Below are 144,179 nucleotides of genomic sequence, written 5' to 3'. Positions count from 1 at the left end.
TAGTGTAGTATATGGTCTCTGTAGTGTAGTATATGGTCTCTGTAGTATAGTATATGGTCTCTGTAGTGTAGTATATGGTCTCTGTAGTGTAGTATATGGTCTCTGTAGTATGGTATATGGTCTCTGTAGTGTAGGATATGGTCTCTGTAGTGTAGTATATGGTCTCTGTAGTATAGTATATGGTCTCTGTAGTGTAGTATATGATCTCTGTAGTGTAGTATATGGTCTCTGTAGTATAGTATATGGTCTCTGTAGTGTAGTATATGGTCTCTGTAGTATAGTATATGGTCTCTGTAGTATAATATATGGTCTCTGTAGTGTAGTATATGGTCTCTGTAGTGTAGTATATGGTCTCTGTAGTGTAGTATACGGTCTCTGTAGTATAGTATACGGTCTCTGTAGTATAGTATACGGTCTCTGTAGTGTAGTATATGGTCTCTGTAGTGTAGTATATGGTCTCTGTAGTATGGTATATGGTCTCTGTAGTATAGTATATGGTCTCTGTAGTATAGTATATGGTCTCTGTAGTATAGTATATGGTCTCTGTAGTGTAGTATATGGTCTCTGTAGTGCTGTATATGGTCTCTGTAGTGTAGGATATGGTCTCTGTAGTGTAGTATATGGTCTCTGTAGTGTAGTATATGGTCTCTGTAGTGTAGTATACGGTCTCTGTAGTATAGTATATGGTCTCTGTAGTATAGTATATGGTCTCTGTAGTGTAGTATATGGTCTCTGTAGTGCTGTATATGGTCTCTGTAGTATAGTATATGGTCTTTGTAGTGTAGTATACGGTCTCTGTAGTATAGTATACGGTCTCTTTAGTGTAGTATATGGTCTCTGTAGTATGGTATATGGTCTCTGTAGTATAGTATATGGTCTCTGTAGTGTAGTATATGGTCTCTGTAGTGTAGTATATGGTCTCTGTAGTGTAGTATATGGTCTCTGTAGTATAGTATATGGTCTCTGTAGTATAGTACAGGCGGTCCCCTACTTAAGGACACCCGACTTACAGACAACCCATAGTTACAGACGGACCCCTCTGCCCACTGTGACCTCTGGTGAAGCTCTCTGGATGCTTTACTATAGTCCCAGACTGCAATGATCAGCTGTAAGGTGTCTGTAATGAAGATTTATTGATAATTCTTGGTCCAATTACACCAAAAATTTTGAAACTCCAATTGTCACTGAGGCAAAAGAAAAAAAATTGTCTAGAACTTCCATTATAAAATATACAGTTTCGACTTACATACAAATTCAACTTAAGAACAAACCTCCAGACCCTATCTTGTATGTAACCCGGGGACTGCCTGTATATGGTCTCTGTAGTGTAGTATACGGTCTCTGTAGTATAGTATACGGTCTCTGTAGTGTAGTATATGGTCTCTGTAGTGTAGTATATGGTCTCTGTAGTGTAGCATATGGTCTCTGTAGTATAGTATATGGTCTCTGTAGTGTAGTATATGGTCTCTGTAGTGTAGTATATGGTCTCTGTAGTGTGGTATATGGTCTTTGTAGTGTAGTATATGGTCTCTGTAGTGTAGTATATGGTCTCTGTAGTATAGTATATGGTCTCTGTAGTGTAGTATATGGTCTCTGTAGTGTAGTATATGGTCTCTGTAGTGTAGTATATGGTCTCTGTAGTGTAGTATATGGTCTTTGTAGTGTAGTATATGGTCTCTGTAGTATAGTATACGGTCTCTGTAGTGTAGTATATGGTCTCTGTAGTGTAGTATATGGTCTTTGTAGTGTAGTATATGGTCTCTGTAGTATAGTATATGGTCTCTGTAGTGTAGTATATGATCTCTGTAGTGTAGCATATGGTCTCTGTAGTGTAGTATATGGTCTCTGTAGTATAGTATACGGTCTCTGTAGTGTAGTATATGATCTCTGTAGTGTAGTATATGGTCTTTGTAGTGTAGTATATGGTCTCTGTAGTGTAGTATATGGTCTATGTAGTGTAGTACATGGTCTCTGTAGTGTAGTATATGGTCTATGTAGTGTAGTATACGGTCTCTGTAGTGTAGTATATAGTCTCTGTAGTGTAGTATACGGTCTCTGTAGTGTAGTATACGGTCTCTGTAGTGTAGTATACGGTCTCTGTAGTGTAGGATATGGTCTCTGTAGTGTAGTATATGGTCTCTGTAGTATAATATATGGTCTCTGTAGTGTAGTATATGGTCTCTGTAGTGTAGTACATGGTCTCTGTAGTGTAGTATATGGTCTATGTAGTGTAGTATATGGTCTCTGTAGTGTAGTATATGGTCTCTGTAGTGTAGTATATGGTCTCTGTAGTGTAGTATATGGTCTTTGTAGTGTAGTATATGGTCTCTGTAGTATAGTATATGGTCTCTGTAAGATAGTATACGGTCTCTGTAGTGTAGTATACGGTCTCTGTAGTGTAGTATACGGTCTCTGTAGTGTAGTATATGGTCTCTGTAGTGTAGTATATGGTCTCTGTAGTATAGTATATGGTCTCTGTAGTATTGTACAGTATATGGTCTCTGTAGTGTAGTATACGGTCTCTGTAGTATAGTATACGGTCTCTGTAGTGTAGTATATGGTCTCTGTAGTGTAGTATATGGTCTCTGTAGTATAGTATACGGTCTCTGTAGTGTAGTATACGGTCTCTGTAGTGTAGTATACGGTCTCTGTAGTGTAGTATATGGTCTTTGTAGTGTAGTATATGGTCTCTGTAGTATAGTATATGGTCTCTGTAGTGTAGTATATGGTCTCTAGTGTAGTATATGGTCTCTGTAGTGTAGTATATGGTCTCTGTAGTGTAGTATATGGTCTCTGTAGTGTAGGATATGGTCTCTGTAGTGTAGTATATGGTCTCTGTAGTATAGTATATGGTCTCCGTAGTATAGTATATGGTCTCTGTAGTGTAGTATACGGTCTCTGTAGTATAGTATATGGTCTCTGTAGTATAGTATATGGTCTCTGTAGTGTAGTATATGGTCTCTGTAGTATAGTATATGGTCTCTGTAGTGTAGTATATGGTCTCTGTAGTGTAGTATATGGTCTATGTAGTGTAGTATATGGTCTCTGTAGTGTAGTATATGGTCTCTGTAGTGTAGTATATGATCTCTGTAGTGTAGTATATGGTCTCTGTAGTGTAGTATATGATCTCTGTAGTGTAGTATATGGTCTCTGTAGTGTAGTATATGGTCTCTGTAGTGTAGGATATGGTCTCTGTAGTGTAGTATATGATCTCTGTAGTGTAGTATATGGTCTCTGTAGTATAGTATACGGTCTCTGTAGTGTAGTATACGGTCTCTGTAGTGTAGTATACGGTCTCTGTAGTATAGTATATGGTCTCTGTAGTGTAGTATATGATCTCTGTAGTGTAGTATATGATCTCTGTAGTATAGTATATGGTCTCTGTAGTATAGTATATGGTCTCTAGTGTAGTATATGGTCTCTGTAGTGTAGTATATGGTCTCTGTAGTGTAGTATATGGTCTCTGTAGTGTAGGATATGGTCTCTGTAGTGTAGTATATGGTCTCTGTAGTATAGTATATGGTCTCTGTAGTATAGTATATGGTCTCTGTAGTGTAGTATACGGTCTCTGTAGTATAGTATATGGTCTCTGTAGTATAGTATATGGTCTCTGTAGTGTAGTATATGGTCTCTGTAGTATAGTATATGGTCTCTGTAGTGTAGTATATGGTCTCTGTATTGTAGTATATGATCTCTGTAGTGCTGTATACGGTCTCTGTAGTGTAGTATATGGTCTCTGTAGTGTAGTATATGGTCTCTGTATTGTAGTATATGATCTCTGTAGTGTAGTATACGGTCTCTGTAGTGTAGTATATGGTCTCTGTAGTGTAGTATATGGTCTCTGTAGTGTAGTATATGGTCTCTGTAGTGTAGTATATGGTCTCTGTTGTGTAGTATATGGTCTCTGTAGTGTAGGATATGGTCTCTGTAGTGTAGTATATGATCTCTGTAGTGTAGTATATGGTCTCTGTAGTATAGTATACGGTCTCTGTAGTGTAGTATACTGTCTCTGTAGTGTAGTATACGGTCTCTGTAGTATAGTATACGGTCTCTGTAGTGTAGGATATGGTCTCTATAGTGTAGTATATGATCTCTGTAGTGTAGTATATGGTCTCTGTAGTATAGTATACGGTCTCTGTAGTGTAGTATACGGTCTCTGTAGTGTAGTATACGGTCTCTGTAGTATAGTATACGGTCTCTGTAGTGTAGTATATGATCTCTGTAGTATAGTATATGGTCTCTGTAGTATAGTATATGGTCTCTGTAGTGTAGTATATGGTCTCTGTAGTGTAGTATATGGTCTTTGTAGTGTAGTATATGGTCTTTGTAGTGTAGTATATGGTCTCTGTAGTATAGTATACGGTCTCTGTAGTGTAGTATATGGTCTCTGTAGTGTAGTATATGGTCTTTGTAGTGTAGTATATGGTCTCTGTAGTATAGTATATGGTCTCTGTAGTGTAGTATATGGTCTCTAGTGTAGTATATGGTCTCTGTAGTATAGTATATGGTCTCTGTAGTGTAGTATATGGTCTCTGTAGTGTAGTATACGGTCTCTGTAGTGTAGTATACGGTCTCTGTAGTGTAGTATACGGTCTCTGTAGTGTAGTATATGTTCTCTGTAGTGTAGTATATGGTCTCTGTAGTGTAGTATATGGTCTCTGTAGTGTAGTATATGGTCTCTGTAGTGTAGTATATGGTCTCTGTAGTGTAGTATACGGTCTCTGTAGTGTAGTATACGGTCTCTGTAGTGTAGTATACGGTCTCTGTAGTATAGTATATGATCTCTGTAGTGTAGTATATGGTCTCTGTAGTGTAGTATACGGTCTCTGTAGTATAGTATACGGTCTCTGTAGTATAGTATATGATCTCTGTAGTGTAGTATATGGTCTCTGTAGTGTAGTATACGGTCTCTGTAGTATAGTATACGGTCTCTGTAGTATAGTATATGGTCTCTGTAGTGTAGTATATGATCTCTGTAGTGTAGTATATGATCTCTGTAGTGTAGTATATGGTCTCTGTAGTGTAGTATTTGGTCTCTGTAGTGTAGTATATGGTCTCTGTAGTATAGTATATGGTCTCTGTAGTATAGTACAGGCGGTCCCCTACTTAAGGACACCCGACTTACAGACAACCCATAGTTACAGACGGACCCCTCTGCCCACTGTGACCTCTGGTGAAGCTCTCTGGATGCTTTACTATAGTCCCAGACTGCAATGATCAGCTGTAAGGTGTCTGTAATGAAGCTTTATTGATAATTCTTGGTCCAATTACACCAAAAATTTTGAAACTCCAATTGTCACTGAGGCAAAAGAAAAAAAATTGTCTAGAACTTCCATTATAAAATATACAGTTTCGACTTACATACAAATTCAACTTAAGAACAAACCTCCAGACCCTATCTTGTATGTAACCCGGGGACTGCCTGTATATGGTCTCTGTAGTGTAGTATACGGTCTCTGTAGTATAGTATACGGTCTCTGTAGTATAGTATATGGTCTCTGTAGTGTAGTATATGGTCTCTGTAGTGTAGTATATGGTCTTTGTAGTGTAGTATATGGTCTCTGTAGTATAGTATATGGTCTCTGTAGTGTAGTATATGGTCTCTGTAGTGTAGTATATAGTCTCTGTAGTGTAGTATATGGTCTTTGTAGTGTAGTATATGGTCTCTGTAGTATAGTATACGGTCTCTGTAGTGTAGTATATGGTCTCTGTAGTGTAGTATATGGTCTTTGTAGTGTAGTATATGGTCTCTGTAGTATAGTATATGGTCTCTGTAGTGTAGTATATGGTCTCTAGTGTAGGATATGGTCTCTGTAGTATAGTATATGGTCTCTGTAGTGTAGTATATGGTCTCTGTAGTGTAGTATATGGTCTCTGTAGTGTAGTATATGGTCTCTGTAGTGTAGTATACAGTCTCTGTAGTGTAGTATACGGTCTCTGTAGTGTAGTATACGGTCTCCGTAGTGTAGTATATGTTCTCTGTAGTGTAGTATATGGTCTCTGTAGTATAGTATATGGTCTCTGTAGTGTAGTATATGGTCTCTGTAGTGTAGTATATGATCTCTGTAGTGTAGTATATGGTCTCTGTAGTGTAGTATATGGTCTCTGTAGTGTAGTATATGGTCTCTGTAGTGTAGTATACGGTCTCTGTAGTATAGTATATGGTCTCTGTAGTGTAGTATATGATCTCTGTAGTGTAGTATATGGTCTCTGTAGTGTAGTATATGATCTCTGTAGTGTAGCATATGGTCTCTGTAGTGTAGTATATGGTCTCTGTAGTATAGTATACGGTCTCTGTAGTGTAGTATATGATCTCTGTAGTGTAGTATATGGTCTCTGTAGTGTAGTATATGGTCTCTGTAGTGTAGTATATGGTCTATGTAGTGTAGTACATGGTCTCTGTAGTGTAGTATATGGTCTATGTAGTGTAGTATACGGTCTCTGTAGTGTAGTATATAGTCTGTAGTGTAGTATACGGTCTCTGTAGTGTAGTATACGGTCTCTGTAGTGTAGGATATGGTCTCTGTAGTGTAGTATATGGTCTCTGTAGTATAATATATGGTCTCTGTAGTGTAGTATATGGTCTCTGTAGTGTAGTACATGGTCTCTGTAGTGTAGTATATGGTCTCTGTAGTGTAGTATATGGTCTCTGTAGTATAGTATATGGTCTTTGTAGTGTAGTATATGGTCTCTGTAGTGTAGTATATGGTCTCTGTAGTGTAGTATATGGTCTTTGTAGTGTAGTATATGGTCTCTGTAGTATAGTATACGGTCTCTGTAGTGTAGTATACGGTCTCTGTAGTGTAGTATACGGTCTCTGTAGTGTAGTATATGGTCTCTGTAGTGTAGTATATGGTCTCTGTAGTATAGTATATGGTCTCTGTAGTATTGTACAGTATATGGTCTCTGTAGTGTAGTATACGGTCTCTGTAGTATAGTATACGGTCTCTGTAGTGTAGTATATGGTCTCTGTAGTGTAGTATATGGTCTTTGTAGTGTAGTATATGGTCTCTGTAGTATAGTATATGGTCTCTGTAGTGTAGTATATGGTCTCTAGTGTAGTATATGGTCTCTGTAGTGTAGTATATGGTCTCTGTAGTGTAGTATATGGTCTCTGTAGTGTAGGATATGGTCTCTGTAGTGTAGTATATGGTCTCTGTAGTATAGTATATGGTCTCTGTAGTATAGTATATGGTCTCTGTAGTATAGTATACGGTCTCTGTAGTGTAGTATACGGTCTCTGTAGTGTAGTATACGGTCTCTGTAGTGTAGTATATGGTCTTTGTAGTGTAGTATATGGTCTCTGTAGTATAGTATATGGTCTCTGTAGTATTGTACAGTATATGGTCTCTGTAGTGTAGTATACGGTCTCTGTAGTATAGTATACGGTCTCTGTAGTGTAGTATATGGTCTCTGTAGTGTAGTATATGGTCTCTGTAGTATAGTATATGATCTCTGTAGTGTAGTATATGGTCTCTGTAGTGTAGTATATGGTCTCTGTAGTGTAGTATACGGTCTCTGTAGTATAGTATACGGTCTCTGTAGTATAGTATATGGTCTCTGTAGTGTAGTATATGGTCTCTGTAGTGTAGTATATGGTCTTTGTAGTGTAGTATATGGTCTCTGTAGTATAGTATATGGTCTCTGTAGTGTAGTATATGGTCTCTGTAGTGTAGTATATAGTCTCTGTAGTGTAGTATATGGTCTTTGTAGTGTAGTATATGGTCTCTGTAGTATAGTATACGGTCTCTGTAGTGTAGTATATGGTCTCTGTAGTGTAGTATATGGTCTTTGTAGTGTAGTATATGGTCTCTGTAGTATAGTATATGGTCTCTGTAGTGTAGTATATGGTCTCTAATGTAGGATATGGTCTCTGTAGTATAGTATATGGTCTCTGTAGTGTAGTATATGGTCTCTGTAGTGTAGTATATGGTCTCTGTAGTGTAGTATATGGTCTCTGTAGTGTAGTATACAGTCTCTGTAGTGTAGTATACGGTCTCTGTAGTGTAGTATACGGTCTCCGTAGTGTAGTATATGTTCTCTGTAGTGTAGTATATGGTCTCTGTAGTATAGTATATGGTCTCTGTAGTGTAGTATATGGTCTCTGTAGTGTAGTATATGATCTCTGTAGTGTAGTATATGGTCTCTGTAGTGTAGTATATGGTCTCTGTAGTGTAGTATACGGTCTCTGTAGTATAGTATATGGTCTCTGTAGTGTAGTATATGATCTCTGTAGTGTAGTATATGGTCTCTGTAGTGTAGTATATGATCTCTGTAGTGTAGCATATGGTCTCTGTAGTGTAGTATATGGTCTCTGTAGTATAGTATACGGTCTCTGTAGTGTAGTATATGATCTCTGTAGTGTAGTAAATGGTCTCTGTAGTGTAGTATATGGTCTCTGTAGTGTAGTATATGGTCTATGTAGTGTAGTACATGGTCTCTGTAGTGTAGTATATGGTCTATGTAGTGTAGTATACGGTCTCTGTAGTGTAGTATATAGTCTGTAGTGTAGTATACGGTCTCTGTAGTGTAGTATACGGTCTCTGTAGTGTAGGATATGGTCTCTGTAGTGTAGTATATGGTCTCTGTAGTATAATATATGGTCTCTGTAGTGTAGTATATGGTCTCTGTAGTGTAGTACATGGTCTCTGTAGTGTAGTATATGGTCTCTGTAGTGTAGTATATGGTCTCTGTAGTATAGTATATGGTCTTTGTAGTGTAGTATATGGTCTCTGTAGTGTAGTATATGGTCTCTGTAGTGTAGTATATGGTCTTTGTAGTGTAGTATATGGTCTCTGTAGTATAGTATATGGTCTCTGTAGTATAGTATACGGTCTCTGTAGTGTAGTATACGGTCTCTGTAGTGTAGTATACGGTCTCTGTAGTGTAGTATATGGTCTCTGTAGTATAGTATATGGTCTCTGTAGTATTGTACAGTATATGGTCTCTGTAGTGTAGTATACGGTCTCTGTAGTATAGTATACGGTCTCTGTAGTGTAGTATATGGTCTCTGTAGTGTAGTATATGGTCTTTGTAGTGTAGTATATGGTCTCTGTAGTATAGTATATGGTCTCTGTAGTGTAGTATATGGTCTCTAGTGTAGTATATGGTCTCTGTAGTGTAGTATATGGTCTCTGTAGTGTAGTATATGGTCTCTGTAGTGTAGGATATGGTCTCTGTAGTGTAGTATATGGTCTCTGTAGTATAGTATATGGTCTCTGTAGTATAGTATATGGTCTCTGTAGTATAGTATACGGTCTCTGTAGTGTAGTATACGGTCTCTGTAGTGTAGTATACGGTCTCTGTAGTGTAGTATATGGTCTCTGTAGTGTAGTATATGGTCTTTTTAGTGTAGTATATGGTCTCTGTAGTATAGTATACGGTCTCTGTAGTGTAGTATATGGTCTCTGTAGTGTAGTATATGGTCTCTGTAGTGTAGTATATGGTCTTTTTAGTGTAGTATATGGTCTCTGTAGTATAGTATACGGTCTCTGTAGTGTAGTATATGGTCTCTGTAGTGTAGTATACGGTCTCTGTAGTGTAGTATATGGTCTCTGTAGTATTGTACAGTATATGGTCTCTGTAGTGTAGTATACGGTCTCTGTAGTATAGTATACGGTCTCTGTAGTGTAGTATATGGTCTCTGTAGTGTAGTATATGGTCTTTTTAGTGTAGTATATGGTCTCTGTAGTATAGTATATGGTCTCTGTAGTGTAGTATACGGTCTCTGTAGTGTAGTATACGGTCTCTGTAGTGTAGTATATGGTCTCTGTAGTGTAGTATACGGTCTCTGTAGTGTAGTATATGGTCTCTGTAGTGTAGTATATGGTCTCTGTAGTGTAGGATATGGTCTCTGTAGTGTAGTATACGGTCTCTGTAGTGTAGTATATGGTCTCTGTAGTGTAGTATATGGTCTCTGTAGTGTAGTATATGGTCTCTGTAGTGTAGGATATGGTCTCTGTAGTGTAGTATACGGTCTCTGTAGTGTAGTATACGGTCTCTGTAGTATAGTATACGGTCTCTGTAGTGTAGTATATGGTCTCTGTAGTATAGTATATGGTCTCTGTAGTATAGTATATGGTCTCTGTAGTGTAGGATATGGTCTCTGTAGTGTAGTATACGGTCTCTGTAGTATAGTATACGGTCTCTGTAGTGTAGTATATGATCTCTGTAGTGTAGTATATGGTCTCTGTAGTGTATTATATGGTCTCTGTAGTGTAGTATATGGTCTATGTAGTGTAGTACATGGTCTCTGTAGTGTAGTATATGGTCTATGTAGTGTAGTATACGGTCTCTGTAGTGTAGTATATAGTCTCTGTAGTGTAGTATACGGTCTCTGTAGTGTAGTATACGGTCTCTGTAGTGTAGTATACGGTCTCTGTAGTGTAGGATATGGTCTCTGTAGTGTAGTATATGGTCTCTGTAGTATAATATAGGGTCTCTGTAGTGTAGTATATTGTCTCTGTAGTGTAGTATATGGTCTATGTAGTGTAGTATATGGTCTCTGTAGTGTAGTATATGGTCTCTGTAGTGTAGTATATGGTCTCTGTAGTATAGTATATGGTCTTTGTAGTGTAGTATATGGTCTCTGTAGTGTAGTATATGGTCTCTGTAGTGTAGTATATGGTCTTTGTAGTGTAGTATATGGTCTCTGTAGTATAGTATATGGTCTCTGTAATATAGTATACGGTCTCTGTAGTGTAGTATACGGTCTCTGTAGTGTAGTATACGGTCTCTGTAGTGTAGTATATGGTCTCTGTAGTGTAGTATATGGTCTCTGTAGTATTGTACAGTATATGGTCTCTGTAGTGTAGTATACGGTCTCTGTAGTATAGTATACGGTCTCTGTAGTGTAGTATATGGTTTCTGTAGTGTAGTATATGGTCTTTGTAGTGTAGTATATGGTCTCTGTAGTATAGTATATGGTCTCTGTAGTGTAGTATATGGTCTCTAGTGTAGTATATGGTCTCTGTAGTGTAGTATATGGTCTCTGTAGTGTAGTATATGGTCTCTGTAGTGTAGGATATGGTCTCTGTAGTGTAGTATATGGTCTCTGTAGTATAGTATATGGTCTCCGTAGTATAGTATATGGTCTCTGTAGTGTAGTATACGGTCTCTGTAGTATAGTATATGGTCTCTGTAGTATAGTATATGGTCTCTGTAGTGTAGTATATGGTCTCTGTAGTATAGTATATGGTCTCTGTAGTGTAGTATATGATCTCTGTAGTGTAGTATATGGTCTCTGTAGTGTAGTATATGATCTCTGTAGTGTAGTATATGGTCTCTGTAGTGTAGTATATGGTCTCTGTAGTGTAGGATATGGTCTCTGTAGTGTAGTATATGATCTCTGTAGTATAGTATATGGTCTCTGTAGTGCAGTATATGGTCTCTGTAGTGTAGTATATGGTCTCTGTAGTGTAGTATATGATCTCTGTAGTATAGTATATGGTCTCTGTAGTATAGTATACGGTCTCTGTAGTGTAGTATATGATCTCTGTAGTGTAGTATATGGTCTCTGTAGTATAGTATACGGTCTCTGTAGTGTAGTATACGGTCTCTGTAGTGTAGTATACGGTCTCTGTAGTATAGTATATGGTCTCTGTAGTGTAGTATATGATCTCTGTAGTGTAGTATATGATCTCTGTAGTATAGTATATGGTCTCTGTAGTATAGTATATGGTCTCTAGTGTAGTATATGGTCTCTGTAGTGTAGTATATGGTCTCTGTAGTGTAGTATATGGTCTCTGTAGTGTAGGATATGGTCTCTGTAGTGTAGTATATGTTCTCTGTAGTATAGTATATGGTCTCTGTAGTATAGTATATGGTCTCTGTAGTGTAGTATACGGTCTCTGTAGTATAGTATATGGTCTCTGTAGTATAGTATATGGTCTCTGTAGTGTAGTATATGGTCTCTGTAGTATAGTATATGGTCTCTGTAGTGTAGTATATGGTCTCTGTATTGTAGTATATGATCTCTGTAGTGTAGTATACGGTCTCTGTAGTGTAGTATATGGTCTCTGTAGTGTAGTATATGGTCTCTGTAGTGTAGTATATGGTCTCTGTAGTGTAGGATATGGTCTCTGTAGTGTAGTATATGATCTCTGTAGTGTAGTATATGGTCTCTGTAGTATAGTATACGGTCTCTGTAGTGTAGTATACGGTCTCTGTAGTGTAGTATACGGTCTCTGTAGTATAGTATACGGTCTCTGTAGTGTAGGATACGGTCTCTGTAGTGTAGTATATGATCTCTGTAGTGTAGTATATGGTCTCTGTAGTATAGTATACGGTCTCTGTAGTGTAGTATACGGTCTCTGTAGTGTAGTATACGGTCTCTGTAGTATAGTATATGGTCTCTGTAGTGTAGTATATGATCTCTGTAGTATAGTATATGGTCTCTGTAGTATAGTATATGGTCTCTGTAGTGTAGTATATGGTCTCTGTAGTGTAGTATATGGTCTTTGTAGTGTAGTATATGGTCTTTGTAGTGTAGTATATGGTCTCTGTAGTATACTATACGGTCTCTGTAGTGTAGTATATGGTCTCTGTAGTGTAGTATATGGTCTCTGTAGTGTAGTATATGGTCTTTGTAGTGTAGTATATGGTCTTTGTAGTGTAGTATATGGTCTCTGTAGTATACTATACGGTCTCTGTAGTGTAGTATATGGTCTCTGTAGTGTAGTATATGGTCTTTGTAGTGTAGTATATGGTCTCTGTAGTATAGTATATGGTCTCTGTAGTGTAGTATATGGTCTCTAGTGTAGTATATGGTCTCTGTAGTATAGTATATGGTCTCTGTAGTGTAGTATATGGTCTCTGTAGTGTAGTATATGGTCTCTGTAGTGTAGTATATGGTCTCTGTAGTGTAGTATACGGTCTCTGTAGTGTAGTATACGGTCTCTGTAGTGTAGTATATGTTCTCTGTAGTGTAGTATATGGTCTCTGTAGTATAGTATATGGTCTCTGTAGTGTAGTATATGGTCTCTGTAGTGTAGTATATGGTCTCTGTAGTGTAGTATACGGTCTCTGTAGTGTAGTATACGGTCTCTGTAGTGTAGTATACGGTCTCTGTAGTGTAGTATACGGTCTCTGTAGTGTAGTATACGGTCTCTGTAGTATAGTATACGGTCTCTGTAGTATAGTATATGGTCTCTGTAGTGTAGTATATGGTCTCTGTAGTGTAGTATATGGTCTTTGTAGTGTAGTATATGGTCTCGGTAGTATAGTATATGGTCTCTGTAGTGTAGTATATGGTCTCTGTAGTGTAGTATATGGTCTCTGTAGTGTAGTATATGGTCTTTGTAGTGTAGTATATGGTCTCTGTAGTATAGTATACGGTCTCTGTAGTGTAGTATATGGTCTCTGTAGTGTAGTATATGGTCTTTGTAGTGTAGTATATGGTCTCTGTAGTATAGTATATGGTCTCTGTAGTGTAGTATATGGTCTCTAGTGTAGGATATGGTCTCTGTAGTATAGTATATGGTCTCTGTAGTGTAGTATATGGTCTCTGTAGTGTAGTATATGGTCTCTGTAGTGTAGTATACGGTCTCTGTAGTGTAGTATACGGTCTCTGTAGTGTAGTATACGGTCTCCGTAGTGTAGTATATGTTCTCTGTAGTGTAGTATATGGTCTCTGTAGTATAGTATATGGTCTCTGTAGTGTAGTATATGGTCTCTGTAGTGTAGTATATGATCTCTGTAGTGTAGTATATGGTCTCTGTAGTGTAGTATATGGTCTCTGTAGTGTAGTATATGGTCTCTGTAGTGTAGCATACGGTCTCTGTAGTATAGTATATGGTCTCTGTAGTGTAGTATATGATCTCTGTAGTATAGTATATGGTCTCTGTAGTGTAGTATATGATCTCTGTAGTGTAGCATATGGTCTCTGTAGTGTAGTATATGGTCTCTGTAGTATAGTATACGGTCTCTGTAGTGTAGTATATGATCTCTGTAGTGTAGTATATGGTCTCTGTAGTGTAGTATATGGTCTCTGTAGTGTAGTATATGGTCTATGTAGTGTAGTACATGGTCTCTGTAGTGTAGTATATGGTCTATGTAGTGTAGTATACAGTCTCTGTAGTGTAGTATATAGTCTCTGTAGTGTAGTATACGGTCTCTGTAGTGTAGTATACGGTCTCTGTAGTGTAGGATATGGTCTCTGTAGTGTAGTATATGGTCTCTGTAGTATAATATATGGTCTCTGTAGTGTAGTATATGGTCTCTGTAGTGTAGTACATGGTCTCTGTAGTGTAGTATATGGTCTCTGTAGTGTAGTATATGGTCTCTGTAGTATAATATATGGTCTTTGTAGTGTAGTATATGGTCTCTGTAGTGTAGTATATGGTCTCTGTAGTGTAGTATATGGTCTTTGTAGTGTAGTATATGGTCTCTGTAGTATAGTATATGGTCTCTGTAGTATAGTATACGGTCTCTGTAGTGTAGTATACGGTCTCTGTAGTGTAGTATACGGTCTCTGTAGTGTAGTATATGGTCTCTGTAGTGTAGTATATGGTCTCTGTAGTATAGTATATGGTCTCTGTAGTATTGTACAGTATATGGTCTCTGTAGTGTAGTATACGGTCTCTGTAGTATAGTATACGGTCTCTGTAGTGTAGTATATGGTCTCTGTAGTGTAGTATATGGTCTTTGTAGTGTAGTATATGGTCTCTGTAGTATAGTATATGGTCTCTGTAGTGTAGTATATGGTCTCTAGTGTAGTATATGGTCTCTGTAGTGTAGTATATGGTCTCTGTAGTGTAGGATATGGTCTCTGTAGTGTAGTATATGGTCTCTGTAGTATAGTATATGGTCTCTGTAGTATAGTATATGGTCTCTGTAGTATAGTATACGGTCTCTGTAGTGTAGTATACGGTCTCTGTAGTGTAGTATACGGTCTCTGTAGTGTAGTATATGGTCTCTGTAGTGTAGTATATGGTCTCTGTAGTATAGTATATGGTCTCTGTAGTATTGTACAGTATATGGTCTCTGTAGTGTAGTATACGGTCTCTGTAGTATAGTATACGGTCTCTGTAGTGTAGTATATGGTCTCTGTAGTGTAGTATATGGTCTTTGTAGTGTAGTATATGGTCTCTGTAGTATAGTATATGGTCTCTGTAGTGTAGTATATGGTCTCTAGTGTAGTATATGGTCTCTGTAGTGTAGTATATGGTCTCTGTAGTGTAGTATATGGTCTCTGTAGTGTAGTATATGGTCTCTGTAGTGTAGGATATGGTCTCTGTAGTGTAGTATATGGTCTCTGTAGTATAGTATATGGTCTCTGTAGTGTAGTATATGGTCTCTGTAGTGTAGTATATGGTCTCTGTAGTGTAGTATACGGTCTCTGTAGTATAGTATATGGTCTCTGTAGTGTAGTATATGGTCTCTGTAGTGTAGTATATGGTCTCTGTAGTATAGTATATGGTCTCTGTAGTGTAGTATATGGTCTCTGTAGTGTAGTATATGATCTCTGTAGTGTAGTATATGGTCTCTGTAGTGTAGTATATGATCTCTGTAGTGTAGTATATGGTCTCTGTAGTGTAGTATATGGTCTCTGTAGTGTAGTATATGGTCTCTGTAGTGTAGGATATGGTCTCTGTAGTGTAGTATATGATCTCTGTAGTGTAGTATATGGTCTCTGTAGTATAGTATACGGTCTCTGTAGTGTAGTATACGGTCTCTGTAGTGTAGTATACGGTCTCTGTAGTATAGTATATGGTCTCTGTAGTGTAGTATATGATCTCTGCAGTGTAGTATATGATCTCTGTAGTATAGTATATGGTCTCTGTAGTATAGTATATGGTCTCTGTAGTGTAGTATATGATCTCTGTAGTGTAGTATACGGTCTCTGTAGTGTAGTATATGGTCTTTGTAGTGTAGTATATGGTCTCTGTAGTGCAGTATATGGTCTCTGTAGTGTAGGATATGGTCTCTGTAGTGTAGTACATGGTCTCTGTAGTGTAGTATATGGTCTCTGTAGTGTAGTATATGGTCTCTGTAGTGTAGGATATGGTCCCTGTAGTGTAGTATATGGTCTATGTAGTGTAGTATATGGTCTCTGTAGTGTAGTATATGGTCTCTGTAGTGTAGTATATGGTCTCTGTAGTGTAGGATATGGTCTCTGTAGTGTAGTATATGGTCTCTGTAGTGTAGTACATGGTCTCTGTAGTGTAGTATATGGTCTCTGTAGTGTAGTATATGGTCTCTGTAGTGTAGTACATGGTCTCTGTAGTGTAGTATATGGTCTCTGTAGTGTAGTATATGGTCTCTGTAGTGTAGGATATGGTCTATGTAGTGTAGTATATGGTCTATGTAGTGTAGTACATGGTCTCTGTAGTGTAGTATATGGTCTATGTAGTGTAGTATATGGTCTCTGTAGTGTAGTATATGGTCTCTGTAGTGTAGTATATGGTCTCTGTAGTATAGTATATGGTCTCTGTAGTATAGTATATGGTCTCTGTAGTATAGTATATGGTCTTTGTAGTGTAGTATATGGTCTCTGTAGTGTAGTATATGGTCTCTGTAGTGTAGTATATGGTCTCTGTAGTGTAGTATATGGTCTCTGTAGTGTAGTATATGGTCTCTGTAGTATATTATATGGTCTCTGTAGTGTAGTATATGGTCTCTGTAGTATAGTATATGGTCTCTGTAGTGTAGTATATGGTCTCTGTAGTATAGTATATGGTCTCTGTAGTGTAGTATATGGTCTCTGTAGTGTAGTATATGGTCTCTGTAGTGTAGTATATGGTCTCTGTAGTGTAGTATATGGTCTTTGTAGTGTAGTATATGGTCTCTGTAGTATAGTATATGGTCTCTGTAGTGTAGTATATGGTCTCTGTAGTGTAGTATATGGTCTCTGTAGTGTAGTATATGGTCTCTGTAGTGTAGTATATGGTCTCTGTAGTGTAGTATATGGTCTTTGTAGTATAGTATATGGTCTCTGTAGTATAGTATATGGTCTCTGCAGTATAGTATATGATTTACACGTAGAGCAGGCAGTGACTAGCCAAGTCTTTGACTTGCCCATTGACAAACATAAGAGGATGGTTATGTAATAAAGATGAATGGAAAAATGGAGTAACACAATGTATATAACATTCTCCTCTGTCACCAGTTATGTTATGTGGGTGACCTGCAGAGTCAGTACAGAACTGATAATGGACCTGGTTAATTATTACACCATCATTACACATAGGACTACACAGGGACTGAACTTTGCAATGAATTTCACTTGTTCACAGACATTTTATTGGAAGCATAAACTTAAAGGGGATCTCTGATATCTCAGCCCATATCCTCTATTGGGGGCATATAGAGTCCCCATGTCTTTTTACCAGAACAGGACAAAGAACTTTTTAATTCCACTTTAGTTTATAGGAAATCTACCATCAAAATCCATCATGATAAATCATTTACTCATAGATCCAGGCACCGTCACTGTGGTATCTTCTTATGTTTGTTATCCATGGCCTCCTTCCTTTATTGATTATAATTATCAACAATAAAATGATGCTACTGGAGGGGTCCTTCCGTGCTGTAGCTTCACGGGGCGTTACAATGTACAAGAGCACTTCCCCCCCTTCCCACGGTGTGGGATTACATGAGGCAGAGGTGAAGTGGGAACCGAGCAGGGGATGGGGGAGACAGTGTAACAGCGCGTGGAGCTATAGAACAGAGGGGCTCTGGTAACACCCGCTCTCTCAAGAGCCCCTTTGAATCATTAGGATAATTGATTTTAGAAGAAAGGAGGCCATGAATAACAAATATAAGAAGATTTGCACATCTAAACGGTAAATCAGCAACCTCTTGAAAATACTTGGTCCTGAAAGTCAGACAAACCTAGTTTATAGTCGTATAAATGGATGTTTTTCACCGCCCTTTCCCAAAAAATAGGGAGGGGGGTCAAAAGAGGTAAAAGAAGGCCCAGTCAGCCCACCAGCAATGACTCCCTGACTTAGGGCTCTTACAAGGTCAGATGGAGAGGCTAATAGTAAAAACATTTCCTAAAATAATAAAATGAAACATAACACTATAAAACAGCAACAAATTTCATTTCTTTATTGTAGTCAAAAATCGAGTGGTACAGATAATAAATACAACTACTTCTATTATTTTCATTTTGATTGTCGTTCAGTTTGTAAAACCTTCTTTAGTTTTTCTAAACCTAAAAACAAAATAAAATGAGGATTTATCTTCATCTTAAAGTAGTCTAAGTCCAGGTTTGCGGCAGGACATTTATTATACAAGTTATAAGGATCATAATGGCGCAGATTTACTTACCCGGTCCATTCGCGATCCAGCGGCGCGTTCTCTGTGGTGGATTCGGGTCCGGCCGGGATTCGCTAAGGTAGTTCCTCCGCCGTCCACCAGGTAGCGCTGCTGCGCTGAAGTTCCCCGAAATGCACTCAAGTTCACCGCCTATACCTAGTGAAGGTAAGTGCAAGTCTCGCGACACTTTTTTTTTTTTAATGCGGCGGTTTTTCCGAATTCGTGAGGTTTTCGTTCGGCCACGCCCCCGATTTCCGTCGCGTGCACCAAAATCCCGGGGCAATTCAGGGAAAATCGGCGCAAATCGGAAATATTCGGGTAACATGTCGGGAAAACACGAATCGGGCCCTTAGTAAATGACCCCCATTGTCTTAAGAAGCAGGATGGCTGATGGCTGAAGAAGCAAGATTATCACCCACAGAAGATATATTATACTCTACATATGACAGATTACAAAAAATAAGACAATCTTCTTTCTAAGAAGATATAATTGTCACTTCTTTAGAGGATACATGCAATGGCAAGTCATTTTTTAAAAATCTCTTTAAATGGCCCCATACAAGAGGCTCAGTCTACTTAGGATAAGGAAGGATATGTGACAAGGGGATGTACTTACAAATCTGTAAGATATCATCGGGGAGGGCGGTGGTCAAGCGGAACCATCCCGGCTCAGAGCACTCGAATGCTTCACCCCGGATGATGTAAAGTTTCTCAGCAATAAACCGTCTCCACAGATCCGCCTCCGCCTCAAACGTCTGAGGTCTCAGGAACTACATTTAGGAGAAACATCATGAAAGGTGATGAAAGCACTGTGGGGTTCCTGGGCCCATCACTCACACCCTTCATCAGTCAAGTAGAACTTAATGGCCTCAAATTTGGGTCCTCATCAGCTTGACCTCCGGGATCTAGTATTGGGTTACAGATTGGCCCTTCTGGAGGATCCTCTGGTTCTCTACTGGGCCAGTATGACAAAGTAGGGGGAAGAACAAATGAAAGGATGAAATAGCAGGGAAAATGTTTAAGGGATGAAATGATTGGAGGTAACACGAAGGGAGGAGGGTTGGGAAAGGAAGTAAAGGTGGAAATGAAGGACATTTATGGGGGAAACGGAAAGGAGAATAGGAATCAATGAAAGGAAGTGGGAAGGAACTACAAATGTGGATTAAAGTAATAAGGGAATCCTGGACAGGAGTCAGGGCAGGAAGGAAGGTAATAAGAAAGAAAGGAGGAAGGGCATGAACAAGGAAAGAGGAGAGTAAAGAAGGAGAAAGAGAAGGTACTAATGGAAAAATGAAAACAGAAAGGAATAGAAAGGGAATGGAATGGGGAAACAAAGTAATGGGAAAGGAAATTAATGGATAAAGAAAGCGGTGGATAAGGAAAGGAATAGTAAAAGAATGGATAAGGAAATTGATGGACAAAGGATGGGAAAGGAAAGGGGTGGATAAGGAAAGGAATGGGATGGGAAAGAACTGACTGTAACAAAGTGTCAGCTCTACATCCTGCTATAGGGTGATGTTGTCATCATCTTGGTTCCCACCGGAACTGACTATGGTAACATTCTGAACAGTCAGGCTCAAAATGTATGTAGAACATGACACTATAAATGTGATAACTATGTCCTGGTGCGTTACGAACTGGAATCAATGTCACATCAGTCAGAGTTTGATTTACATTGTCCTGTAGGGAGATGAAACTGTAGTGGACACTAGGGGCTCAGAGACCTGATGACTTACCTGATAATAATAATAATTCTTTATTTATATAGCGCACACAGATTACGCAGCGCTGCACAAAGCTTGTCACATCAGTCCCTGTCCCCATGGGGCTCACAATCTAATCAGCCTGCCAGTATGTTTTGGAGTGTGGGAGGAAACCGGAGGACCCGGAGGAAACCCACGCAAACATGGAGAGAACATACAAACTCGATGTTATACTGTCTTTAAAATAAAAAAAACATTGGTCTAGAAAACCCTTCTATAATCACACATAGATCTGATCCACATACCTTCCTGAGATCAGCCCAGACATAGATCCCCGTGGACCGGTGGAGAACTGATATTCCTAGCTTGTTGAGCCCAGTAACAAGCGTCTTCTGAGATTCTCTAAGTAGTTTTTTATTGGTTGGGACATACACATTGTCCAACCAGTCTGCAAAGTAAATGTAAGGTTTTAGACCATTAACTTTCCATAAGCCACCGCTTGTACAGGACTCTCCATGTCCCCCCTTATAGCTGATATCTGCTTGTCTCCATCAACTTTTAAATATGTTGTATCTATTTCTGTTCAGAACTTTAAGCAAAGCAGATACATGAATACTCCAGGCATTAACCCTTATGGGATGTGTAAACCAGTTGTTTTATTGTACAATACAAACGTAGTAACATTTAAAAACAAAAACTATACAAATTTGAAAAAATATATATGAAAAGAATTTTAAAAAGTTCTGGCTTTTGGCATGCCTCATGGGAAAAAAAATGTTTTGTTGGTCGTTTAAGTGTTCATATACTTTTAATAAACCTTACATAAATAAGTTATGCAGGCGACTACATCCCCCTTCATTTGGATCTTATTAGCCTCTTTCCATTCTTCCCAATCAGATTTCTTTCCCATCGTTCACGCTACCTCTATGTAATTTGAAAACTCAGTGAGCAAGATAGAATTCAGCAGAGATTTCTGAATTCTATCTTGCTCACTGAGGTGTCAAATTACATAGAGGTAGCGTGAACGATGGGAGTCGGCTCACTTAACCCCGCCCCTAAAATGCATTGGAATTAGTTGACTTTCTGGACTGAGGTTCCCTATTTTATATTTAATAGGGGGCCGTTCATGAGCCAGAAGAGCCGGCTCTTCTTAGTGTGCGGAGCCTAATGATCCAGCTCAGTAAGAAGAGCTGGACTTCCAATCACTACAAACTGCAGATAGCAACAGCAGGAAAACTGCTAGAAACTAGAGATGAATGGACCCGAACTTTCGGTTCAGCATCCTACATTTGCCAGTTCCGCCTAACCCTAAGGTGATGCTTGATGGGCTGTAGCCAATCAGGCAGCTTTACACTCCAAGAACTAGACATGACTGTGATTGGTCAGGTGTGTCCTTAGGTGTTCAACTGACCGATCACAGCATTACCTAGTTGCTTGCAGCTACTGTGGAGCCCATCAAGCAGCATCTCCGGTTTAGGAGAAGTTTCCAAACAGAGGACGTGGAACCTAAAATGTGGGTCCGCTCATCTCTCATAGAAACCACAGAATATGGGCACATAATGACCAAAACCAGTGCTATTCCTCAAATACACGCAATTTATTACCGACTCCTGCGTAGTTTATTATTAGCTATGCTTTAAGCGGTTACAGAGATCATTAGAGACTGATGACTGACCTCTGTCACAGAGTAATCGATAGACCATGTACTGGGTGGGTCCTGGACATTGGTGGAAAAAAGCCAAGCGGCTAAGAGGATTGAGGATGTGCTGGTTTACCGTATAAAATATTCCTACTCTGAGGCCATTCAGTCCAAAATCCTACAAAAAGAATCATAAACAGAAATATTTATAGACAATGTCAATTTTATCTGAAAAGTAGAAAAAAAATTCATGATAAATCAGGCCTTATCAAAAGGAACTAGTCAGATCGTAAAATTACCTTGCCGAGGCCCCAGATAAAGTGAGTTCGCTCTGGATCTGGAAGACTAAATATGTACAAAGTTTAGTATCTGAGATCATAAGGCTGAAAAAATATGCAATTGCCTTCAAGTCCAGTCTATTAACCTGCAACGATCAAGAAAAAGGCAAAAATACCCAAGAGGTCAAAGCCAATTTTACTAAACTTATGGGAGAAATCTGTTCCCAACTCCAATTGGAGTAAATCCCTGGATCAACAATCCATCTCTATAATATACACTGAAAGGGGATGGCCAGTATTTAGTATTAATGATCTATCGTCTGGATACTTGATCGGAGTCCCCTAACCACAAGGACACAGAACAGGAAATGGCCAACTACTTCCTGCTCTGTGTCCTTGTGTTTACAGGGAGCCGAACAGCAATGACAGACAATTTCCCTGGAAAAGTTTTTCCATTGGTGCCCAGTTATGTTCACCTCTGTCTATGACACGTCATAACATAACATACAGGGCCACATTTATCAGGGCTTAGCCCTGAAATAGACGCCATTCCTTGCACACAGCCACAAATTGTGCCTGTTTCCCACCAGATGCTCCCTTCTTTACACCACTCCATGCCCACTTGCCGTGGAAGGGTGTGATAGAGGGTGTGCGTTTCAGTGGATCATGCCCGTTCAGGTGTAGACGAGGGCGCAATTCTACAGCAGGTCAGACCGGACATTCCTTGCACACAGCCACAAATTGTGCCCGTTTCCCACCAGATGCTCCCTTCTTTACAGCACTCCATGCCCATTGAACAAGTGTGTCGCAAATCAGGCCAAAACAGGACCTGCTCTATATCTTGTGGTGTGGCCGCCTGACTCTCAGGGAACTTTCGGCTTGCCTTTTTCTTTACCTTTTCATGGCGCATGTGCTCATTTGTACCTTTTTGCGTTTCTAAAACAGTCTTCCTTCAAGCTCATCTTTGTCTAGTTTTCAGCAGTGTTCCCTGAGTTATCACCTGAATCCAGTTGCAAAAAAGTCACATATTATGGTGCAAATCTAAGGCTGCCCCTGACCAGGCTTAGAAATTAGCTTAGAGCCGATGGCGACTTTTGTAGACTTTTTGCAAATTTTGTTTTCAAAGGTCCCAAATTCACTAAAGACCAAACACCACATGTATCAATAAGGAAAACTTGCTAAGATACATCCGACTAGCAGAAAAGCCAAAAAAAAAAAAAAAAAAGTGCATTTGTGCCCCTGTGTCTTTAACACGACAAGACCAGTTGTTAATGGGAGCCACGATCTGACCGCAATTTGTGTTCAGCCGGACCACGGCCCCCCATGTTGTTGTGTGAATAGTCCCTAACACAATATACAGATTCCCAGATATGATACTGTATTATAGATTTATATTGTTGCCATCCCTATGAGAACCAAAGAGAGTCAGATCTGCTCAGTACTTACTCCTGGAAGGAGAGGACGCTAGTAAACTCAGTATCCATGACTGACAGCATGTAAATTTCATCCATTATCACATGCAAGTTGTGTCTATAGAGAAACAAAAATGGAAGCAAATTTTTCTCCATCTGTGCAGCATTATTATGCCGTTGTAAGATCTGTTACATTTACACTGTATTTGATAATAACACTGTTTTAAGTCACACAAAATTCACAAAAATGCATTTAATTAAAAAAAAACAAAAATCACAAAATCTATTTGATCAGACACCCATCACCTTCTGGAAGCAAAAATATGGTCACTTCTAACCTCCCCCGTAAGAAGAGTCTTCTTGTGTATACTGTCCTGCTTCTGCAGAGACTCTGCTCCTTTCCTGAACAGCAGGGCAAAAAGCTATTACTATTGGCTGCGATGCAGTGAACGGTAGATCACTATAAAAAATAGGATATTTTCCCTCTCCTAGTGCATTCCCATGGCACATCTCCTGTTAACCCCGTTTGTTTAAGGATGTTGTACTAATACAGGGAGACTCTGTATGGGCTTTATTCCTCCACTGAGTCCCTTGCCAAGAACTACTGTTGAGTGTTCTCGAACCACAAAGTTCGAGTTTGTACCGAAATTTGTGCGTTCAGGTCACTGCACCCAACCCCGAACTTCATTAGAAACACCCACCGCGTTAACTATTTAAATGGCTGCAACCGTGCACCGCTATTAACCGGCCAGCTCTGATCGAGGGTGGTACTGGTTGGTTCAGTGCCCAAATTTAGCAGGTCCGGTCATTGCTAACTATAACCACTGGGTGCTGGTTGGCATTGATGAGGGGGCTATACTTGTGTGGGGCATTGGTGGTAATAGTCCCCCCAGGTAATAGTGGTAATAGTCCCCCCAGGTAATAGTGGTAATGGTCCCCCCAGGTAATAGTAGTAATAGTCCCCCCAGGTAATAGTGGTAATAGTCCCCCCACTTTGCTTCCCCCTCCCCTCTTCTGCATCCAGCCACGTAGCTCCTCCCCTCTTCTGCAACCAGCCACGTAGCCCCTCCCCTCTTCTGCAACTGGCCATGTAGCTCCTCCCCTCTTCTGAAAACTTCTGGGTCCACATTACACCCTACAGCAAATATATCATTACATTTATCTACATATATTAACAAATAGTAAACTAGTATAGCAGATGAATTTCATATCATTTCCCAGGGTGTATTTTTAATGAATGGACATTACAAATTTTTAAGATTTTTAAATTGAATTTGCTATATAAAGGTCAATGACCCTTCTTCTCGCATTTACCTGCTGGCAAACTCTAGACATTCTTTGAGTAGTTTTGGGGAGTAGACTTCCCCTAATGGATTTTGCGGATTTATTAGGATTAATGCTTTGATTGTGATTCCCTGAAAAGGAAGACATTGGAATAATTAATATATAATACAAAGGCGCGATCCCTTGGGGTCAGATTTGGACTATGAGAATTGCCTAGTGGGAGGAATAATGGATTATACAGCTACAATGTAAAAATTAAACCGTCACCTGCTTCTTCCCCTTCTCCATCCCTTCCTCTAACATCTGCACCGTCAACGCAAACGGATGATCTTCTGTCACCTAAAGGAGATACAAAGTCACTACAAGAAGTACATGTGACCTCATACTGCAGTTATATCAAGTATAAATCATCTACAACATTTATAATAACAAAACATCTTAGTGCCTGATTCTAATTAGTCGTCTCATCCACTTAGATTACAATGGGGGATATTTATCAGGACCTCTGCGCACCGCCAGTGGCGCAGAGGCCCTGAAATAATCGCAAATGCTAGCTTATTGCTAGCTTTTGCGATTATTTTCCCCAATCCGCCACCTTCACGCCAGTGGGCCGTGAAGGGGGGGGGGGGCGCGGCCGGCTGAGCGGAGGGCGGGGCCGGACGAGAGTGGGCCGGCGCGGGGCGTTACTGTCCCCGTGCCTGCGCACTCGCTGCTGCCGGCGACTTTTCATACGTGAAAAGTCGCCGGTTGCGTTTTTTCCTACGCCAGGCCCTGCCAGGCGTAGGTTAAACGCTGCGCTACTGGCAGCCCGATACATCAAGAGGCAGAAGCCTCTTGATGTATCGGTCTGCGAATTTGCAGCAGCGGGGCGATCATATGATAAATATCCCCCATTGTGTATATGAACGAGCCCTAACGATGGCCACAAGTAGCCTCTATTTTACCTTGTAGTGAAGCCTAAACAGAGAATTTATAGTTGTATTTCATAATAAAAGAATATAAGAAGAAGTGGACATGGATTTTGAAGGGGCTATGACCTGGCTGCTCAGGGGGACGTACACAGGCTGCAAATGCAGGTAGGCTCCAAGGTCAACAGCTATCCTGGGGTAATAAGGGGTAGGAGTCAGGAATCCATCTGAAAAAACAAGTGTAGAAGAAGTCATACAATCAATATCATCTTACAATACATGAACCTATACAACGCAGGAGCAGGAGCCATCAATCCGGAGTGAGGAGACCAAGGATTGGGACTGACATGAACGCGACGCTATCAGCAAGGGATCCTTAGGAGCTGGAGCCCCAGGGAGTGGAACGATGCTTTGGGAGCCAGGGGTCAGGGGTGGCTTTTGACAAAGTGGGGCCCTGGGTAAAACTAAAAGTGGGGCCCCAAAATTAAACTATTTTATAAAAAGTCACGGTCAGTAAGATTTCTCCCTTTAGCCCTGCACAATAATAACACTTTGTAGTTACACACAGTAGTAGGTAAGTGTCTGTAATATGGGACTTTAGGAGAATTTTATAGTAGAGCGATAACTAGACAGATGGATGATAGATATATAGACAGGAGACAGATGATAAGTATCTTCACCCAGACATTCAGCCAAGGGGTATTAAAGGAGAAACACATCCTCCGTCCACCATAGTCAACATGCAGGGGATCCCTTTAGGACAGGGGGCCCTGGACAAATGCCCAGTTGGCCGCACCATAACGCTGGCCATGCCAGAGGTGCTCTAGAGGGTCTTAACTTCTTAAGAGGATATTAACTAGTTATGGATCAGGCATTTGTTGGAAAGCCACAAAGCATCCTAACAACATGTCATAATCTTGGATTACCCTAGGAATATGTAACCCAGGTAATAATCTGTAGGTCGCTCAGTTCCAGGGCATAAAACAAATCCTATATAAAGGGGCCCTGCACAAAAAAAAGGGCAATGGTCCCAACAATGGTCCCCCAGCAAGTGTTGGCGCTCAAAGTCCTGTTTTCCATATTCCATCAGGAAATACAAGTTGTCTGTGAATGAATGATAATATGCTTATACCTATATGTACAGCCAGTCACCAACGTTATTATTTTCTGATGCGTAGCCTATATGTTTTTATATTTTATGCAGATTACCTACAATGGTTACTAGGGTGTGTAGTAGCCTCTGTAAGCTTTGGGGCTAAGGCTACTCCACACCACAAGTAACCACCACAGAGCCGCCCACTGCTCATCCATTGCACCTGTGAATGCGCCGGCACAGCCCGCGCAGGTGCAGTGGCTCAAGTTGCATCGCCGGCTTAGCAAAGCCAGCAGGATACCGGGAGCTTCTGCGTATGTGCAGAGCTCCCCTCTGGCCAGTTACACCCTGGACGCCACTGCGCCTGGCCAAGGTTGGCTCTTTAGGGGATACTAAGAGCGTGAAGAAGTCCTAACCCTAGAGCTGACAGAGGCTACGCCACACCACGAGTAACTTCTACAGAGCTGCCACTACTCGTCCATTGCACCTGTGAATGCGCCGGCAGTGCACACACCGGTGCAGTGGCTCACGTTGCATCGCCAGTTCAGCAAAGTCGGCAGGATACTGGGAGCTTCTGCGTATGTGCAGAGCTCCCCTCTGGCCAGTGACACCCCAGACACCACTGCGCCTGGCCAAGGTTGGCTCTTTAGGGGATACTAAGGGCGTGAAGAAGTCTTAACCCTAGAGCTCACAGAGGCTACGCCACACCACGAGTAACTTCTACAGAGCTGCCACTACTCGTCCATTGCACCTGTGAATGCGCCGTCGCAGGTGCAGTAGCTCACGTTGCATCGCCGGCTCAGCAAAGCCGGAAGGATACTGGGAGCTTCTGCGTATGCGCAGAGCTCCCCTCTGGCCAGTTACACCCCGGACGCCACTGCGCCTGGCCAAGGTTGGCTCTTTAGGGGATACTAAGAGCGTGAAGAAGTCCTAACCCTAGAGCTCACAGAGGCTACGCCACACCACGAGTAACTTCTACAGAGCTGCCACTACTCGTCCATTGCACCTGTGAATGCGCCGGCAGTGCACACACAGGTGCAGTGGCTCACGTTGCATCGCCAGATCAGCTAAGTTGGATACTGGGAGCTTCTGCGTATGCGCAGAGCTCCCCTCTGGCCAGTGACACCCCAGACACCACTGCGCCTGGCCAAGGTTGTGTTGCCACGTTCACATGTGGCATGGACCTGTGGGCGGCTCTTTAGGGGATACTTAGGGCGTGGAGTAGCCTTAGCCCTAGAGCTCACAGAGGCTACTCCACGCCCCAGTAGCCTCTGCAGGTAATTTGCATAAACATAAAATAAAGTATTAAAACATACAGGTTAGGCTTTAGAAATAGTTAGGCTTTAGTAATTTTTCTACCATCAGGATCAACTAAAGTGACAAATGGAGAACAACCATTAAACCTCTGTAACCACCCTGGTAAATGAAGTTTTTTTACGCATAGAAACTTTGTCATATGGGCTGAAATTCATATACTTACCTCCAGGATTAAAAATGATGGGGGCGAGTGCGCACAATATGGAGGAGCATCCGTTCATGACGATTATCTGTATATAGGAGAAGTAGTCACTATATATAACTGAGAGAATATAATAAACCCAAATAAAAGTTACTTTCTTATTAAAGGACTACTCCCATTTTTATAAAGTGGTGGCATATCGTATCACCACTAAGACCTCCCATCAACCAGCTGAAGAAAAAGGAGTTTGAAGAACAGCTCCACTCCCTGGTTAGTGGCTGAGATGTGTCATAGCAGTTTAGTATGCATTACCTTGAAGTCCCCTCGTCTGACCACTCACAGCTCCTGATCGCTAGGGGCTACGAGAGTCAGACACCCGCTGATCTGACCTGTCCTTGTCCCCATAATACATTCATGTTAGGGAGTAAAATCTATTTGCGAAACAGAATAGGAAAAAAAATCTTACATTATTTGGATTCAGTCGGACTGGAGAATGACAATAGTCTGTGAGAAACCGCGCTGCTTCATCACGGAGGCTGCATCAGATAGGAACAAGCATCATGTAAATAGACTTCGGCATAAATGTATACGTTTTATTATGTACATTCCCTTTTGAGTCATAAATCTCTACTAAACCTCATCTCCACATTCACAAACCTAATCTTAGATGGCACAAAGCATTTCCCCATTATTGACACTTATACCCCATTTACAGAAAGGGGGAATGAGATGGCGTCTACTGTAAAATTCCAACATCAGTTCATCCGTTCAACCAATCCTGAAGTCCCACGACAATCCTCTTTTCCATTGACTTCTAATGTACTTTAGGCTTGGCTCCTAGTTTGAAACTATGCCTGAAGTTGGCCCTACAAGTGTAACTCGCAGTCAGACCCTCCACGATCATACATTTATAGCAAAACCCCATTAAAGTCTGTTTAAAGGGCTGTGGAGTAAGCCGAACCTTCAACTCCAACTCCTAAATTTCCCAAACTTCGACTCAGACTCCAGCTCTACCAAAATGGTCACCAACAACTCCGACTCCATGACTACACAGTCCTGTTTCTCTCGTCCCTCTAGCAATGCAGAGATAAATGAGGGCATTCCTTCCTCTAATCTATATTAGAGGAGCTTCACTACTGAGCATGTACATAAAGTGCAGCCACATTCATCTCAACTAAATGGGGGATAATAATAACAATAATTCTTTATTTCTATAGCGCCTACAGATTACGCAGCGCTGCACAAAGCATGTCAAATTGGTCCCCAGGGGTGCACAAGCTTTGCTGTCAGGCAACACGAAGCCTGTCAAGCCATAAGCTGCGCTCTGTACCCTGATGACTGTCAGAGTTCAGTGAGCACTTCCATAACTGATGAAACATAACTGATGGCAGATCATTGGTGCCGGAGAAGTGCAGCTGAGAAGTTCTTACCTCTCCTGCTACTACACTCTGTGTCCTGACTCCTGGACGTGGTTATATGCGCTGAGGTCAGGACCCAGAGCAGAGCGACTCCAGGAGCAGGAGGGGACCCTGGAGTGGTATTTGTCAGCTACTGCATGGTCTTCTCCTGCTACTGGCACAGTACTGCTCCGGGTCCCGATGGTGTCGCATACAACCAGCACAGGACACAGAGCAGAGCGGCACATGGAAGAGAGAAGAAGCTGCAGTGTGTGGTGCAGGGAGGAGAGAAGAAGCTGCAGTGTGGTGCAGGGAGGAGAGAAGAAGCTGCAGTGTGCGGTGCAGGGAGGAGAGAAGAAGCTGCAGTGTGGTGCAGGGAGGAGAGAAGAAGCTGCAGTGTGCGATGCAGGGAGGAGAGGAGAAGCTGCAGTGTGTGGTGCAGGGAGGAGAGAAGAAGCTGCAGTGTGCGGTGCAGGGAGGAGAGAAGAAGCTGCAGTGTGGTGCAGGGAGGAGAGAAGAAGCTGCAGTGTGGTGCAGGGAGGAGAGAAGAAGCTGCAGTGTGCGGTGCAGGGAGGAGAGAAGAAGCTGCAGTGTGGTGCAGGGAGGAGAGAAGAAGCTGCATTGTATGGTGCAGGGAGGAGAGAGGAAGCTGCAGTGTGCGGTGCAGGGAGGAGAGAAGAAGCTGCAGTGTGTGGTGCAGGGAGGAGAGAAGAAGCTGTAGTGTGGTGCAGGGAGGAGAGAAGAAGCTGCAGTGTGGTGCAGGGAGGAGAGAAGAAGCTGCAGTGTGGTGCAGGGAGGAGAAAAGAAGCTGCAGTGTGTGGTGCAGGGAGGAGAGAAAAAGCTGCAGTGTGTGGTGCAGGGAGGAGAGAAGAAGCTGCAGTGTGCGGTGCAGGGAGGAGAGAAGAAGCTGCAGTGTGTGGTGCAGGGAGGAGAGAAGAAGCTGCAGTGTGCGGTGCAGGGAGGAGAGAAGAAGCTGCAGTGTGGTGCAGGGAGGAGAGAAGAAGCTGCAGTGTGCGATGCAGGGAGGAGAGGAGAAGCTGCAGTGTGTGGTGCAGGGAGGAGAGAAGAAGCTGCAGTGTGCGGTGCAGGGAGGAGAGAAGAAGCTGCAGTGTGGTGCAGGGAGGAGAGAAGAAGCTGCAGTGTGGTGCAGGGAGGAGAGAAGAAGCTGCAGTGTGCGGTGCAGAGAGGAGAGAAGAAGCTGCAGTGTGGTGCAGGGAGGAGAGAAGAAGCTGCAGTGTGCGGTGCAGGGAGGAGAGAAGAAGCTGCAGTGTGTGGTGCAGGGAGGAGAGAAGAAGCTGCAGTGTGCGGTGCAGGGAGCAGAGAAGAAGCTGCAGTGTGGTGCAGGGAGGAGAGAAGAAGCTGCAGCGTGCGGTGCAGGGAGGAGAGAAGAAGCTGCAGTGTGTGGTGCAGGGAGGAGAGAAAAAGCTGCAGTGTGCGGTGCAGGGAGGAGAGAAGAAGCTGCAGTGTGGTGCAGGGAGGAGAGAAGAAGCTGCAGTGTGGTGCAGGGAGGAGAGAAGAAGCTGCAGTGTGCGGTGCAGGGAGGAGAGAAGAAGCTGCAGTGTGGTGCAGGGAGGAGAGAAGAAGCTGCAGTGTGCGGTGCAGGGAGGAGAGAAGAAGCTGCAGTGTGTGGTGCAGGGAGGAGAGAAGAAGCTGCAGTGTGCGGTGCAGGGAGGAGAGAAGAAGCTGCAGTGTGCGGTGCAGGGAGGAGAGAAGAAGCTGCAGTGTGGTGCAGGGAGGAGAGAAGAAGCTGCATTGTATGGTGCAGGGAGGAGAGAGGAAGCTGCAGTGTGCGGTGCAGGGAGGAGAGAAGAAGCTGCAGTGTGTGGTGCAGGGAGGAGAGAAGAAGCTGCAGTGTGGTGCAGGGAGGAGAGAAGAAGCTGCAGTGTGGTGCAGGGAGGAGAAAAGAAGCTGCAGTGTGTGGTGCAGGGAGGAGAGAAAAAGCTGCAGTGTGTGGTGCAGGGAGGAGAGAAGAAGCTGCAGTGTGCGGTGCAGGGAGGAGAGGAGAAGCTGCAGTGTGTGGTGCAGGGAGGAGAGAAGAAGCTGCAGTGTGCGGTGCAGGGAGGAGAGAAAAAGCTGCAGTGTGCGGTGCAGGGAGGAGAGAAAAAGCTGCAGTGTGTGGTGCAGGGAGGAGAGAAGAAGCTGCAGTGTGCGGTGCAGGAAGGAGAGAAGAAGCTGCAGTGTGCGGTGCAGGGAGGAGAGAAAAAGCTGCAGTGTGCGGTGCAGGGAGGAGAGGAGAAGCTGCAGTGTGTGGTGCAGGGAGGAGAGAAGAAGCTGCAGTGTGCGGTGCAGGGAGGAGAGAAAAAGCTGCAGTGTGCGGTGCAGGGAGGAGAGAAAAAGCTGCAGTGTGTGGTGCAGGGAGGAGAGAAGAAGCTGCAGTGTGGTGCAGGGAGGAGAGAAGAAGCTGCAGTGTGTGGTGCAGGGAGGAGAGAAAAAGCTGCAGTGTGCGGTGCAAGGAGGAGAGGAGAAGCTGCAGTGTGCGGTGCAGGGAGGAGAGAAAAAGCTGCAGTGTGCGGTGCAAGGAGGAGAGGAGAAGCTGCAGTGTGGTGCAGGGAGGAGAGAAGAAGCTGCAGTGTGTGGTGCAGGGAGGAGAGAAGAAGCTGCAGTGTGCGGTGCAGGGAGGAGAGAAGAAGCTGCAGTGTGCGGTGCAGGGAGGAGAGAAAAAGCTGCAGTGTGCGGTGCAAGGAGGAGAGGAGAAGCTGCAGTGTGCGGTGCAGGGAGGAGAGAAGAAGCTGCAGTGTGCGGTGCAGGGAGGAGAGAAAAAGCTACAGTGTGCGGTGCAAGGAGGAGAGGAGAAGCTGCAGTGTGCGGTGCAGGGAGGAGAGAAGAAGCTGCAGTGTGGTGCAGGAAGGAGATAAGAAGCTGCAGTGTGTGGTGCAGGAAGGAGAGAAGAAGCTGCAGTGTGCGGTGCAGGGAGGAGAGGAGAAGCTGCAGTGTGCGGTGCAGGGAGGAGAGAAGAAGCCGCAGTGTGGTGCAGGGAGGAGAGAAGAAGCTGCAGTGTGGTGCAGGGAGGAGAGAAGAAGCTGCAGTGTGTGGTGGAGGGAGGAGAGAAGAAGCTGCAGTGTGCGGTGCAGGGAGGAGAGAAGAAGCTGCAGTGTGGGGTGCAGGGAGGAGAGGAGAAGCTGTAGTGTGGGGTGCAGGGAGGAGAGGAGAAGCTGCAGTGTGCGGTGCAGGGAGGAGAGAAGAAGCTGCAGTGTGTGGTGCAGGGAGGAGAGAAGAAAAACTCTTTAAGGGACATTACCAGAGTCCCTCAGTCCCGTAGCTTTACAGGGTGTTACACAGTCTACCCCTCCCTCTGCCTACTGAAGGGGGAAGTGCTCCTGTACAGTATAACAGTCTGTGAAGCTACAGCAAGGAGGGGCTATGGTAACACCCCCAGAGCCCTTCCATCTCATCAGTATAATTTGAAAAGTTGATTTTTAGATGGAAAGAGGCCATGGATAGCATATATAAGCAGATCACCACAGTCCCGGTGCCTGGATCTATGAGTAAGTGTCCCTGGCTTATTAAGATGGATTGCGTTGGGAGATTTCCTTTAAAACTCAAAAGCAACAAAGGATATATCCTATATTCTCTTGCGGTTTCTAGTTCTACATAATGTGTTGATGGGGCTACAAATGTAAATAAAATCCAGACCATTACCTTTTTATGCCCGCAGTGTTATTATAGTCCAGCAGTGATGGCTCCAGGTAGTTCATATCAGGTCTTGTAAGCTGAAATATTAAAAAAGGACAAGATGTAGTGACCAGCTAAATCGATGTCAACCATGAAAGCCAATGTCACTTGAGATAATACTTTTTATGGAAGCGTTTCATTGGAAGGGTCACAAGTCTCCCAGCTATAAAGTTCCGTATTCCAACAGGAAAAGTGAAACATTCAAGAAGATTCCAAACCAAGTATCATGAAAAGTCCGGTGACATATATAAGAGTCTGTTATAAGAGTAGTTATAAAAGGTTGGCCAAAAGTTTTATTGTTATTACGTTTTTACAGGACCTCCCCCGCCCCCATCACAAGAACAGCCCATTGATCACCCAACGTGGGACGTAGACATTGATTGCAGTGGGAGGATGGACACAAGACCTGCAGCTCCATCTATTAGGAGGTACAGGACCTCAGTGTTCAAGATCAGTGATGGGCCTAGAAGTTGGACCTAAACCAATCAGATTGTTATCACCTAACTGTAGAGAGGGGATAACAATTAAACATGGGAAACCCCTTTAAGTAGTTAAAAACCTTCCATTGTTCCATCATTCCCCTTAACCCTTCATGATATATTTGTATGTCATTGGGCTGTTAAATATGTATGAAGAGGGTCCACGGGTTGAACACTCTTCATACAGAGTGGGTTTTTGCTACATTATGCAGCAAATACCCACTAGTAACACCCATGATCAGTGCTGGCAACGATCACAGGTGTTAACTATTTAAATAACACCAGCAAAGCCACCTGACGCATTCAGGGTACGGTCACACGTTGCAGTTAAAACTGCATCGCAATCAGCTTTGAGGTGGTTTTAGGTGCAGTTTTGTCAATTGAGCAGATGAAAGACATGAAGTGAACGAGTGAATGACATTTGTGGTGCAGCTTTCCCCTTCAAAATCAAATTCACTCGTTCAGTTCATGTCTTTCACCTGTTCAATTGACAAAACTGCACCTAAAACCACCTCAAAGCTGATTGCAATGCAGTTTTAACTGCAACGTGTGAACGCACCCTTAAATCCCTGTGGTGCACGGTCGCCGCCATGTTGGCAGGGATTGTCGGCAAGATGTACGACACTCCAGGCATTGTCATTTGTTAAGATCCGTTACAATGTGCTGGTGGCACATTGTAACAGACTATCAGTAAATCCACCATATACTGCAATACAACTTTATTGCAGTATATGGTAGGAATGATCAGACCCTCTAGGTTAAAGTACCCTGGGGGTCTGCAAGTACAGTAAAAAAAAAAAAGAAAAAAACTTGTGTAAAAATGTGTAAAAATTCAAATCACCCACTTTCCACAAAATGGTAGCAATGAAGACATAATCTCGCCCCCTACAAAATGACACATTACACAGTTCTGTACACTGTGACACTGTTCTGTAACTGTAACACTGTTATTACTGCCAGAATATAGTGAAATTAGGATTTTTTTTTTTTTTAGAAAAGGTTTTTATTTTTAAAAATCTATGAAAACACAATAAAACCTATATAAATACGTATACGTCACTGTGATTGTACTGACCTACATAGTAAAGGGGAGATGACACGGGAGTAAACAGTGAGAGATGTAGAAAATGGTACTAATGCTTTCTGCATTTGGAATTTTTTTCCAGCTTCCCAGTACATGGCATGGAATATTAAGTAACATCACTAGGAAGTACAATGTTGTTACACAGAAAACAAATCCTCAGAAAGCTTTGTATATAGAATTTTTTTTTTTTAAAGTTATGGATTTTTGATGGTGTGGAGCAAAAATATGAAATAAAAAAAAAGGCTGCGCCCTTAAAGGGTTAATTTTGGGACATTGTAAACATGCAGAATCTCAGGACTACAGGCAGTTCTCGGATTTCATACAGGATAGGTTCTATAGGTTTGCTTTTAAGTTGAATTTGTATGTAAGTCGGAACTGGTATAATTTGTAGGAATGACTCCAGTCTAAAAAAATGTTGTCCCTTTGTCAAAACAATTTTCGAAATTTTGGATTGTCATGGGAACAAGGATGTATACAATACAGCTTCATTGCATATACCTTTGCCAACACAATTTATATTGTCCCCGTTGTGGGACTTGTCTGTAAGTCGGGTGTCCTTAAGTTGCGGACCGCTTGTACTTACCCTTTCCTTCATCAAATCATAGCAGACCTTGTTTGCAGTGATTCCAGCATTGACAAACCCCTAAAAAGTAAAAAAAAATCCCTATGTATCAAAGAAGAACTGAGTGGACAAGACCATGGCAGACCACAATGACTACTTACTGCAGCCTCCTGACATTGAGTGCACTAGTTATTGCAGCAAGAGTAAGAAAAAGCCACTGACATCTGCAGCAATTGTCTTTCTAGGAATTTTCCCATAAAATCGTTCCGAATCCTCGTCCACGGATAGAACCTCCTTCCCACAACACTCAGTCCGGGCTGCGGTCACTTACCTGTGGGTTGGAGTCTTTGTCGTAGGCATCCTGCAGACACATGACCAAGCACTTTTCCATAGGGTCACTCTGGGAGCAAAGTTCTGCTCCCCTTACAGAGAGGTTTTCCATGTTCCTTGATCTTCTCGAGAATTAACTGAAAGACGACGCGGATCAAATTCTGAGACTAGAAGACAATATACAGGTAAATTTGTATTGCAAACAGAGGAATTATGATGCATAATAATCATTGCTCGGAGCAGAGGGAAAGGCCAACCACCCTCTCCATGTGATCCCTACTTACACAAGTGTTTTGTTATTCTTATGTTTTGCTCACAATCCCTTTAATACAGCAAAACCAGAACAGTGGTCCTTAAAATATCCTCATATGGCCTCATAAATGACCGCTGTATATGGATTTCTCAGTCCATTTCGTACATATGTAGACCCCTGTAAACCCCAACACAATGTACAATGGATACATCGGGGGTGCAGATGAGGAGCAGAACTTCTCAGTAAGTATTCCGCAGGTCGGAGCTCCTCAGACTGGAGGTGGTCTACATCAGTCTACAGTTTGTAATACTATAATATCCCTAAAATCTCTTAACCCCATTGGCTGTGGAGATTAGAAGACATCTCAACTACCTTCAGCACATCCACCTCCTGTCCTACATCATCTCTTCTAACTAGGATCGCCAAGTTGAGGTCTTCTCTTCCATCAACCTCCATCTTCCAACTTCCATCTATTCCATCAACTTCTCTTGGTTGGTTTGTAAGGAAGTTTTTATGGCTTCCTCAAAGTTCTCTCGTATCCAAAAGATAGGACAAGTACTCACCCGTTTCTAAAATGCAGCACCTCCAATTCCTATGATGATATCCGAACAAGGAACGTTCTCATCCGAGTGAACTCCCATATCCACTTACTTCTTAAATAGGGTAAATTAATTAGTACTTTCTCCTTAGCCATGTGTTATTTAGGACGCACCCTATTCAGCACATACCTGGTGATAAAACTAGCAGCTGCGCCCAACAATAAACATTACTAGCTCCTAGGAAAAGTCGTACGAGTGGTTGTCCCAAGATTAAAGGTCATTCCAAAGTCGGGAAAAAAAAACGAAGCAAAACCAGGGCCTGAAAACACAACCTTACCGGGCTCGCCAAGGATTTAGAATTGATGACCTATCCTCTGAATAGGTATTTGATACTTAGGGTGTGGGGGGTGAGGACACCCATGCTCCAGCACCAATAAACTGTCCACCTCCAGGTAAACACCAATGCAGAGGTTTGGGGTCTTCTCTTACTAATGAAGTATTGATGGACACTCTAGAGGACAGGCCATCAAACCTAAGATCTGTGTCTCCTCCTTTTTACATTCAGGTACAACTTGCTTAAGGAAAAACAAATTAGTGCTGGTTCTTCACCTATGATATTTAGAACACACCCGGCTAGAAATTAATAGCTACACCCTGAAGATTTCTAAGAACCTTCCATGATAGCACCACACGTCAGGAAACTCCCCCAGGCTCATCCACCGGTTTCACATATAATAGGTCGAAAGTGTATTGCTCAATCATTTATTTCCACTAAATAAGCATAAAATATCTTGGGTAATATATATAATATATACAGGATTCCTAGAAATGACCAATGTGAACTATAGTAAAAGTGCCCCCATGCAGTAGCCAATAGAGACATGGTGCCCCACACAGTAGCTAATCTACTCACAGTGCCTGAAAACAGTTCACAGTGCCCTCACACATAAGCCAATAGTCACAGTGCCCTCACACATAAGCTGATAGTCACAGTTCCCCCACACATAAGCCAATAGTCACAGTGCCCTCACACATAAGCCAATAGTCACAGTGCCCTCACACATAAGCCAATAGTCACAGTGCCCTCACACATAAGCCAATAGTCACAGTGCCCTCACACGTAAGCCGATAGTCACAGTGCCCTCACACGTAAGCCGATAGTCACAGTGCCCTCACACGTAAGCCAATAGTCACAGTGCCCTCACACAGAAGCCAATAGTCACAGTGCCCTCACACAGAAGCCAATAGTCACAGTGCCCTCACACAGAAGCCAATAGTCACAGTGCCCTCACACAGAAGCCAATAGTCACAGTGCACTCACACAGAAGCCAATAGTCACAATGCCCTCACACATAAGCTGATAGTCAGAGTTCCCCCACACATAAGCTAATAGTCACAGTGCCCTCACACGTAAGCCAATAGTCACAGTGCCCTCACACGTAAGCCAATAGTCACAGTGCCCTCACACGTAAGCCAATAGTCACAGTGCCCTCACACATAAGCAAATAGTCACAGTGCCCTCACACATAAGCCAGTAGACACAGTGCCCTCACACGTAAGCCAATAGTCACAGTGCCCTCACACGTTAGCCAATAGTCATAGTGCCCTCACACATAAGCCAGTAGACACAGTGCCCTCACACGTAAGCCAATAGTCACAGTGCCCTCACACATAAGCTGATAGTCACAGTTCCCCCACACATAAGCCAATAGTCACAGTGCCCTCACACATAAGCCAATAGTCACAGTGCCCTCACACATAAGCCAATAGTCACAGTGCCCTCACACATAAGCCAATAGTCTCAGCGCCCTCACACATAAGCCAATAGTCACAGTCCCCTGACACATAAGCCAATAGTCTCAGCGCCCTCACACATAAGGCAATAGTCACAGTGCCTTCACACATAAGTCAATAGTCTCAGCGCCCTCACACATAAGCCAATAGTCACAGTGCCCTCACACATAAGCCAATAGTCACAGTGCCCTCACACATAAGCCAATAGTCACAGTGCCCTCACACAAAAGCCAATAGTCACAGTGCCCTCACATGTAAGCCAATAGTCACAGTGCCCTCACACGTAAGCCAATAGTCACAGTGCCCTCACACATAAGCTGATAGTCACAGTTCCCCCACACATAAGCCAATAGTCACAGTGCCCTCACACATAAGCCAATAGTCAAAGTGCCTTCACACATAAGCCAATAGTCACAGTGCCCTCACACATAAGCCAATAGTCTCAGCGCCCTCACACATAAGCCAATAGTCACAGTCCCCTCACACATAAGCCAATAGTCTCAGCGCCCTTACACATAAGGCAATAGTCACAGTGCCCTCACACATAAGCCAATAGTCTCAGCGCCCTCACACATAAGCCAATAGTCACAGTGCCCTCACACATAAGCCAATAGTCAGTGCCCTCACACATAAGCCAATAGTCACAATGCCCTCACACAAAAGCCAATAGTCACAGTGCCCTCACATGTAAGCCAATAGTCACAGTGCCCTCACACGTAAGCCAATAGTCACAGTGCCCTCACTCATAAGCCAATAGTCACAGTGCCCTCACACATAAGCTGATAGTCACAGTTCCCCCACACATAAGCCAATAGTCACAGTGCCCTCACACATAAGCCAATAGTCACAGTGCCCTCACACATAAGCCAATAGTCACAGTGCCCTCACACATAAGCCAATAGTCACAGTGCCCTCACACATAAGCCAATAGTCTCAGCGCCCTCACACATAAGCCAATAGTCACAGTCCCCTGACACATAAGCCAATAGTCTCAGCGCCCTCACACATAAGGCAATAGTCACAGTGCCCTCACACATAAGCCAATAGTCTCAGCGCCCTCACACATAAGCCAATAGTCACAGTGCCCTCACACATAAGCCAATAGTCACAGTGCCCTCACACAAAAGCCAATAGTCACAGTGCCCTCACATGTAAGCCAATAGTCACAGTGCCCTCACACGTAAGCCAATAGTCACAGTGCCCTCACTCATAATCCAATAGTCACAGTGCCCTCACACATAAGCCAATAGTCACAGTGCCCTCACACATAAGCCAATAGTCACAGTGCCCTCACACGTAAGCCAATAGTCACAGTGCCCTCACACGTAAGCCAATAGTCACAGTGCCCTCACACATAAGCCAATAGTCACAGTGCCCTCACACGTAAGCCAATAGTCACAGTGCCCTCACACATAAGCCAATAGTCACAGTGCCCTCACACATAAGCCAATAGTCACAGTGCCCTCACACATAAGCCAGTAGACACAGTGCCCTCACACATAAGCCAGTAGACACAGTGCCCTAACACGTAATCCAATAGTCACAGTGCCCTCACACGTAAGCCAATAGTCACAGTGCCCTCACACATAAGCCAATAGTCACAGTGCCCCCAACCAGTAGCCAATAGTCACTGCACCAGCTCCACATTAGCCATTAGTCACACCAGCATCCTCCGGCAGCCATAGGTCCCAACGCCTGTCCCCACAATTAATAGACACAGCGCTTGCCCCACAGTAGTCAAAGTAGCCAATAGTCCCAGGGCCTCCCCAGAAGCCATTAGTAACCATGCCTGCCCCCAGTGTCCATAATAACACCCCAAGTAGCCAACAGTATAAAAAAATCAAAAACTTTCTAACCTTGGACCTCTCCATGGTCTTCTCCTTGATGGTCTTCTCCCCTGCTCTGCTGTAGATGCAACGCAGGGGACGCATGGTGACATCACGGAATATGATGGCGCTATATAAATACAGATTATTATCTCCAGTCCATCTGCAGCAGGTAATACGCCGATGCACTCTGGACCCAACGCAGGCAGACACATCATCACACATCACCTGCGCCACATCCACCATCACACGGGCCACGGGCTGGTGGCATTTGTGAAGTAGACGTGCTACTCACACGTGATTATATATGAATGACAAGTGCAGTATATTAGATGAACCAATGGATGACAGGTTACCGGATCCTGCATCCCAAACTCCTTCCGCAAAATAATAGCACTGTCTTTATTCTATTCAAAAAGTTTCATACCCTTTTCACAGTATCCGGAGGGGGATGGTACATTCCCGAAATGTGCCCTCCATTTATTGGCCTATAAAACCCCTATTGTGATACATATATAATCACGTCAGCAGCGTTATTGAAAGCAGTTTTATCATTTTCAGTCCAGATGGAGGCGCAGCTTATTCACAGTACAGGCGGTCCCCTACTTAAGAACACCCGACTTACAGACGACCCCTAGTTACAAACGGCCCTCTGCGTGTTGGTAATCTACTGTACTTTATCCTTAGGCTACAATGATCAGCTATAACAGTAATCACAGGCGTCTGTAATGAATCTTTATTGTTAATCCTGGTTCTTATGACAACCCAACATTTTTAAAATCCAATTGTCACAGAGACCAAAAAATTTTTGACTGGGGTTACAATTATAAATTATACAGTTCCGACTTTATAACAAACTCAACTTAAGAACAAACCTACAAACCCTTTCCTGTACGTAACCCGGGGGCTGCCTGTATATAGAAATAAAGTGAGAAGTTATATGAATGTACAGGCAGTTCCCGGGTTACGTACAAGATAGGTTCTGTAGGTTTGTTCTTAAGTTAAATTTGTATGCAAGTCGGAACTGTATATTTTATAATTGTCACCCCAGACAAATTTTTTTTTGGTCTCTGTGACAATTGGATTTTAAAAATGTTGGGTTGTCATAAGAACCAGGATTAACAATAAAAGTTAATTACAGACACCTGTGATAACTATTGCAAATTATAGTCTCAGGCTAAAGTACAGTAAATTACCAACATCCAGAGGTCCGTTTGTAACTAGGGGCCGTCTGTAAGTCGGGTGTTCTTAAGTAAGAGACCGTCTGTAATATGAATACATAGGATGGTTGAGCTGTATGATGAATATGTGTATTAAGTACATGCACCACTCATGCTACTAATGCCGAGGATGCATGTACATGGGGAGGGGCTACAGATTTATCATACACCAACATGTCAGGACTCCCCTGATCTGCTCGTCTTCCCAAACCTTAGTACAGAATCTTTATTCAGACATCTGAATCTGATGACCTTGTACCGGAGACTGTAGTCACAAGGTATCCGAGAAGTCATCCATAGGCAAACATCAGATGCTCTCCCCGATACTCGCCTCCAGACATCACAGAGGAAACTGCAGGTGAAGCTCCCACCGCCTTCTCCATAGTATTTGTCAATTCCTAGGGCTGCACTCACATGGTCGCTATATCAGGTCATACCATTAAACAAGCTGCATTTACATCTAATTTTTTGGATATCTTTAGCGTATGACGTCTTAGTTGCTGAACGAATTCATAGATTCAGGCCGGTGTGGGCCTCCTTTCAGTCTCAAACTGATCTGAAAATTTCACACCTGGCAGGAAACATGGGATGAAAAAGTCCAAAGGTCTGAACTATATCATTGTGTTAGAGGGTGCCACAGGGGTGGCCATTAGAGGCTATGGGAGACGGATGCCACTGTATTGCATCCATCCCCGGCCTCTACTGTGGAATTTTCCCTGGTGATGTAACGGTTTAAATATGGACAGTTACATCACAGGAAACCCTGGTTACATCAGGAGTAGCAAGTGACTGGACCCTGCCAATGACCACTCACCCGCTTTCTGAGGGCTGGAGCAGAACCTGAGGAGTGGGATATGCTGCTGCCCTCTGTAAGGCTATGCCAGGAAACCTTCGGATGTGATTATCATCTGAATGCAACGTTCAGCCACTTTCAGAGTTTATAAGTGTTCTCCGTGTTTGAGTGGGTCTACCCTGGGTCCTCCGGTTTCCTCCCACACTCCAAAACATACTGGTAGGTTGATTAGATTGTGAGCCCCATGGGGACAGGGACTGATGTGACAAGCTCTGTGCTGCGCTGCGTAATCTGTGTGCAGTATATAAATAGAGAATTATTATTTACCACTGCCACCTAAAAGCTTCAGCCCTGTGCCAGTTTTTGAGTTCCTATTCTTCACTCCCCTCCATCCATAACCTATATACACCATTTCCTTGTAGGCTTAGTTTTACAGCTTTTGCTGTGCGTTCCTAATAATTCCTTTATTTTTATATATCGCACACAGATTACGCAGCGCTGCAAAGAGCAGTCCGTCCCCACAGTCTAATCAACCTACCAGTATGCAAGGCTGTAATGCTAACCATTGAGCCACCATGCTGCCCAGAATGGCTGCTCACCTTTATTTTTTGGGTTACTGCAAACATAACTATAAAATTCTATGGGAGACGTGGGGAGGAGGCGGGACGCGCTACAGTATAGGGAACACGGGGAGAAGAGACACTACAGTACAGGGGACACAGGGAAGGAGGCGAGACATGCTACAGTATAGGGGACAGTGGGAGGAGGTGGGACGCGCTACAATATAGGGGACAGGGGGAGGAGGCGAGACGCGCTACAGTATAGGGAACACGGGAAGGAGGCGAGACATGCTACAGTATAGGGGAAGGAGGTGGGACGCGCTACAGTATTGGGGACACGGGAAGGAGGCGAGACACGCTACAGTATTGGGGACACGGGAAGGAGGCGAGACACTACAGTATAGGGGAAGGAGGCGAGACACTACAGTATAGGGGAAGGAGGTGGGACATGCTACAGTTTAGGGGAAGGAGGTGGGACGCGCTACAGTATTGGGGACACGGGAAGGAGGCGAGACACTACAGTATAGGGGAAGGAGGTGGGACGCGCTACAGTATAGGGGGAGGAGGTGGGACGCGCTACAGTATAGGGGACACGGGAAGGAGGCGAGACACTACAGTATAGGGGAAGGAGGCGAGACACTACAGTATAGGGGAAGGAGGCGAGACACTACAGTATAGGGGAAGGAGGTGGGACATGCTACAGTATAGGGGAAGGAGGTGGGACGCGCTACAGTATTGGGGACACGGGAAGGAGGCGAGACACTACAGTATAGGGGAAGGAGGTGGGACATGCTACAGTATAGGGGAAGGAGGCGAGACACTACAGTATAGGGGAAGGAGGTGGGACGCGCTACAGTATAGGGGACAGGGGGAGGAGGTGAGACATGCTACAGTATAGGGGAAGGAGGTGGGACGCGCTACAGTATTGGGGACACGGGAAGGAGGCGAGACACTACAGTATAGGGGAAGGAGGTGGGACATGCTACAGTATAGGGGAAGGAGGTGGGACGCGCTACAGTATTGGGGACACGGGAAGGAGGCGAGACACTACAGTATAGGGGAAGGAGGCAAGACACTACAGTATAGGGGAAGGAGGTGGGACGCGCTACAGTATAGGGGACAGGGGGAGGAGGTGAGACATGCTACAGTATAGGGGACGTGGGGAGGAGGTGAGACTGAGTACCAGTTTTATAGTCTCTGCAATGAATGTTAAAGGGGTTGACCACTTTACATCACTTTTTTGTAAAGCGAGTGTGGCAAGATACAAGGTAATTTATCGATATACATCTATTTAAAGTTCTGCTCCGCTTTCTTGTTATGTAAAGTGAAGTCTGTCAGCCAGACATGCGATCTCTGTCCATGAACAATCACCCTGCCAGGACCTTATGATAATGTATAGTCATTGTGACAGTAATGAGACTGAACACTGAAATAAGGTCCTGGAAGGTAGACCCGCCATCTGCAACCATGTTATATGGGCAGAAATCTCTGACTTATGAGTAAAAGACCAGAACTATTAATAGATGTATATGGGTGAATTACCTAATATTCTGCCCCTTACAAAATTGCAAATAAAATAGTAGTGGCCAACTCCTTTGACTTACCAAACTGTACTACAGCAGTATAGAGGATAACAAGCTGACCAGTGAGGGTCCTGTTCTCACTAATAGGTGGTGCAGTAGGTCAACATTGTGTCCTGTGACTCCATTAAACAGTATGGAAGAGTCAGAAATTGCTGAGCACATCGCTCAGGTATCTACCATTCACTGTCAATGCGAGCGCTGAGCTCAACATTCATCACTTTCATAGTATTGAATGCAACATCAATAGTGACAAAAAGGACATCCATTCTCCGGATCAATAAAGGTCCCAGCAGATCCCTCACTGATCATCCTGTCATCCCTTGCACATGGCAAACTTCAACAACAACCCTTTAACCCAATAGGCAGTAGGTTTGCAGGATCACTACAACATAAGGCTTATAAGGAAAAAAAAAAAAAAAAGCTCCTAAATTCAAGCAGATTTTTTTTAATTTTTTTTTTTTAATGGTTCAATCAAAATCTTTACAAAAGTGTAAAAGTTATAAAACCGTCCGAAACAAAAAAAAAACCATGACAAGAATTAATAAAAGAGCAAAAACAAATACAAAAATTTCATAACACACAAGTAGACGAGGCAACTCATTCATGACAATCTGATCATTTACTAATTTGTATGGAAGAGTATATAGAGGGAAGCAGAATCCAGCTGCTGAGACTCCAACTCCCAACATGTGCATGTCAGGGCATGCTGGGAGTTGTAGTTCCACACACTAGAGGGTCCCATGTAGCCGCCTTAGTCAGATTGCAGAGTACAGTTATGTAGTCTGATCCATTACCTGCATGGCCAGGGAGCTGGGACTGCATTAATATGACACTAACAAAGCAAAAAAAGATCATAAAACCAACATATGCAATAAAACCAAACTGGAAGTTAATAAGGGAAAAGCTGAAATCAATAGTTTTCTGACATTTCCAGGTTATTTCTGACCCTACAACAGTCACGATGGCGACGAATGATCCCCCATAGACCCCAAAACTGATCTGAAATCGGATCTTGCGTACAGTCCTCGTCCGTGCGGGGTCTCTGCGCCTTTAAGATGGCGATCGTCTGGTTGAGGTAGATCTCTGTGACGTCAATCAGTCTCGTACATGAAAGACTGAAACCTAAGAGTAAACGGGGTCATTGTACATCATGGGGTCCCCGACTCAGACACTTAGATATTGTATATGGCTCTGTAAGAAAATATCAGAATCTTAAAGGGGTCATCAAGTAGTCACATGGCCCAAGTACATGGTGTACGAAATGCAGACCTGGAGTAATAGTACAACAGTCAACAGTCCTATTATATCCTGCCCATATACAATTATGGGACTGAGCATAGCATTGTAATAACAATAATCATGTTATGTCTTTGCAAACAGCGCCACCATTGCCAGTAGGTTGCATATGGTATTGCATGGGCAGTTAAAAACTTGCAAAAAAAAAAAAAAAAGCCACTACAGTTTTCAACATCCTCTATTAACAATCACGAGGAACACAGCCAGGTATTATTAAAGGGGTTATTTGGAGTTTGAGAAACATAGCTGCTTTCTACCAAAAATACCTCCACACCCGACTATGGTAAGTGTTGGTATTGCAGCTCAGCTGAATACAAAATCAATAAACTCTTAGATGCAATACCACACACAACCAATGGTCAGGTTTGGCGCAGTTTTTTTTTTTTTGGAAGAAAGCAGCCATGTTTTTCAACCTCTGGACAACCCCTTTAACCAACATGGGCACATTTAAGATATTTGTTTTACAGTGCAAGATGGTTAAATGGTAATGGTTCAGATCTTGCACTATAATGCAAATTTTAAAATGCGCCTCTGTTGATTAAAGGGGTTGTCCAGAGACTGATAAACATGGCTGTCATCTTCCAAAAAACAAAGCCACACCTGACTATGGGTAGTCCGCGTTACTGCAACAGAGTTCCAGCGATTTATATAGAGCTGAGCTGCAATACCACACACTACCCATTGTCTGGTGCGGCACTGTGTTTTTTTTTTGGATGAAAGCAGCCATGTTTTTCGTCCTCTGGACAACCCCTTTAATAAGAGGGGCACCATTACATTAGATTTAACAATAATGCACTATAAAACTAATTACCTTGAGTCTAACTCTCCAGCTGAAAGAATACTACAACTGCCAACATCCCAGAGCTAAAAGAAGCTGACGAGGCATGCTGGGAGTTGTAGTTCAGCACAGTAGGAGACCATGCAGTTATACAGTCACTTGTTGTCATGTTTCAGTTGTTGTAGAACTACAACCCTCAACGTAGTAGGCTTACAACAGCTGGAACGCCAAGTGATACGAGGGATTCCCAACAGTGCAATTGTCAGCGATGAAAGATAACGTCCTGCATGACAAGACGGTCAACGATACAAACAGCACGATGCATAGATCATCACAGACACTAAGGAGAACACGTATAAGAGCGTATAGGAGGAGGCAGAGGTAGAATACACGGAGCAGCAGAGTCTGGAGGGTCAGGACAAAGGAAGAGGAAGGATCTGGTCACCCCTGGAGGGGGCGAGGAACAACGTGGGCTGGAAGCTCTACCGCCCCCTCTCGTAGCCAGGGAAGAGCTGGCTGAGCAGGGTCTGCAGGGGCTTGTTCACACACATGTTGTAGTTCTTGCCCAGGTCGTGCCTGCAGGCCGGGCAGCTGTACACGGCGGCCTTGAAGGATCGGTCGAGGCAGCTCTTACAGATATTGTGCAGACAATCGGTGGTGATGGGCTCGTACACCACCTCCTGGCAGCAGATACACAGGAAGGTCTCCTCCACTTTGTTGATGAATTTCGGGCCCTCCTTCAGGTAGGACATCACTTCACCCCACAGTTTGGAGTTGGGGTCGTCCTTCTTGATCAGCTCCTTTTGCTCTGGGGTGAGTTTGAATTGTTCCACCTTAATTTTCTTTGGGGTTCCTTTCGAGGGAGTCAGAGCTTTGGTGTTCTCAGATTTCCTCTTTCTCTTGCCTTTGCTTGGGGTCTCCTCCACCCCAGCGTTTTCCTTCTCCCTCTCCTTGTTGGCGACAGATTCCAGGTAGCCCTCGGGGTATTGCATGGTGAGGCCCAGTTTTTTCATGCGGTCTTTGCCTTCCTTGGTCCATGGCGCCGGCTCGTCGTCATCTCTTCTCAGCAGGTAGCGCCACACAAGGAAGCCGGATTTGCCCTTGGCGGGCCAGTACTTCACCACTTTGTAGATGCCGTCGTACCGGTTACCCTCCTGTGGGGCATATTTGCTGTGTATCTTCCCCTTGGAATTGCGCACCACACGGACGGGTTTGCCCGCTCTCCAGTCCTTGGCGACAGCACCTTGCTTGTCATTGATGGGGGCATTACAGTTCAGAGCCAGAGCACGGTTCATATTGGAGAGCTTCTGGTCACATGACTGCTCAGCTGTGCGCTTGTTGCCCCTGAGGTCACGACCTCCGCTCCCTGTGTAGGTGAACTCAGTCCCGTTATCGGCGTCATCCTCATAACCTCCAGCTAGGACCAGGGAGTAGGCGCCATCATGGCCTCTTCCATGGATGCCAGCCACATGAGGCCTGTGTACTCCAGCCTCGCTGACCTGCACCCTAAACCTCCACAAGGTGCCAACGGGTACTCCTGGAATCGGGCCATAGTGATTGGACGGGACAATTGTGCATTCCCTGGAACGGCCGACACAAGCCATCCCTTTACCCCAGTCTCTTCTGCAGGACGAGTTGGAGGACGCCATCTTGGCTTTCTTTTTGCTCTCCTTCAGCTTCTCACCAGCCAGCACCACCTCGCTGGTATCAATCCTGCACTCGGGGCAGTACCAGTCCTCATCATCTTGGGGGAGTGAAGTCATAGGAGGGTCAAGACAGTACATATGGAAGGCCATGTCACACTCATCACACAGCAGCTGCTTCCCGGGGTCCTGTTTGCCCCCGCAGACATGACAGGCGCACATGCGACACTTTACCCGTGGGTTATCCTTGCAGTGCTTACATTCCGGACCGTTCTGGCGTTTCGGTGGCGGCTCTGCAGACTGCTCGGAGCTGCCGGGTTCCTCAATCTTATAAATCTCATCCACGTATCTGATGCGGCAGTCATCGAGGGAATCCCCCGCATCCCCCAGTAAGACTTTGGCATAGAGTTCCTTGATGGTCCTGGTGTCTCTCTTACGGAGGATCTCAGCGTCGTACCAGTAACCCTTCTCCTTGGGCTCATCAGGGTTGTAGTTGACCATGACCACCTGTCCAGGTCTTATCTCATCCCAGGAAAGCTTGGTTCTGGCTCGGGGTCTCACGTCTTTGCCAATCAGCTGGACCACCCCTTGATCTGGATAGTCCTCATACTTTATATGGTAAGTGACGTCATCAGGGGTTCCCTGGGTCACATTGACCACCTCAGCCTCGAACCAGGCGCCCATATGCAAGTCCCGGGCGTCCACCAGATCCTTCACCTTGTACAGCCCGTGGGCGCTGGGCTCCGGCTGCTCCTCTGCTCGCACATCTTCGGGCTCCGTCTCCGACATCGGGGCGTCGTCGGGCTCTTCGGCAGATTCGGGAGCAGTAGTCGGGGCAGGAGGAGGGGGGAGCTGGCGGACCAGCAGCTGCACGATGTCATTGAGCCCGACGCTGTAATCAAAGAGCGTGTGCCCGTCCTCCATCTGCTTCCCCCGGTAGAAGAGCCGCTGCCGCTCCTGCTCCACCCCGAACACGTCATGGATGCGCTCCCGCAGCTCCTCCACCTTGGTCAGCTTAGACAGGGAGTCAATGCGCTGCGTCTCCCGGCCGTCCATGGTGCGCACCTGGATCCACATGATGGCGGTTCTTGTGCGGTAACTCTGCGGCTCTGCCTGTAGCTGTGACCGGACTCTACTGACTCAGCGTGCAACAACTCCCGCGCTAATCAGTTGGCGCGGTTTATAGTCTGGCGGGAAACTGGCTCCTTCACCGATAATTGGCTGAAGCGGAGACAGTGGGGCGGAGTCACTGCGCGTATCCCCGCCCCTCGCTCCCACGTCCTCCAATCACGTCCCTCCATTTCCGCCTCGTGTTATTGTCCGGCATTCTCAACCCCTTCAGACCCGGGAGGATCTTATTGTCTATCGCGAGTATCGCGACACTGCTGAGAGTATATCACAGACATGTATGAATTGTTTGCGTGTTTTAATGCAGAAATAGCAATTTTGAGGATTTTTGTTTAGCTGTGTGTTCACATGGTGCAGTTTTACCACGTTTTTTTTTTACCAGGCGGTTTCCCCACCATTATTATTCTTTATGATGAGGATCTATAGTCATTTATGGGAAAACCCGCAGCATGTGAATGTTCCTTTATTCTGCTTTTATCAACATTAGGGGGGATTTACTCAGCTACATGCCCCAGTTCTTATCAGCTCCTCATTGTAGGCCGCGTTCACACATGGCGTTGCGTTTGTGACGGAAAGACGTTCCTGTTCTGTATAAATGCCTGTGTTTGTGGCCCTTCTGTCTCTATGTTGCGGTTTGGCCTTTGTGTTGCGTTTTCAAAAAGCACAAAAACTTCTAACTGCGCGGCGTTGTGTTTTGTGATGCGTTTTTCAGCCAAGTCCCAACTTTAATAACTCTCTTAGTGGCCCCTATGGTGTATAATGCACCATCCTATGACCCCATCCCCCCCCCATGCAATACCCATTTCCGTAATCGCCCCCATATACTGCCCTCTATCTTCATTTTACCCCTCTTCCCACTGATAATTCCACTCTGTATCCCTACACCACTAACCTCCCTTCCTCTGTAGCCCCCAATTCATAATTGTGCAGCTCCCTCCTTATTAAGCTTCCCTTTGATTGCCACCCCCACCTATAGAACCCCTTTTTGGTAGCCCTCCTGGTATAAGCCCCCTTATCTCTAGCCCCCAGACTTCTCCCCCTCCCCTCACATTATGACTCCCCTCTCCTGGACCCCTGGAGTCTTGTACTCTGCTGCTTCTATGCAGGTGTTATGATGTCATCATCCTGCACCACTCTCTGCCACACAAATGCGCAGCAGAGGCCCAATGCTCAAGATATAAGTGGCGCAGAGTCCCGGGACATACTTCCTGATGTCCAGTGACGAGGGAACTATCGGGAAATACTGTTCTACTGAATCCAGGATGGTTGGGATGTACGTCTATAGAAATTATCGCAAATTCAGTGCAACCAAAAGATTTCCCTCTCTAGATGTGTAGATGGAGCAAATTCTCGCCCAACTGGGCGGGGGGGAGGGGGGGGGGGTTGGGGGGAAGGATCAGGATTTCTGCATGGTCACTGGGATTGAGGATGACACTTCTTCTCTGGAACACTACATGCACACTCAGCCGGGCCAAGCATGCATTGTAATATGGGGGGTCAAGGATCTAGAGTCATATGCGGGGACCCCTGCGTATATGTATTGCTTCTAGAACTGGTCCCTTAAAACTCCAGGGTCCGGCGAGCACCGAGTCCTTGGTCCTTATTCAGATTATTTTTCCGTTCTGTGTGTAAGAAGAGACTGGAGCGAGAACAAGTGAAAAATAAAACCCATTTATTAGTTCCCAGTTATACACATGACACGGCTTATTACATGGTCTGCGGATTGGAGACTAGTAGTGCAGTCATCAGGCTAACGTCACTTTCTGGCCTCTTGCGAGGGTCTGTACACTTGAACTCTTCGGATTTTGGAAGTTTTCATACCTGGAAAAAAAGAGTTGAGTGAACTGGTTTGTGATTTCACCTTAATGTGTAGGGGTGCAGACTGTAGGGACCCCCACTGATCCTGCCGTACCGAATTGACGGTGCGACTTTCGTTGTTAGACAGCGCCTTCCCCCCCCCGACTACCTGGCTGGGTCACGAATTGCATCCCTCTACACTGACTTGATGAGGGCTGTGCTGTGGATCCGAACCATTGACTCCTATGCATTATGTTATGGGAATAACCCTGTAATATTGGCCGTACATGACAGATACCGCTACCTTCCTGTGGGGGTCGCTACAAAGTACTAGGCGCAATTTATTCTAGACAATGGAAGAAGAAGCTTCCTGATTGAAAAGTCACAGTGAAATAACATGGCTGCTAAGAAAGCAAAAGCTGAATATATCAGGATGCAGCTGCTAAAGGATGTTGGGTTCTCACAGGATGCACCCTGGATGCCTGATAAGTGTCTGGTTTTACCCCTGAATTCAGTAGAAAGGTGGTTTTCTCCATTACACACAATATCACATCTCCCAGCACCCATATTACTATTTTCTTACGAGGTTGTGCTCTACAATATGCACAGGGTGCCGCGGCTCCAGACTATCCACAGGGGGCCGCGGCTCCAGAATATCCACAGGGGGCGGAGGCTCCAGACTATCCACAGGGGGCCGCGGCTCCAGAATATCCACAGGGGGCCGCGGCTCCAGAATATCCACAGGGGGCGGAGGCTCCAGACTATCCACAGGGTGCCGAGGCTCCAGACTATCCACAGGGTGCCGAGGCTCCAGACTATCCACAGGGTGCCGAGGCTCCAGACTATCCACAGGGTGCCACGGCTCCAGACTATCCACAGGGTGCCGAGGCTCCAGACTATCCACAGGGTGCCGAGGCTCCAGACTATCCACAGGGTGCCGAGGCTCCAGACTATCCACAGGGGGCCGCGGCTCCAGACTATCCACAGGGGGCCGCGGCTCCAGACTATCCACAGGGTGCCGAGGCTCCAGACTATCCACAGGGGGCCGCGGTTCCAGACTATCCACAGGGGGCCGCGGCTCCAGACTATCCACAGGGGGCCGCGGCTCCAGACTATCCACAGGGGGCCGCGGCTCCAGACTATCCACAGGGGGCCGCGGCTCCAGACTATCCACAGGGGGCCGCGGCTCCAGACTATCCACAGGGTGCCGCGGCTCCAGACTATCCACAGGGTGCCGCGGCTCCAGACTATCCACAGGGTACACTGCGGCTCCAGACTATCCACAGGGTGCTGAGGCTCCAGACTATCCACAGGGGGCCGCGCTCTAGACCATGCACAGGGTTCACAATTGTTATCGCCTAAGGGGATAGGGGATAACAGAGTGATCAGTTAGGGCCCCAGTGATCATGAGAATGGGGGTCATTGAGTAGATTGAGCACGTGTTCTGCCATTCTGTTTAATGTCTATGTGGCGTTCAGAACCAGTACTCTTATGTGGCAGTTCTATGGATTAGTGAGAAAGAGACCCCCATTCCTGTGGTGGGTGGGGGTTCCAAATCGTTATTGATCAACTTGAGACCCCCTCATTAATGATAGGATATCAATATTAATGCCATATATATATCAGCTAGCATAAATCTCACATAATTCTGGTGCAGAGAAGGCAGGTCCGGTCCATGGGGATAGATCAATGCCAGATCACTGGGAGGCTTGACTCCTGCACAGCTTCATACCCTGGGTAATGGTTGTGAACAATGAATCACTATGGATCAGCCATCATTGAATTCACAACGACTAAACCGCAGGAAAAAAAAACAATAAGTGGGTAACCCAAACCAGGCAGCCAAAAGCCGCATCGGAAAGTTATAACTACACAAATTCCCTATAAAGCGGGATCTTTTTTCCGCCCTGTGGTTCTGGGATGCAATATGTTGGATGAGGGATCAGTTGACGTATTACTCATTCCTTACAGATGGTTGTAAATCCTCCAGTCTTCTGAGCCTATGGACGGTCTGGTACTGGCGAGCGCTGCCAGGAGATGCTTCTGCCCGAGGCACATCGTCTTCTTCTGTTCCATCTGGCAGTGAGATGACTCCTAGGAGAGAATAGAAACAGGTATCTTACATGATAATCAAAAGAGCATAAAAAATACATTTTATACCAACATATTTCCCTGTATCTGCATTTTTTGGAGGTGATACAAGTACGGATGTCCGGTCACCCAAATTAGATGAGGTGGCCATAGATGTGATTACAGAGAGAGAGAGGTAAGTACATGCCAGGTTAGTAATGATTGCCTTATACTAGGTGAAGCTGCAGAGATCTAGGGTGTACAATCTGCGACCCGATACCCATCTGCCTGGTCCACAACCAACAGAACCAACACAATGCTAGAAAAGTTGTGTTCTGCAAAGCTTCAGGTTGTATTGTCACCAAAATCATCCCTTTATATCTGGGGTATCCTATATTTTGGGAAGGAGTCTAAGGAAATGTGACTATTTGTTTCCCTTAAAGGGGTTGTACCAACAATCTGAGTTATCCCCTATCTAGAGCATAAAGGATAACCAGCTGACTGACTGGGTGGAGCAGCAGGTCTGGGATGCATCCTGCCACTCCAATACTATGGGAGGGTTGGAAATTGCTGAGCACAGCGCTCTAGTATCGCTAGATCTCGAATAGTAAAGATGCCTCAGCGCTGTGCTCGGCAACTTACGTCACTCTCTTACAATTGTATGGAGTGGTAGGATGCATTCTGGACCGGTCGCTCTATCAGTTAGTGAGAAGGGGACTCCTGTTCTCCTGATCTAGAGGGTCCCATTCTCATCTGCCTACTGGGGCCCCACTGATCAGCGTGTAATCCCCTTGCAACACACAAGACGCCTTTCACCATCAGGGTCTCAGCCTTCCAAACAAAAAAGGGGTATTTTTTATAAAGATATAGTCCTGGTCCATATGCCATATTAGGACACATGGATGTCAGACATTGGGTCCCCTACTCACAATCCCCCTCTACGAGGCACATTGGAGAGGCGTAATGTATAAGAAGCTCTTAATTTGGAGGATATGAGACTATCCCCTGAACTGGCCACTGTGGAAGTAAACTAACGTGGCTTCTGGAAAACATTAACTGAGGGCACTCCAAGTATGATGTATAGTAAATACCAGGTCCTAGAAGTAAAAACATGTGTCCCCTATATCAGAGAGAAACTGTCAGCAGGTGTGACCATGTGAACTGCAGCCCAGTGTTGTGTATTGTCCCTAGAGAGATGTGTAATCAGACCTTCTTGTATGTAGTTAGTAACAGCAGGACTGTGAAATATAGATTTATGTTCCAGGATTGTAGCTGGACTTGTTGCACTCCTGTGTGAGATATCAGAGCAATAGGCTTCTGGTTAGATATAACAGCATAAGGAAAGGGCATGTGAACTGCAGTCAGTGTTATGTATAGTCCCCGGAGAGATGTGTAGTATTAGCTTTGGGTGTGTTGTTAGTAGCAGCAGGACTGTGAAAAATGCATATACCCGGATTAAATGCACTGTGGAGTGTCCTCACACTGTTGTGCTCTTAGCGGAGTGCATTAAACTGCAACACACTTCCTCCCCTTTGCTTAGTGTTTACCCCAGTAAGAGCGATAGAGAAGAAGAGCGATACAGATTTTAATTAAAGCAGAGGGGAGATGCTGTGAAGTAGTTAACAGGCTGCTAAGAGCACAGCAGTGTAAGGATACACCCCCATAGGCTATAATCCTGGAATATAAATTAATCAATATCACAGTTCTGCTGCTAATAACAACAACATACACAAAGGTATGATTATTAAACATCTCTCCAGGGACAATACCTAACACTGGCTGCATAGAGCACAGAGCACAGCAGTGTGAGGACACTAACCTAGTGCACTTGAAGAAGTTACAATCCTGGAGTATAAATCCATATTTCACAGTCCTGCTGCTACTAACAACATACACAAAAGTCTGATTACACATCTCTCCATGGACAATACATAACACAGGCTGCAGGGGTCACACCTGCTGACGGGTTCCCTATAAATTAGTTACATGTTTATGTGAAGAGGTGACATGGCTCTTGTTATACCAGGTTCTTGTAGCTGCTAGGAGCGGTCTCAGCGTGTGCCTTCTGGCCGTGCTCCGGGAGATCTTCTTGTGAGGAGGAAGTTATGAACACTAGAGGTTGGGAAGACACCAATTCTCCTACAGACAAGCCAGTGAAATCATATGGAAAGGAATTGCTTCCAGATAAGCTGTGGCAGGTCTGTAAAGACAATTGAAGGAAGACACGTTACATGTGATGGCGGGTGCACGGGGCGCGGTGAAGCCTGGACTTTAATAAGAACTTATCTAGAAAGCCAAATTCTTAATACAGAATGTACTCTCATATGTACTCAAGCATGAAGATGACAAAGCAATCCACGGATCACTGCTTCAAAATAATGGACACGCCAAGCTGCTATTTATTTGGGCACATGGATGGGAATCCTTAAGAAGGTGCTCCCCTTAAAGAGCACCTGTCGCCAGGAATGTAATTTTTAGCTGGGGACAGGTGCCAAATCAATGCTGATTTGAAAAATGCCTTTGTCAGAATTCTGAATCATTTCAGTACATTACAAAACCTTATTTCACATTACCTGGCTCCCTGTCAGAAGCGTGTGGTGAGTCCCGGGGGAGAGGTGCAGCCTGTGTGGGCCTGTATCTCCTCATGCATTATTTCTCTACTCCATGTCCATCCCCCTCTCTCCCCTGCCTCCTCAATGCACATGACAGGAAGTGGGGAGGGAGCTGGATGAGTGTGGAAGAGACTCACACAGGCTGCAGCTGTCCTTCCCCGGGGACTGAACACATGCTGCTGGCAAGGAGTCAGGTAATGTGAAATAAACTTATATAAACTACTGAAATGAATCAGGATGCTAACAAAGGCATTTTTGAAATCAGCAAAGCATAGGACCTGTCACCAGCTAAAAAATGACATTCCTGCTGACAGGTTCGCTTTAGAAATTATGTTTTCATGGATGAAAGTGCATGCAAGTATATTCAATAGGTAGAGGGGAGTAGCTGTGTATTGCAGTTGCTTATCTGCCCTGATTATTATCCCATATTCTACGGAATAAAGATCAGCACAGAGCGGGGATACGGCGAATTACGTGTTGTGGATACACGATTATTAGTGGGAAGAAACTACCGTGCTACAGAGGAAAAGTGGTACAGCTGGAATCTGATTGGTTGCTGTAAGGAACTGCTCTAACTTTGGTTAACTTTAGTGCAGAGTAATGATTTGGTAAGTTAGTGGTTAATATTATGTATATGGACAGCAGTAAATACCAAAAAAACACAATATATAGAAACAATAATCACATATTCACCACAGTTACCTGCTCTCCATTCACCCCAAAAGTAGAAACAGTGTTATGTAGGTTTTTTTTATAAGCTTTTCAGAACTTTCCTATTTCACAGAAATCTGACATTTAAAAAAAAAAAATCCAGTTTTTATCTTTATGCAGAGGAGCTGTTTGGTGCACTGGGGGCGGAGCTTTGACTGCTAGTGCACTTATTGTATTTTTTCTATAGGGGGTGTTGATCAGTTTGTACGAGGCTATACTGGGCAGCATAAAGAGAAGAATGCGGCTACACTAGTAGTCACGGCCCCGCCCCTGGTGCGTTGAGAAGCTAATTTGCATAAAAATAAAAACATCATTTTCTCTCGGTTTAAATATTTTTAGGGAACAGCAATGGTATTTTGGAAAACCTCATAAAGTGCACGACATTGGGGGTCATTTACTAAGGGCCCGATTCGCGTTTTCCCGACGTGTTACCCGAATATTTCCGATTTGCGCCGATTTCCCCTGAATTGCCCCGGGATTTTGGCGCACGCGATCGGATTGTGGCGCATCGGCGCTGGCATGCACGCGACGGAAATCGGGGGCGTGGCCGAACGAAAACCCGACGGATTCCGAAAAACCGGCGCATTTTAAAAAAAAAATGTGTTGCGGAGCTTGCACCTACCTTAACTCAGCCCGGCTCGGTGTATTCCAGTGCGTTCCAGGGAACTTCAGCGCAGCAGCGCCACCTGGTGGACGTCGGAGGAACCGCTGGATCGCGAATGGACCGGGTAAGTAAATCTGCCCCATTGACTTTAATTGCTGGGGTCCCCAATGCTAGGACCCCCATAGTCCACAGTGACAGGTGTTACCACCGTAACTGGAGATATGGCTGCACATAGGGGCTGCTGCTCCATTTAACCCCTTTCTGACCAGGCCTTACACGGCTTTATTGACCGGAGCATTTCTAAAAAAAATTTCATACTTATTGGTTTTGTAATCGCATAAAATGTGTTCCTGCCTTTATTCTCGTGACACAAAGTGACAGTTAAAAATTTAAAAAAAAAGTTAAAGGACCTTTTTTTTCATTTTTAGTTTTTTTAGATGTTAAAGTTCCAAAAACTGGAAAAAATTTTTTTTTCCGGAATGTATAGTATATATTTTTCAGTTTTCAAGTCAACTCAAAATTCCCTAGTGTGTGGCGGTCGTTGTGATATATATGTGTAGTTTTTTGGGCAAATGGGGCAACTAGGGCGATGTTTTTTATAGCGTAGTGGGAATTTTATTGGGGAACATATATATATAAGGTTAAAACACACACATATGTCTCCCACCCGCTCATAAATGACCCCTGGGGGAAATTTCCCCTTTTTTTTTAATTTTTAACAATTTTTTTAAATTTTTTACTTCTATTTTTCACCTGCATCTGTAACAGCGCCAGTTACAGGGGGAAACTACCCCAGGTGGGGGCAGATGTTGGATAAGAGCTGGAAATATGTGGATAAGTCTGATTTGACCCCGCAGCTCTGATTAACCCCTACAGACCCAGCTGTGAGAATCGGAGAAGGGAGTAGCGGTAATAACTGAATGTTTCTTCTCCCTATGGTCTCCGGGTGTCTCTGATAACCGGACACCTGGTCCTGCTCCCACGAGACGTGGCCGCAGACTCCGGACTTGTACCCGCTGACGTCTTTGGCAGTGGGTGGTCCGGGAGGAGACCCTTTGGCTCTATTCAAACCAAGAACCATGAATAGGGGGAAGTCTCTGTTTCCATTTCTGTTTCATTATGAAAAGCAGAGTTCAAAATCCCTATAAGACCACAAACCCACTGAAATCCACTGAAATCTGATGCCTGAACCAAGTACCTGATCTGAGCTGCCATTCCCCAAGTCAGAGTCATTGGAGCTTCCAAAATAAAGACGCCATATATTGGACTTGGAATCGCCCGGAGGAATTTTGACCATATCCAGAGAGGTGAAAGACTGTTCCAGAGCGCTGTCCGGCTCCCCCGAGGATTCATCCGATACGCTGCTGTGGTTCAGGAAAATCATTGAGGATAAACTGGCGTCACTGTCAGATCCAGACCCATTGTCCTAAAAGAAGCAATATTCTATAGTTTGACTTGCAAGAACAGTATGTCATGTAGAAGAGCTTAAAAGGGAATCAGTCAGCAGTTTGAATCATAAAAACTGCAGCCATTGATATATATTGTCCCTGGAGAGATGTGCAATCAGGGCATTGTGTATGTTATTAGTAGCAGCAGGACTGTGAAAATATGGATTTATATTCCAGGATTGCTGCCTGAGGCAAGAGGCTCGCCTCGCCTCATGGATGGTCTATCCCTGGGTGCGAGATCTCTTCAATGTGGACGGGGGTTGTTTTCATAACACTGATCTAAGGTGGGGCTTAAATTGGCCATGTACATTAGATTAGATTAATGTCCAATATGACCATAGAAGCAGGATCGGCCAACAATATGTAGTAGGAGATAGGAATCAAGATATTAATATGCCTGATTCAGAGGTATCCGGTGATGGATTACTTCCTTTTCCTAATTTAGGAGGCATGCAGTAAGCCAATTGTGAAGGTGTATGGGACTGTCAGTCAAACAAACCATCAACTAGGCCAAAAGGTATGTAAAATGTATGGACGACTCTGGTAATGACCACACCTGGGGTGCACTAGGTGCTAGGCTGGAATGGATGGCCTCTAGCTGAGCATTGTACAACAAGGCCTTCAGATCCGCTCCGGTGAAGTTCTCTGTCCGACTGGCGATGTACTGAAAATCCACATCACGGTCCAAGGTCATGGAGCGGCTGAGACCTTTAAGGATTTCATATCGAGACGTCTGTATAAAAAAGGTTTTCTCCGGTTATTGTACTTTCACTGTAATATTAATCTTACTCTGCAGGTCAATATAAAGATGGCACATCTATTACAATTTTGTATAAAATACTTAAAAAAATAATTGCTTTGTCTTTTCTTTTTTTTTTTTTTTTTATTCTTCTGTCAATTGAGCTGTTTAAGGGCTTGCGTTTTGCGGGACAAGCTGTAGTTTTTACTGCCTCCACTCTCAGAAAGGCAAAGTGACCGAAAAAAAATGCAATACTATCTTTTTGTCTACGAGAGGACCTTGCTTTTGGTACGTACATCTTTCAGGAAGATGAAAAGTGGCTTCGGAGTTAAGTGGTTAATTAACAAATTCTGCTGGTTTGTAAAAAAAATAATCAAGCTTCTCCCTCCCGTAGAGGTGCGTATTCCAGCCCGTACAGTGTGTGTCTATGCAGGCTGCATGACCTCACATCTAATCTCCCAGTGTTTGGTTAAACAGCTTTGAGAAGGGAGGATTAACCCCTTCACTGTCAGTTTGATGTTTGAACACAGCGGATATGAGCAGTCATAGTTGGCTGACCTGGTCTGGAGGTGGACAATACAAACATTCATCCAAGCGTCCAGGTCGGAGTAGGGCAGGATCAATCAAATCTGGACGACTAGTGGCTGCCAGAACATAAACCCCTAATACAATAATCGGAGACAGAAGTTATTCTTATAAAGTTTATAAAGCTGTAATCAGTCCATGTACAGAACTATTATGATAGCGACTTTACCTTGTAGACCCTCCACCCCGTCCAGCTGTGTGAGCATCTGGTTGACCACCCTGTCGGTGACTCCTGTGTTGTCGTGTCCTCTTCGTGGAGCAATGGAATCGAACTCGTCGAAGAACAAGATGCAGGGTTTGGCAGCCTGAGCTCTGTAAACATAGATCATAGAACAGAAATGGAGTCCAGACATTGAGTAGTGACTTGTGTTTGGTCCTTAGGTCATGAACATTAGATCGGTGGACGTCTAATACTTGACACTCCCATAGTTGAGCTCCCACAGATCTAGTCACAGTATATGGAGTGAGAAGCAGACAGCTCCACGCAATCCTTGGTGGCCGGACATGGGTACTGCCATGAAGTTAGCATTGAAGTGAGTAGGAGTGAAGCTACTATAGTGTTGCATGGGCACTACTCAGGTTTGCAGCAGATGATTGGCAAGTCTACTGGAGGTCAGGTCAAACAACTACTATGACAAGTCAGAAGTTCCTTAGGACTAGAAGTAAACTTTAAATAGGCTTCCCCATTCCGTTACGTGTAACACATTACCTCGTAAAGACATCCCGCACCGCCTGCTCACTGGCTCCAATATATTTGCTGAGCAGCTCAGGACCCTAGAGGACACAGATGGCATTACAATTTTTATATCATATAAGAAATCTTCTTGCATCAAATGTATTAAAAACTGTAAACTTGAGACAACCCCTTTAAGTGTAAGTACAATGCCCTTATAGGTTTACCCATATTTTATTTGTACTGATAAACTTTAACCAAGGTTGTGGATTCTGGGGCTCAGGGAGGAGGTATGTGTATACCAGTTAGTACCCCCTTCCAATCCGCACATAGATTGATGCGAGCAGCAACATTTCATATCCTTTGAATATGAATTTTCTGCTGTGGATCTGCGGTGAGGATTTTTTCTGCGTCTGTCCACAAGTACTAAATGCAGATTTTCAGAAAGATTTGGTTGCAGATCAGGTGCATGGACTCTAAAACTAAGGCACATGTCCAGGGCAGGGGTTAAAGGGAATATAAAAACTTGGCAGTGTCTACTGAGTGATGTTTTAATGAGCCTTCTTAGTTGCTCCTGGGTTGAAAAAATTAATTTGGTCTGAGGGACCAGAAAGCCTTTACACTGCATTACCAATACCCTCCGACTCATGGTCAGTGTCAGTGTGCCATTATATCATGCGACCGGGGCTGGATTCATGCTGCTGTAAACACCTTCACAGGAGGATGTGTTCAGTTGCTAAAAATTTGGTAGCTACTGTGACTGAGGGGGCTGGATGTCTTCAGTACAGAAGCATAAATCTAGCATTGGACCATGCTTGTAATGCACTGTAAAGGCACTGCTTCCTGGTCCCTCAGGCTAGATAAATTAATAATTTTTTATATTCCCTTTTCATATTCCCTGGATAACTCCTCTAAAACCAAATGACTAAGTAAACAATAAACTCATGGACGTCATTGTATATTCCAGAAAACAAGGTTAGTACCTTAATACTGATGAAGTTCATCCCGCTTTCATGAGCTATAATACCAGCCAACAAAGTCTTGCCAGTGCCAGGTGCCCCATATAACAATACTCCGGATCGGTGCCGGATTGGAAGGCTTCCAAATAACTCCGGATACTATAAAATAGAAAAAAAAACAATAAATCATATTTTTGCATTATTAGTATAAATAAAAAGCATATCCCACAACCCATGATGATCGGGGATGGAGTACGATGGCCACGGGCCCTAGGCTGTATCAAAATTGTGGGTCATTACAAGTCTAATATTTTGATAGCATTTACTTCCTTCATATGGTACTAGAATAAAGCTACTTGGGAAAGTAGGGGTGTCCCTTCTGTCCACTTTTAGTTCAGCAGTTTTGGACCTTCGGAGGACCTATAAAGGTCCTGGAAGGACCCTTATTTAAATATGTGTTAAAAGCATGCATATTTAATAAATGGAGGTCCTTACCTTCCACAGGGCAGAATTAAACTTGGTAATTGGTTCAGGTGGTAATGGGCCACCTAGAAGCCTTGGACCCCAGGCGGCCGCCCAAGCCGCCTGTATTGTAATCCACTACTTATGACGATAGATAAGAGTAATATGTAATGTAACATTACAGTGACTGACCTTGGCCGGTAACTCAATGGTGTCCTTCAGAACCTGCCGTACGTCGTGTAATCCTCCCACCATATTCCAGCCTTGATCCTTTGGCTTGTGTAAATTGGCGTTCTTCAGGGACATGGGGGTGAAACCTTTAAGAGCTTTTTGGAAATCTGTTGTTGTCAAAACTAAATCTAAAACATCCAAAAAAAAAAAAAGATGATGAGAACAATGTACCAAATATACCATGTTAATATTGTTATAGTTTCGAGTTACTTTCCAGACACTATTTCAGGGCATTATATAACAAATTTTTTTGCAGTTTTCCCCTCTCTATGCTCTATCTCTAATTCTCAGTTGTCTCAGAGCCGGTCTCTGGAGACTCGCTGCTATGATGTCTCCCTTACACTGCACACAGGAAGTAGCGGTGGAGAATCAGCTCCCAAACTCACATTATTAAAAAGTTAGTTTGAACTTCCAGTATGGAGAGATTATGGGGCTCATTTACTAAGGGTCCGTGGCCGCACTTTTGTTGGATTTTCCGTTGTTTTCAGGATTTGCGCCACTGTGACAGGTGGTTAATAGGAGATTCCGTCGCAAGCGATTGGATTTTGGCGCAGCTACGCTGCTTTCATGCGAAATAGGGGGGCGGGGCGGCGTAGGATCCGACTTTTTAACTTTTAAATTGTGTCGCAAGACAATGCACTTACATACACCAGGAAGAAAAAGGTGAACTCTGTCGGACCGGAGCGGGGAAGCGACACATGCAGAATATCGGCGGACGATCTTAGTGAATCGTGGCACAGGGCATTACCATCGGTGAACTCCTCCGGACACGTAAGTAAATGTGCCCCAATATCTGCTTCATCTGCCCCCCAATTACCTTGTTTAGTGTAGATCTTCCTTGTAGCCACACTGGATTCTATGGCTCGCTCCACGAGCATGACAAAGTCTTTGGCTACAAAACCTTCTGTCTCCTTTGCCAGGATATGAAGGTCCAAGTCTTTGAAGCGAGTGATATCACATGAAAGGCGGTTTTCGACGATGCAGCGTAAAAGTTCTGATCTTTCTTTCTGTAATAATAAAATGTGCACTTAGCTCCCCGTTATTTAATAGTGTTGCACGCTCTTAATTAATCTGGTCCTTTTTCAGGATGTGCACACAATTCTGACGGATTCTAAACATAAATGTTTCCGACTAAGCACTACTACGCCCCTTTAGGTGCACACTATTCTAAAGTGTCGGACAAACTTTTCATGCAAACTTAGAAAGAAAAAAAAAACTGGCGCAGACACAATAATATATCTGGGCCAATCTATAATAAATTACATTCTGCATAATATTAATACAGACTGTATACTGCAGCTACCGCCTCTTTTTTAAAGAGGACCTGTCACCCAAAATTTCGGCACTGGAAGCTCCGGTAACGCTATCAAACACTGCGGCAGGGTACAATGTAATTGTCAGACAGCTCGCAAAGCTGTCTGACATATTCATGAGGGGGCGGGGTTGGGGCAGTGACTGCCGCATGACGCGCGACAGTCACCGCCACCCTATGGAGCGAGCGGGGCGGTCCGGGGAAGAGGCAGCCCCTCATGAATACATCGGACCCCTTTGCAAGCGGTCAGATGATTACATTGTACCCTGCTGCAGTGTTATATAGCGGAGGTTTCCGGTAACGCTATCACTATAACTCGCCGTTTGTTCAAGCACTAGGAGCTGCTTAAAATCGGGTTAAAAGTGGAGTGGTGTGGGGGGACTGATTGGCCTGCGGCTCCCTATTATATATTTAATAGGGAGCCATTCAATAGCAAAAAGAGCCGGCTCTTCCTAGTGAGCGGAGCCTAATGATCCAGCTCACTAAGAAGACCTGGAATTACCATCACTAGTGGCCGCTCGTCTTCCAACGGAGAAGGGAGGGGTGAGGAGCGTTCACTCCTCCTCCCTTCTCCACCCAACCTTGTGCTTGCCCAGGATCTAGTCTAGGCGAGCACACGGCCGTGTGAATGTAGCCTTAGTCATGCCAGGGTGAGGACTAGGATAGAATTACTGAGGGAATGCCTTTAAATCGATGCAATGATGTATAGACAACTATACTATACCTGTGATGGTGGCGCTATGGGTTTAAGGCACTGGAAAAGGTGAACTCCTTCCGAAGAAATAAGGATGGGATTCAGGGAATGTTCAGATCGGCTTGTGGCGATGACCGCAATCTGCGTCTCCATGCGAATTATTTCCTTCATAAGATCTTTCAGTACTGTAATACACAAACCATCAATGAAATTGACAGCCAATACCACACATATCAAGTTAGCATCGACTGCCTGTGAAACCTGATGGCAGGAGATCGGAGTGTATAGAGTCATTGATACATAATTATACATGTATGTTCACAAATGGTGGATATGCTCCAACAGTCTATAGTATATTGCTGGAGCACTGAAATGAGACGTTATTAGTTTAGCTGTGTAAGATAACACTAATTGTCGTTCTGATTCACTGTCATCTGGTTACTACTGTAACTCCCTACTAACCGGTCTTCCACTTACTAATCTGTCTCCTCTACAATTTTGCCAGAACGGCCTATCAATCCAGATGCTACATGGATGCCTCCACCATGTGTCATTCCCTGCACTGTCTGCCAATTACCTCCTGTACTCACTTCAAATTAATCACCCTCATCCACACAGCTCTGCACAGTGCTGCACCTCCTTACCTCTCTGCCCTCATCTCAGTCTATCACCCAGCCTGTGCTCTTCCATTATCCAGTGATCTAAAACTATTTACAAACCTCCCATAAAAGTCTCCAGGACTTCTCCCAAGCTGCTCCTATTCTCTGGAATGCACTACCCCAGACTATTAGTAATACCCAACCCAACAAGGTTTCAAATGTGCCCTAATAAAACATCTTTTGAGGCAGGACTATCAAACTCCCTAACTGCATGTAACTTTCACTTTCTTGTCTCTAAACCTCTGCTGATTTTTCTTCCCATCTATGTAATCACTCACCACTTGATACCATTAAACAGGTTACAGATGTGGATTCTGTGAATATTGATAGCTGCTGGTGACGGATTCAGTAACCGTTATTAATGAATGAATGAATGAAATTATTGTAACCGCTGAAAAATGGCTGGACCCCTGTCCAACTCTTATAGCTCCTGTGCCCCCCCCCCCCACCTTGTTATTGCTCGTTATGTTATTTTATTCGTATTTGTTCCTTATTATATGTAAAGAACTACAGAATCTGATGGAGCTATAGAATTTATTATTAGAATCATTTGATCTGTATGACCTTCCCAACCTGCAGATGTATCTATGGTTGGATTTCAGCTCAGGATGGACAGTAGGACTTACCATGTGATACCTGCTTGCTGTGCATGGCCTCGGGGCTATGCTCTTGTTCTGGTGTCATTGGTACCCCAGCAATCTGGTCCAGGTCGTCCAATAACAGAACCGCAGGCTGCCTCCACGCCGACTCAGCAAATCCTTCCTCCAGAGTCTGGCATAAGCTTTCTAGAGTCTTTCCTGAAACGTCACCAAAGTTAGAAAGTTACCATGAGCTACATTCAACCAGTGACAGAAATTTTTCATTGGGGCTCATTTACTAAGGGTCCGAACGCCGCACTTTCGACAGATTTGGTATATATTTCCGTTTTGTGCTGAATTGCCCAGGGATTTTGGAGCACGAGATCGGATTTTAGAGAATCGGTGCCGGCTTGCAAGCGACAGAAATCGGGGGGCGTGGCCATCGGATAACCCGACGGATTCAGACAAAAAAAGTATTTGTGTCGCAAGATCAGCACTCACATGCACCGGGAAGAAGCAGGTGAACTCCGGCGGACCTCAGCACAGCAGCAGCACCTGCGGGAACTCGGACGCACGATGTTAGTGAATCGCGCTGGACCCGAATCCTCGTCGGACAACGCACCATGGGGATCACGACGGGACCGGATAAGTAAATCTGCCCAATTGTGTTTACAGGGCTTTTCATGGGGCTACAATATTAGGTTATATCAGTTTAGTGAATTCTTACTGTCCCCAGGTTCTACCCCACCAAACTAGCACCTACAAACATGTTGCTCATGTGATATTAAACATAAGAATTTCATCTTTCAGGTCCCTTCAGGCTTATGGTTCTGTGAGTTACAGAACTGGACAAATGGGCCGTTTAAAAATAGACGAGAACTGGATGTTTATCTGCAGAATCTTTAACTATGTATTCAGCCGCCTGTATCCTTGGTTCTGTAACTTACACAGCCATAAGCCTGGTGTGGTCTTAAAGATGAACTCCTTATCTTAAATATGACACAAAGCATGTTTCTAGGTGCTATAGAACAGAAAAAGAGGCTTCTGACATGACACTAATCAGGCAATCACTAAACTTGACTCATATCTTGTGAAAATGAAGTGAGAAGAGTCATATTTTCCTAACTTTGGTGACTTTCCTGCCTTGCCTTTGATATTTTATTTCATACCCTACCTGAGGGGACTAATAGTTTAGTGGGGTAACACCTGATAACATGTTCTCTTTAAATGCCCCCCACATGCATCAGCTGTTTACTAGTGCCAATCATTTGTTAGTGGCTGTTCCTGGTATCGCAGCTCTCTTCAATGTAATCTCATTTAAAGGGGTTGTGCCAAGTTGTATTGTTATCCACTATTCTCTGTATAACAATCTAACTAGAGCGGTTCCCGACCGCTAGGAACTTTAATATCCCGTTTTCAAAACTGAATCAAGTGGCAAGTTGAGAATACATCTTGCCACTCTATTAACTGTCTACCGTTTACTGTCTAGCGGGAAATTACATCGTTCCGCTATCTCTAGCACTCTTTCAGCTCATATCATACTTGTAGTTCTCTGTACCAGAGATAAAGGAAGATAAAGACATAGTTGGAAGCTGCAGATAAAAATCTTTACCAGTCTGTATCTCTAATTCTAGACACATGATAAAGAAGCCTGATGCAATCTGAAAGATGAGATTCTTCTCTTTAATATGACGCCAGCAGCATGTTTCTAGGTTCTATAGAACTGAAGATAGATTTCATATACATCAGTAAAAAGTCAGCCAAACCCACCTTGGTTTTGTGGGACCAGCTAAGTATCTATGTAATGCATCTGTCTACTCTCCTTAAACAGTAGATGTCAGTGGAAGGATGAATAATGCATATTGTATATCAATATACCTGATGCTTCACTCCTAAATGGTATAAATGGCCACTAGGGGATACTGATCACACTTCACAACTTATACCACAACTTATAGAACTTAACACAATTTATACCCCTTTCTCATTAAAAAAAATGATGCAAAGTACATAAGAAACATAAAGCATCATAAAATACCTTTTAATAATTTACAGTCGATTTCTTCCACATAAGCTTCCAGGCAGTCGAACGCCTCCCTACATAACGCCTTCGCTATAGTGGATTTCCCAGAACCCTGTAAATGACGGTCAGACAGTAATACAAAATTTTACTTTAATACAAGCCCAGAACAAATCATCAATCAAAACACCGATACCTTTGGTCCAGAAAGGAGGATGGCACCACTGCGGAGTCCAGATGCTGTAGAAACAAACTGCCTGGACAAGGGCCGGCCCATTAGACAGTGTACAATATGCTGGTAGCAGGTTGTCAGTAAGTCATCAACACCTCTGTAATGTAAAAGAAGATAATTGTAGATTCTAAGGGGTCCCACATAGTTGCAGGAATGTCTCAATTTAAGAAAAGCCGTGGAGAAAAAAAAATAATACATTCTTCCTACCTGAAGCCACCACTAGGTGGAGCTAAACTGTATACAGTATGTACTAGCTAAATAAATCTGCAAGTAAAGAGCTCCATCTAGTGCCAGCAGAAGGTAGGAACAATTATATAACTTATCTATTGCTTTGGTACACCCAAAAATAAATATGTATCATGTGTATAATACCCCAATCTGTTCATCTGCAGGTAGGAAAGGTTTTGATCAGGTTGCTGGAGGGTAGAAGGTTTTTCTGGTGGAGCAAATTCTAAATTGACCTGTATGGGATAAAAGAGACACATTATCCATGCAGAATATGGGAATAATTTCATATATTACAGTGTATTCCAGTAGATCTAATAAGAGATCAAGCTGAGCCATAAACAATTAATACAGAGATCGTTGTTGACTCCAGCAAGGTCGCACCTGAACCGCAGCTCCTGTGGCCTACAGGGCACCTTTACCAGGGTAAGTACAATATGGGTGACCCTATTATTTTACCCTGGTAAATGTTCTTATAAGTGGCCGCTGTATGACCCTTGTATGGCCGATGCAATTTGTCACACTCCCTGCAATTCAGCTTTGCTCTAATAAACTGATCTTACTTGATATTTACATGAATTTTAGTCTTCTGTATGAAGTCTTGGCACAACATGAATATCTCATCCTGGTTTTTCAGTTCTGACGAATGATCCAGGCTTATTGAGAATTCTGCAATTTCTGGGTCACAAAACATAAAAAAGTAAAAGAAAACCGGATTAGTATGGCCTAGTGGCTTTAGTAATGTATAGGAGGTTAACATATCAATCTTTATGAATGTATGTCTGTAAATGTTATACAGGTGGTCCCCGACTTAAGGACACCCGACTTACAGACGGATCTCTCTGTCCCCTGTGACCTCTGGTGAAGTCTCTGGATGTTACTATAGTCCCAGACTGCAATGATCAGCTGTAAGGTGTCTGTAATGAAGCTTTATGGATAATCCTTGTTCCCACTACAGCACAAAATTTTTAAAAACCAATGCCAAAATTTGGGTCTGGCGCTATACTTATAATATAAACCTGTTCTGACTTGCATACAAATTCGACTTGAGTACAAACCTAAAGAACCTATCCTGTACGTAACCCGGGAACTGCTTGTATATTCTCTTATCACTTACCATCACCAAGCGAGAGCAGTGCAGTATCTGTTATCCCTGATATCCAAGGTGAGGAGGATGAAGAGTGCCCCTGCAGCCAGGAGCTGAATGCTGATTTTACATCCTCTGCTGTAATGGCCGCATCCTTAAAGAAGAGACAAGATGTGGATTTAAAGGAAGTCTACAACCTCTATCAAGGATAGAAAACCAAGCACACTTACATGCTGTCTGCGCACCCTCTGGTGGGATCCGTTCTACTTTTAGCTTCTTATGGCTTTTTTTTTTTTTTTTTAAAGTCTTAAAAATGATGCAAATGAGCCTGAGGGGCTACAACTACAAACCCAGAGCCCCTCAGGCGCATTTGCATAATGTTTAAAACCAGGCATAAGAAACTAAAAAGAAGAGCAGATCCTGCCAGAGGGGGGCACACAGCAGCATGAAATTGCATTTGGTTTACAATCCTTCATCCTGGTGGTAGATGACCTTTAAAGGGGTTGTTCTTGTTCATGTTTCAAGTATGATTTCGGACCTGACTAAAAGGCCAAAGGGTTCTTGTACTAATGTGTACTGCATTCAGATGCATAGTATCCCATCAATAACACCTTATGCCCAGTTATTTAAAGGACATCTACCATCAGATTTACAGATGGTGGACGTGTCCTAATGAGAAGTTCCTGAGTCACCAGAGCGCCTCGTATTTTAATGTATTTACTCCTGTCTGGTCCGCTGCTCTATGCACTGTGGAGTGGCAGGACCGGGGGAGACTGCTAGCGGAAAAGGGGAAGTGAATAAATTAAAATACGTAACCCTCATTAGCATAATTTTCATAACTCTATATTACTGCAAACAAGGCAATATAATAAAAGATGTGATACTCAGGAACTTTTTATTAGGACACGTCTACCATCGGCAAAACTGATGGAAGATGTCCTTTAAGGCACCTTCCCTGCTGTGCCTGAGCAATAAGGTTCAAAAGTCTCCTAAAAAAATTGCGTAAACATATGTCCATTTTCCAGTGTTTTATTACTGCAGGTTTACTCAACTCTATACCTGTTCTTTCTGTCCTGACCTCTGCTATTATTATTATTATATTATTATGACATATTGGGGGCACATTTACTTACCCGTCCCGTTGACGCCGCCGATGCAGAATGTCCGACGAGGATTCGGAGCTGCCGCAATTCAGTAAGATCGTGCGTCCAATTTTCGGCATCTGTCGCTTCCCCGCTGAGATCCGCCGGAGTTCACCTTCTTCTTCCCGGTGTAGGCGAGTGCTGATCTTGCGACACAATTTGGTTCTTAAATTCCGCGGTTTGTCCGAATCAGTCGGGTTGTCCGACGTCCACGCCCCCCCGATTTGTGTCGCATGCAAGCCGGTGCCGATGCACCTCAATCCGATCGTGTGCGCCAAAAACCCGGGGCAATTCAGGGCAAAACGGTAAAAAGTCGGGAAACCCGACGAAAATGCGGTTTTCGGACCCTTAGTAAATGTGCCCTATTGCCTGATTTTGTCTTATACACAGCTACCACTCGATGAAAATCACTTGTAAAGGTAGTAACCTGGTGGTTCCCTGCAGATCCCAGTGCATGGCTTAAAAGGTTACATCTAGGAGACCAATTGGACATTATCCTCAGAATTCGCCCGAAACCGAATCAGTTCAGTACCACATTGGATCTACACCCTCCACATCACATAGGCCGCTCTGTCCAGCCTATACTTATCTTGTGCACTCTGCCGCTGCATTTCCTATGCGATACATCTGTCACTCACCAGGCACTGCCTCGGCTGCAGCATTATTGATGAAGGGATTTTAGGTTGGGGCTCCAACGACTGTATCCTGACAGCGGAGGAGATATTAATGTTCATGAGCTTTCTAAGCCTCTCCGGTATCTGTATGGACACAATATTTGGGAGAAACATATAAGCTTATAATATACAACAAAATAAAAATGTATATACTATAGAATCGTTCACCTGTATGGAGGTTGTGGTCTCATCACCAGCTCAGCCCCATTACTTTACACTGCAGCTCTTCTTGCTTGTATTAGTTATGAGTAAATTAGAAAATATGTCGTAAACTACACAGACAACCTATTGCTTTATAATGGGGATTGTGTAATACTTAGACTTCTATTCATTTTTATTGACAGCCTATCCCCAGGATTGTCCATAAATATCTGATGGGTTGGACAGGGATTAATGTCTGATTATTAGGGTTATCGACAGTGGATAACTGTAAATGATTGAAGAGTTTTTCCATTACAAACATGATAGAAGAGAATTGACAGACTATCTATGGGTCAGAGTGTTGGGACCACAATGAAAAGGAGACCAAAAGAGCTGCAATACGTCACTTTCCCGGCAGCCCCATAGAAGTGAATGGAGCATCAGTCATGCAAGCTTCATTAACCATTTATCCAACTTTTGTACCCCCAATCCCCCAGTGACATGATACTTATTCCCTATTTTGTGGCTAGCAGCTGAGTATATCTCATAAGATAAGGCGCACTAAGAACACAGTAGCACTCTGCAGATGCATCGTTTCAAACCCCTTAAATGCCATGGCTACTAGTGACCATGGCATCTAAGTGATTAAATAGCCAGGATTAGATGGCTTGTGCTCCTTATTACTTTATATTATTTACCATGAAGTTATCTATGGTAATAACTTGCTGATTGGTTAGAGTTTGACCACTGAGACCCCCCAAACGTGGTATTGTCTCCCCCGTATGAACAAAGCGCAGGTCACACACAAGCCTTGCTCCATTTATCTTCTTAAAGTACAGCACTTGGGCATCTTTCTCACTGCAGAGAATGAATGGTTTGGCAGGGAGCATGTCACTACAGTTATATAGGAGAGACAGGACCCCATGGCTGGACCCCCTACCAATGAGCAAGTTATAATCTAACAGGAGAGGTCCTAACTTGATATCATGGCCAAACCCCTTCATGCAACGCCCAATACTTAACACATCTACACAATGATTGACTGTTGATGACCTAATCACTGACCCAAACTTTTGCAATGTGTGTATTCCCATTCCGGGTGTCATACTCAATGACGTCTTTGATATCTTCAAAGCCATGCCACACGATCTTCACCACGGCTTGAGGCATCTCGGTGGCCGCCCCACCAGATTCCTTCTTCCCCTCTGATCGTTCTGCGCTTGACTTGCTATTCTTTTTCCGTCTCCTTGGAGAAGGGATCTCTACAATTGTGCCATAGGATACAACTATGTCTGGGAGTAAACCTGGGGGTTCAGGGTACCAGAGAAACACCTGCACGGTGTTATCATTACTATGGTCCAGGAACGCTCGGCTGGTGCCTATAATAGGAGGAACATGGCGGCATACTCGGAAAACCGCTTCTAGTCTAACGCTTTTCAGCAAAGTCCTCCTGAAGACGTCCTTATCGTGGACACCATGAGTCTGTGAGGGATTTTTTCCCAGAACCCAAGAAAAGAGGCTTCCTAATGAGTCCCATAGACTGGACCCCTCCGGAACAGGGATTTCGGAGGTTTCACTCTTGTCTTTGAGTGATGAGGTATCGCTGCTGCTTGTGGTTCCTTGAGTCGTCCTACTAGATCCAAAGTCAAACGCCGCAGTTTTTATAGGGGGGAAATGTGGTGGCACCTTCTCAGATGTTCTACTTTTTGGAGAAACAATTAATTCTGTCAGGGGTTCCAGTCGGCCATAACTTGTAGCCGGTGTTAGTGTTCCTAAACATAAAAAGAGAGTTTTTTTGTAAGTTGAGACATTGCAATATTTTTAGAACATTAGGGCCGATTTCATAGAAATATGATGGCCCGCAATAACTTTTTTGCATTGAAGCCTGACCAGGTGATCTACGAGTGTCCATCTACCGAACCCCCAATATCATTGGTGGGATCACCTCAGGGAATGCGCCTTGTTATAGGTAATCCAGACAAAGACTACATTTTGACCAAATTTACCCATGTGAACAAACCCCTTCATTGGAATGGGAATCCAATATGGTTGCACTGCATTACCAAAGCCAAATGGAGCCATTGGGGCTCATTTACTAAGGGTCCGAACGCTGCATCGGGTTTCCCGAATATTTCCGTTTTGCGCTGAATTGCCCCGGGCTTTTGGCACACGCGATCTGATTGTGGCGCATCGGCGCCAGCTTTCACGCGACAGAAAACGGGGGGCGTGGCTGTCGAACAACCAAGGATTCGTAAAAACCGGGGAATTTAAAAAACGATTTCTGTCACAAGACACGCACTTACATGCACCGACGCAGCAGCGATACCTGCTGGATATCAGACGCACGACCTTAGTGAATCCCGGCAGACCCGAATCCTCGTCGGACAATGCACCGTGGGATCGTGACTGGACCGGGTAAGTAAATGTGCCCCATTGATTTGTAAGAGATATCTGGGATGTGTAAGCCACAGTGAGTTCTTGATCTGAAGAAACAGGTCCTCAAGTGTCCCCTGGAAAAGGAGCAGTGGTCCTTATTGAAGCGGTGGTCATGCCACCCCATACTGCATTATGGGGACCTATTCTAATTGCTTAAGGTCCTATTGGCTGAAACCCCAGTAAACAGACATTTATCTTCTATCCCGTGGAGATGTGTACCGAGGACAAATAAACATACCTGGAAAAAAAACTACTTACCTATCTGAATGTAGATACATGTGTGCAGGTCCACCCACACGGGAAACACAGCCTTAGGATAAACTATTCGGATCTGGTCAAGAAGGTGCATTTCAAGGGCAGATGCATGCAGCTCCTGTAATGCAAGATCAATATTATCTTAAAAATATATGTATATATATATTGATTTCCTAATTGTGGTTGTGAGTCGTAGAAAGACTATTCATCTCCTGTAATACAGGGATAAATTTAGGTTCTGGCAAGAACTCAGTGGCCGCACTCCGGCTATAAAGTCATAGAGCTTCCAATGTGGGTATTTATTCTTCTTGATTGCTGAATTAAAAGGGTCGCTCCTTTTTTTTTATTATATGGAAGCCTGGGCGCTGCAGATCAAAATAACTTCAATTTTGCTTATAGGGGCTGTAAAAACAGTCTAAAGGGTTAAGCTCAGATGAGGTAGAGGAGATCCCCGTTCTAAACAACACTATACTACATTGGTCTGTATATAGAATACAGCTTCACTTTAATGCCCTTACTGTTTACAAAGGGACCTAAGTACGTATGCATTGAGCTCCCCCTTGTGGTTGATCGTATAAGAGTAAAATGAGCAATTACCAGTATTTCCCAGTCATCAGCAGATAGTGGTTCGACTGTGACTTCCTTACAAGATGGGACATTACTGCACGGTTTGAGAAAAACCTGAAGAAAAATAGAAAGAAGCTTAAAAATGTTCACTTTTTGATAAAAAAAATGTTAATGTTTTCCTACTAAATAACTTCCATTGTTATCCCCTATATATGGGTATTCCGGATGCCCTCATGGTCACTAAATATACTCTGCAATTTCTGGTGCTGGTATAGTATTGAGCAGTGGCAGCACATATGCTGAACCTACTGCGTCAATCATTTAGTGAGCATGGGACCACCGTTCCCGTGATGAGTTCTTGTGATCAGTTGGGATCTCACCAGTTGGATATGGGATAACAACCAAAAATATATTTTAAATACTGATCATATATTCTTATTATAGGATATTGATATCACATTGGCAGATGTCTGACAAAGAGCCCCCCATGAGCTGCTATTTATGTGGTCATGGTGCTCCAGTGAATGCCGCTCGACTTTTTAAAAGATTTTTGTGCCAAATGCCATAGTCACATCTCCAAACCTTTTTTTTTTAAAATTTTGTTCCAATATGAAAACATTAAAAAAAAGAAAAAAATTTGACTATAATAGAGGCTGTACTACATAGGTCATAGAATGGAAATTCCAGGTTTGCTTAATTTTACTGCATTTTTGACTCCTCAAAACTAGTATCAAAAAATCAATTCCACCCCTATTGCCACCTCCACGCCATTTTGTTGGAATGTACAGTAAATGTGCAGGGAAGCAGTAATTCCGGCTCTTCTTAGTGAGCTGGCTCATTAGGCTCCTCTCAATAAGAAGAGCCAGCTCTCCTGGCTCCTGAACGGCTCCCTATTAAATATATACTAGGGAGCCACAGGCCAGTCAATCACTCCACATCACTCCACTTTTAACCCAATTGTATTGGATTATAGGAAGCGTGGTGAGCCGGTTATGGGTAGGGTTAAGTGAGCCATTGGTTCACGTCATTCAGTAACAAGAGCCGGGTCTTAGAGTCGGCTTGTTCGCGACCGTCCCATCACTAAGGAGCAGGGCAGGGAATACTAGACCCGACAAAATTACTATTGTTTGCACCAGAGTGTTTTTTTTTATACTACATTATAAATATACATATATATTTAGGGTCACACAACATAACTGTTGGGTCCCTATTTTCACAAAAAAGCTTCATGCAAGGGACAGAACCAAACCCCACACAAAATTACGGCCCGAAAGAGGTATAATGTAATGGGGGGTGTGCTATAGCATGTGGGGGCTATCATACAGAGAGTGGCCCACAGGGAATGACATTATACGGTGTAGGGGCTACAAGAGGGACATTATACAATACGGGAGCCACACTAAATAATGCTATTTCTCTTTCTGGCATTATAATGGAGAGGGGGTATAAAACAGTGTGGGGGTATTAATGGAGTACAATATGAGGGCACACAAAATAGGCATTATACATTGTGTGGGCCACAAGGAAGAGTATTATACAATGTGGGGAGTCAGAAATAGGGCATTATACACTGTGTGGGGCAGACAGAATGGAATTGTACTTTTTGGAGGGTAACACATGGGAAATTTGTGTGGGGACTCCAAGGCATGCTAGATTTTTGGGGCTATTACACAGTGTTGGGGTCACAACTGGTCAATTATAGTGTGAGGGGAACATGGGTGCCATTTTACAATGTGGAGGCCACAAGGGGCACTTATTACATTTAGGAACCACACGGGGCGCTTATTATATTTAGAGACCACACGGGGCGCTTGTTACATTTAGAGACCACACGGGGTGCTTGTTACATTTAGAGACCACACGGGGCGCTTATTACATTTAGAGACGACACGGGGCGCTTATTACATTTAGGGACCACACGGGGCGCTTGTTACATTTAGAGACCACACGGGGCGCTTGTTACATTTAGAGACCACACGGGGTGCTTGTTACATTTAGAGACCACACGGGGTGCTTGTTACATTTAGAGACCACACGGGGCGCTTATTACATTTAGAGACCACACAGGGCACTTATTACATTTAGAGACGACACGGGGCGCTTATTACATTTAGGGACCACACGGGGCGCTTATTACATTTAGAGACCACACGGGGTGCTTATTACATTTAGGGACCACACGGGGTGCTTATTACATTTAGGGACCACACGGGGTGCTTATTACATTTAGGGACCACACAGGGCACTTATTACATTTAGAGACGACACGGGGCGCTTATTACATTTAGGGACCACACGGGGCGCTTATTACATTTAGAGACCACACGGGGCGCTTATTACATTTAGGGACCACATGGGGCGCTTTACAGGGGCAACTTTCCCCCCTCTTTCCATCTCTATGAGTTGAGGTGTATACACACACACATATAGTAAAGGGAATATTACATTAAATAAAGCCTGCGTATATCTTTATTAACAATGACACAGTCACTGACACCACAGACAGTGAGTGTATGAGGCAGATTATACTGAGGGTGATTGTGAATGAACTTGGACATGGCGCTGACTTATATCGTCTCCACCACAACTGTGACTTTGGGCGGGAACGATCGCCCACCGCCTGCTCCGTGTAAGCTCCTCCCCCCTATGAGCTCTCCAGCCAATCAGCAGCAGGCAGGTCAGCCTCCCGCCAAAGTATAAACCGCGCAGTGTGAGGAGCGCGGGAGTTCCAGTGATAGATCGCAGCTTCATCACCTCACGGAGCAGCCGCTACCGCCGCCATCATGTGGATCCAGGTGCGCACCATGGACGGCCGGGAGACGCAGCGCATTGACTCCCTGTCTAAGCTGACCAAGGTGGAGGAGCTGCGGGAGCGCATCCATGACGTGTTCGGGGTGGATCAGGAGCGGCAGCGGCTCTTCTACCGGGGGAAGCAGATGGAGGACGGGCACACGCTCTTTGATTACAGCGTCGGGCTCAATGACATCGTGCAGCTGCTGGTCCGCCAGCTCCCCCCTCCTCCTGCCCCGACTACTGCTCCCGAATCTGCCGAAGAGCCCGACGACGCCCCGATGTCGGAGACGGAGCCCGAAGATGTGCGAGCAGAGGAGCAGCCGGAGCCCAGCGCCCACGGGCTGTACAAGGTGAAGGATCTGGTGGACGCCCGGGACCTGCACATGGGCGCCTGGTTCGAGGCTGAGGTGGTCAATGTGACCCAGGGAACCCCTGGGGGAACCCCTGATGACGTCATCTACCATATAAAGTATGAGGACTATCCTGAGGAGGGGGTGGTCCAGCTGACCAGTAAAGACGTGAGACCCCGAGCCCGCACTATGCTGCCCTGGGATGAGATACAAGCCGGACTGGTGGTCATGCTCAACTACAACCCTGATGACCCCAAGGAGAGGGGCTACTGGTACGACGCCGAGATCCTCCGCAAGAAAGATGGCAAGACCAGCAAAGAACTGTATGCCAAGCTGCTAATGGAGGGTGCGGGGGACCCCTTAAATGACTGCAAAATCCTTTTTGTGGATGAGGTGTTCAAGATCGAGAAGTCCACCACCCCAATCCCACCAGAGATCCCGCTCCCAGCAGTGGAGGAGGTGCCTCAAAAGCCTAAGACTGGTCCACAATGTAAACTCTGCAAGGACGACCCCAAAACTAAGTGTCGCATGTGCGCCTGTCACATCTGCGGTGGTAAACAGGACCCTGAAAAGCAGCTGCTGTGTGACGAGTGTGACAGCGCCTTCCACCTCTACTGCCTTGATCCTCCTCTATCCGCCCTGCCAGATGTTGATGACTGGTACTGCCCGGACTGTAGGAATGATACCAGCGAGGTGGTGCTGGCTGGTGAGAAGCTCAAGGAGAGCAAAAAGAAATCCAAGATGGCGTCTGCCAGCTCATCCTCTCATAGAGACTGGGGTAAAGGGATGGCTTGTGTGGGCCGCTCCAGGGAATGCACAATTGTCCCGTCCAATCACTATGGCCCGATTCCAGGAGTACCCGTCGGCACCATGTGGAGGTTCAGGGTGCAGGTCAGCGAGGCTGGAGTACACAGGCCTCATGTGGCTGGCATCCATGGAAGAAGCAATGATGGTTCCTACTCTCTGGTGCTAGCTGGAGGTTATGAGGATGATGCTGATGATGGGACAGAGTTCACCTACACAGGGAGCGGAGGTCGTGACCTCAGGGGTAACAAGCGTACAGCTGAGCAGTCATGTGACCAGAAGCTCACCAATATGAACCGTGCTCTGGCTCTGAACTGTAATGCCCCCATCAATGACAAGCAAGGTGCTGAAGCTAAAGACTGGAGAGCGGGCAAACCCGTCCGGGTGGTGCGCAATTCCAAGGGGAAGGTACACAGCAAATATGCCCCAGAGGAGGGTAACCGATATGATGGCATTTACAAAGTGGTGAAGTACTGGCCCGAAAAGGGCAAATCAGGCTTCCTTATCTGGCGCTACCTGCTGAGAAGAGATGACGACGAGCCGGCGCCATGGACCAAGGAGGGCAAAGACCGCATGAAAAAACTGGGCCTCACCATGCAATACCCCGAGGGCTACCTGGAATCTGTCGCCCAGAAGGAGAGGGAGAAGGAAAATATAGATTCGGATGAGCCCGAATCTCCAGTCAAGGGCAAAAGAAAGAGAAAAAGAAAATCAGTCATTGATGAAGAGGAGGAGGAGGATGAAGAAGATGAAGCAACACCCAAGAAAACCAAAACAGAAATTGAGTATGATCTGACCCCAGATCAAAGAGAGCTGATCCAAAAGGACGAGGTGAACGTCAAGCTGTGGAATGAAGTCATGAAGCATCTCAAGGAAGGTCCAAGGTTCATCAACAAAGTGGAGGAGACCTTCCTGTGTATCTGCTGCCAGGAGGTGGTGTACGAGCCCATCACCACCGATTGTCTGCACAACATCTGCAAGAGCTGCCTCGACCGATCCTTCAAGGCCGCCGTGTACAGCTGCCCGGCCTGCAGGCACGACCTGGGCAAGAACTACAACATGTGTGTGAACAAGCCCCTGCAGACCCTGCTCAGCCAGCTCTTCCCTGGCTACGAGAGGGGGCGGTAAATCCCCCGCTGTATGCAGTTACTATCCCTTATGCTTCCTTGTAATTGTTGATCAGTTAATGCTCTGTCCTTTATGTCCTGCAATGAGATCAAAGGCTGCAATGGACATTGCATTCCTCAGGTGACCTCTGTAGTGACCTGGAGATATGTGGACGAGAGGTCAGCTAATCCACTTGCAGTTCTACATATCCGGGATACAACCATAAAATCTTGACTATAAGATATCTATATAAAGCCAAATTACTTTGTAACTCTGTAATCGGGCATTGAGTTATGGCCATATACTATGATAGGATTATGCCAAAACAAATTTGCATTTGCCATCTTGAACCCAGTACAGCTCAGCCTTTCAATGCATGTCCTGGCTCTTCCACTGTACTGAGATTGGGGTGGTAAAATCTGGCAAACACAAGGGCAATCTAAATTAAACACTCACAATGTAAATCATTTTCCTTAAGCCCTAGAAAGATAATACCATAAAGCCACTGAAAAGGGTATACAGACATTAAGATAAAAATAATTGCAAGGAGAATATACAGGCCTCTAAATGAGGGGCAGGAAAAAGTCTCTCCTTCCATTTTGCTATCCCTGGATTTGTACTTATATCCGTTGTTGTCTTAATGAATGTTTGTGCTACCTACCAGTTTTTGGGGTAGATAATATGTATTTTCAGTGATCCTGGGTCTCTAATAGAAAGAGATCACGTATTAAAAGTGACTGTAGATATTCTAGTAGTATTATAGGAGAGACTTCTGGGGTTGTACTGTTGCTTCCAAGGATGTAAAGCCATCATTAGAAATACCTTTGTCATATTTTCTGAATATGTTAGTTCTTTATGTGCCAAAGTACTTACACATCCGTATACACAGTGCTAACTGCAACGCTGCGTCCTGTGCTCACATCAGGGACCTCTAGTCTATTCTGTCACAGCCAGTAAGTGCCTTATTAGAGTAAACATAGTTGCATAAACTAAAAATGAATATTTCCAGTTATGATTTATCCATTCGCTTTGATCCCAGGATGATGAGATCCCAATATGCTGTGAGGTATGACTTCTGTGACTGCTCACGGTTCTGTTACATTTGCCGTTAATCACGCTTTGGTGTGTGTACGTTAATATGAGTTGTTGGGTTTGTAATCCGATACAATAAGTACTTAAGCAGTTTTGCTGAAATTTGCATTTATGAACTGTTAAAATAAATGTTTACGCATGATACAATTTGGTACAATGGTTATTACTTCCTGGACAAGGCAGATCTAAGGCCCAGGTTACACTTGCGTTTGGACCTTCATTATGGTTTGTTGGTAAAATGATAATAACCAGGCCTCATTCACACAACCGTTTGGGGGACGTATATCCGGCCACAAATATACGTCCCACAGACTCCAGTGGTGGTGCGGCGAGGTGGCACCATTCAGCGCCGTACAATGGGAAAAGATGGAGCATGCTCCATTTTTGCTATGGAGAGGGGAGGGGTGAGCATCTTTCACCCTTCCTCTTCAGTGCACCACCATATGTGTGTGAATGTACCCATAGTCTGTTTTCAATGGACTTTTCATTAGTTTCTATTTGCACCATTCGTGTTATGTGCACAGAAGCTGCAGAACTTTAATTTTTGTCTTAAAGGAAGCCATGTAAATGCCTTAGATCTGTTAGACTTCTCTTGTTATAGTTTTAGTTACTGAAGATGAGCCTTGCGTGTGGAGGTGCAGAAAATTGTATTCGTATTAGAACAAAATTGAATTTCAGTTGGGTCTAGACATAGAGAATCTTCAGCCATGGCAAGGGGGGGGGGGGGTCCTTGCATCCACAGAGGGGTTGTTTTGTGGAAAATTGTTGTGGAGCTGAATGCTAAGACCTTCAGTGATTGAGGACAACTGTAAATCCCCCTGTGTATGAAGCACCAGTGTGGATCAGTTCTTCTGGTGCTCTATTCATAGGATTGGCGATTGCAGACGGCCAGATTGAAGGAAGGGGAGCTGGTTGTAATCCTCCATGTTGCTTGGAGTCCACACTTCCCAGCAGAACTAAGATCCTATACGATCCATCACTGATAAGTAGTCGTGGGAGGAGGAAGGGACTCCCAGCATGGAGGACTGTGCTGCTGGGAGACTGGTTCCAGTGTTAAAGGGGTTGTCTAGCCACTTCACATTTTTCACTATTTACAAAATGGGGCATAACTTGCTGATAGTTAATGGGAGCCCCCCCGGATCATGAGAACAGGAGTCCACTGAACCCCCTGAATGAATTGAGTAGCGTTTTACATGCGCCTGCTATAGTACTGGTGGATATAGATGAATGCTACTTCCATAAGTCACAGAAGGTGAACGGAGTGGCCCTATGCCTGTCTGACCTGCTGCTCCATTTATATGGGGTACAATCGACCCCCGATTCTCATGAATGTCAGGGATCTCAACGATCAGCAAATTATCTCCTATCCTGTGTTAAGGGTAAACTACATGTGTCTAAACAATCCTTTTAAGTGGCAGCCACAGCCGACTTCATGGCAATGGACCCATGTGCTGGCCACATACCTTGGATCTAGCACAATGCAGTGGACGGGAGTCCTTACATCATAGAGAACAACAGCGCTGGTGCAGAGACTCCTTGCAATAAAGATCTCTATGATGCAAGGATTCCCTTTTACTTTACTGGGCTAGATCTGTAGGATCTGACTAGTGCATGGGTCATTTTCCATGGACCAAGCATGTTCAGGAGGTCTGACACTGAGAAAGATGGGGGATGTAATATACACAGCTCAGCAGCAGAGATTAACCTTGCTTTGCATAAGAATTGTGTGTATTCTCGGCGCCATCCTCTGGATCTGGTGATCCTGACAACTCCGTACCTGCTGTCCTTCCACAAGCCCCAGTTTCTCCGCAAGCTGCCTGTTGAGTTCTACAAGTGTGTAGTCAGTGGTCCTGCTGCGATTCTCCATCCAGCCGAGGTAGACGGGCTGCTCATCCCATGATGCCTCCACAGCGCAGCCCTAGAAGAGAAGGGGCAACCATCAATACATGAAGGACAAAAACCTGAGGGCGCGTTCACACGTTGCGGTTTGGTTGCTTTTTCATTGCGTTTGAAACGCATTACAACAGCTGAGGTAATTTGCCTTTTTACATTTGTTAACACAATGTTAACCCATGTGTTAACATCATGTTTACTATGCGTTTTGTAAACAGAAATGTTAACAGTGATGTAATTAGGCAAATCCCCTCTCCTCAGCTGTTGTATATGCATTTCAAACGCAGGTCAAAACGCAACGTGTGACCGCGCCGTGAGGATTGGAGAAACAATGTGCGGTGGAGAAGGACTTGTCCTGATTGCAGATACGTTTAGTCCTAGAAGTTTGACATAAGGGTGAGCGCTGCAGGTTTTTAGTTCTGAAGGGATCTGTGATCTGGACAAGCTGCTGCCTGTGTTTTACGTAACTCAATAACAGTGTGTGAACGCGGCCATAGTAAGCTGCAGGATAATGTGATCTTAAAGGGGGTTTTCAGGATGGGTGATAACATTCTCCGCAGGACAGGACGGAGCAGCCTCCCCTCCCCCACTCTAGATCGTCATTACTCATTAACATCTATCTCCAGGGGCAAAGGTTTTATTACATTGGAGTTACGCTGCAGCGATCACGTACACGCGGAGAGACTGATCCCTCTATAGATGGGATGAGACTGGGATGTAAAAGGAACCTGCACCCAGATGTTTCTCTGCACTGACATCAATGTAGTGGGAATCTACAGGGGTCTGATTATATCCACCAATCACAGCTCAGGATATCATTCAGCCTGGAGTTCCCCTTTAAGAACTGATTTAGACTCATTCCATGAAGTAGAGAATTCTCCCAACACTTGACAACTACAACTCCCAGCATGCCTTGCAGTGGGGGCTGTCAGTTCAGCGTCTCACCTGTTCCAGGCGCAGCTGAGCCCTGAGCTCTGGGGACAGGCGGAGAAACGCATCCTTGGCCCCGGACAGGGTGAGGGTGACAGCCGCGGCCCCCGTGATCCCCCCTCCCAGCATTCCCCGCAGCGGATCACAGCATCATCCCGAGCGCACAGCGCGGAGCACACTGCTGCCGGGACACCGCACTCTACACAACACCGCGGGGGGGGGGGGGGGGAGAAGGCAACACAGGTGTCAGTCAGAAATTCTTTATACTGTCTCTGAAATCCAGGACGCCAGACACCATAAATTATTATATTTCTATGAAGAAAACTACACAAAGTGCGGCGCCGGTGTAAAATATTTTATTGTAATTGGTAAACAACAAAACCGGCCTCCCCCGTAGAATTTTTACACAATGGTTCCTTCCGTCCAATCAAATTTATAGTAGCTGTATCCGGGTATTGGGGTGACAGGGATTTCTAGGGAGTGCCACCGTCGATTAAAGATGTCCGTACATCGGAAGACTGTACCACTCGGCAGCGGCCATCTTTCCGGAGTCCATAAGACATAGGACCTCATTAGCAAAAGTCGGCAAAATGGACCCGTGGTAAGAAGACAAAGCGGTGACGTTTTCCCATAGATAGGGGGTTGGACGAAGCTGTAGAAATAATTGGAAGTGTTTGGTGCCCGAAAGAAAAATGGCGGATCCTCGGTTACAACTCGAAGTGTATCCTCACCACGAACAGCGGAAAATATGTGCATCCCGAGCCAAGTACCGGGATGGACGGAGGCCGAAAGCAGTCAAAGTACGTGAACCACTAGAACCCTAATACAGGATGTAACTCAGGATCAGTACAGGATAAGTAATGTCACTTATGTACACAGTGACTGCACCAGAAGCAGAATAGTGAGTGCAGCTCTGCAGTATAATACAGGATGTAACTCAGGATCAGTACAGGATAAGTAATGTCATGTATGTACACAGTGACTGCACCAGAAGCAGAATAGTGAGTGCAGCTCTGGGGTATAATACAGGATGTAACTCAGGATCAGTACAGGATAAGTAATGTCATGTATGTACACAGTGACTGCACCAGCAGCAGAATAGTGAGTGCAGCTCTGGAGTATAATACAGGATGTAACTCAGGATCAGTACAGGATAAGTAATGTCATGTATGTACACAGTGACTGCACCAGCAGCAGAATAGTGAGTGCAGCTCTGGGGTATAATACAAGATGTAACTCAGGATCAGTACAGGATAAGTAATGTCATGTATGTACACAGTGACTGCACCAGCAGCAGAATAGTGAGTGCAGCTCTGGAGTATAATACAGGATGTAACTCAGGATCAGTACAGGATAAGTAATGTAATGTATGTACACAGTGACTGCACCAGCAGCAGAATAGTGAGTACAGCTCTGGGGTATAATACAGGATGTAACTCAGGATCAGTACAGGATAAGTAATGTCATGTATGTACACAGTGACTGCACCAGCAGCAGAATAGTGAGTGCAGCTCTGGGGTATAATACAGGATGTAACTCAGGATAAGTACAGGATAAGTAATGTCATGTATGTACACAGTGACTGCACCAGCAGCAGAATAGTGAGTGCAGCTCTGGAGTATAATACAGGATGTAACTCAGAATCAGTACAGGATAAGTAATGTCATGTATGTACACAGTGACTGCACCAGCAGCAGAATAGTGAGTGCAGCTCTGGAGTATAATACAGGATGTAACTCAGGATCAGTACAGGATAAGTAATGTCATGTATGTACACAGTGACTGCACCAGCAGCAGAATAGTGAGTGCAGCTCTGGAGTATAATACAGGATGTAACTCAGGATCAGTACAGGATAAGTAATGTCATGTATGTACACAGTGACTGCACCAGCAGCAGAATAGTGAGTGCAGCTCTGGGGTATAATACAGGATGTAACTCAGGATCAGTACAGGATAAGTAATGTCATGTATGTACACAGTGACTGCACCAGCAGCAGAATAGTGAGTGCAGCTCTGCAGTATAATACAGGATGTAACTCAGGATCAGTACAGGATAAGTAATGTCATGTATGTACACAGTGACTGCACCAGAAGCAGAATAGTGAGTGCAGCTCTGGGGTATAATACAGGATGTAATTCAGGATCAGTACAGGATAAGTAATGTCATGTATGTACACAGTGACTGCACCAGCAGCAGAATAGTGAGTGCAGCTCTGGAGTATAATACAGGATAAGTAATGACATGTATGTGCACAGCTGTGGTGTAATATCTTGTCCTCCTGCCTGTAGGTTTACACGGTAAATCTGGAGTCTCAATACTTGCTGGTGCAGGGGGTCCCGGCCATTGGTGTAATGAAGGAGCTGGTTGAGCAGTTTGCTCTCTATGGAGCGATAGAAGAATACAATCCCCTGGATGATTACCCGGCCGAGCAGTTCACAGAGGTTTATCTCATTAAATTCCAGAGGTTACAGAGCGCACGGTGAGATATAACCAGCGTCCGGCTGCTTTATGTCATGGGCTTTGGTTTCCCTGTATAGTTCTTCCTGGCAGAGAATCCATAACTGGAGAGCCCCCTAAAAATATAAGTGAGAATCTCTGATAACATTGATAATCAGCCTCGTGTATCTGTGGCTGTCCCTTTAAATGATTTGCTAAATCTAAGGTTATTATTTATGATTTATAATCTTGGCTTCTATCCTGACTCTTTAGCATCGCCAAAAGGAAATTAGATGAATGCAGTTTCTTTGGAGGAGTCCTGCACGTCTGCTATGCCCCGGAGTTCGAAAGTGTCCAAGAGACCAGAGAAAAACTGCAAGACAGAAGACGCTACGTGGCCCGAGCCACAGCCGAGAAGGGTCAGTCCTGGATTACTGGAGGAGAACCATAAAGAGTAGGGAAACTGTAGTATATAGGGGGCAGTATTATAGTAGTTATATTCTTGTACATAGGGGGCAGTATTATAGTAGTTATATTCCTGTACATAGGGGGTAGTATTATAGTAGTTATATTCCTGTACAGTACATAGGGGGCAGTATTATAGTAGTTATATTCTTGTACATAGGGGGCAGTATTATAGTAGTTATATTCCTGTACATAGGGGGTAGTATTATAGTAGTTATATTCCTGTACATAGGGGGCAGTATTATAGTAGTTATATTCTTGTACATAGGGGACAGTATTATAGTAGTTATATTCCTGTACATAGGGGCAGTATTATAGTAGTTATATTCTTGTACATAGGGGGCAGTATTATAGTAGTTATATTCTTGTACATAGGGGGCAGTATTATAGTAGTTATATTCTTGTACATAGGGGCAGTATTATAGTAGTTATATTCTTGTACATAGGGGGCAGTATTATAGTAGTTATATTCTTGTACATAGGGGTAGTATTATAGTAGTTATATTCTTGTACATAGGGGGCAGTATTATAGTAGTTATATTCCTGTACATAGGGGGCAGTATTATAGTAGTTATATTCTTGTACATAGGGGCAGTATTATAGTAGTTATATTCTTGTACATAGGGGCAGTATTATAGTAGTTATATTCTTGTACATAGGGGGCAGTATTATAGTAGTTATATTCTTGTACATAGGGGTAGTATTATAGTAGTTATATTCTTGTACATAGGGGGCAGTATTATAGTAGTTATATTCCTGTACATAGGGGGCAGTATTATAGTAGTTATATTCTTGTACATAGGGGCAGTATTATAGTAGTTTTATTCTTGTACATAGGGGGCAGTATTATAGTAGTTATATCCCTGTACATAGGGGCAGTATTATAGTAGTTATATTCTTGTACATAGGGGCAGTATTATAGTAGTTTTATTCTTGTACATAGGGGGCAGTATTATAGTAGTTATATCCCTGTACATAGGGGGCAGTATTATAGTAGTTATATTCTTGTACATAGGGGGCAGTATTATAGTAGTTATATTCTTGTACATAGGGGGCAGTATTATAGTAGTTATATTCTTGTACATAGGGGGCGGTATTATAGTAGTTATATTCTTGTACATAGGGGGCGGTATTATAGTAGTTATATTCTTGTACATAGGGGGCGGTATTATAGTAGTTATATTCTTGTACATAGGGGGCGGTATTATAGTAGTTATATTCTTGTACATAGGGGGCAGTATTATAGTAGTTATATTCTTGTACATAGGGGTAGTATTATAGTAGTTATATTCTTGTACATAGGGGGCAGTATTATAGTAGTTATATTCTTGTACATAGGGGGCGGTATTATAGTAGTTATATTCTTGTACATAGGGGGCGGTATTATAGTAGTTATATTCTTGTACATAGGGGGCGGTATTATAGTAGTTATATTCTGTACATAGGGGGCGGTATTATAGTAGTTATATTCCTGTACATAGGGGGCGGTATTATAGTAGTTATATTCTTGTACATAGGGGGCGGTATTATAGTAGTTATATTCTTGTACATAGGGGGCAGTATTATAGTAGTTATATTCTTGTACATAGGGGGCAGTATTATAGTAGTTATATTCTTGTACATAGGGGTCAGTATTATAGTAGTTATATTCCTGTACATAGGGGGCGGTATTATAGTAGTTATATTCTTGTACATAGGGGGCGGTATTATAGTAGTTATATTCTTGTACATAGGGGGCGGTATTATAGTAGTTATATTCTGTACATAGGGGGCGGTATTATAGTAGTTATATTCCTGTACATAGGGGGCGGTATTATAGTAGTTATATTCTTGTACATAGGGGGCGGTATTATAGTAGTTATATTCTTGTACATAGGGGGCGGTATTATAGTAGTTATATTCTTGTACATAGGGGTCAGTATTATAGTAGTTATATTCCTGTACATAGGGGGCGGTATTATAGTAGTTATATTCTTGTACATAGGGGGCGGTATTATAGTAGTTATATTCTTGTACATAGGGGGCAGTATTATAGTAGTTATATTCTTGTACATAGGGGTCAGTATTATAGTAGTTATATTCCTGTACATAGGGGGCGGTATTATAGTAGTTATATTCTTGTACATAGGGGGCGGTATTATAGTAGTTATATTCTTGTACATAGGGGGCGGTATTATAGTAGTTATATTCTGTACATAGGGGGCGGTATTATAGTAGTTATATTCCTGTACATAGGGGGCGGTATTATAGTAGTTATATTCTTGTACATAGGGGGCGGTATTATAGTAGTTATATTCTTGTACATAGGGGGCAGTATTATAGTAGTTATATTCTTGTACATAGGGGTCAGTATTATAGTAGTTATATTCCTGTACATAGGGGGCGGTATTATAGTAGTTATATTCTTGTACATAGGGGGCGGTATTATAGTAGTTATATTCTTGTACATAGGGGGCAGTATTATAGTAGTTATATTCTTGTACATAGGGGGCAGTATTATAGTAGTTATATTCTTGTACATAGGGGGCAGTATTATAGTAGTTATATTCCTGTACATAGGGGGCAGTATTATAGTAGTTATATTCTTATACATAGGGGGCAGCATTATAGTAGTTATATTCCTGGTGCCCATAATTACAGTTCTCTATAGATGGCTACTGGATTCCTATCATTTTTCTATCTGGTGTTGTGTGTGTAAGATATAGGAGGCAGAGTCTCATGTTTTCTTCATCTTGTGTATGGGAGACATCATAGCGTCCAGTCTCCTGCCTCTGTGAATTGGAGATAAGCTGACAGAGGGGTGTACAGTGTTACAAACCATGGGTACACATTCAGGGAAATGTTCAGTGTGTGCAGTCACTTACCTCCTGAGTTGTACTTGGTCGGGAATTGAATACTGACCTGAGACTTTTTAGACTTTATCCTCCTTGTGTTTTTTCCATAGACGGCCAAAATACTGAAAAAAGAAAAGCCGCAGTGGAGAAGTCCAGTCCAGCAGCTGCTCCTGTGGTGACGAACCTTACTGGCCCCTGGGGTCCCGCTCCTCAGCCTCGTGACTTCTCCCCCATGCCGCCATTGCTACCTGCTGTTCCTTACCAGCAATACACATCGGCGCCTCCATCAGGATCCTATGCCGGAGGCAGCGCCCCTCCCCCACCCTGTGCCAGACCTAAGGGAATGGTCAGTCCAGACAAGGACATTGCGGGGAACAGCACTGCCAGGTTCATGCCAAGGACGACCCAACTCCAAGAGCGGCAGAGGAGACGGGAGGAGAGCCTGGTGCACTCATTGTCTCTTTCGGACTCCCCGGAGGTTGTGATTGGACCGAAACTTCCTGAGCCGCCAAAGTTAGACCTGGAAGACGACTCCCTAAACACATCAGTGCAGCTAATACGAGGAAAACTCAAACAGGTGGGTGTGAAGGGGTGGTCCTCCATGTATAGTATAGGCCATAAATGTCTAAGATGAAAATATCCCTTTAAGGGTGATGCCACACATGGCGTTTTGAATGCGTTTTTGGGGCGTTTTTAAGCATGTGTTTTTTGCGTTTTTTGACAGACTGCTTAAAAACGCCCCAAAAATGCGTTCAAAACACCACGTGTGGCATCACCCTAAAGGAGAATCCATTCCAGTAGGTCCTCTAGTGGACGGACCATATCCTCCGAGGACCCTGCAGAGGTGTCATCGCTCACCTATGGAGGGGATCCTGTACGTTTCCTATAGGTTCCTGGTAACTTTGTGGTAAGGGGGTCTTATGGAATTATGGGTGGCGATCCCGTGTACCACTACCACATTCAGCATCTCCATTCACTGCTGGAAGTAGATGATCAATGATGTTGGCCATTCCTTAGAGAATGAATGGAGGCTGAAGGTGCAACCTGACAATGAAGCTCCGGGTTCTGCGTTCTCCAATCTTTCCATCGCTTTTAGTCATGTAGTTTATGTCCAACTCACAGATTCTGCCGGATAGTAAAGGCTGGATATGAGGTCTGTGTGTCCGGACAGCGGCTACTGCCATCATGTGTGAGCGCAGCTTCATTCCCGGGTGGCTGTTACTTCTACATCCATGATGGATCTCTTCTCCCATGCACTGATCCCGATGAGTGTGTGATTCTACTACCATGACCCACTTGGCGAGGAGGTGGCCTAAGGGGGGGGGACAGGTCGCATTCCCCGGACACACACCAGAAACTGCAGCTTCTTTAAGGCCTTGATATATATAACCATCTCCCATTCTGCGGGATCTCTCCCTTTTGCTGCTCTCTACAGGGTGTGGGATCTGCTCTTCCTGGAGACTTAGGTTCCATTTAAAGGGGGAATCTGTCATCAGTTTCTACCCCATTAAACTAGCAGCCCCCCTCAAATAGAGAATGAAATGTCCTTTCTAGAATTTCCTCAAGTTTAGCGGCTGCAATGCGAATGACACATCAGACGCCCCAATCTTTGGTTCTATAGCACCTAGAAACATACTGCTGGTGCCTCGCCATCAATCTTACGGGTAACAAAACTGGAGATGCAGCTACTTTAAAAAAAAATAGCTGCAAACCGGATCTTCGTCTGCAGCTTGTATTTCCAGCTTCTGTCTTCAGATGCCTCAATCTCTCGTTCTGTAGCTCTGTAAGTCACAATCCTGGTGCAATCTTATAGATTAGATTCTTATCTTTAATATGACACAAAGTATAAAGTACCAGAAAACCAAAGTTGACCCTCCTGCTGCAACCACTAAATGTGACTCATCTCATGTGAGAATGTGGTGAGAAGAGTCATATTTGCCTGACTATGAGGGAGATTTTTTTTTATAGGTAAAAGGCTGAGATTTTACATAAGAGAGAATTTTAGAAGGGACATTTCATAACCGGCCTGAGGGGGCTGGGAGTTTAATGGGGTAAAACCTGGTGACAGGTTGCCTTTAACTCTGTGTAGCCTAGTAACCTGCCTTATCCAGCAGCAGTTTGCTCTCCCACCCCAGGTCAGATTCAGCAGCACAATCCGCCAGGTGGAGGAGTTGTACATTATTTGTCAGACTGTCTGCTCTATCTGTAGGTATCAGTGAGGTGACGCCTAATAAAGTTTTAATCTGAGCAGGAAAGAAAACATCTAGGAGATTTTCCTTTTTTCTTACAGGTTTCAGAATCCTGCACAGCAACAAAACCAGAGACGACAGAACCAAACCCCCAGGCTGCTCCTCCAGTGAAACAGAGAAGAAGAATATGACTTCACAAAAAATTGGATAATAACTTTCTATTGTTTGTGTCATCAGACTTAATAATTCAGGGAAGAATAAATTATTATTTTTATAGTAAATATTAGAGATGGTGTCCGGTGTGTGAGTGCTGGACTTGGGGAGTAGACTGGACTTGCAGAGATATCCCCAACAAGATCTTGTATCTTGCTTTATTTTTGAATGATGTCCTGGTTCTAAAGGTCAGTGGGATCTGCAAAGGCTTGACTTTCAAAGGCCATGATACTCTGCGAGAAGAAGGCAACACATAGCACAAGTACAGGAAGACTGATGTTAAAGGGGTTGCCCACTTTACCTCATGTTTATGTGTATGAGGTAACTTACTAATATACATCTATTTATAGTTCTGCTTCGCTTTCTTGTAAAGTGAGGCCTCCTGTCTTATCTCATCAGCCGGAGATTCCCGACCATAAAATGGCCGCATATGGAGGGTCATGTGATCTCTATGTGTCCATGAACAATCGCCCTGCCAGGACCTTAATCTTTTATATTCATGAATACTATCATAAGTCATAAGGTCCTGGCAGGGCGATTGCTCATGGACAGAGATCACATGACCCTCAATCTGCGGCCATTTTATGGTCGGGAATCTCTGGCTGATGAGGTAAAAGACAGGAGGCCTCACTTTACATATCATGAAAGCAGATCAGAAGTATTAAGATGTATATTGGTAAAATAATATATACAATTTATATTATATTAAATTATTAATATCCTGCCCCCCCCCCCCCCCTCATGTTACAAAAAACATGAGTGGCCAACCCTTTTAATAAAAATCCATCCTGATAAACCAGGGACATTACTCATAGATCCAGGCACCGGGACTGTGGTATGTTCATATATATGTTCCTTCCTTAAATCAACTTTTAAAATTGTGCTAATGAGCCTGTAGGGCTCTGGGGTGGTGTTACCAGAGCTGCTCCATGCTTTAAATTCACAGGTTGTTACTCTGTCTCCCCCCTGCTCCCTCAGCATTTTCTCCCTTCCTCTGTCTGCTGGGAGGGGGAAGTCCTTCTGTAACTGCCTGTGAAACTGTAGCACAGAGGAAATCTGGTAACACCCCTTAGTGCACTTCTGGATCATTAGCATAATTATAAACGTTGATATTAGAAGGTAGGAGGCCATGGATAACACATATAAGAAGATTCCCACAGTCCCGGTGCCTGGATCTATGAGTAATGTCCCTGGTTTTTCAGGATGGATTGTGATGGGAGATTTCCTTTGTCTCTGTTTTGTAGTAAATTTCACAACATGAAAAGGTCATCAACCACAATTAACACAAAGTGCTAGATTTCTGCCTCTCACCTTACTGTCCGGCAGGCAGGGGCCAAACGCCTCCAGTAAGAGGTTTTCCTCCCTGACGGCTTTCTCAAAATCTGAGTAGGATAATTTACTGTCGTGGTCGTGATCCTGCGGGAGAAAACACGTTATGTCTTATGTGTACGAACACGAGGAATCCAGTGAATCACTGTCACAGGACGTCATCTGGTATCTCCACATGTCTCCAGCAAGTTACACGGATGAATGGAGGCTGCGGCCCGGGCCCCTTACCTGTCTGATGGGTCAGGACATACATCCGATATACTATATATTCCGATCACGGATCCTGAACCGGATCTTCCTGCATAATGTATTTACATTGAGTTCTATAAAGAAGTCCATTGTACTGGCAGATAAAGCCATAGATTCTCCATGAGGCTGCTGGAGATGGCTGACAGCTGTGCCAATCACATGGATAATAATAATTCCTTTATTTATATAGTGCACATAGATTACCCAGCGCTGCACAGAGCTTGTCACACCAGTCCCTGTCCCCAATGGGGCTCACAATCTAATCAACCTACCAGTATGTTTTGGAGTGTGAGAGGAAATCGGAGGACCCGGAGGAAACCCACGCAAACATGGACGAGACTTGAACCCAGGTCCCCAGCGCTGCAAGGCTGTAGTGCTAACCACTGAGCCACTATGCTGCCCATAAGGTACCGCCCCTTTAATAAAGTTAAACACCTCAGGTCTGCAGCAGATGAAACTCACCATCTTTTTCAGTGTAATCTCTACCAGGTCCTTTATGCCCTCGTCCGGATCTTCTTCCGTCGGCTGCTTGAGGAGACTGTTCTTCAGCATGTGGAACATCTCTTCCCTGGAGATATATCCGTCACTGTTCAGATCGTAAACCTCAAAGCAATCTGCGAACGGAGGGAACGTTCACAAGAGATTCATATACATTCACTTATAGGAAATCTACCATCAAAATCCATCATGATGAACCCGGGGCACCGTGACACTGGTAATCATCTTATATTTGTTTTTCCCTCCTAATATCAACTTTTAAAATTATGCAGAAGGGCTCTGGTGGGTGTTACCAGAGCCCCTCCATGCTGTAGCTTTGCAGGCTGCTACACTGCGCAGGAGCACTCCCACCCCCAAATGTTTGAGATTACAGCAGGCAGAGTGAGGGGTTGAGGGAGCAAAGGGAAACCGTGTAACAGCCTGTGAAGCTGCGGCATGGAGGCTGTTACATCATGCTTGATTTTGATGGTAGATTTCCTTTAAGTGATAAGTAACTTTTTCAGAAACTTTGCAAAAATCAATAGTTTTAGGGAATATAAGAAACTCTAATCTATCTTATCAGAGGAAAGTGCTTCTTTCTCCACTTATCCGGCTCTTTTCCTCCTCCTCACTCCGAAAATCAAATTCACTCTAACATCTCTTGTGACCATCTTGCTAATGGGCTGGACTTCTATCAGGTTACACACAAGTCTATGCAGTAGAAGCAGTAATTAGGCACAGACGGAGGCTGCTGGAGCTAAACGTAAGCTTCTATCTCACCCCAAGTGCTTTAGTACAGGTGAGTCCTTCTCTACAATGTTCAATCTGATCCTGCTTAGGAGTGTGAGAAATGTGACACCGACATGATGCAGCAACTTGTAGTATGTTTCTCTCTCGCCCCATCTGCTCTATTCACATCAGCACAGGTCAGTACTTGTCTATAATGTCCTATATGATCCAGCTGAGTCAGGGGCAGACATGAAGCAGCAGCTAGTAATACATTTCAATAGAACTGCATTATCTTCATCAGTACCTTTTTATAATGTTATATATGACCTTGGTTATGTGAGAGAGGAGAGACACAGGCCGTGACATCATGCAGCAGCTAGTGAGAAGTTTCTATATCACCCCGGCAGCTTTATTTATATACAAATCTATAATGTCTATATAATTGTATAATACTTGTACAAGTCTATATAACAAGTCTTCTCTATAATGTCATGTGCGATCCTCCTGAGTGGCAGAGAGAGTGTTATAGTGAGTGTCAGGGTATATTCTGTGTGCAATGTATGGGAGACATGATAGCAGCCAGTCTCCAGCCTCCAGCTCTGAGCCTGCTGAGGGGAAAACTGCTAAACACTGCAGGATACAAGTCACATGATGTCCAGATCTAGTGTTATTCTACATATACACACACGTCACATGTACATTGTATCATCACTTCCCGTCTGATTGGACCTAAACCTGCGGAGACCCAGAACCAGGACTTCTGGGGGTGTCCCCAGTGACCCCTGACATGGGGTTATGAATATAACGCAGTTTTGTTACTTTCTAGTAAACTTACATTTAATCTTCTCATCCAGGGATCCGCGGAGAAACACGGACAATCCTTCTATCCACTCGGCGACGCTGATGTAGCTGTCATTGTCCTTATCGAATCCTCGGAAAACTAATAGAACACGAGCAGAGACATTATATACAGCGAGCGGCCTGTGTGCAGCCCCACCACTACCCACAGCCTGGTACTTACCACTACCCACAGCCTGGTACTTACCACTACCCGCAGCCTGGTACTTACCACTACCCGCAGCCCGGCACTTACCACTACCCACAGCCCGGTACTTACCACTACCCGCAGCCCGGCACATACCACTACCCGCAGCCCGGCACTTACCGCTACCCACAGCCCGGCACTTACCGCTACCCACAGCCTGGCACTTACCACTATCCACAGCCCGGCACTTACCACTACCCACAGCCCGGCACTTACCGCTACCCACAGCCCGGCACTTACCACTACCCACAGCCTGGCACTTACCACTACCCACAGCCTGGCACTTACCACTACCCACAGCCTGGCACTTACCACTACCCACAGCCTGGTACTTACCACTACTCACAGCCTGGCACTTACCACTACCCACAGCCTGGTACTTACCACTACCCACAGCCTGGTACTTACCACTACCCACAGCCTGCCACTTACCACTACCCACAGCCGGGCACTTACCACTACTCACAGCTGAGCACTTACCTCTGTCCATGATCATGTCGTCCGTCATGGCGAATGTGTTGTGCAGGATGTTCCGGAACGTGTTTCGGTCGATGCCTCCTCTGGTGTTGGGATCGATGGGGCGCCCCACGATGCTGTTGTACAGACGGATTAGACACTCCACCTCGTGCCTGGTGACTGCGAGACAAGACACAAGAGTCTACCTTAAAGGGGAGGTCTCATGAGGATCCCATTCTGTATAATGTGACATCCCCTTTAAAGGCGGTCAAAACAAATGTAAAGAAAATCTCATGAATCAGATAAATATGCAAATAAGCACTTGGGTGCAGCAGGGGCGTGGCCGGGGGGTCCGGTGCACCCTCTACACACTACATGGATCTGTTACTGCTCACAGCTGAGGGTTTGCTACAGTTGCATCCAGTCCAGGCAAAGTCTTGACCCAAAGCTTGATGCAACTGTAGCAAACTCTCAGCTGTGAAGGTATCGCAAGCCCCAGCAAGTCTACAGCTACCGCTCGGTGTGAATAGTTACAGTGTCGGGCGCTGCGGCTCAGGGTCTCGGCCAGCTTCTGCAGGTTCTTGCGGTTCATGGCCGCCACATGCTGGGACATGGTGTGCGCCGCGCCGGGGACTAGGGTCTCACTGACACTCGGACGCCACAACAAGCGTAGCCATGGTTACAGGTCCGGCCAATCAGCTTCTTCGCAACGCTTACGTCATCACGCCTGCGACTTGTACGTGATTGGTTCGTGTTTCCGCAGCATGGGCGGCACGTGACCCTATGTAAACAAGGCGCGGGGGATAATACCGCACAGCATGTGGTCACTGGGCGCTGTTCACACCCAGTACTTGTGGTGTATGTGGAGGGCTGTAATATAGGAGCACAGACTCAGCCTGTGATCCGTACTCAGAATTATTACCCCCCATAACACTGCACACTGGTCTGACCGAGTAGTACCCCAATACTAACTAGTCAGAAATAGTATCCCCTTAATACTAAAATGTCACTACTAGTACTCACATAACACTACTAACCAACAAAATTACTATCCCTTAAATACTACAATTATGTATAATTATTACCCCCATAACAGTCAGACCTAGTTCCCCCATAATATTGCCTCCCAGTCAGCCTTGTATCTGCCCTTCACACTTACCTTCCTAACATCTCTCATCCAGCACAATTACTGCCCCCAGGACACCGCTATACACAATGTTACTGTTACCCCCATAACATTGCTAACCAGGCACATCAACTGCCCCATAGCACTGCACACCAGCAAGTTGGTGATAACATTGTGAGCCCTCAGGGCGCATTCACACAATGCGTTGCGTTGTGTGTTGCGTTTTTGACACATTCCACTGGCTTCAGCCTTGATTACAAGCTAAGGTTACATTGCGTTTCCACTGCATCTGCTAAAACGCAATGGGGGACATTTACTATGGCGTTTCTTCCAGTTTTGTGGCGCTCTCATCACATATTCTGCTCTCTGACTTATTTATTAGCTGGCGGCGCCAGAAAAAATGACTCTTTCCGCCTGCTCCGACTCTTCTCCGAACAGGGGCGTGGCTTTGGCGGAATGGAAACTCAGACACAATTAATATGTGTCACAGCCATTTTTGGGCGCTGTAAACTGGCGTTAAGTAGACCAAAAGAAGTTTGGTCTAGCAGGGACACAAAACAGGGCTATTGCACTGTTGCTTGTTCTCCGACTGTTGGACACATTTCTGGAACGAGAGACAGATTTTGGTCCCAGGGACAGAAAATGGTCTTGGCGCCAGAAATGTGTGTGCACAGCTCCACAATATTAAATGTGTATCTTCTTTCTGAGAGCAGGTCCGTAACAGAGCCAATGGAGACACTGACACTTTATGTAAATGTCCCCCAATGTAACCTTAGCATGTAATCAAGGCTGAAGCCAGTGAAATGCGTCAAAAACGCAACACACAACGCGACACAACGTGTGACTGCTCCCTGACACATTTACTGCTCCCTTATTATTACTAGCCTGTCAGAGCTGCTGCCCCATTACTTTGTTAGATAGCCAGTTATTATCCAAACAACAAACATCACAGTAACAGTTCACATCCCATCATGGAGGAAAAATAGGGGCAGGCCACATGTTATAAAGATGCCCCCCACCTGCAGATTGTCTAAATCCCTCATCTGCAGTTCTTAATTCAGTTTATACTGAGATATCTGGTTTAACAGATTTGGATGCTATGGCAGCAACCCAGCTTTCTACAGAAATGTAACTAATTCCAGAGGGTGATAAACATTAATTTACCGAGAAACTCTCTAAAATCCTGTATGCAAATGAGCATTTCAGAGCCGAATGGGTGCGGCCAAGAGGTCCGGCGCCCCCTCTCTTGTTCAGTTATACAGAGTAGAATGACAAGTCTGAGTGGATACCTCTGGGCTCTGAAACTGGTGAAGAAAGGGTGCACCAATTCTCCCCGTGATGCACCAAAATGCTAATTTGCATATTAATAAAAGAAAAATGAAGATTTCTCTATATTCTCAGCTAAACATGATCGTGATGCAGGACATCCCCCTACAAGGATATATATGACCCTTTAATTTGAAATACTGCATAAATACAATAACAAAACCATTGATCTAATGACTGTAAAATAAAACAAACCGCACACGATCCGTAAAAGATATTTTTTTATTTAGATTCATAATTCACTTTCATAAAACAAGACAAGTTTCTGAACGGGTCTGGTACCGAAATCTAAGCAGCTCAGCTTCAATATGAAGCCGTTAAATATTAATATATATATATATATAAAAAATAATACAAAACAAACATAGCTTTATACACGCTAATGATTTCCATAACGACCCCCCCGGGGAGGAGGTAAAACTGAGATTCACTACTGATGGGGTCAGATGTATGGCCAAAAATATAACAGTGACATCAAGCCACTTCTAACGTCATCCTGCTGACCTCAAACTAAAGTTCAAAAGAGATTGCATGTTACTACGGAGGGTAAGTGATGAGTTGTGAGCTGTGTGGACACCTGGCAGTGACAGCAAGAGAAATTAAAGGGCTTTTCTGAACCCCAGGCAAATTTTGATACTGATAACCCATCCCTAAGGTAGGTCATAAGTATTAGATCCATTTGGGTCCAACATCAACTGCAAAAATTTGTTGTACTGGCTTTGCCTCTAGTGCCAGAAGCTATACAGGGGACAGAGCCAGAAGTAAATAGATCACTCCACTGTGTAGAGGCAGAACTGCAGTACTCTAGCACCACCACTATACAGGGGACAGAGCCAGAAGTAAGTCGATCAGTCCAATGTATAGCAGCAAAACTTCAGTACTCAAGCATCACCACTATAAAGGAGACAGAGCCAGAAGTAGATGGAATGTTCCAATGTATAGCAGTATATCTGCAGTACCCCAGTGTGACCACTATACAGGGGACAGAGCCAGATGTAAATGGATCAGTCCTCTGTATAAATCGGCAGAGCTATAGTACTCCAGTCTCACCACTATATAGGGTACAGAGAATTCTCTTTCTGGCCCTTTTCCATATATACTTTCTTACCCAAGGACACTCCTGGAACTGCTATCCAGTGCAGAGTCTGGATATAGTTTCCCAATAGTGAATAAAAATAATTTATCTACCGTAGACATCCCCTTTAACACCATAATCACACTCAGTGTTGGCCTCTGTAAGCTGACGATTGCCCACACAGTGCAGGCTACTCAGAGGAAGATCTAACCTGTACGATGGTTTCTGGTCACTGTTCCTCCACATAATGTCCTATGTGACAGTCATATATTACATCATCTAATGAAAATATCAACCGAGAACATGTAAAAAGCAGGAGTAACCTCACTATGAAGGATGGGTCACTGCAGTCATGTTGGGCTTCGGACCATGATCTTCTTATAAGGAATTCCTATTATTACTTAAGTGTTTCCCAGCATGAGGCGCATGACACATCAGCACTGACTGGACTGTAGAATGATCATAAATAACCTACCTATACATACACTTTAAGGGGGTTTTGGGATTATCATCTGTTCTGTCAGTAGGAGTTACACAGTGGAATCAGCCAGTAGCAGAAAGCGCCATCCACCATGTAGTGGCCATGCTGTGGTACTGCAGTTGAGCTCCCAATCATTTCACAGTGGATGAAGCAACCAGCTTCCACCTCCCCACATTGGGCCACATTTATTAAGCTATACATGTGTAAGTATGTGTATGTATGATGTGTTTGTGCTAGTATTGTGTAGCGCCTGCAATACGCAGTATTCACACCAGCCGCCACATTTATGCCGTAAATCTAACATAAATTTGTTGCACCCCTTGATCTGAGTGCACCAGAGAGAAAAAAAAAAACTTTGGGCACCTGCAGTTTCATGAAGACCGGGCTCCGATCTGGCGCCCTCTGCCGTACTATTAGTAAATGTGGCCCATTGTGTAGAACGTGGGGGGCCGCCTTAAAAAAAAAAAAAGCAAAAAAAAAAGCTTGCTTCTATGTTTCCGTCCCCACAACCCATCTCAATGGTCATCAAAATCATAGAGAGCCTTTTATAGGCTCCACCAATAACATCTCTGTCCCGAGTTTAACAGGGTTTTGTCACACAAGTCTGATTACTGGGGGCTAGACTGCTGGGACCCCCTGCAATCAGTAACATTAAGAAACCTTAAAAGGGGTTTTCCCACGAAGAACAGTTAGGGTCTATCCACGGGATAGGGCCTAACTTGCTGGTCAGTGGGGGTCTCAGTGCCGAGACACCCACAGATCACGAAAACGAGGAGTCCGTTGTTTCTCCGTCAGATTAATGTAGGAGACGCCCGTGCATGACCGTTTTGCGCCATTAATCTCTATGGAGCCAACGGAAATTGCTGAGCACAGCACTCACCCATCTCTGTCAGCTCCATAGAGATTAATGGAGCAGAATGGTCATGCACGGGCGTCTCCTACATTAATCTGACGGAGAGACGAGGCGTCCGTCGGACGTTTTCGCGATCTGCGGGGGTCTCAGCACAGAGACCCCCCACTGATCAGCTAGTTAGGCCCCATCCCGTGGATAGGGCCTAACTTTTCTTCGTGGGGAAAACCCCTTTAAGTCCCCATGTGATCTCCTATAGTGACTTCCAGGACAGCCCGGCCTTATCTCTGCAGGTGTAATCCTCCATGATCAGACATTTCTCTGTTAAAAGTCTTACATGGTACAACCCAAACAAGACAAAAAAAAAAAGCAAAGGGTTAACCTGCAGTTCTGCTGTATGACAAATAGCATGTAGCGGCCTGCAGGTCCCTTCTGTAGAAGTAAAGACTGTGTAGTAGAGACCATTACATTGCTCCTCACCCTCCGTTATGTGCGTATCTGGAACTACTGAGCCCCACTGGTAGCAATAGCTCGTAGTGGGGGGGGGTCTATAATGTGCCCTGTAATACATACTGACTGAGATAACACCTACCTGACACCCAATTATAACCCACAGCGTCTGACACATGTAGTGGGATTGTGAGACAATATTGCTTTGTGTATATGGTACCAGTTATTGTTCTTCTCCATCCCCCTGCATTCTAGATTACAGGATCCCAGGCAGCATTAACTACGGGACCCCCAGATATTCTATGAAAAAGTCCAGAAGATCTAATAACAGGAACGTGGATGAGTTTGGGCGGTCACTGTACATGTGCGGGGGTCAGTCACTGTACATGTGCGGGGGTCAGTCACTGTACATGTGCGGGGGTCATTCAGTATCGGAGCCGGAGGCGTGAGATCTCTTTTTCTTCTTCTTGCCGTGTTTCTTGTGCTTCTTCTTCTTCTTCTTCTTGGCTTTATACTGTGATAGGAGGGACAGGATAGGACCGTTAGGGCGACTACGTGGGAAACAGGCGGGGCACAAGCAGCTAAAAGGGGGTTTTGTGGGACTAATAGGGGTACCCCATGATCAGCTGCTGGAAGACACCACAGCATTTTGAATGATTTTCAAGGTCCCTTCACTCCTTATCAATCACAACATGATACATGGTATAGTAATGGTCACTCATTGGGAAGGTCATGTGACTGGTGGCAGTGCCCGCTAGTGTGCCACCTTCATCACCAAGTCGATTCATACAATGGATGACCCTTACTCATACATACTGGACTCTTATATTTGTTATCCACAGTCCCCTTCCTTCTAAAAATCAACTTTAAAAATTATGCCAATGAATAAGAATAGCTCTAAGGGGGGTGGGGGGTGGTACCAGTGCCCCTCCATGCTGTAGTTTACCGGATGTTACATAGTGCAGTAGGTACTTTCCCCCACCCGCCCATTGTGTGCTGAGAGGGTGGGCGGAGTACTGAGGGAGCAAGGGGGGGGGGGGGGGATAGGCGAAACAGCTTGTGAAGCTGCAGCACAGAGTGATCTGGTAACACCCCCAGGAGCCCTTCACACTCCTTGGCATAACTATAAAAGTTGATTTTAGAAAGGAGGAGGCCATGGATAACAAATATAAGTCACACAGTCATGGTGCCTGTTTCTATGCATAAGCGTCCCTGGTTTATCAGGATGAATTCTGATGGAAGATTTCCTTTAAAGGAAACCTACCACTTGTAGTGGCAGGTTTCCGATGAAAATACCGGGCACCAGCTCAGGGTGAGCTGGTGCCGGAGCTTATTTTAGTTAGTGTTTTATAACGCGGTATCGCGGTTTAAAACACTTTTTAAACGTTATAGCCGGCGCAGGCAGGTACGCGCTCGGCGCTTACCGTGCACACGGCTCTCATTCACTTCCTATGTAGCCGCGCGCACGGTAAGCGTCGAGCGCGTACCTGCCTGCGCCGGCTATAACGTTTAAAAAGTGTTTTAAACCGCGATACCGCGTTATAAAACACTAACTAAAATAAGCTCCGGCACCAGCTCACCCTGAGCTCACCCTGAGCTGGTGCCCGGTATTTTCATCGGAAACCTGCCACTACAAGTGGTAGGTTTCCTTTAAGTGAAACAGTCACCAGCTTCTACCCCACAAAACTACCAGCCTCCCTCTGGTAGAGGATGAAATGTGTTTTCTGTAATTTACTCTCTTGTGAAATCTGACCCGTTCAACTATAAAAAAAATAAATGTGAAAATTAGCAGAGAAGAGTCACTTTTAGAGGCTGAAGGCTGAGTGTTACTGCAATCAAAGCTGTTTTGAGTTCTATGGCACCTAGAAACATGCTTTGCTTTTGGTTTCCTAGTAAGGAAAATGATCTTATCTTTTAGATCACATCCGTCTGGTGGTTCTGTGACTCTATAACTTTAACTGCCCATATCTCTGGGTATGTAGCTCACTGAACCAAAAGCCCGACTTGATGAGATTCATATCTTTTATTCGGCACCGGCAGCATGTTTCTAGATGTTAAAGAACTGGATATAGGGGCATCTGAAGTGACTCTCCCCCTGTAGCCTCTAAACATGACTCATCTCATGTAAAATAAGACTCTTCTCAGCTCATTTTCACATGACTTTTGAGAATTTTTTTTATACATAATCTTGTAAGATTTCACATACGGTAAGTGAAACCCCAGTTGACGATATCCGTCAGACACCTCAGATACTTACAGCTTTCTCTTCGTTGCTTCTTTTCTTTTTCCCATATGCCTGAAAAAGCAGGAACAATGTAAGTTCTTAGTTGTTTTCCCAATGTATTAAATATCCTGAATATACAGGGAATACTGTCTGACATGGCAGCGCACACTTACGTCTTCTTCTGACTCAGATCCGGATGAGGAGTCAGATGACGAGTATCTCTGATCCTCACTATCCGGATGTCGTCTTTTCCTGCTCACGCTCTTCTCATCCTTTATGTTACAAAATATAAAATAAAATTAATAATAATTTATTTATATAGTGCACACAGATTACGTAGCGCTGCACAATGCATGACGAATTGGTCCCTGTCCCCATGGGACTCACAATCTAAACAACCTACTAGTATGTTTTGGAGTGTGGGAGGAAACCGGAGGATCCGGAGGAAACCCACGCAAACACGGAGACGCACACATATGGCCTTAAAGGAAATCTACCATCAAAATTCATCACGATAAACCAGGGGCAGTTACTCATAGATCCCGGCACCGTGACTGTGGTCATCTTATTGTGTTTGTTATCCATGGCCTCCTTCCTTCTAAAATCATGCAAATGAGCCAGAAGGGTTATGGGGGTGTTACCAGAAACCCTCCGTGCTGTAACTGCACAGGCTGTTACACTGTCTTCCCTGCACTTCTGATGTAATTTCACTGCAGCAGAGGAAGCATCAGCACTCTCTGGGGTGGTGGTGGGGGGGCCTATGCTCATAACAACCTGTGAAGCTGCAGCACGGAGGGTCTCTGGTAATACCCCCACAGCCCTTCGCATATTTTGAGAAAGACGGAGGCCATGGATAACATATATTCGAAGATTACCGCAGTCACGGTGCCTGGATCTATGAGTAATATCCCTGGTTTATCAGGATGGATGTTGATCTTTAAAGGATATCTGTAGTTAGATAGTTTTTTTTATAGTTTTTGACTGTACAAAGCTGTAGCCAATGTAATGCATTGTCCCTAGAGATCTTTGTTATCGTACATTGTAACTGGACTTGGTGCATTCCTGTGTCAGATCTCAGGGTCCCTCCATTGTGCTGCAAGTCAAAGCAAAAGAAGGCTTCTGGTTAAATATTGCAACAATGAGGGAATTAAGTCCAGCTACAATCCTGGAATATAAATACATATATCACAGTCCTGCTCATACTAACAAGATACACAAAGGCATAATTACACATCTCTCCTGGGACAATACCTAACACTACCTGCAGGATCATACCAGCTGGTGCTTAATATAGTGGCCCCAGATAACACAATACTTAAAGGGAACCTACCACCACGAATCTACCTATAAAGGTAGATCGGGTGGTAGGTGGATGTATGGGACGTGAGGATAGCCCTTTTTAGAGTTAATCCTCACGTCCCCGCTAGCGTAGCATAAACTTTATTGCCCTAATATGTAAATTTTATTAAGCGGCTACCGGGGCGTGGAGTAGCCGGACACGAGGCTACACGGCGCGGCTACTCCACGCCCCAGTAGCCGCTTTCCCCCGCCTACCCTGTGATCTTCGGCGCGCAGCTCCTGACAGCTGCGCGCCCTCGTCCGAGAAGCCGGAGTTCTGCGCATGCGCAGTAACTCCGGCCTCGTTCCCGAGATCGCGCATCCTCGGGCCTGCGCTCGTCCCATACATCCACCTACCACCCGATCTACCTTTATAGGTAGATTCGTGGTGGTAGGTGCCCTTTAACCATTTGTCCACAAGGGCCTGTGGGTGGTTTGGTGTCCCAGATCCCGGACAGGTTCCCCTTTCTGCTACTCCTATAATATTCACTCACCTTCTCTTTCTCGTGTTCATCTCTGGATTTTCTTTTCTTTACCGAATCCTACAAAAGTGAAGCCCTTGTCAGATTATTCGATGAAGATTTATGAATAACTTCTGGATAAGTTCAAACAAGTAAACTGAAAACCACGTGTCCGGAAAATGGTCTCAGTTTCTTGAAATTTTGAGCTCTTGCAATTTGTAAACAAAAGTGAAAAATAGTTTAAAAGGCAGATGGGGGGGGGGGGGGTGTTTCTCCTGATCTGCAGATCGGCTTGTGGTGTGTAGTGATTAGTCATCCAAAAAGAAAATTAAAAAATTCACTGTTGGTCGCAAACACACATACGCTCGTACGAGCCGCACACCATGCATGCGCTCGCACGTGTGTACGCTTACTTTTCACTGCTATACGCAAACACGTACACACTACACTGCTACATCCATTCACTGAAACAAATACACTCAACACGGCTACACCATCCACTCATTCTCTCTCTCACACAGATCTTCTTCATACCCATGTCCCAGCCTCAACTTCTACCAACTTTCAAGGCCTCATCCCCAAGCAGCTTGAAATGATATAAGGACCTTGTAGTGAGCACGTGATCAGTCACGAGCTCCTGCCATATTTCCCATGTCGTAATGCGGACAAGAGGAACCAGTGCAGAAGCTGCTCTCTCAGAGATCGGGTGAATCACTTTGTCAGCACTTCACCCAATCTTCAGGAAAGACTGTCAGTGCTGGATCCTCCTGACCTTCGGACTATAAGATGCAGGCACTCTTTAACAAGATTTTTTTCCTTAAAAAAATCGTTTTATAGTCCCAAAATCCGGTACATAACAGAATAGACAGACTGGATAAACTCTATCCTGTACAAATACAAAATGATATCGTCCTGTGTGGCCATAAATGGAGTCAGAGTAACACCCTAGACTCTCATGGACCAGCAGTTTGGTGTATACATCATATCCACTATATGTTTACCACTTAACACAGCGGATCCGCCAGTACCTAACCTGCTATATGTGCATCACATGGGATGTCTCGTGCTTATTCTTCTGTTTCTAATGTTTATTAAACATTTGATGATAATCAAGATTTTTTCACCATTATGACCAGAGTCTCACATCACTCTGTCTCGTACCTTGCTCTCGGAGTCGGAGCCGCTGTCTGACGTCCTGCGGGAACGTTTCTTCTTCTTTTTTCTTTTTGAAGGTTTTTTCTTGGTCTTGATGAAATAAGCAAAAAAAAAAATAAACAATATACAAATATTTAATTTACAATATTACGAAACTTATGGGAACAGGTCACCCTGTAGAGCCCCTGGTGTGCACTCACCTCATTATCAGATTCCTCAGAACTGCTGGAAGAAGCAGAACGCGATGAAGTGGAGGAAGATGAGGAGGATAACTTGACCACAGACAAAAAAAAAAAAAAATTGAAACTTGTGAGACGCACATTAAACAGGATCAGGCAGATATTAGAACCATTGATGCCAAGCAAGTGGGGATTGTGGGATCTTTGTGTAATCACCTATCACCTAGTATAGATAATCAATTAGTCTGAGTACAGTCTGAGAACTTGCACCCCCCCCCCCCCCATGATCTGTCAGGTAAGAGCTGCTTTCACTTTACAGACCTGTCTCATCACATCCACTGGTCCCATGGCATTTTCACAGTTCTGTCACTGCAGTACCACACACAGCCACTATACAATGTGAAGCGCTGTGCTATGGCAAGGTATAAAAATACTGCAGTGCTAGTCATGGGAGTGCTCAGTGTTAGACCTGCACAGAAGATATATTGATAATCTATATTAGTGAGAGGTGAACAATAAGTCAATCGTGGAAACGATTAGGCTGTGGAGACACAGGCTGGTTTCCAGCTGCAGCAGAAACCAGTCATTTCGCTGCAGCAGGGAGTTCAACCTTTGCATTGTGGTTAAATCCCATCCACTCTTCTGCTAATGTCAATGTAGTTAGCCTTGTGCCCTAAGTCTCCCTGTTCTTTAGAAGGTTGTACCAAATATTAACATTTATTGGAAGGATAAAGGATCACAAGTGGATTGTAGAGGGACAGCTGGTGTCCCCACTGATGACAAAAATAGGACCCTGACAATGCAGAGAATGAGGAATGGCTGCTCTGACTAATGTATGGAGTGGCAGGACGAGTATGTGTCTTGCCACAGAGGTTCAATGCTATGGGTGTGTCAGAAATTGCAGAGCACAGTGCTCTGTTATCTCTGTCACTCTCGTAGATGGTGAATGAGTGTGCCCAGATACCAGAGCGCTGTGTTTAGCAATACGTGACACTCCCATGACAATGGATGAATGAAGAATCAGGACGCATTCTCTCCCTGCTGCTGCATTAGTGTGAACAGAACCCCTATTCTTTGAATTGTCAGAAATTGCTAAGCACAGCGCTCTACTATCGCTCTCACTCTCATAGATGCCGGATGAGAGTGCAAAGATACCAGAGCGCTGTGCTCAGAAACTGGTGACGCTCCCATAGACAACTTCTGAATAAACGAAGCATGAGGACACATGCTCTCCTCACCGATCAGTCAATTAGTGAGAACTGGAACCCCACTATTTGGATTTCTGTGGGTCCAAGCAGTCAGACTCCCACCGATCAGCAAGTTATCCCCTATCCTGTGGATAAGGGATAGCATAGTTGGTACAACCCCTTTAAGCTTACATATTTAGTCCAGTCCAGCACAGAGTCCTGTAATAGGACAATACACACAGTAAGAGTGAACAACAGCGAGATGAAAGCTCTTCTCACCCCACCAGGTTTCTTCTTTTCCTTCTTCCGTTTCTATGGAAACAAAAGGAAAGGTTAAAGTAAGTTAGATGGGCAGCAAAATACAGCGACAGGTTATTTCTGTGTAGAGTCTCTCATGCTTTACCCACTCTCATATTGCAATGAATTGTTCCCACAGAGTCCCAGGAGATCCCCTTCTATTCCCTCTCTAATCTCACACCAGGAATCTATCCGGGTCTAAAACCATTACAATGTCTGCAACAGGAAACCCGGAACCTGGGAAGACGAAACTAAGAAATCCCTGCAGAATTTACTCGTACAAGGTTTCCCCTTGACTGCGCCATTTACTTTGGCTTTTTAGGACAGTCCAGATGACATGTCCCCTTTATATAATTTTGGTTGCACTCAAAGAAAAGTTTTGTTACCTTTAAAAATCTTAAAAATTCCTCTCCATTGCCAGATTCTGACCCTGTAAGTTCTTTTTATACTTCTGTGTAACGTCAGTATTTGCGGGATATATTCTGACGTTGTCACCAGTTGGCACCTCCGGATGAAGTGAGAAACCCCCCACAATAACCCGACTGCAGTTAACAGCAGGCGTCTGCTCTATAATACAGCAGACACCAACCCTGTAAGGAGAGGGCTCAGCCTCTTTGGGGGTTAATAAACAAACCTTCATACAACTACCTCAGAATTTAGGTAGCAGACAGAAATCCTGTTGTTGGAACCAACCCAGAAGTTTTGGTTCCGATCACAGCAGGTCCAGTACACTAATCCAGGTAAAAGTAATTATATATAATAAAAAAAAACTATAAAAATTCAAAACTTGCAAAAATCAGGAGTCCATCAATCTTATGTTCTTGGACCATACACCAAATCCTCCAGGTAGCCGGGGGTAAGTTTATCTCCCCTTCACTTTGCGTTTCTGTAAATCCCCATAAATAGCCCCAGCAGCCATTACATAATAGTGATTTATAGCGAGCAAAAAAACTTACCTCCTTCTTCTTTGAGGATCCATCACCGATAATTTTCTCTCTGTGTTTTTCCAGCTCTTTCCTCCAGCTCTATAAAGTTATATTAAAAAAAAAAACAACAATGAATACTCCATGCAAACAAGAATGAGCAAAACACTCTAGGGACATAAGTTTAGGACCAGGATCTAAGGCAGGACTTTATCACATAGAGAGCATTCAATATAAGAGGGACCATCTATACATAGTCAAAGAAGCCATGTGACACCCATCACCTCTATGATCAGATTTTTAAAGCACCTTTGAAGCATCTACCACCAGGATGAAGGATTGTAAACCAAGCACCCTGGTGTGTGTCTCCTCTGGCAGGATCCGCTCTTCATTATGCTTCCTATGCCCTTGTTTTTAACAATAAAAGTCTTTAAAAATGATCCAAATGAGCCTAAGGGGCTTAAGGCTCCATTAAAACCTATGGAGCCTGTAGCCCCTCAGGCTCATTTGCATAATTTTAAAATCTGATTTTTGTAAAAAATAAATAAATTAAACAACTGGAAATAAGATGCCTAAAGAAGAGCAGATCCTACCAGAAGGGGCACACACCAGTATGTCAGTGTGCTTGATTTACAATCCTTCACCCTGGTAGGAAGAGTATAAATAATATCTGTAGCCTCTACACTCTTTACCAGTGCCATACATTGTAGAGTGGCTATATTTGGAACTGCAGCTCAGTCCCAGTCTCCTTAATAAGATTGAGCTGCACAAAGGCCGTATGATGTCACAACCTCGAGCAGATTTCTTCCCAAATATTTTAATCCTGGAATCTATCTGAGCTCTCAACCCTTGCTGCTGCTGTGGCACCCACTGGGAGCAGCAGCTCAGAGATATGACTATTTCTCTTTAGCCTCACAAAAGATACCTCATTCATCTTTTCTTCAAATTCTGCCAGTGCTCGGGATCCTTTCTTCTTCTTCTCCAGTTGCTCCTTCACTTCTTCCCTACAGGAGACAAAGACATTAATAAGCAGGCACCTAGGATGCCAAGGGGTTCTATACAGCCCTACCATTAGACAGAGGACTATGCTCCATCCAAGTTATGACATTAGCTGTGCATCAGGTGTCAGACCCCCAACAATAGACCTACCACAAGTATAGATCAGTATCAAAACCATCTACAGGGACCAGTCTCCAGGATTCATACAAATCATAGAAGGACGGGAACAACGAGTCCATGTATTATTTTGTCAGCCAATTGATCTCTATGATTTTTATAGAAACTCACCAGGTAGGTCTTGGTCTGCTCAGATAATCCTGTATGGTTGGACCTCCGGAAGACGAGGGGCCCTTGGCCCGGGCCATTGCGATAGGGTTCATATAGGCCTAATAGGAAAAACAAACAAACAAGAAGAATAAAAAAGTGAAGAACTGTGTATAAAACCCTGAAGGGAAGGAGGAGATCTGAAGTAGGACCCTCTCCATAGGATGGTCACTACTTAAAGGGCTTTTCCATGTGGTTTTTTTATACCGATGACCCTTCTTTAGAATAAGTCTTTATTATGAGCTGACGCCTGCCGAATACAAAGTGGATGGAGTCAAAAATAGTAGACAGCGCACTTAATACAGGAGCTCAGGTTACAGTCAATTGAACAGGTTCAAGCTTCCGCTCTTCAGGATGGCCGCTCCATGGTGTACAGCGCCATCTGCTACTTGTTTCATACAATGTGCATATCCAGCTGATCTAATGAATGGGGGTGTCAGGTATAGAACATCCTACTAATCTAATTGGTGGGGGTGTCAGATGTAGGACCCCCCACTGACCCCTGCTGAGCCAATGGATGGGGGTGTCATGTGTAGGATCTCCACTGGTCTAATAGATGGGGGTGACAGGTGTAGGACCCCTGCTGAGCCAATAGATGGGGGTGTCATGTGGAGGACCATCACTAGTCTAATGGATGGGGGTATCAGATGTAGGACCCCCGCTGATCTAATTGATGGGGGAGTCAGGTGTAGGACCCCCGCTGGTCTAATGGATGGGGGTGTCAGGTGTAGGACCTCCACTGTTCTAATGGATGGGGGTGTCATGTGTAGGACCTCCACTGGTCTAATGGATGGGGGTGTCATGTATAGGACCTCCACTGGTCTAATGGATGGGGGTGTCATGTATAGGACCTCCACTGGTCTAATGGATGGGGGTGTCATGTATAGGACCTCCACTGGTCTAATGGATGGGGGTGTCATGTATAGGACCTCCACTGGTCTAATGGATGGGGGTGTCAGGTGTAGGACCTCCACTGGTCTAATGGATGGGGGTGTCATGTATAGGACCTCCACTGGTCTAATGGATGGGGGTGTCATGTATAGGACCTCCACTGGTCTAATGGATGGGGGTGTCATGTATAGGACCTCCACTGGTCTAATGGATGGGGGTGTCATGTATAGGACCTCCACTGGTCTAATGGATGGGGGTGTCAGGTGTAGGACCTCCACTGGTCTAATGGATGGGGGTGTCAGGTGTAGGACCTCCACTGGTCTAATGGATGGGGGTGTCAGGTGTAGGACCTCCACTGGTCTAATGGATGGGGGTGTCAGGTGTAGGACCTCCACTGGTCTAATGGATGGGGGTGTCAGGTGTAGGACCTCCACTGGTCTAATGGATGGGGGTGTCAGGTGTAGGACCTCCACTGGTCTAATGGATGGGGGTGTCAGGTGTAGGACCTCCACTGGTCTAATGGATGGGGGTGTCAGGTGTAGGACCTCCACTGGTCTAATGGATGGGGGTGTCAGGTGTAGGACCTCCACTGGTCTAATGGATGGGGGTGTCAGGTGTAGGACCTCCACTGGTCTAATGGATGGGGGTGTCAGGTGTAGGACCTCCACTGGTCTAATGGATGGGGGTGTCAGGTGTAGGACCTCCACTGGTCTAATGGATGGGGGTGTCAGGTGTAGGACCTCCACTGGTCTAATGGATGGGGGTGTCAGGTGTAGGACCTCCACTGGTCTAATGGATGGGGGTGTCAGGTGTAGGACCTCCACTGGTCTAATGGATGGGGGTGTCAGGTGTAGGACCTCCACTGGTCTAATGGATGGGGGTGTCAGGTGTAGGACCTCCACTGGTCTAATGGATGGGGGTGTCAGGTGTAGGACCTCCACTGGTCTAATGGATGGGGGTGTCAGGTGTAGGACCTCCACTGGTCTAATGGATGGGGGTGTCAGGTGTAGGACCTCCACTGGTCTAATGGATGGGGGTGTCAGGTGTAGGACCTCCACTGGTCTAATGGATGGGGGTGTCAGGTGTAGGACCTCCTCGATCTAATGGATGGGGGAGTCTGATGTAAGGCCCCCATTGATCTAATGGTTGGGGGGAGTCAGACGAAGGACCACCACTGATCTAATGGAAGGGGGGTGTCAGATGTAGGACCTCCCACGGTGTGATCCATAGTTGTTTTCTGATACATAGAACAGACCCTCAGGAGTCAACTTTTGCATAAAAATAGAAGGAACACCGACCTTTCCGGAGTGACCCCACTTCCAGCTCTTGGGGGGCTTGCAGTGCCGTTGGACCCGCAGAAGATGACAGATACAGCGTGCATGTGACTACTGAGCAAATCCCTTTCTAAATGTATGTCACATACCAATGGTAGCTCTCCAGTTATAGGGTCTGCTGGGGCCAGGGGGACTTACCCCTCTAAGGGAAGCTCCTACCAAGGGCTTTATCCGCAGACTTTAAAGCAGCGTCATAGTCACAGCAAGTTATTCCCTATCTGCAGGATTGAGGACAAGTTGCTGATATTATGGGACCACGCTGCTCTATACATCTCTATGACACTGCTGGAGATACCAGAGCGCAGTGCTCAGCTACTCTCACCATCGACATTGTGCATCCTACACCTGACCCCATTCATTTGGGCAGCAGACCCCTGTCCTCATGACTGGTGGAGGTCCCACCTCTAAGCTATCCCTCACCCCTTTAATGTAATACAGAGGTATCCGAAATGTCGCCCCGTTACTGCGGTCACAATATGACAACCGATACCAGCACCAGGTGTGTGGGTTCTGTCCGCACGTCCATGTCTGGTTCTGGTTGTCAGATATTTAGACTGCACTGCACACAATGGTCACAGGGGGCGCCATAACATGCGACACATCATAGAGATGAGATTCTATCAGAGTATAAAACCGCACAGTGTGTACAGGTACAGCGCACACAGAGCGCAGCAGTGACGGAGGAGCCTGTATAATAGAACATATTCCCTCCATGCACCTACCACCCGGTTATCCCGCTTCCCCATGTTGTTGCTGTGGGCTCCCGGTGACGGTCCCGGGTGAGATGAGACGTCTGTGAGCGGCCGGGGCCTCCGCGGCTGCACGGACCATAAAGCACAGCGGCCGGGAGATAGAGAGGAAGGGAGTGCGCAGCGCCGCACAGCGACTCCTACAGGACGGGAGCGCATTACACCCTGACTGACATCTATACCATATCTATACAATGTATCACTTCTCTAGTAACTATTTCATATCTATCCATGTACAGTATCCAACCATATACTATCTATAGTTCTACCTATTGTTCTATCTAGTCCTGTATTTCTGTGCTGTATGAATCCATATATACGTGATGTTTATCATCCGTATGTGCGTGTATGTCACCGTATCCATGCTGTATCTGTATAAAATACAGTGGGCTGGCAAATTATGGCTGAAAGAATACACCTGGCACCGGTTCTGGTCTCCCTGGATACTGAACGTGTATACGGCAGCATACGGTGCACAGCGGGTATTTAGCCCGTATTTTAAGGGTTCCCATAGACTTCTATGGGGCATATGGAACAGAAATACTAGATAACGTGCTCTGTTTTTTTTTTACGTGTAGCTCACGGTACGCTGGACAATACGCCCATGTAAAATGATGACTGATTTGCCCATTGAAATAATTGTGGCCGTATGCTACCCATAATTCTTTTATTTAACCCCTTAAGGACGGAGGGTTTTTCGGCTCATTTCTCGCTCTCCAACTTCAAAAATCCATAACTTTTTCGTTTTTACGTGTACAGACCTGTGTGAGGGCTTATTTTGTGCGTAACAAATTTTACTTTTTCCGTAATGTTATTTATTTTAACATGCCGTGTACTGCGAAACTGAAAAAAAATTCCAAATGTGGAAAAATTGAAAAAAAAACGCACGTCACGTTCTTGTGGGCTCAGTTTTTACGACTTTCACTCTTCGCTCCAAATAACACACTTACTTTATTCTTTGGTTCGGTGCGATCGCGGTGATACCAAATTTATATAGGTTTTATTGTGTTTTAATACATTTTCAAAAATTAAACAAATGTGTACAAAAAAGAAAAAACATTTTTTGCCATCTTCTGACGCTAATAACTCTTTCATACTTTGGTGCACGGAAATGTGTGAGGGGTCATTTTTTGCGAAATGAGGCAACATTTTCATTGCTACCGTTTTGAGGTCTGTGCGACATTTTGATCACTTTTATTCCATTTTTTAATGTGATATAAAAAGGTGTAAAAGTCGCATTTCAGACATTTGGGCGCCATTTCCCGCCTCGGAGGTCAATGCCGGTTATAACCGTTTTTATATTTTGATAGATCGGGCATTTTGGGACGCGGCCATACCTAATATATTTGTGATTTTTACTTTTTATTATGTTTTATATCCGTTCTAGGGAAAGGGGGGTGATTTGAATTTTTAATATTTTATAAATTTTTTTTATTTTTTAAACTTTTTTTTGTCTTTTTTTTTTCACTATTTTTGACACCATCTAGGGTACATTAACCCTAGATGGTCAGATCGCTGCTACCATATACTGCAATACTTCTGTATTGCAATATATGGCATTTTTGCAGCACATTCGTTACAATGAGCCACTGGCTCATTGTAACGAATCTGCAGATGCCAGATAGCCTCGGGTCAAACGAAGACCCGAGGCTACCATGGCAACCGATCGCCGCCCCCCGATGATGTTCGGGGGCACGGCGATCGAAAAAAAGATGGCGGCGCCCACGCAAGCACCGACCGCGGTTATTAGCGGTGGGGGTTTTGTGCAATATGCAAAAACCCCCACCTTTGTATGAAGAGGACTCAGCCCGTGAGCCCTCTTCATACATCCCTTATCCCTTATACAAGCACAGAGCTTGTCACATTAGACACAGAAATGACAGTTTATGACCATAACATTATACAAACAACTTCCACCTCCCACCAAAAGGAAGAAACCCCCTCGCTACAAACTCCCCCCCCCCCCACCCAGCGGTCCGATCCCCTGTAGCCCGCAGTTACAACCTTCGTTTGCTGCACCCCAACAATGCCCCTGCTCCATCTCAGCCCCTACCTCCCCCTTACTAGTCCCCCTAGGTTCACTGATGTCCATCTTCTGAGCAACTCCTCCGTCCCTAGTCCTGGGCAATCCAGCCATTTACACCATTGCTTTTCAAATTTCTTCAAGGTATTACGTTTTAGGTAGACCCCTAGTTCCATGCGAATTGTGACATTCACCATTTTTTTAACTTCTGAAATCCTAGGAGATGTGGTATCCAGCCAGTGTGTAGCTATTGTCTTCCGCACCTGATATAGAATTTTGGCTATTGCCAGCTGTTCTGCCCTTGTAACCTCCAGTTTCCCCACATAGCCCAATACACACAACTTTGGGTCAGATCCCACTGTCACGTCGACCACCCTTTCCATCAATCTACTTGTACTGTCCCATAAATCTCTCAGCGCCGGGCATGACCAGAACATATGCATAATATCTGCGTCATCCACCAAACATCGCGGACATCTGGCCTCACTACGGACCCCATTTTCCTCAGCATGACTGGAGTACGGTAGGCTCTATGGAGCAAGAACAGTTGTGAACGTCTCTGCGCTACATTCAATGAAAGCTTACAGGAGGAGTCCAATATTTCGTCCCACTCTTCCTCTTCTAACCCACCCACATCCCGTTCCCATCTCTGTCGCACTCCAATCATCTGATATCCCTGCACTCTATCCAGGATTTCTCTATATAGCAGAGATATTAACCCTCTCATGGCCCTGGCCTGGACTACCCCCGTCATTACCCCAAGCGAAGATATCTCCAACTCACTTGATTCAAATTGCGACTGTAAACTGTGCCTCAATTGTAAATATTGGAAGAACATTTGTCTGGGAACTTCAAATTCCTCCTCCAACTGCTGGAATGATTTCAATGTGGAGTCCACATATAGCTGGTGTAGATATTTAATCCCCTTCTGTTCCCATCATCTTGTGCCCTCCAGCATGTACACTTCTCCCAAACGCGGATTGTCCCATAAAGGAGTATACTTAGTCCAAGGCCCTACCCCCACCAACTGCTTATACATCCGCCACACCCTGTTCATTAGATTCAGCGTAGGATATTGTCACGATCTACCCCCTAATTTCCCTGCCTCCAGCATCGCCACTGGCGATAATGTTCCCCCAAAGTGCCTAACCACCAACGGGCACCCTGAATCTCGTCCCTCCACTGCCCATCCCCCAAAATGTTGACATTGGGCCACCAAAAAATACGCCCAAGCGTCCAGCACCGCCAGTCCCCCTTTAAATTTAGGTAGCTGTAATTTCGCTAGTTTTATTTGAGAAACCCCTTGTTTCCAAATTAAGTCTCTAAATTGCCCATGAATTCTTTGAAACCAGTACTTCGGTATCCACACTGGGGAATTGTGCAGTACATAAAGTAATTGTGGCATTATTGTCATCTTGATAAGATTCGCCCATCCCAGAGGAGAAAGTGGGAGTTTTTTCCATGCCCTAATTCTATTGCGTAGTTTGGCTAGTAACGGAACCACGTTTAATTCAATAAAGTCTGATACCCTCCTAGTGACCCTAATGCCCAGGTATTTAAACTCTTCTACCACTGGGATTGCCCCCTCCCAATTCTGTAGCCGATGGTTCTGAGCTAGTGGCAGTATGGCAGATTTCGACCAATTGATACGCAACCTGGAGTAATCCCCAAATCTTGCAATAACATCCATCGCTGCCGGCAATGACTGATGGACGTTGGAGAGAAAAAACAAGATGTCGTCCGCATACAATGCTACTTTCTCCTCCCCTCCATTATACCAGAAACCCTGAATGTTTTCATGCTGTCGTATCCAACAAGCCAATGGCTCCATGGCCAGTGCAAACAACAAGGGTGATAGAGGGCACCCCTGACGCGTACCCCAATCCATTAGCCTTAGCTAGAATTTTTATGTCCGACGTTAACAGTGACACCGGCCTATAAGAGTCAGGAAGCTGTGCATCTCTACCTTCCTTCAAAAAGACCACTATCAAGGCCTCATAGCACGAGGATGGTAGGCTACCCCTGTCAAAACTTTCCTTCAGTGTCTCCCACCATTGAGGCAATAAAATGTCCCCAAATTCCTTATTCACCTCCGTAGGGAGTCCGGCCATCCCCGGGGCCTTGTCATTAGCCATACCTCCCAGTGCTTCCTCTAGCTCCTCCAGGGAGATGGGAGCTTCCAACATTTCTCTGGCCTCCATTCCTAACACTGGCATGTCAATTCCCCTCAGAAATTCTTCCAACTGGACTGCAGTATAATCCACCGTACTGAATATCCAGGACTACTGGTATTACTGAGTCAGACCCCAGAATCATATCAATCCTGGACAAGGAACCGTACGTGGAAGACACTCATGAATATTGTTGCACATTCTCATTACGCTCTCGCCACAAGTCATGTAGGACTACTTCTCTACACAGCTGTCCAAAGGACGTCAAGGTAGTATTGCCTCCTCTCTCCCCCGAGGCCCATCTATCTTTTCCCTCACAGACCACCGTATTAAAATCCCCCATTACTATTACGGGTACATCCGGCAACTGTGCCAGTTTCTCCAACAAGTCCCTTAACGGGACACTAGAGAATGGAGGAGGAATATAAACCACCACTAACACACACTCCCATCTATATATCCGACCGTGTATCCCCACATATCTACCCTCCCGGTCAGCGAATGTAGAATAGCATGTAAAGGGCAGCCCTTTGTTAATAAGCAGGCTCACTCCCCTGGAGTAGCTTGTGTGGAAAAGCATGGTATCCCTGGGTAAAGCCCCCCATATTACCTAAGTGCACTGTGTCTTTTGAGAGGTGTGTCTCCTGAAGTCCCACTACCTGTACTGAGCGCTCCTTAATATAGTCAAATATAGCTTTCCTCTTCCTAACCGATCCCAAGCCCCGAACATTCCAGGACAGACAAACAAATTTATCAGTCATTGTTATCCAGGTCTCCCTGCTTCCCTCCCCCCCAATTTTTATGCAGGTTCAAACGCATAGGGTACAGCCACCACATCTCTAATTTAGTATTTCCCTGGAACGCTACCCTAACCCTCCCCCTCCCCCTTTGAACAATGAACACTTAGATCCCTTTTCCAACAGGGTCAGGGCGAACAATTAGCATCCTAGCACACTGTACAAGTAATAACAGTAATAGACAGTGTAATTCCTGCGCTTTCTAGTATGACATTACCCACCACAGCAAACGTAATTCCCACGTTACAAAGGTTTGACATACCACCCCCCGCTAACAGGATAAACTAAGCATTATCTTCCGCTAAAAAAACAATCTGTAAACAGTGATAACAACACACACACACACATATATATATATATATATATATATATATATATATATATATATATATATATATATATATATACAACCTGGCTTCTGGTCTCTAGGAACCAATGGTCTTATCACAAAAAAAAAAAAAAAAGGCCCCACGAGTCACAAGAAAGTCCCCGTCAGGTTACGTAGGTTGGAGCGAGAGTCCTCTATTCCCCCGCTGGGTCTTCTGCTGGTCTTCTCAGGCGCCCCTCATTGGCATCCACCCACTGCAAAGCCGCTCTTGGTGTGTAGAAGAACTGCGTGGTCCCAGAGGCCACCACTCTCAGCCTTGCCGGATACAACATGGAGTAAGGCACCTCTAGCGCTCTCAGCCGCCTCTTGATATCCATGAATTGCATCCCTTTTTCTGAATCTCTGCCGAAAAGTCCTGGAAGAAGGCCACTCTCACTCCATTAACCGTTATATCATTACAGTCTCGAGCCATCCTCAGGATACGATCCCGATCTTTATAGTGCAATAACTTGACCAGTACTGGCCGTGGTGGTCTTCCCGGCGTTTCCCGGCCTGGTAGGCACCCGGTATGCCCTCTCCACTGCAAACAGAGGTGTGAGATTATCTCTTCCAAAAACCTCCAGCAGCCACTTTTCAAAGTAGTCATCCGGGTTCTGCCCCTCCACCTTTTCCGGCATGCCTACTTTTCCGGCCTAGCGTGTTCTCCAAATCATCAGCTTTGGCCTGGAGAAACAACACTGCTTGTGACTGGTCACGCACCTCCTGGCGTAGGGGGGGAAGCACATCCTCCACTTCTTGCGCTCTCACTTCCACCGCTGTGGTTCTCTCTGCCACTTTATGTATATCATGGCGCATCAACAAAATGTCCTCTTTTAGGCTATCCACACGGCCTGTGAGTTTGAGCAGGGTTGATGTATTATGCTGCACAACCCTTAAGATATCAGCCAGCGTGAGTTCTGTAACCTCCTCCTCTCCACTGCTTCTGAACGGGACTCTTCTGTTTCCCCCTCCTCAGCCGACATTTCCTCCTCCTCAGACATGGGCTCCCTCAACACATCAAATCTGGACCCCGGGGACTTGCCTGTGTTCCTGCTGGTAGGTCGGCTGCCTTTAGCATAGGCACTCACCGAGTTCACCGCCCGGGCAAAGCTGCTGAGCTTGGCGGCAGTCTCTGCCCTCAGCGCCCGCCCCTCTTCTCCCTGGCGGCCGCCATCTTGTGAGCCCCGTTCCGACTGTCTCCCCAGGGACTTCAGACGCTTATTTCCGGGCATTCCGTCTCCGGACCCGGCTCCGCTGATCGCTGGGGTTAATAACTGGGGGACCGGCGCCCTGACACCTTCCACCAGGTCAGTTAGCCACGGGTAGCAGGATTATGTCGCGGAGCTCTGGTGCCGTGCGGCTCACTCCATCGGCAGCTAGGCCACGCCCTTAAGGCTGTAATTCTAACCACTGAGCCACCGTGCTGCCCATTAGAAAACAGTTCGGCACGGCTAGCATATGTCCATGTAAAAGAGGCCTAATTATTTGTATCTACCTATTTTATATCTTCTAAACATACTGAACTATTGGTTGAATTTTAACCCCTTAGCGACCAAGCTCTTTTGCGCCTTGATGGCCAAGGCCTATTTTTCAAAACCGGCGCATGTCACTTTATCCGGTTGTAACTTTAGAGGCTTTAACTTACCCAAGTGTTTTTGAATTTGTTTTTCTGTGACCTTTTGTTCTTCAAGTTAGTTGGAAATTTTGGTTGATATATTTAACATTTATTATAGAAAAAAAGGTACTTCAGGTAAACATTTTGAAAAAATTAGCTATTTTCAAACGTCAAAATGTTCTGTTTTTCAAACTGATATTTAGTAACTGATTTGGGTAGTAAGACTAACATTTCCCATATCTCAGCTTTGTGTTGGTGTCATTTTATAAGTCTCCTTTTTTTCTATTACGACGCTAGAAAGATCACAAATCGAGCCGCGTTCTCTCTCGCTCAGATTTTCAAGAAAATTTTACAATCAATTATTTTAGGGACCATTTTATTTCTCTAGGGGTTTTGGATGTTCTGTTAATAGAAAGCCCCCACATATCACCCCCGTTCTATTAACTTCACCCCTCAAACTATGCAGAACAGCAGGTAGGAAGCTTGTTAACCCTTTATGCTTTTTACAGAAATTCATACAAAATTAAGACTGGGAGGTAGTAAAATTGAACACACAATTTCCCAATAAGGCACTTAATAAAATAAAAGGCAATGAGGCTTCCTGTTGGGTGTAAAAAGGTCACAGCTATTTATTTTAACATTTTAACAAAACTCCAAAACTTAAACGGCACTGTTAGATGTTCATTCTCAGTGCCAAACCGCAGCTGCCCAAAGCGGTTTGCTCGGCCGGACTCCCGGCCAACACTGCGTCTTCCGGGCAAATCTCGTTCAAATCTCCACATCTCCACCAATCTCTTCCTTTTTACCGCCACCAGAAGCTCCGACCGCCACCCAACAGGAAAAGCGCCTGCTCAATGCCATCTTGCAGGCCTGACAAAAATATGTCAAGCCCAATGTCCGTCAGATGGACCCCATCATCAAGCATCAAAGCCGAATTATCCCCTTCCAGTTCTCTGTGTCTAACCACCACCCCAAACTATGACCTCACGAAGCGCGCCATCCGAGCATTTATGGTCTGCCTAGCACGGTCAATAGCCCCAACATCCCTCGCACCCTGCCAAGCCACCCAAGGGACCATCTCAGACCACACTATGACGACCTCAGCAAAGAATGCAGACAACTTGTCCACATCTGATCGCATAACCGTGAGCAGCTCTGCGACCCTAAGGGAACCAAGGTCATTCCCGCCAGCATGTATCACCAGCACTACCGGGGAAGTACAAACACGACTGATGTCCACCACCTCAGTAAGGATCTGGGACCATAAAAAACCCATGCCAGACTACATCCACAGCATGGAAACCCAGGGTCCTCCCACCCGGCAGACTCTCCGCCCTTTGGGACGCCCAATAGACATACGAATGCCCTAGTATCCACACAGCCGGGCGCGATCGCAGCGGTAAAAGAACCTGTAACAGAAAACAAAGAAAAATTATTGGCAAAACACTTACTGAAGATCAGGACGGAAGTAGCATGCAAAACAACCAGAGCGCCAGCGCCCAATACGCATAACATCGGAATCAGGTAAACCCGCCCTGGTCGCTTCAGTGGCGGCGTCGATCCTAAATAAATGAGTACCGTACTCAGACGGGACAAGGTCCAAAGTTGACAAACATGTACGAAAAACAGACAAAAATTGAAAATGGGTAAGAAGTGAACCGTCAGTGTGCACCAAAAAACGATCCCCTTGCGGAGAAGGGATAAGAAACTACGGGACAGCATAAAAGGGCAAAACGGACCGGGTACAGCGCACAGACAAATCCAGGAACCCCTCCCGTAAATGTACGTCTTAGACCTGCGGACCTTAATTCGTAAAACATCTTAAAAACCACGTCCTGCCTAAGCAAACCCCCAGAGGTAGAGGCAGATGCCGGCAATAACTCCCCGATAAGGAAAGCCCCAAAAAATGCGAGACTAAAAGCCAAAGAAAACAGGTTAGATGAACCTTTTCCAACCTTTAAAGATCTGTCTGATATGAAAACCTTTTGTAATATCTGGCCAACCCTGCAACTGAAAATGGAATGCCAAGCCAGAAAGGCATTTTTGCGCAACCGCCCCGGAGACTCTGCGGGAGCGGAGGGAGGATAAATAGGCTAAAGTCACTTCAACCCTGTCCGACGAGCTAGAAAAACGAGCTCGAGCCAACCACGACTCCCACGCCTTACCATATTGACGCCAAGTCGAAGGAGCAAGAGAGGACTGGACCAGCGACATCAATTGAGGATCAGGTCCCACAGGAACGATGGGCATTCCCGCCCCTCCTGGGCGGCCGAAGGAAGAAACTCCCGAAACTCCGGCCAATGAAAATGGGAAAGAGCATCAGCAACAATGTTAACACAACCAGGAACGTGTTGGGCCCTAAAAACAATGTTAAACTCCAGGCACTGAAGGACCAGATGACGTAAAAGTGACAACACAGGGAGAGATGAGGATGTCAATTTATTGATGCAAAAAACAACTGCAAGGTTGTCGGTATGAAAACAGATCCTACGGTTGGCCAAAGAAGGTCCCCATAGTTCCACATCAACCACGATCGGGAACAACTCCAAAAGGGTCAGGTTCCTGCACAAACCTGCATCACGCCATGCCAAAGGCCACTCAGCGGCGCACCAATCAGACCCAAAAATGGCCCCAAAACCCAAGGACCCCGACGCATCAGTAAAATGGGACAACTCATGGCTGGGGACTTCTGGAAGAGGCCAACACGTCTACCCATTGTAAGCAGACAGAAAAACACGCCACACATGGAGATCAGCCCTAAGCTGTGAGGTGGCCCCAGCGGGGACACGCGTAAATTAGAAAACGGGGGGTAACTGAAAGGGCCCTCAATCCTGCCCAAAGCAACCTCCTTCGCAATTTTTTCCCTTAAAACTTCGGGGTGTTCCCTGGCCGATTTCAAGTTATCCGCGAAAAATCCTTCCCAGGACAGAGAAAAAGGGATGAAAAAACCGCTGCGAAAACCAAAAGATAGGGACTCCCTATTGGGGTAAACATCGAGCCACGGCTGCATCGCGGCCACGCTCACCGGGATCTTTTGGTTCCGAGGGCCTAGGCGGCTGCTTACCCGCCGCTCTATTACAACGGGAGAAGGGGTGAGATCCTCCGCAGGACGAGCACTCGTGTTTGTATTTGCAAAGGCCGAAAAAACGTCAGTGTCCTTCATTAAAGAGCCAATAGGCTCCTGGGCGCCTAACGGCCACCGCCCCTGAAGCACTGACTGCTCCAGGGGAGGCGGCCGCGGCTGGAAAGGAAGGGGGCTTTTGGGACACCATTAGCCGTAACCACGCATCCGTCGCTTTTACACCCCAACCCATTTCCGGATGCAGAGATAACCGCTTCCGAAAATCCTCATCATACTTCCACCATGCAGAACCGCCATGTACATAAACAACTCGGAACACCGTTCCGGGTGCTTCTGCCCCATGACCCCCCCCCAAAACAAAAAAGGCCTGGACCCAGTTATTAATGGTCTTGGCCACCCGGGGCTTCCTATCCTGGGGCCGCTCAGACCAAACCCGCCGCTCCTTGTCCACTGTATGCTGGTCAACCGTTACCAGTGACCAGATGTCAACATACGCGTTAGCCCAAATTTTTTCCACTATCTGTTTCAAAGAAGACAATATTTCTGAACCCACCCCACTAAGCCCCGCCCAAGCTCCCACAAAAGAATACTCGCCAGAAACAGTAGCACCTGTGGCCGGAGCCACAGGTGTCGCAATGGTGGCCAATGGCATCGGCGGTGGAACCAGGCTGGTCTCCCTGGCAGAACGGCTCCTGTCGCTCCCACGTCATCCACGACTCCTCTGACCAGGCATGGCCGAGGCGTCCGATGAACTGCCCGATGAAGACGGAGAACGCCATCTGAACGACCTGGTTTTCTCTCCCGATGAGAGGAGCGGGACCACCTTCCACTGCTGTCACAATGCGCCGCAGAGCCGCAGCGGCGATCCCTGCGTGCATCCCGGGCGGGCGAGGACGAAAAGGACCTGCTGCGTCTGGACCCAGCAGTAGCCGACGGACCCTGGGGCGGTTGAGATTGCGCCAGGGGAAAGGGCTGCTGATACAACCCCACAAATGGCTGAGAAGGAGCAGAAAGGGGTTGTGTGGGGACCACCAGGGGCTGCACGGGGACCACCAGGGGCTGTGTGAGGACCACCGGGGGCTGAGCAGGGGCCACCGGGGGCTGAGCAGGGGCCCATGCTTTGAATGGCGGCCGCTGTGGAGGAAGGAAGGGGCGGAGCTAAGGCCTTCTGGCACTTCCGGCAGCTCGCACTGTGGGGGCGGGATTGAGGCGCCGATTGGCCGTGCGCTCCAGCAGAAGAGGCAGGGACGCCCCCTGCCCGAGCGCGCGAGCCAAGACCAGCGACACACGTCCGGACTGCTGGCTAACTACAGGGGCAGGAGGGGAGGGAGAAAAGAAGGAGGAGGGGGCGGGAGAAAGGAAGGAGGAGGGGCAGAGAGATAAGCAGGCGCCAGGGGATGTACAAGAGAAGGCGCCAGGGGGGGGGGAGCAGGGGGTTGACAGCTGGGAGGGAGAGAGGACTTGTGACAGTCAGCCCTCTCCCTCCAGCCTAATGCGGGCGCGAAGTGCCTCTATCAGGGGATCGCCCATAATTAGTAAACCTGGCAAGGAGAACACAGGGCAAGAGGAAGCAGCACGCCCAGGCGCCCAGCTTATAAACCCAATGGGAGGGGAAACAACAGGGAGGGGGAGGAGAACCCAACAACAGAGCACCCTGCAGGTTTGATTTGGAATTCACTAATATTTATCATTAATACGTCCATTTAGCCGCAAAATGTACCCACATAAACTGAATAAATAGAAAATGCATCTAGGAATATATTGGAAGTTTTTTCGGAGTAAAAGGACCCCCCACATGTGGATGTAACCCGCTGTCAGGGCACATGGTGGACCCCCCACATGTGGATGTAACCCGCTGTCAGGGCACATGGCGGACCCCCCACATGTGGATGTAACCTGCTGTTAGGGCACATGGCGGACCCCCATATGTGGATGTAACCTGCTGTCAGGGCACATGGCGGACCCCCCACATGTGGATGTAACCTGCTGTCAGGGCACATGGCGGACCCCCATATGTGGATGTAACCTGCTGTCAGGGCACATGGCGGACCCCCATATGTGTATGTAACCTGCTGTCAGGGCACATGGCGGACCCCCATATGTGGATGTAACCCACTGTCAGGGCACATGGCGGACCCCCCCACATGTGGATGTAACCTGGTGTCAGGGCACGTGGCGGACCCCCATATGTGGATGTAACCTGGTGTCAGGGCACATGGTGGACCCCCATATGTGGATGTAACCTGGTGTCAGGGCACGTGGCGGACGCCCATATGTGGATGTAACCCGCTGTCAGGGCACATGGCGGACCCCCATATGTGGATGTAACCCACTGTCAGGGCACATGGCGGACCCCCACATGTGGATGTAACCCGCTGTCAGGGCACATGGCGGACCCCTCATATGTGGATGTAACCCAGTGTCAGGGCACATGGCGGATGCCCATATGTGGATGTAACCCGGTGTCAGGGCACATGGCGGACCCCCCATATGTGGATGTAACCCGGTGTCAGGGCACATGGCGGACCCCCATATGTGGATGTAACCCGGTATCAGGGCACATGGCGGACCCCCATATGTGGATGTAACCCGCTGACAGGGCACATGGCGGACCCCCATATGTGTATGTAACCTGCTGTCAGGGCACATGGCGGACCCCCACATGTGGATGTAACCCACTGTCAGGGCACATGGCGGACCCCCCCACATGTGGATGTAACCTGGTGTCAGGGCACGTGGCGGACCCCCATATGTGGATGTAACCTGGTGTCAGGGCACATGGTGGACCCCCATATGTGGATGTAACCTGGTGTCAGGGCACGTGGCGGACGCCCATATGTGGATGTAACCCGCTGTCAGGGCACATGGCGGACCCCCATATGTGGATGTAACCTGGTGTCAGGGCACATGGTGGACCCCCATATGTGGATGTAACCTGGTGTCAGGGCACGTGGCGGACGCCCATATGTGGATGTAACCCGCTGTCAGGGCACATGGCGGACCCCCATATGTGGATGTAACCCGCTGTCAGGGCACATGGCGGACCCCCACATGTGGATGTAACCCGCTGTCAGGGCACATGGCGGACCCCTCATATGTGGATGTAACCCAGTGTCAGGGCACATGGCGGATGCCCATATGTGGATGTAACCCGGTGTCAGGGCACATGGCGGACCCCCCATATGTGGATGTAACCCGGTGTCAGGGCACATGGCGGACCCCCATATGTGGATGTAACCCGGTATCAGGGCACATGGCGGACCCCCATATGTGGATGTAACCTGGTGTCAGGGCACGTGGCGGACGCCCATATGTGGATGTAACCCGCTGACAGGGCACATGGCTGACCCCCCATATGTGGATGTAACCCAGTGTCAGGGCACATGGCGGACCCCCCATATGTGGATGTAACCCGCTGTCAGGGCACATGGCGGACCCCCATATGTGTATGTAACCTGCTGTCAGGGCACATGGCGGACCCCCATATGTGGATGTAACCCGGTGTCAGGGCACATGGTGGACCCTCATATGTGGATGTAACCCGGTGTCAGGGCACATGGTGGACCCCCATATGTGGATGTAACCCGGTGTCAGGGCACATGGCGGACCCCCATATGTGGATGTAACCCGGTGTCAGGGCACATGGTGGACCCCCATATGTGTATGTAACCCGCTGTCAGAGCACATGGTGGACCCCCATATGTGAATGTAACCCGCTGTCAGGGCACATGGCGGACCCCCATATGTGGATGTAACCCGCTGTCAGGGCACATGGCGGACCCCCATATGTGAATGTAACCCGGTGTCAGGGCTTTTGTAGTTCTAACCCACAGATATATGGCACCAGCTCAGGGTGAGCTGGTGCCGGAGCATATTTTCATTAATACACGAAACCCCCGATTGCTAATTGTGCGAGTGCGAGTGTGCCCGAGAGCTCGGTGACGTCACCGGCTCTCCGACACTTCAGAATCAGCCGCACACACTGTCATGCTCATGATGCACCGTGCCGTACTCTGGTGCGCCGAAACAGATTTGAATATAAAGTATAAATCAGCAATCAGGGTTTTTTTTGGACTAATCTTCGAAGGCACGAGACCAACCCACAGTGACGCCTCATTAGTGTAATTCACAGAGCGTCAGACCAGGATATATTGTGCACCTATATAACAAAGTACAACACGGCTAAGAATAACTTATGCTTGAGCAGAACTTTTTTGTGAAGTATGATGTCATACAGACGAAGACTCACATTCCCGGGCTCACACTTGCAGGCTCAGATTCGCGGGCTCAGATTCGCGGGCTTTATGAAAGGAGGAGCCTTGATCTCTAATATTTACTGCATTTCCTGTTTTCTTCCTCATATTTACTGCTGCGCGTCTGGGTACAGGTAGGTCTCTGAGTGTTTTCTTTAACCCCTTACAACAATCTTCTCCTGTGTCTTCATTTACTGCGCCTCACCCCCTCTCCTTTAGGCACCTGCAGACTTCGTTCCATTAGTGTTAGGTGCAGACCGGACAGCTCACTAGAGTAATAAGGGCTGGCACCGGTACACAGCTGGATATACTCACTACTCTGATAACTGGGACAAGAGTTTCGCTCTCGGCATCAGGCGTCACGTTGCATCTCAGAGAATTTGCATTTGGTTTTTTATCATAGTATATGAGGCTGGGAAAAGATGCAAGTCCATCAAGACCAACCTTAGACTATAATACTTATACTTTTAGTACTTATAATACTATATGTAATATAATACAGGGTGAGCTGGTGCCGGAGCATATTTTCATTAATACACGAAACCCCCCATTGCTGATTTATACTTTATATAAAAATCCGTTTTGGCACACCGTGCGTGCGCCTTATTCAGAAGTGCTAGTTAGCCGGTGACGTCACCGAGCTCTCGGGCACACTCGCGCCTGCTCAACTTCGCACGGGGAAACAGGCCGTGCGAAGTTGCGCAGACGCGAGTGTGCCCGAGAGCTCGGTGACGTCACCGGCTCTCCGACACTTCTGAATCAGCCGCACACACGGTCATGCTCATGATGCGCTGTGCCGTACTCTGGTGCGCCGAAACGGATTTGAATATAAAGTATAAATCAGCAATCGGGGTTTTTTTTGGACTAATCTTAGAGGGCACGAGACCAACCCACAGTGACGCCTCATTAGTGTCATTCACAGAGCGTCAGACCAGGATATATTGTGCACCTATATAACAAAGTACAACACGGCTAAGAATAACTTATGCTTGAGCAGAACTTTTTTGGGAGTGGCTAAGCTCTAAAATTTTGTGAAGTATGATGTCATACAGGCGGAGACTCACATTCGCGGGCTCACATTCCCGGGCTCACACTCGTGGGCTCACATTCCCGGGCTCACACTCGCGGGCTCGAATTCGCGGGCTTTATGAAAGGAGGAGCCTTGATCTCTAATATTTACTGTATTTCCTGTTTTCTTCCTCATATTTACTGCTGTGCGTCTGGGTACAGGTAGGTCTCTGAGTGTTTTCTTTAACCCCTTACAACAATCTTCTCCTGTGTCTTCATTTACTGCGCCTCACCCCCTCTCCTTTAGGCACCTGCAGACTTTGTTCCCTTAGTGTTAGGTGCAGACCGGACAGCTCACTAGAGTGATAAGGGCTGGCACCGGTATACAGCTGGATATACTCACTACTCTGATAACTGGGACAAGAGTTTCGCTCTCGGCATCAGGCGTCACGTTGCATCTCAGAGAATCTGCATTTGGTTTTTTATCATAGTATATGAGGCTGGGAAAAGATGCAAGTCCATCAAGACCAACCTTAGACTATAATACTTATACTTTTAGTACTTATAATACTATATGTAATATAATACAGGGTGAGCTGGTGCCGGAGCATATTTTCATTAATACACGAAACCCCCCATTGCTGATTTATACTTTATATAAAAATCCGTTTTGGCACACCGTGCGTGCGCCTTATTCAGAAGTGCTAGTTAGCCGGTGACGTCACCGAGCTCTCGGGCACACTCGCGCCTGCTCAACTTCGCACGGGGAAACAGGCCGTGCGAAGTTGCGCAGACGCGAGTGTGCCCGAGAGCTCGGTGACGTCACCGGCTCTCCAACACTTCTGAATCAGCCGCACACACGGTCATGCTCATGATGCGCTGTGCCGTACTCTGGTGCGCCGAAACGGATTTGAATATAAAGTATAAATCAGCAATCGGGGTTTTTTTTGGACTAATCTTAGAGGGCACGAGACCAACCCACAGTGACGCCTCATTAGTGTCATTCACAGAGCGTCAGACCAGGATATATTGTGCACCTATATAACAAAGTACAACACGGCTAAGAATAACTTATGCTTGAGCAGAACTTTTTTGGGAGTGGCTAAGCTCTAAAATTTTGTGAAGTATGATGTCATACAGGCGGAGACTCACATTCGCGGGCTCACATTCCCGGGCTCACACTCGTGGGCTCACATTCCCGGGCTCACACTCGCGGGCTCGAATTTGCGGGCTTTATGAAAGGAGGAGCCTTGATCTCTAATATTTACTGTATTTCCTGTTTTCTTCCTCATATTTACTGCTGTGCGTCTGGGTACAGGTAGGTCTCTGAGTGTTTTCTTTAACCCCTTACAACAATCTTCTCCTGTGTCTTCATTTACTGCGCCTCACCCCCTCTCCTTTAGGCACCTGCAGACTTTGTTCCCTTAGTGTTAGGTGCAGACCGGACAGCTCACTAGAGTGATAAGGGCTGGCACCGGTATACAGCTGGATATACTCACTACTCTGATAACTGGGACAAGAGTTTCGCTCTCGGCATCAGGCGTCACGTTGCATCTCAGAGAATCTGCATTTGGTTTTTTATCATAGTATATGAGGCTGGAAAAAGATGCAAGTCCATCAAGACCAATCTTAGACTATAATACTTATACTTTTAGTACTTATAATACTATATGTAATATAATACAGTACTTATATACTTATAGTACTTATGTCATGTGCTCCTTTATGTATATCCTGTTAAATATTCAGTTATACAAGAGAAAGAAATAAAATGAATTTAATAAATTAGCAATTTGGATTTTATTTAGAATGTATGGACCCCGCAGTTATACTGTTTATGTAGGGATCTGCGTGTTATGGTGATTCATCTTTATAGGTGTTTAGGAGTAACTTTCCCGCCCCCTTTTCATCTGCCCGCTGTTTAGCGCAGCCATTTTGTAGCTTAAGGCTCAGCCCCATTTTTTGGATTCTGACCTGCGTCGCTTTATATGGTTATAACTTTTGAACACTGCTACGATTATGAGATTGTTTTTTCCCCACATGCTGTACTTCATTTTAGTTTTATATTTTGGCTGATAAGTTTTGAGTTTATTTACAAAAAAAAAAAGAAAAAAATAAATTTTTTGAAAAATTTGCCATTTTCGAAATTCCAAATCATCGCACTTTCAGGCAGATAGATTTACCATCTGAATAAGTTGCTGAATAACATTTCCCATTTGTCTAATTTACATTTTCATCATTTTTGAAATGTCTGGATAATTTATTTTGATGTCACCTTTTAGGCAGGTTGTTAACCCCTTTATAGTAATCAAATCAAAATGGAGGTGAAATTTAGAAATTTTACACATTTCCAAGAGATAAAAATAGAAAACCCATCTTACAATTCTTTAATTTCTTCCGAGTGCAGAAACCCCCCCCCACATGTGGCCGGTACTTGTTTTATGGGTGCACAGCGAGGCTCAGAAGGGAAGGAGCACCCTGCAGCTGCCAGGATTTTAGTTTCCTCATTGGCCCCTTTTGCAGGCTATAAAATTTTAGCTATTTCGTTATTGGGGCCATGTGACGGCATTTTTTTCTTTGCGGGATGAGATGCTTTTTCCAGTGTTACCATTTTGGGGTTGGTGTCCCCTATTGTCAAAAATTTAGGAACTTTTTTTACCTTTTTTTTGCTGTTGTAGCCCAATAATCACGTTATCTTTATTCTATGGGTTGATACGATTACGGGGAGACCACTTCTCTGTAAAGGGGGATCTGCCATGGACATTTCTGTAAAGGGGGCTCTGTCGTGGACATTTTGATAAGGTTCTGCGTTTGACCTATCCTCTCGGTGTGGGAGACCAAATGATGTTATGTGTCTGTGTGCACCTGGAACCCCAATAACCAGACAAACACAGTTATCTAGGTCCCAGGTGCCTAGTTCCTTTATTAAATGCCTTTTATAACAATCATGAGCCTATCGTGGTTTCCCATGTCATAACACAGCAAATATTGTCCAATCACAGCAGTTTGTAGGTCCTAGGGCGCTGTCCTTTGGGAACTCCCGGTGCACTCGATGGAGGGGGCCATTCACCTCTCGTCATGCGCAGAACAATTCTTCTTCAATGTTCTTCACTTCTCTATTTCTGCAGCTACAGGCTAGGGTGGAAGTATGTGGGTTTCCTGGGTGACATCCTGTCAACTGTAGCAACTTGAGCAACGTCCCTCGAACAAAAGACAAGATTAAATGAGTAACAAAGAAATATATTTTCTACCATTTTCAGCAAGATAAGCATATAAGCTACACTAGAGGTTCTGGTCAGTTTATCATTATTATTATCACTTTCTCATTCTGTAAAGGGGGACCCTGCTGTGGATATTTCTGTAAAGGGGGACCCAGCTGTGGATATTTCTGTAAAGGGGGAACCAGCTGTGTATATTTCTGTAAAGGAGGAACCAGCTGTGTATATTTCTGTAAAGGGGGACCCTGCTGTGTATATTTCTGTAAAGGAGGAACCAGCTCTGTATATTTCTGTAAAGGGGGACCCAGCTGTGGATATTTCTGTAAAGGGGGAACCCAGCTGTGGATATTTCTGTAAAGGGGGAACCAGCTGTGTATATTTCTGTAAAGGAGGAACCAGCTGTGTATATTTCTGTAAAGGGGGACCCTGCTGTGTATATTTCTGTAAAGGAGGAACCAGCTGTGTATATTTCTGTAAAGGGGGACCCAGCTCTGTATATTTCTGTAAAGGGGGACCCTGCTGTGGATATTTCTGTAAAGGGGGACCCAGCTGTAGATATTTCTGTAAAGGGGGACCCTGCTGTGGATATTTCTGTAAATGGGGACCCAGCTGTGGATATTTCTGTAAAGGGGGACCCTGCTGTAGATATTTCTGTAAAGGGGGACCCTGCTGTGGATATTTCTGTAAATGGGGACCCAGCTGTGGATATTTCTGTAAAGGGGGACCCTGCTGTGGATATTTCTGTAAAGGGGGACCCTGCTGTAGATATTTCTGTAAAGGGGGACCCTGCTGTAGATATTTCTGTAAAGGGGGACCCTGCTGTGGATATTTCTGTAAAGGGGAACCCAGCTGTGTATATTTCTATAAAGGGGGACCCAGCTGTGTATATTTCTGTAAAGGGGGACCCAGCTGTGGATATTTCTGTAAAGGGGGACCCAGCTGTGGATATTTCTATAAAGGAGGGCTCTGCCGTGGATATTTCTGTAAGGGAGACCCAGCTGTGTATATTTCTATAAAGGAGAGCTCTGCAGTGGATATTTCTGTAAAGGGGGACCCAGCTGGGGATATTTCTGTAAAGGGGGACCCTTTGGCAGGGCCAATTCTAGCTTTTTTGCTGCCGGAGGCGAAAACTGAAATGCGCCCCCCCCAAAAAAATATAAAAGAAAGATAGGTAAAATCCTAGCTCTAGTCTCCGCCTATATTCAGCCCCCTGAATTTACAGACACATCTTAAAAAAGAATCTAAAACCTGATTCATTACTAACAATATCCTCACTGACACGGTCTCACACACTAGTAGTCAGTGAGTGACACAGACATTATGATTTTTCCCGGACATAACAATCACTGTTGAATTAATCTGAAGATGTCTTCAGTACCGTGCAGCATCTCCACACTGCGCCCATAAAAATACAACAGTCACTTACAGTATAATGTCACAGCCCCCTAATAATTTAAGAAATAGTGACACCCTAAAAACTGTATATATAAAAACCAACCTAATAAACTTATGGTATATACAACCCCCAATTAAATTATATACAGTATAACATTATATACTGTATAACAACCTATCCCAAAAATGTCCCCCTTTTAATTAAGGTGTGTCCCCCATTTATAATCACCCCCCTTTATGTTATAGATAATAGCCCATGAGGCCAACCCCACCATTCAAATTATATCCATCCTCTATTTAAAAAAAGCCCCCTCCACCCCCAGTTAAGTTACATAGAACACATATATAGAGCCCCACCCCCCATTTTAATCATGGGCACAATAGTGAATTATGCCCCCCCCCTTCCTCCAGGATTTGTCATATATAGAGCCCATAAGATCCCCCACCCCAATTTATTTAGGATCTGTGCCCGATATTTTAATCTCCCTCTCCTATTATATACTGCTGCCGCACTATTTTTTTTTATTAATTATATAGCCAGGTTAAAAATAATAAAACTTTAACTTAACTCCTATTCTCAACTCCCGGCTCTTCTGCTGGGCAGTGCTGATGTGCATGGACGCAGGCGGCATGACGTCTAAGGCTGATGCCAGTTGGCCCAAACCCAGAGGGAAAAATTTCTTCCCGACCCCTAATATGGCATCAGAACAGCTCCCTGAATCAAGAGAAACTACTAAAAAAAGTTCTATTCCCATACAATGTTTTATTATAGCTCTCAAGTAAAGCATCCAGGCCTCTCTTGAACATGTACTTAGAGTCCGCCATAACAACCTCCTGCGGCAAAGAGGTCCATAGTCTCACTGCTCTTAAAATAAGGAACCTTTGAACCTCTAGGTGTAGAGGATGCCCCTTGTCTATGGTGATGGTAGAGCCGCCTCTCCTCTAGGTGTAGAGGATGTACCCTTGTCTATGGTGATGGTAGAACCTCCTCTCCTCCAGGTGTAGAGGATGTCCCCTGTCTATGGTGATGGTAGAACATCCTCTCCTCTAGGTGTAGAGGATGCCCCCTTGTCTATGGTGATGGTAGAACCTCCTCTCCTCTAGGTGTAGAGGATGCCCTTGTCTATGGTGATGATAGAACCTCCTCTCCTCTAGGTGTAGAGGATGCCCCCTGTCTATGGTGATGGTAGAACCTCCTCTCCTCTAGGTGTAGAGGATGTCCCCTGTCTGTGGTGATGGTAGAACCTCCTCTAGATGTAGAGCATGCCCCCTGTCTATGGTGATAGTAGAAGCTCCTCTCCTCTAGGTGTAGAGGATGCCCCCTGTCTATGGTGATGGTAGAGCCTCCTCTCCTCTAGGTGTAGAGGATGTCCCCTGTCTATGGTGATGGTAGAACCTCTTATCCTCTAGGTGTAGAGGATGCCCCTGTCTATGGTGATGGTAGAACCTCCTCTCCTCTAGGTGTAGAGGATGCACCCTGTCTATGGTGATGGTAGAACCTCCTCTCCTCTAGGTGTAGAGGATGGCCCCTGTCTATGGTGATGGTAGAACCACCTCTCCTCTAGGTGTGGAGGATTCCCCCTGTCTATGGTGATGGTAGAACTGCCTCTCCTCTAGGTGTAGAGGATGTCCCCTGTCTATGGTGATGGTAGAACCACCTCTTCTCTAGGTGTAGAGGATGGCCCCTGTCTATGGTGATGGTAGAACCTCCTCTCCTCTAGGTGTAGAGGATGCCCCCTGTCTATGGTGATGGTAGAACCTCCTCTCCTCTAGGTGTAGAGGATGCCCCCTGTCTATGGTGATGGTAGAACCTCCTCTCCTCTAGATGTAAAGGATGCCACCTGTGTATGGTGATGGTAGAACCTCCTCTCCTCTAGGTGTCAGGTTGCCCCCCGTCTATGGTGATGGTAGTACCTCCTCTCCTCTAGATGTAAAGGATGCCACCTGTGTATGGTGATGGTAGAACCTCCTCTCCTCTAGGTGTAGAGGATGCCCCCCGTCTATGGTGCTGGTAGAGCCGCCTATCCTCTAGGTGTAGAGGATGCCCCCTGTCTATGTTGATGGTAGAACCTCCTCTCCTCTAGGTGTAGAGGATGCCCCCTGTCTATGGTGATGGTAGAATCTCCTCTCCTCTAGGTGTAGAGGATGCCCCCTGTCTATGGTGATGGTAGAACCTCCTCTCTTCTAGGTGTAGAGGATGCCCCCTGTCTATGGTGATGGTAGAACCTCCTCTCCTCTAGGTGTAGAGGATGCCCCCTGTCTATGGTGATGGTAGTACCTCCTCTCCTCTTGATGAAAAGGATGCCCCCTGTCTATGGTGATGGTAGAACCTCCTCTCCTCTAGGTGTAAGGTTGCCCCCCGTCTATGGTGCTGGTAGAGCCGCCTATCCTCTAGGTGTAGAGGATGCCCCCTGTCTATGGTGATGGTAGAACCTCCTCTCCTCTAGGTGTAGAGGATGCCCCCTGTCTATGGTGATGGTAGAACCTCCTCTCCTCTAGGTGTAGAGGATGCCCCCTGTCTATGGTGATGGTAGAACCTCCTCTCTTCTAGGTGTAGAGGATGCCCCCTGTCTATGGTGATGGTAGAACCTCCTCTCCTCTAGGTGTCAGGTTGCCCCCCGTCTATGGTGCTGGTAGAGCCGCCTATCCTCTAGGTGTAGAGGATGCCCCCTGTCTATGTTGATGGTAGTACGTCCTCTCCTCTAGATGTTAAGGATGCCACCTGTGTATGGTGATGGTAGAACCTCCTCTCCTCTAGGTGTTAGGTTGCCCCCCGTCTATGGTGCTGGTAGAGCCGCCTATCCTCTAGGTGTAGAGGATGCCCCCTGTCTATGGTGATGGTAGAACCTCCTCTCCTCTAGGTGTAGAGGATGCCCCCTGTCTATGGTGATGGTAGAACCTCCTCTCCTCTAGGTGTAGAGGATGCCCCCTGTCTATGGTGATGGTAGAACCTCCTCTCCTCTAGGTATAGAGGATGCACCCTGTCTATGGTGATGGTAGAACCTCCTCTCCTCTAGGTGTAGAGGATGCCCCCTGTCTATGGTGATGGGAGAACCACCTCTTCTCTAGGTGTAGTGGATGCCCCCTGTCTATGGTGATGGTAGAACCTCCTCTCCTCTAGGTGTAGAGGATGCCCCCTGTCCATGGTGATGGTAGTACCTCCTCTCCTCTAGATGTAAAGGATGCCACCTGTGTATGGTGATGGTAGAACCTCCTCTCCTCTAGGTGTAGAGGATGCCCCCCGTCTATGGTGCTGGTAGAGCTGCCTATCCTCTAGGTGTAGAAGATGCCCCCTGTCTATGGTGATGGTAGAACCTCCTCTCCTCTAGGTGTAGAGGATGCCCCCTGTCTATGGTGATGGTAGAACCTCCTCTCCTCTAGTTGTAGAGGATGCCCCCAGTCTATGGTGATGGTAGAACCGCCTCTCCTCTAGGTGTAGAGCAGTGATGGCAAACCTTTTAGGGACCGAGTGCCGAAACTACAAGCAAAAGCCACATATTTTTCACAATGGGCCAAATGCCAATTTAAAGTAACAGGTTTCAAACGAATTGGCGCCCTAAGGACACCAATACAGGAGAAAGAAGTAGTTTCCCTTTAAAGTCCCCTTAACAGGATGAATCACAGGTCCAGAGAAGGGGCTACAATGATAATCAAGCTCAGCCCACACGTCCTTGATTTAGGTCTTGAGTCCTGAATGGAGACCTTTGTGCTGGGATGATGGCCTGGGTGCCCAAAGAGAGGGCTCCGAGTGCCACCTCTGGCACACGTGCCATAGGTTCACCACCACTGGTGTAGAGGATGCCTCCTGTCTATGGTGATGGTAGAACTGCATCTCCTCTAGGTGTAGAGGATGCCCCCTGTCTATGGTGATGGTAGAGCCGCCTCTCCTCTAGGTGTAGAGGATGCCCCCTGTCTATGGTGATGGTAGAACCTCCTCTCCTCTAGGTGTAGAGGATGCCCCCTGTCTATGGTGATGGTAGAACCGCCTCTCCTCTAGGTGTAGATGATGCCCCCTGTCTATGGTGATGGTAGAACCACCTCTCCTCTAGGTGTAGATGATGCCCCCTGTCTATGGTGATGGTAGAACCACCTCTCCTCTAGGTGTAGAGGATGCCCCCTGTCTATGGTGATGGGAGAATCTCCTTCTCCTCTAGTTGTAGAGGATTTCCCCTGTCTATGGTGATGGTAGAACCTCCTCTCCTCTAGGTGTAGAGGATGTCCCCTGTCTATGGTGATGGTAGAACCACCTCTTCTCTAGGTGTAGAGGATGCCCCCTGTCTATGGTGATGGTAGAACCTCCTCTCCTCTAGGTGTAGAGGATGCCCCCTGTCTATGGTGATGGTAGAACCTCCTCTCCTCTAGGTGTAGAGGATGCCCCTGTCTATGGTGATGGTAGAACCGCCTCTCCTCTAGGTGTAGATGATGCCCCCTGTCTATGGTGATGGTAGAACCACCTCTCCTCTAGGTGTAGATGATGCCCCCTGTCTATGGTGATGGTAGAACCACCTCTCCTCTAGGTGTAGAGGATGCCCCCTGTCTATGGTGATGGGAGAATCTCCTTCTCCTCTAGTTGTAGAGGATTTCCCCTGTCTATGGTGATGGTAGAACCTCCTCTCCTCTAGGTGTAGAGGATGTCCCCTGTCTATGGTGATGGTAGAACCACCTCTTCTCTAGGTGTAGAGGATGCCCCCTGTCTATGGTGATGGTAGAACCTCCTCTCCTCTAGGTGTAGAGGATGCCCCCTGTCTATGGTGATGGTAGAACCTCCTCTCCTCTAGGTGTAGAGGATGCCCCCTGTCTATGGTGATGGGAGAACCTCCTCTCCTCTAGGTGTAGAGGATGCCCCCTGTCTATGGTGATGGTAGAACCGCCTCTCCTCTAGGTGTAGAGGATGCCCCCTGTCTATGGTGATGGTAGAACTGCATCTCCTCTAGGTGTAGAGGATGCCCCCTGTCTATGGTGATGGTAGAGCCGCCTCCCCTCTAGGTGTAGAGGATGCCCCCTGTCTATGGTGATGGTAGAGCCTCCTCTCCTCTAGGTGTAGAGGATGCCCCCTGTCTATGGTGATGGTAGAACCTCCTCTCCTCTAGGTGTAGATGATGCCCCCTGTCTATGGTGATGGTAGAACCGCCTCTCCTCTAGGTGTAGATGATGCCCCCTGTCTATGGTGATGGTAGAACCGCCTCTCCTCTAGGTGTAGATGATGCCCCCTGTCTATGGTGATGGTAGAACCTCCTATCCTCTAGGCGTTGAGGATGCCCCCTGTCTATGGAGATGGTAGAACTGCCTCTTCTCCAGGTATAGAGTATGCCCCCTGTATATGGTGATGGTAGAACTGCATCTCCTCTAGGTGTAGAGGATGCCCCCTGTCTATGGTGATGGTAGAGCCGCCTCTCCTCTAGGTGTAGAGGATGCCCCCTGTCTATGGTGATGGTAGAACCACCTCTTCTCTAGGTGTAGAGGATGCCCCCTGTCTATGGTGATGGTGGAACCTCCTCTCCTCTAGGTGTAGAGGATGCCCCCTGTCTATGGTGATGGTAGAACCACCTCTTCTCTAGGTGTAGAGGATGCCTCCTTTCTATGGTGATGGTGGAACCTCCTCTCCTCTAGGTGTAGAGGATGCCCCCTGTCTATGGTGATGGTAGAATCTCCTCTCCTCTAGGTGTAGAGGATGTCCTCTGTCTATGGTAATGGTAAAACCTCCTCTCCTCTAGGTGTAGAGGATGCCCCCTGTCTATGGTGACGGTAGAACCGCCTCTCCTCTAGGTGTAGAGGATGCCCCCTGTCTATGGTGATGGTAGAACCACCTCTCCTCTAGGCGTAGAGGATGCCCCATGTCTATGGTGATGGTAGCACCCCCTCTACTCTAGGTGTAGGGGATGTCCGCTGTCTATGGTGATGGTAGAACCTCCTCTCCTCTAGGTGTAGAGGATGCCCCTGTCTATGGTGATGGTAGATCCTCCTCTCCTCTAGGTGTAGAGGATGCCCCCTGTCTATGGTGATGGTAGAATCTCCTCTCCTCTAGGCGTAGAGGATGCCCCCTTGTCCTGGTCACAGGCCTAGGTATAAAAAGATCTTTGGAGAGATCCTTGTACTGTCCGTTCAGGTATTTGTACATTGTAATGAGGCCTCCCCTCAGTCGTCTTTTTTATAAACTGAATAATTACAAATTTTGTAATCTGTCATTGTATTCTAGTCCCCTCATTCCCCTAATAATCCTGGTTGCTCTCCTCTGCACGTGGTTTAGTTCTACTATGTCCTTTTTATACACTGGTGCCCAAAACTGTGCAATATTCCATGTGTGGCCTGACCAGTGATTCTGTAAGGGCAAAACTATGTCTTTATCATGAGAATCTATAACTTTCTTGATACATCCCATAATTTAATTGCTTTAGCAGCAGCCGCCTGGTTCTGTTCACTGAAATTGAGTTTACTATCCACCAATACCCCCAAGCCTTTTTCTCCATCAGTTTTATCAAGAATTTTATCATTTAACACAATTATAATTTTTATTTCCTCGACCCAAGTGCATAACCTTACATTTATCTACATTAAGCCTCAGCCATTTCTCTGCCCATTCCTTAAGCTTCCACAAATCCCTCTGTAGTGCTTTACTATCCTGCTCTTTATCAATTACTTTACAGAGCTTAGTATCTTCTGCAAATATAGAAATTCTACTTTGTAAACCATTTAAGAGGTCATTAATAAAAATATTAAAAAGTGGCCCCAATACTGACCCCTGTGGCAGCCCACTGGTAACGTCAACCCAATCTGTCAATGTGCCATTGATGATGACAATTTGTTTTCTATCACCAAGCCATTTGCTAACTTAAATACACAGGTTTTCTCCTTGTTCCAGCAGTCTCATTTTTTGTACCAGAGGGTTGCTCTATGCGCATGAATATATGAGGTACTGTATATATACTCGTGTATAAGCTGAGTTTTTCAGCAAAACAAATGTGCTGAACAACCGCACCTCGGCTTATACACGAGTCAATAAAAAAATTACTTACATACTCACCTTCCGCCGCCCCCGATGCTCAGCGCAGCTCCTCTTCTGTTTTCTCTGCGATGCTCCAGTCCCTGCAGCTCCTCTTCTATCTTCTGTCTGCTATAACAGCTGGCAGAGACGCGGCCATGTGCTCTGCCGGCCGGCACAAACTGAGTGTCATCAGCGGCCGCATCATAGTGTGCGCCGGCCGGCAGAGCGCATGGCCGCGGGGACCGGAGCATTGCGGAGAAGACAGAAGAGGAGCCGAGTCGGCTGGCTGGCTGCTAATGGGGGCTCGCTGGATACTAAAGGCTGGTGTCTGGCTGTATACTACAGGGGGATGGCTGTATACTTAAGCGGGCTGGCTGTATACTACTGGGGGCTGGATATATACTAAAGTGGGCTGGCTGTATACTACTGGGGGCTTGCTGGCTATATACTGGGGGGCTGTGACCAATGCATTTCCCACCCTCTGCTTATACTCGAGTCAATAGGTTTTCCCCAGTTTTTGGTGGTAAAATTAGGTGCTTCGGCTTATACTCGAATATATACATGAACATTACATTTTGAGGACTAGAAAAGCTGACAGGTTCCCTTTAAGTTTAGCTTCTGTCGTGTACATTGGTGGAGATTTATCAGAAGTTTCTTAGAGCCAAACTGTTTTAGTTACTCATGGCAACAAATCAGAGCTCAGCTTTCATTTTGGAAACAGTTGTGTGAAATTGAAAGCTGACAACACCTCTTATTCTTCTCTGATGAAAGCAACAGGAGTGTGGGGAGTCTGTAGATTCAGAGCCACAGCTGTTTCCTTCTATATCCTAATGCACACAGAGGCTGCGTTCCCACATTCAGTTTTTCTGATAGTTTTTGATATTCAAACCTGTGGAGTGGAGTGAAAAAAGAGGGGGAGCAGCATCTATATTACGTGTTCTCACTCATTATGATGCTTAACTGCTTTTGGCTTAAAAAACTGAATGAGGGAACACTCCTAGTATTCAATCCTCCCGCGTGGCCTTACGTGACCACAATGAAATAACCTTTATGAATATTATACTGAATATAATTATTATTATTTTTTTTTTTTAAGGAATGTCTGTACCTAAAAATGGCTGATTTCTCCAATCTGTCGACTACTATTGATGGAAAGACAAACTCAGAAGAAACTCTGAAGAATGATAAAGCAACAAACACCGATCAGGTCCATGGTTATGTAACACCGTACCCTTTTGATAAAAAAAATGTAAGAAAATCCTATCCTCAAAACTCTATTCTTCCACCTGAATCTGGGACGTCTAATTATATTGTCCAAGTTCATGAATTCAAAGAATTCACCAACACATCAAATGTCCCAGAGAAGGATAAAAAGATGAAATTCTGTAAGGAAGTCTTTAGGTTTGCATGTGCCTGTATGAATGCGCGTACAAACGGCACCATCCATTTTGGAGTGCGGGACAAACCCCATGGGCAAATTATAGGTGTATCTGTAGATAATCGTGAAAAATATGTCAAGTGTATTAGAAATAATATTCCTAGATACTTTGAAGGAGAGCAAATACATTTGGCAAGAAAATGCATTCGTCCCCCCCGGTTTGTCAGTGTCTGCATTGGACAGAACACTCCCTCTGATTTAGTAGTTATAGAGGTGGATGTGGTTCCTGCGATTGCTCATTGTGAGGGACAAATATTTAAAATACTCCACTATAGTTTCAAAGACAAAACCTGGATAGAAAGTTGTTTTCTTAGAATTGGGGCAAGTTCCGTAAATATTTTGAAAGACCTAAAAAAATATTCCAAAAAAATATTAGCTAACGATAGATATAGAAAAATAGCAGAAATAAAGAGAACAACAAATCTACAGAATAACTCCATGGACGGCCCTAAACTTATAAGATTACTAACAGGGAACCGGGGCTCATTAGATAATTCTTCCTATAATCATTACATTCTGATCACTAATAAATGTCATCAGTCTCATATACCGCACTTGGGCTTCATCCAGGATATAAACTGGGTTGCTGTACTTGATTTTGATCCAGAGTCACACACTAAAGGCTTGTGTAAAGTCTACAGAGAAAAGGGGGAACCAACTGTATTTTACCCTCATCAAAATCAAGATATAGAAAATTATACAAAAGAAAATATTATTAAACGCCATCAACAGCCCAGCTGGATTTTGTGTAATAGTCAACTTGATGTTCAGGATAACCGAAAACTGGTTTCCTTTTTCTCCAGGGAAGATGTAATGAAGCAGGGGACATTTCTTGTTGTGTTTTTATTACTTTCTCCTGTTGAAGATCCTGAAGACCCTATAAATGAAGTCTTCAGGACCTTCTATAAGAAACTTAATGGTATGACTGACATCCTATGTATGTGCGAAAATGAAGTAATTTTTCAGAGATGGAAAGATATGCAGGAGGCAATAATAAGTGAGGAAGACATGGAAGAGAGATGTATCTATAACATGGGCATTGAAAATATAAACGGGACCATTCTGAGACTGAAATCTACTAACCGCTCATTGATTCGCTTCTTGCCTTCCCATAGAGGTGCCACTTCCATATTATACAAGGAGGATGAAAAGCTCATGACATCTCTAGATATACTGTGTGTAAATCAATGTGAGGATAAAGAAATAGAAAGTAATAGTGAAGTAGAGTTTAATAAGTTTCTGAAGAATTATGAAGAGCGTTTTTACCGAGGAGGGAAGGCAACATGGTGGAATTTCTATTTCGCAGACAATAGCTACACTGGATCATTTATTAAGAGAGATATCCAGGAAAAGGTAAAAAAATATATATATACTTTGTTTAAATATGGACAAAATAGAAGTGTAGAGGTAATTACTTTATATCACCACCCTGGATGTGGAGGGACCACCACTGCAATGCATGTCCTGTGGGAACTGCGAGAAACCTTCCGATGCGCGACTTTACAAAGTAACATTGATAACGTTACAAACGTCGCAGAGGAGGTGGTTAGTTTTGCCGTTCATGGATCTCCTAGTAACAAGGAATTTTATCCAGTCTTACTCTTAGTAGATGACTATGAAGACGAGGAAAGTGTTTCTATCTTACAAGACAACATCCAAGCAGCAATTGCCGAACGACATATAACATATCACCCACCAGTCGTGATCATATTGAATTGTGTTAGATCTCAAAACCCCGAGCAAAGAGCAAAATCCAACTGCACAAACAGTTTTGCTTTAACAAATACAACTTCTAGCCGGGAACAAAGAGCCTTTAATAGGAAATATGAAGAAATCCGAAAGAGGTTTAACAACATAGAAATGCACCAACTTCGTAAATCTGGATTGGCCGACATTGAAAACACCGTATACATTATGCCAGACGATATAAACAATACAGATATTACAAATACTTCTTCATTATACGACCGATTTTGCCAAATCCGAAACAGGATAATTTTTGTAATGAAGTCAGTGGGAGAGAGCTGCGTATTTTTTGTTGCGGCAGCTATGCAATCATGGAAAACAGGAAGCGTCATGCCCTATGCCAGTAATGGTGAACCTATTGGAGATTGCCGAAATTGAACAGATATGAAATAATCTAAAATATATGTGTAACCCATACCAAAGCTTTATTGAAGCCCAAAAGATTATTCCACACCACAATATAAAAACATTTAAAAAACATTTAGGTACAAGTACATAAAGTACCTGGTAGACCCACACAATATTGGAGCACATGACCAGGGATATAACACCGTGCACCTTTGTGACATCACATGACCAGGGATATAACAAGCCATGGACCTTTGTGACATCACATGACCAGGGACCAGTTTCTGCTCACAGGAAGTAAACAATGAAGCTTCCTATTGAATGACAGCAAACAGAGATCTAAAAAAATCGGGAATGGATACAGAATATATATTGAAAATGTGTATACATTTTCAATACACAAAAAATATCAATTATTTGCTGAAAGTGAAGAAATCCCTTTAACCTTATAATGGGTCAATGGTCATTGGTACCTGAATGTGCAGGTCAATTTTTGTTAGTTCGGTTTCACTCTTCTTTAAATGATGTCGTCTTTGGAACGACCCGGTAGAAGGAGCTGCAGAATAGACTTCGCTTACAGTTAGCAGAAGTACATGCACCCTTTGCATCTATAGCCGATCCTCGTAAAGGACCACGGATTGACGCTGTACATATTTTGGCACAGTTTTATTACTTCAAAAAAAAAAATTAATGGGAAAAAAGACAAAACAGCACATTTATCCACTGTAATTTATAAAACTATCGTAACAAATTAAAGTATCACATGTCATGAAAAAAATTCTGTAAAAATGTCATAATGAGAAGTCACAAAGATGATTAATAGAAGAGCAAAACAGAACAGCAAAAATTGATCTGGATGGCGATTGTCATATCTCTAATTGCTTTTCATGCCTGTATACTCACTGGAGCACATTTACTTACCCGTCCTGCGCGATCCCCGAAAGTGCATTGTCCGACCGGGATGCACATCTACCGCGATTCATGTCGATCGTGCGCCCGATATCCTGCATGTGTCGCTTCCCCGCTCAGGTCCCCGGAGTTCACCTTCTTCTTCCTGGTGCATGTAAGTGCTTGATCTTGCGACACAA

General features: G+C 45.1%; 7 protein-coding genes and 1 long non-coding RNA gene across 13 annotated transcripts in view; 3 read left to right on the top strand and 5 right to left on the bottom strand.

Annotated features, from left to right (window-relative positions):
- Positions 1-18,107: 18,107 nt before the first annotated feature.
- On the bottom strand, positions 18,108-20,408 carry LOC140133750 (uncharacterized). The gene is made up of 3 exons (XR_011855943.1): positions 20,270-20,408; positions 18,878-19,031; positions 18,108-18,157 (listed from the first exon to the last, which is right to left on the bottom strand). It is a non-coding gene; the product is annotated as an uncharacterized lncRNA (long non-coding RNA).
- A 25,813-nt stretch (positions 20,409-46,221) lies between these two features.
- LOC140133743 (E3 ubiquitin-protein ligase UHRF1-like) lies at positions 46,222-49,042 on the bottom strand. The gene has a single exon (XM_072154314.1). The coding sequence runs from the start codon at positions 48,921-48,923 to the stop codon at positions 46,686-46,688; it is 2,238 nt and encodes a 745-aa protein (XP_072010415.1). The 5' UTR covers positions 48,924-49,042; the 3' UTR covers positions 46,222-46,685.
- Positions 49,043-50,629: 1,587 nt separating this feature from the next.
- PEX1 (peroxisomal biogenesis factor 1) lies at positions 50,630-83,042 on the bottom strand. Of its 2 annotated transcripts, XM_072154308.1 has the most exons (24): positions 82,872-83,042; positions 81,811-81,951; positions 73,918-74,001; positions 73,324-73,438; positions 71,695-72,401; positions 70,453-70,572; positions 68,703-68,826; positions 68,160-68,263; positions 67,733-67,821; positions 67,325-67,457; positions 67,147-67,243; positions 65,157-65,327; positions 63,902-64,056; positions 62,683-62,872; positions 61,827-61,993; positions 61,197-61,331; positions 60,250-60,314; positions 59,710-59,852; positions 59,514-59,617; positions 58,773-58,949; positions 57,967-58,194; positions 54,865-55,041; positions 52,741-52,865; positions 50,630-50,795 (listed from the first exon to the last, which is right to left on the bottom strand). In XM_072154308.1, exons 1-24 carry the CDS (start codon positions 82,983-82,985, stop codon positions 50,720-50,722), a joined length of 3,741 nt encoding a protein of 1,246 aa, XP_072010409.1. In that variant the 5' UTR covers positions 82,986-83,042; the 3' UTR covers positions 50,630-50,719. The 2 variants fall into 2 exon arrangements, with proteins under 2 accessions (XP_072010409.1, XP_072010412.1); XM_072154311.1 differs by lacking the exon at positions 54,865-55,041.
- LOC140133742 (E3 ubiquitin-protein ligase UHRF1-like) lies at positions 76,581-80,180 on the top strand. The gene has a single exon (XM_072154313.1). The coding sequence runs from the start codon at positions 76,671-76,673 to the stop codon at positions 78,960-78,962; it is 2,292 nt and encodes a 763-aa protein (XP_072010414.1). The 5' UTR covers positions 76,581-76,670; the 3' UTR covers positions 78,963-80,180.
- A 66-nt stretch (positions 83,043-83,108) lies between the features above and the next one.
- On the top strand, positions 83,109-91,036 carry RBM48 (RNA binding motif protein 48). The gene is made up of 5 exons (XM_072154315.1): positions 83,109-83,656; positions 85,146-85,336; positions 85,567-85,712; positions 88,703-89,169; positions 90,883-91,036. Exons 1-5 carry the CDS (start codon positions 83,549-83,551, stop codon positions 90,970-90,972), a joined length of 1,002 nt encoding a protein of 333 aa, XP_072010416.1. The 5' UTR covers positions 83,109-83,548; the 3' UTR covers positions 90,973-91,036.
- Positions 90,985-95,970, bottom strand: CLXN (calaxin). The gene is made up of 6 exons (XM_072154321.1): positions 95,814-95,970; positions 95,304-95,459; positions 94,614-94,718; positions 93,035-93,186; positions 92,306-92,410; positions 90,985-91,227 (listed from the first exon to the last, which is right to left on the bottom strand). The coding sequence occupies exons 1-6, from the start codon at positions 95,890-95,892 to the stop codon at positions 91,177-91,179; spliced, it is 648 nt and encodes a 215-aa protein (XP_072010422.1). The 5' UTR covers positions 95,893-95,970; the 3' UTR covers positions 90,985-91,176.
- Positions 95,971-100,119: 4,149 nt separating this feature from the next.
- FAM133B (family with sequence similarity 133 member B) lies at positions 100,120-112,786 on the bottom strand. The gene is made up of 11 exons (XM_072154319.1): positions 112,622-112,786; positions 109,639-109,736; positions 109,277-109,355; positions 108,385-108,453; positions 107,411-107,443; positions 105,966-106,037; positions 105,772-105,855; positions 104,644-104,691; positions 102,985-103,083; positions 102,845-102,883; positions 100,120-101,101 (listed from the first exon to the last, which is right to left on the bottom strand). Exons 1-11 carry the CDS (start codon positions 112,643-112,645, stop codon positions 101,009-101,011), a joined length of 738 nt encoding a protein of 245 aa, XP_072010420.1. The 5' UTR covers positions 112,646-112,786; the 3' UTR covers positions 100,120-101,008.
- A 16,388-nt stretch (positions 112,787-129,174) lies between these two features.
- LOC140133741 (sterile alpha motif domain-containing protein 9-like) overlaps positions 129,175-144,179 on the top strand; it is a 21,476-nt gene continuing 6,471 nt past the window's right edge. For all 5 annotated transcript variants that reach the window (XR_011855939.1, XR_011855942.1, XR_011855941.1 and 2 more), the window contains exons 1-2: positions 129,175-129,282; positions 140,656-144,179. The exon at positions 140,656-144,179 is cut by the window's right edge. Coding sequence is in view for 1 of the 5 variants with exons in the window: in XM_072154312.1 (XP_072010413.1) it covers positions 140,674-143,121 (2,448 nt within the window). In the remaining 4 variants the exon portion in view is untranslated. The remainder of the gene's footprint in view (positions 129,283-140,655) is intronic.

The sequence above is a fragment of the Engystomops pustulosus genome, chromosome 5, assembly GCF_040894005.1.
Source record: "Engystomops pustulosus chromosome 5, aEngPut4.maternal, whole genome shotgun sequence".
In the NCBI taxonomy this organism is placed as follows: Eukaryota; Metazoa; Chordata; class Amphibia; order Anura; family Leptodactylidae; genus Engystomops; species Engystomops pustulosus.
Note: the sequence above shows the minus strand (reverse complement) of the source record. Positions and strands in the feature narration are given on the sequence as shown.

What these genes read in the sequence shown, in the direction of transcription:
- FAM133B (XM_072154319.1), bottom strand. Translation starts at nt 112,645, where the DNA reads ATGGGGAAGCGGGATAACCGGGTG. An exon ending in GATCTGAGTCAGAAGAAGAC is followed by an intron (nt 102,884 to 102,984) that starts GTAAGTGTGCGC and finishes CTGCTTTTTCAG; the next exon opens with GCATATGGGAAAAAGAAAAG. An exon ending in GAAGCAACGAAGAGAAAGCT is followed by an intron (nt 101,102 to 102,844) that starts GTAAGTATCTGA and finishes CTCCTATCACAG; the next exon opens with TATAAAGCCAAGAAGAAGAA.
- PEX1 (XM_072154308.1), bottom strand. Translation starts at nt 82,985, where the DNA reads ATGCTGGGAGGGGGGATCACGGGGGCCGCGGCTGTCACCCTCACCCTG. An exon ending in CAGCAAGCAGGTATCACATG is followed by an intron (nt 64,057 to 65,156) that starts GTAAGTCCTACT and finishes TGTGTATTACAG; the next exon opens with TACTGAAAGATCTTATGAAG. An exon ending in CCATAGCGCCACCATCACAG is followed by an intron (nt 62,873 to 63,901) that starts GTATAGTATAGT and finishes TTATTATTACAG; the next exon opens with AAAGAAAGATCAGAACTTTT.
- CLXN (XM_072154321.1), bottom strand. Translation starts at nt 95,892, where the DNA reads ATGTCCCAGCATGTGGCGGCCATGAACCGCAAGAACCTGCAGAAGCTG. An exon ending in CCTGGATGAGAAGATTAAAT is followed by an intron (nt 93,187 to 94,613) that starts GTAAGTTTACTA and finishes CTCCGTTCGCAG; the next exon opens with ATTGCTTTGAGGTTTACGAT. An exon ending in AGATTACACTGAAAAAGATG is followed by an intron (nt 92,411 to 93,034) that starts GTGAGTTTCATC and finishes TTTCTCCCGCAG; the next exon opens with GATCACGACCACGACAGTAA.
- RBM48 (XM_072154315.1), top strand. Translation starts at nt 83,549, where the DNA reads ATGGCGGATCCTCGGTTACAACTCGAAGTGTATCCTCACCACGAACAG. An exon ending in CAGAGGTTACAGAGCGCACG is followed by an intron (nt 85,337 to 85,566) that starts GTGAGATATAAC and finishes CTGACTCTTTAG; the next exon opens with CATCGCCAAAAGGAAATTAG. An exon ending in CCGAGCCACAGCCGAGAAGG is followed by an intron (nt 85,713 to 88,702) that starts GTCAGTCCTGGA and finishes TTTTTTCCATAG; the next exon opens with ACGGCCAAAATACTGAAAAA.
- LOC140133743 (XM_072154314.1), bottom strand. Translation starts at nt 48,923, where the DNA reads ATGTGGATCCAGGTGCGCACCATGGACGGCCGGGAGACGCAGCGCATT.
- LOC140133742 (XM_072154313.1), top strand. Translation starts at nt 76,671, where the DNA reads ATGTGGATCCAGGTGCGCACCATGGACGGCCGGGAGACGCAGCGCATT.